The following is a 135,575-nucleotide window of genomic DNA, read 5'->3' on the forward strand; positions in this document are numbered from 1 at the left end:
AAGGTGGACATCTGGTCCACATAGGCACAAAACTCGAGTTCTTTGGACTCGGTTTGGTTCATCGAGTCCAAAGGACTTGAGTTAGTTTAAAAGGAAACTGAGTCTTCTGAACTTGATTTTAGTTTAGCCCTCCACGTGTCCAAATCACTCAAACTCAAACACACTCAAATAGATCACTCAAACACACTCAAACTCAAACACACCGAGTCTTCTCACAGTCTCTCACTCTCACTCTTCAAACTGGGTTTTCCCTCTGCTTCAAACTTCACGGTCTCTCTCAATCTCATTCACTCTCACTCTTCAAAGACTCTTCGCTCTGTCGCTCCGCCTCACTCCATCGCTCAGCCTCTCTCCATCACTTTCTCCCTTAGACACTGATTTTGGGTGGCTCCACTGGTAGGGACTCCACGTCTATCACAAGTAAGGACTCTCTCTCTCCGTTGGTGTTTGAAACTTTTTGTTTTCTCTTAGTATTATTTGTTTGTTTGTTTGTGGTTTTATGTGGTAGAAGTAAAATTTTCCGGGCAAACTGTGTTTTATTATAATAATTTTTATATGATATTGGGTTTTTGATTTTGCTGGTCATTATTTGAGAAATGTTTTTTATTCCAAATATGTTGAAGTATAGAATTTGGGTGTTTTAGATTGATGTAGAAGGTTTTGGGTTTATGATCATTTCAAGATCATTTTAAAAAATATGGCAACTTTTTTTGATGGTTTATCATGGTGGCTTTGGATCATCTATATAAAGTTGTTTCAATGTTTAGAAAAAGGGGTTGATCTTTGTATGATTGTTAATCCCTTTTACTTTTTCTTAATCAAAATAATTGAGCATCAAATATGTGGTGTGTGTGTCTATATATATATATATATTTGGAATCAGTTCTTAATTTTACATAAAGCTTTTGTCTTTTGATATGTCAATTTTTTGGGCAACTCAGTTTCTAGATTTTGTCTCAATTGTGGAAATTAACTTTGCCTTTTTGTCAGTGATAATCTTGCTTTATGATCGAAAATCTCTCTGATTTTATTTCTTTGTATTTCATTTATATTATACTATTGTTCCATATTGATTATTTGTGATAAGGTTGCACCTTTTTTCAGTTTCTCTGCTTATTTGTGATACTTGTGCTAATATGGTTCTTGGGGTTTCTTACTTCCTTTCATTATTGTTGTCATTGTCATTTGAAACAATGGAGCATGTATTTGTGCTACCAAAACTAATTAATAAATCATTGGATATTGATATAAAACATGAGCTTACTAATTCTATCAAAGAAATCAAAATTAGTAACATGAACTTATCGTTTGTGCAAGAAATTAGGCTATACACTGAGATCCTTGCCAATTTATCGTGAACATGTGCTTATATTACTCTTGACTCTCTAAACTTCGTGCAGTATGGCTGTCATTGCTGTTGAGGAGGTTGATGAGTTCGGTCCTAGTCCCATGGATCGTTCGGTGTTAAGGTTTCTAAAAGAACATCGATCTTTCGCTATTTGGGAAGGCGAGATAAAATTAAAATGACCACATGTTGAATTTCTATATTCTCTTCTTATCCTTTTACGTTATGTTGAATTTTTTTTTTTTTTCATTTCTAAAATTCTAAGTTTGTCAATGGTATTACTAGCTTTGAAGGCATAATCATGCCCATTAATTGGGTTGAGTTAGATTAGTTGATTGCTGCACAACCTTACATAAAGGTTACACAGATTCATGCCCATCACTAATTGGGCCTCTATATCTCATCAAAACTAGTGGTAAATTAGATAGGGTTATATTGGGTGCAAAGCCCACCTATCATGTATTCTTCAATTTCAGTGGCTTAGCGCAACAAAAAATTTTATTAAAAAACACGTCAAATTCAATTCATTTTCTATTTCTAGTAAGGGATAAAAAAAAACCTTGGACATAAAGAAAATAAAAAAATAAATTTGCAAATTACATATACTTTATACTCTTCCCATTACTTGTCAAAATCTCCAAGATGGGATTGAAAAAAGGAATAGCTGGCATGATAGAAATTTTCACAAAGGTCTAGTTGAAATTAAGCTCTTTGGGTCCCCATTTGGCCATTCCCCACTTCAAAATTTTAAAAAGTAAAATAGGATTAGTGTGAGGAACTTGTTGAGTGAATGGGTTGAGATTTATTTAAAATAGGATTTTGTGTTTAAACATCAGTTTTCGGAATGGGTTGGAGTTGGACTTAGCAGATCAGGCATCACTCTAAAAACTGAACCCAACCTAAGTCTATTTTCTCTAAAATGCCCATATACCCTATTCTTGATCAACTCTCTCAGATTGGAGGTCCTAGGCAACTAAGTTTGGGTGTTTTTTTTCTGGAACGTGTGGATTTTTGTATGGGTATGGTTGTGAACTAGCTTGGTTTGAATAGGGTGTCTGAAAGTGTGTGATGGGTTTAAGATTTATTATGTGTGTGTGTGTGGTGTGCATGTGTTTTGCCAATTTGTATGTGGAAGAGTGATTTTTTCTGTTGTATGTAAGGTTTGTTGCACACATACTGACACACAACCTTAAATTATAATTTTGGAATCAACAATTTCAAAATTATACTTGAAATCAGCTGGCGTGACAAACACACTCCGCACACACTGGTATGTAACAGTCAGCGCTCAAATGTGAATCAGTATGCTCTATGTTTTGTGTGTGTTAATATGCATTTAGGAGAGAAACAATATGTGTACAACAAAGAGGAAATATCACACAAAAATTAATTGGCTGGTGGTTAGTATACAATTATACATTTACCTTGCTTGCTGTTTCGGGCTGCTTTTGATTCTTGCTTGCTATTGGTTGCTTATCCCACTCTTCCTTGCTTTGTTCTGCTTCAAGCCTTGGTATTCATATCCTGGTATTAGGCTGAACCGCTGAAAACGAATATAAAAACTCACATGAGAATTCAAATCAAAATAGGAAAGAAAGAACAGAGTGAGTGAAGAGAGATGAAGAGAGAAAAGCTCATTTAGGAAAATTTATCTCTATTCTTTGATTCTAAATCTTCATGCTCTTTGAAATGTTTTATGTTGCCCCTATTGCCGTGCTTTTCATGGTTGTTGCTTCCCTTTGTTTACACAATAGCATGCACGGGATAAGTAGAAGGATAAACGACTAAAAACAAATGTATCAAGTACATTGCATCCTTTTATTTTCTCCCTTTGTTGCTTTTTTTTGGATGATATTTTAATTTCCCATGATAACCATTTTATCTTTGTTTTTTTGGGAACAATAGCTACAATCATATATACAAAGGTTATGGCATATTGCATCTCATGACCATGGTTCTATCATGTGCATGATCCGGGGGCACTAAAATGCCATGGTTGTAATGACTAGTTCCAAAAATGAAGTCCGATGGTGGATGATCGCATCCTCGACATTGTAAAGAGAGTTGGATTAGAGGGGCTGCATGGGACCCCATCTAGAAAGATTGATCATAACTTGATAATGGCCTTTGTTGACCGATGGCGGCCTGAAACCCACACCTTCCACTTGCCACATGGTGAGATGACAATCACATTACAGGATGTGGAGGTTCTTTTAGGGATTCTAATCGAGGTGAGGCAATTGTTGGAACTTGTGACTTGGGTAGGCTCATGAATGTCAGAATATGCTTGGAATTGTTACTAATCCTATGGTGTTTCAAGGACAAAGGATCCAAATTAACAAGCTACTCAAAAAATTTGACCAAGGGGTGCCTGATGGTGTAGCAGAGGTTGTTGTGCATCAGTATGCACGGTGTTATATTCTAGCACTCCTAGGGGACACAGTTTTCACCGACAAGTCTAGCGATAGGGTACATACGATGTGGTTGCAGATGTTGAGGGACCTTTGCAATCCACCTCAGTATAGTTGGGGGAGCGCTTGCCTTGAATGGTTGTACAAAGAGTTATGCACGGTAACCGACAGAGGTGTTAGTCAAATTGGTGGAGCCTTGATACTGGTTCAGTATTTGGCATGGGTCAGTTTTACTTTTTTGTGCCCAATGATAGACCTCCCACCAGATGATGCATATGGCCCACCATTAGCACCTTCTCCATTGTCCATTAAGTAAGTCTCTTCCTTGACCGATTCTCTCTATTTGAAATGGGTCCATAATTTTAAATGACATGACACATTGTTAGAAATAGAAAATAAAATTTTAACCTTGATATTCCTTAAATTTTGAAAGTTAATAGGATTTTTATTTATTTTTATATATTGTTTTACAACCACTAAGGTCATATGTTATAATTGATGTATAATAAAAGTGTTATTAATTTCTAGCTCCACCACTAATCATATGTTTAGATAATCATTTATTGGTATAAACTTAGTGGTATGTAATGTTAAATTTACGATTACCCATCATTTATTGTTGTTGATTGTTTCAAATTCTCAATTCCAAGTATTAACTGTTCCGGTGCTATCTAATTTGAGATAATGAAGCTTGTATCTTATTAATTTTTCCTTTCAACTATATACGATACAACGCTTCATGAATGGGAAGTTCTCAATTAGGATATTGTAGGAAGAATGGGCGATATATATGATACAAAGCTTGTATCTCTTTCTCAAATTTATTTTTTGCTAATTAGATTCTTTCTTTCAATTTCTTCTTCTTTTTTGTTTCTTTCATAACTCATCTTTGCTAGAATAATTTTGCTAAGTTTTGTGGATAAATAGCATAAGAAAGAAATTAATTGAATTCCACGACTATAGATAAGGAAAAGAATTAAAATAAAGTTTTTTTTTTTTTTTCACTCTTGCGAGTCTATAAGAAGTAGTCATTATTTTACTAAAAAAAAAAGTAATCATTATTTTGTGAGCTAGCATGCCAGCAAAATTATAATAATTGAATGATGAACAAATTTTTATTTATTTATTATAGTCTCTCTCTCTCTCCCTTTCTCTCACCAATTGAATTTATGTCTTTGGATAAAGCAGTCTAGACCTACTTGTTCCCAAATACTTATGTTGATAAAAAAAATAATTGAACTTAGCATTATTCAAATATTATTCTACAACTAAGGATGCTTATGTAGTATAGTAGTAGTATTTGAAAGAAAAATAAATAGTATGGATTTTTTTAAGCTTCCATCAGCATACAATTCCTTTTTCTTTTTTATTAGATTGCATAATTAGTATATATTGACTCCATTTTTCTTAATTATAGGACCGTGTGGGTCGTGAGCACAAAGAATAGCCCCGCCGAAATTTGTTTGGTCCGGTACCATCAGCTTCTAGATTCTATGGATCCCAACTAGGTACCCAAATTGTGTTTCTTCTAATGTTTATGACTAATGTATAATGTTATAACTGTAAATTAGATCATAGTAAAAAATAAGGGAACATTGCATAATGTGCTGCCCTTTTTTTTTGCTATTTCAGGTGGTGTGGCAACCATATGAAGCCGAATTAGGCCACCTGCCTGCGTTCTGTTTCGCAGGAAGGGACGTGTGGATGGTGAGGGTGCTGCTTGTATGTTTCTGGCTAGTAGAGAAACATACATCAAACCATGTTGTTCGTCAGTTTAAGATGTGTGGTGAGTATTTTTTGTAAATGTTGGGCTGGGCTGCCTTCTGCCATACTAGACCCAAAGTGTTCTGGATCAGGGAGTTGGGACCGATCCAATTGCAACCCACCTTGGTCTGGCTTGTGCACAAACTATGCCCTGTTTGTCAAGATTTTTTTTTATCACATGCCCATGGTAGTTAGAGCTGTTATAGTAACCACCACAGGCAAATATAATAAAGACAATAATAGAGATTCGTTCACTATTTATACAAAAGTAAATAATGGCCTTTGACAAGGAATGCTTCTTTTATGAAAAAAAAAATAATTAGATAAATGCAAAAGAGGTAGTAATAAGCTTATTGAGTCAAGCGAAATATCAGTCTGCCACGTCAAGCTACGTTACAGAGTCTAAGTCAAGAAGGAAGCCATTTCCTCAATGCGGATAATCTCTCCAAGGAAGAAATTAACTGCTTTGAGGGAGCGAGCCTAAATGAATTATGTCCAGAGAAGTCCTTTGTTGTTAGTAGAGAACATGGGTTTGAGAGGGAGAGAGGGAATCAACCTATTCAGTGCATGTCTGCCACTCTACTCTCTCCATTTTGCTTTTCCTGTTTTTCTCTAATTCTTTCTTTCTTTTCTTTGTTTTATCTCTCGGTGTTTTTTCTTAGTTGTTGTGATTCTCTCCTTAAAGGTTGCTATTGACGTCCCCTTTCCCGTGCACAGTAAGGGTTTCTTATATAATGCCCGCCACAGTTGGCTTTTACCATTTTAGCCATTAACCATCTTTGTCTAGTGTGGGTGTCCTTGCCGACCATTACTGATTGGTCAGTCACCCAGCCAGTGCCACTTATCTGTACTGACCGCGCCACTCCACATCACCACACAAAGAAGACTATTTTGTTTGTTTTCTTACTGTGGCATTCATACTTGTTACGGTGTGAGTGCTCTCTCTCTCTCCGTCCCTCATGGCATGCACCTAGTGGTTCCAACTCAGCTTTACTTCTTTTGGGTGGTATGTCATCCCAGCAGCACACTTCCCCCAAAAGAACTTGAACAGGAACCGCGAAAATAGGTTTTCCCCTCTCCCCACCACCAGACCATGCTCTCTTACCTTTAACCTATGACCCACCACTTCCTGTATTAGCTGGGTACAAGCTGGTGGTGTCTGGGCCTTGTGTGTGCTTCACTTCGATGTTCGTCCAAAATCTGCCTACTGCTCATGCGTTTGCTGCGGTCTGGAGGTCTGTCTGCCCATTCTGCTATTTGTTCTTAACTTCTTATGGTGTGGGCTGCTCTCCTGACTTCCCATTCTTTATGGCTTGTCCCCTTAGGGGCTGGGCTTTGCCGGATTGTGAGCTTCTTTGTGCCATTCTCCGTGCCTTACTCTTACGGTCTTGCTGTTACTTCTTGCCACATCATTCTGTCATTCCTGTCGTGATGTTATTTGACCCAAAGTTGTTAGGTCTCTTTGAACTTGCTATTTATTTCTTTTCTAATGGCCCAATAAACTCATTGGGCCTTTTACTACATTACTTGCAGGCTCCCGTGTCCCTTTTATTTCCTTTTGGGCATCATTGACCCATTTACTTTCTTGGGGCATCCTCAGCCCTTTCTAAATCTATGCTTCCCATGGGCTTTTACTAACTTCTTGGACTTCCCTGGCCCAAATACTTTATACTTCATCCTTAGGGCCTATGGACTCTCCATTACCCCTTACTTTCTTTACTTACATTACTTTGGGTCTGCTGTGGTAGCTATGATCCATTCTCACTTTTCTACATCCATACTGCCCATGGGTTTGCTACTTCTCTCTTTCCAGGTCTTTTTAGGCCCATTTGCTTCCTTAAGGTCCATTTGTTTGCTTTATGGACCTTTGATCTATTATTCCTGCCGCTTGGGTTAAATGGCTCTTCTATCCAACTCCCTTCTGTTCACGTTGTTGGGCTCCTTCTTTTTGCTGGGCTTCCCAAAAGAAAATGAGCATCTACAGGATGGTACAAGAAATTCCCCCAAATGTTGATACTGACGACGCCCTTCATGCCATAGACCTGAGGGGGAAGACCAAAGTGAATTGGAGGGACAAACATATTGGCCATATCCAAGTATGGAATAGTTGAGCACAATTACTATGTCACGGAGCACGACTAGAGGGTGATATGTCACTTGCTCATCCATACTCCATTGGTACGGTAGGGTGACTCGGAGGTTTGTTGACCACACTACCACTGCACTTCTAATTATGGTAATCGCTTTGACCTTTCTTTTCAAATTTTGTTGCGTATCACCATTTTTGTGTTAGATGTACTAATTGTATTTATTTACTTGCAGGTTGCCAATCACAAGCAGATGTTGACGCGTTATGCAGTAGGCAATCCTGAGTACAAGCAGATTACAACTGTACTTAAAGTAGTGAATCGCCTTCACCGTATAACTGCCCAGTTTCCCTTGGAAGATACCGATGGGCAAATCCAGAGGCGCCAGAAGATACTGGACGATCAAGCACAAGCTCAAGTCCTACCAGCCATAGCCATGGTCAGCGTGCCGCACCCCATCAGGTTGTCAATAGGCCGGATTTCCCTCCACCGCCACATGCATCTCCTGCCCCATTGTTCCCTCCACCTACACATGCATCTCCTTCCCCAGAAATCCCTCCACGTACTGCTCATGCATTTCCTAACCTAGAGATCCCTCTACCCACTGCTCATGCATCTTCTCACCCCGAGATCCCTTCACCCACCCCACGTACATTATCTGACCCCACTCATCTTTCACTTACTCCTCCATCCTTTGATCTCGGCTTTGATTTCAATGAGACCCCTCCTGTCATGCACACTCAATCCCCTTCATATAGCATTGGTCATATAGACCATGTACCACCCCATAGTGACTCCATGTCATTCATGCCCACTTTTGGACTGCATACAGATCTCATGACTATGGGCCTCACTCACATTTCATCTGCTACACCATCCTCCCCTGTAGTTGTAGGATCTTCAGTTGTTGGGAGTCAAGCAAAACAACCAGATGTGCATGTCGAGAATGAGCAAGTAGTTGGGTTACACTCACCCCCATAAGGTCAACCTAAATGCATAACAAAAGCACCTCCTTGTGGGACAGGTGGTCACAAAGCAAGACACAAGGCTAACTCCACGGTATGACAAGTCATTTAATATAATGAATAATTTCGCAATTGGTGTTATGGTTGGTATTAAAATTCATTTAATCCATTGTTTGGTTGTAACTTCATCTTTGCAGCAACGCGAGGAGCCTGACCAAGGAGATGCAGTACCACTCCCCTGCATACCAAACACTATACGAGACAGCGTAAGCATAAAATGCATTACAGTCAACACCCCATCTGAATTTGTATGTGAATTTTGTTAGCAAACCCCACTTGCTCCCTTTATTTACTTCTTTACATTTGTTACTTTCAGATTCCAAACTATACTGCCATGTTATATAACTTCAATTCCTACTTTAGAATTCGAAAACCTCATAAGTTTACTGCTTTCTTACATTTTCATGCATGTGGTTGTGGCAATAGTGGTCAGTTTAATGAGCAAGAGGTTAGCTATTATTTCCTTGAAAACCCATTAGCTTGTATTGGACTAGTTGCATATTATTCTTCATTTTTATAAAGAACCTCTTTCGCTAGTAGTAGAGGTCAACCTGCTGGGAAAGGTGAAATTGATGAGACTGATGATGGGTATAGCAGATTTAGGCAAATGGGTTCCTGGGATAATGGGGACCAGCAAAGGTCATGAGAGGAGAGTTGCTAATAAAGAATAATATATATGTGTATATATATATTTGGCGTTCTGTTCTATTTTTTATTGCCATTTCCGGCCATGTAGTCCATTTTCCTTATTGTGGACCGCTTTTGGATGTTGTGGTTTGTGTGGGTTATGGATGTTGTGGACCGCTTATTTGTTGCAATGTTTGATTCCTTGAACAATGATTTTGCCAAGGAGCTAGAAGCAATGGGGAGGCAATATCCATTTCAGCCTCTGAAGGTAATTATTTATTATGAGTTTCAAGATCTTGGAATCCTTGGGTTGCAACATTCTGTTTGGTATATGATGTCTTAGACTCTTAGGTGCCTATATATTCAAGAAGCTTATGAAAATTGCTTTATGTTTATCCATTATAATACTCGTGGACTATTTAGGAACTATCTCCATTTTGCATCCCTCTTGGGCTCATCTTAATCTTAAATCTAATTTTAAGTTTTTATATATGCAGTACCTACGACAGACCCTACGGCTTACATTTGAGGAAGGGTTCCAAATGCTCAAGGTAATGATAATGCATTTAAGTCAGCAAAAAAGGATGATGCTTTTATGTCATTGCATCACCTTTGAATATATAGAATGTAGCTAAGATCATTAAGGTAGGAATAACCTGAACAAATAATAAAAATTAACAATTGAGTTGGTATCTATTATTACACACTCTCTTTAGCTGGTGAGGCAACTATTGGGATTGAGGGTTACGTGGTGTTTTGTTGAGTTGTATTTGTGTTATGTGGGTGATCTACCCCCCACTCCTTCTCTACTTTTAGGAATTAGAACACAAAGAATAGGCAATGGAGGACTTCTAGATGGCTTATAATTAGTTTCTACCAGTCCCATATTTATTTGAATGTTGTGCATTCTTTTCCTTCTCTTTTTGGCAGTAATTATTATCCTGTGTAAATTTCAAATTGTATAACATTAAAAGAAAAGGTGATAGAATAGGCTGAATGGCTGATTGAAAAATTTATGGCATCTTTTGCTTTCAGTGATTTAAAATTGTGGGGGCTTATGCTTAGTAAGACTAACATTGTGTAACAAATGGCTGCTGCTAATTGCAAAGTTTCCTTCCTTCTTTAAATTTTGTTAAGTTTTATTTTACTTTATTTTTGATAAATAAAGAAGGGGTGATCCTAAAGTTTGGCATGTTTGTACAGGATGGTGGTGTAGAAGTTGACCCTCTTAGGGACCTAAATATTGATGCAGAAAGAAAGTTGGGACAACTTGTTCTAGAGAAGTAATTTAATCATTATCATGATATTTTATCCTTACCTATGCTTTTTATATAGTTCTTTTCTTGTCTTTCTTATTAACATGTTGTTGATAATGATTGAAAAACTGTACATAAATGACAAGCAGATTTTGTTTCTGATTATAGTTATGACACTGAAACACTGGTGCCATTTCTGTACAGTGGTGCCGTTTCAAACTTTCAATAAAGATGAATGTGCTACTATATGCTCCATCTCTATTACTTCTCATGCTAAGAGTACGGTAATCTCTGTTTGAGTACATTTCTTCAATTTTATTCTCAAATCTTCATTAAATTTGCTGAAGTAACCATTTTTGTTCCTAAAACACTTCTTGTATAGGGTATGGATATTACTGGGGTGATATCGGCTTTAGCTGGTGCAGCATTGGTGCAGGTGCTTGCTCTGTCTTCTACATTCTTAGGGTTGTTAGCATAGGCTTGAAGGTTTTTCTTTGATTAATAAGAAATGCTTTATTAATTTTTTCATGTTGCACCTACTTCGTGAATGGTTCTGGGAAGTTGGCATTTTCACCTATTATTGAGGGAAGGAGTTGTATTATAGATGATCAAAGTGGGTCAGGGAGTTGTACAATGCCTTTACTATATGCATTATTTTCCTCTTATTAGGGCCCAACTTGCTTCCCTTTTGCTTGTTTTGTTGTTCTGTTTTTTTCATCCATTTTGTTTATAATTCTTTAATTTTGTAGTGATTTAGTGAGGTTTGAGTTATGGACAATGTAGTATGGTTTCAATATATATATTCGTAGATATTTGTAATTTGCTATTAAAACTGTGATGTCGCACTATGAGTTGTGATATTATTTAATGAAAATGAAGCTTTTATCTCATTAAGTGTGGAATGCAGCAGGGACTAAGTTTCATGCAAGGATATTACATAATTTCCATGTCTTTTTAAGTTTCTGTATTGTCTCTATGCTCTAGAGAATGATATTTTCTTAAACTTAATCGTGTGGATTTTTCTGGATTATAAGCCAACTCAGTTCTTTGGTTTTTCTGATGTGTGAATTTTTTTCCCTGTGGTATTTTTGCATTCAAGTTTATATGGTCAGAGAAATCAGAACTGGGGAAATTGTTGCTTTAAAAAAAATACGCTTGGACAAAAAAAAAAGAAGGGGTCAATTTTCTTTACATACAGCAACTAGGATGGCAAGAAGAAGTCAATGGCTATTCGACTTTAGAAGATATGGAGCCCTAAACATCTGCCTCTTGAAAACTACAATCAAGAGCAACACCGAATTTTCTAGTTCTAACAGTAAAGTTCTAGCTGATAGGTTCTGATTTTTGTTGTATAAAGACCCACTCTAGGGTCAATCATGGTAGATTTCATTGTCTCATGGTAAGCAAATTCTTGCTTTAAACCAATAAAGAATTCCATATTGGATGCATCATAGTCATTAATCTGCATCATCTTCAGTTGGATGAACCTGTGTGCAGATATAATTCTTTCTCCTGAAGTTGAAGCTGAAACACATTCAAACTTGTTATAAGCTGTTCATGTAGGAAAAGCTTCTTGAGAAATTTGGTAGAGAAGTTCCTATTGCCAGTAATTTATCTGCTATTTACAACATTGTATACTGAATTCATGCACTACCAATAGCGGGATGCAATTATTAACTAATATAATTTATAGATCAATGTGTGCAGATGTGAATATTCCATCTGGCTGATGATCAGTAATGGAAAGGAAACTGCAACATGGAATTTCATAATTAGATTCAGTTGCATTATACTCTATAGTTGGAAGGGTTTTCATAACATGTTCTTGTATTGCAAGCTATTGTGTTTATCTAAATTGGCCCAATTTTATCTGATGTCCCTGAAGGAACCGGTGGCATATGACAGGTAAAGGAGTTTTGAGGGGGAGGGGAAGAGGGAGGACTTATTGGAGATGGCTCATGGTAATCAAATGTTTTCTTAAGAGTAGTTTTTTAAAAATAGCAACCAAACAGGCAGCTAATGCACCCGGTACTTAAAAAGCATCCAGGTTCAAATCCAATACTCTCAAATATCGATGTAACAAAAAACAAAAAATGCAGTAAAGAAATAGGCAAAATCATGTCTAATATAATACTAATTGTAAAATGGAACTAGATACAAGCTCTTTGAAAAATAGGTATGATCCATAAGAGATGAATGGCTGCCTCATGCCCATTGTGTACAAGAGATGTTAGGAATTTTGGACTAGGCAAACCCAATGAGACTGGGCCCAGTCGAGTCCTTAAGCAAGAGTTGTCTCCCTTAGTTTCCTATATGTGATACTCCTAACTTGTAATTACTACTCATGTCTAAATCTATAAATATGGCAGTATATGGGGGAAATCATCCATCTCTCTCTCTCTCTCTCTCTCTCTCTAGATTTGTGTGTTTTATTCAAGTAGCAATCAACACCTCAAACAAAGATATGGATTTGTTGTTGACAATTTGATACAACAATTGAGTAGATTCTAAGGTTAGTATTTGTCTTCTTTCATTATCAAAAATGAAGTTTAAATATATCGGATTTGGTGAGAGGATTTCCACTGGGCAGTTCAATCCAAGTACTATGTTGGGTCATACATTTTACTATAAGTTTAGTTGTGATCAATTTATTTAGTTGGGTCATACAATAGTTTGCAATTTGGCTGCCATATTCGCAATTTCAACTAGCACTGTAGCTACTATCTATAATACTTGGCTCGAATGACCGATCTCCATCATAGAGTGTATGACTAAATTAATTTGATGGCTCACATGACAAGACACGTGATAATTTAGAGGTTTAATGGCATATAAAGACATATCTGTTAGTGTCTTATCTAATTGGTCAATTAGAACAATGATTTCCTAACGCGACTCCAACTTTGATAGTGAAGTGAAAATTAAAGTATACTAGGAAATTGGTCATTTATCTACTTATTGAGGTATTTAGTTTTTTCCAACGTAGATTGAATTTAACTGAACTGAGCGTATATAGCAAAAGGGGAGAAGAAAGAGAAACTATTCTTACAAAAATTATTATTATTCACTGGGGTGAAGAAAGAGAAACCATTCTTATAAAAAATTATTATTATCACTAGATCTCAGGAGAATTGCATCAATGGATCTAGGTAAGTCTCATGACTATTTTATCGTGTTTTATATCAGTGTAAGATTTATGACAGTTCTAGATCTTGAAGTTAAATTAGATGTTGAATGTTTAACATCATAAAGAATTTTAAGTTTACGTAGGAATTTGCGTTCATGTCTTGCTCAACAAGAACTGTGATCTCAACTCTCAAGGGTGAAGGGTGGGGATTTTGGTCTCTTTGTTTTGCAGTGAGAGTGGCGATGTAAGCTGAGGTGAGGTTGGCAGTGTGGCTGAGGTGAAGGCAAAGAAAGAAAGATTTTTCTTTTTAAAAAAAATATGAAAATCATACTATAATTTTGAAAAAAAAAAAAAAAAGATAGAGAGTTGGATGTTGTATTAAAGTTAACAAGTAAATTGAAAATATTTGCCTTTGCCAGTTCCTCAAGCACTCAGGCACTCCAATCCAAATCCATTTTTTAAACAAATCGACCAACACTACATCTATAAATCAATAAATTTTAAAAGAATAAAAAATAAAAAATAAAAAAGAAGAAGAAGACATCCAATTTTGTATCACTGATAAAAAAAAAATTACAAAATATTAATAACAATACAAGTTGTAACTCTCTCTCTCTCTTTCTCTTGATAATCATCACATACCGAATTGGCTTTGTGGGATTTGGTTGCAAGTAAGAATGGCAATGAGGCAAGTATGGGGTGAGTTTTCTATTCTCAGCCCCAATCCTAGCGAGCGCCCATCCCATTCATTTTTTTCAAATAATTTATTAAAATTTGATTTATAGTATACCATACATGAAGCTAAAACTCATAAGCATAAAAACCAAGTTCTAACATTACAAACCTTCAAAAAGCTTAATAATATATAATTCAAGTATTAAAAAACATAAAAACTATTCAAACATAAACAAGACAATAATTTAAATCTTAAACATAAAAATATAAATTCAATAATACAAAAATAAAAAATGTCATAAATTTAAGCTTAAAAGTTTAAGGACATAAATATGTCTTATAAAAAAAAAAGGGCAAATTACAACTTACCCACCTGTAGTTTGGCTGAAATTTAAGTTGCCTACCTGTGGTTTAAAATTTGACATTTTACCTACTTGAGGTTTGACCAAAATTTAGATTTGATGATGCCGAAGAAATCACCAGTAAGCTGCGAGTACTCCTCCGATTGAAGCAACACCTGCGAAAAGAAAATAGATGATCGACAGAGAGCACCGGTGTGGTGCCGGCCAAAAACCCTCCGACGATCAAGTTAGAGTCTTTTAAACAACCCTAGAGTGCCAGAGTTGAGATAATTGTGCGTACCTTTGGGTCATGAGGGTTTTGGGGTATATATAGTGGTATGGGGCCGAAATAAACGCCTTGGTGAAGAAGTACTTTCCTTTTAAAAGAGTAATTCGTGGATCTTTGCCTATTGTATTGAGCCATTTCCTTATAGGAATCTTCTTGACTAAAGTCGAACGTGTAGCGCAAGAACTTTCCTTATATTCACGTATGTAGAAGTCAAAATAAGCTAAGAATGAAGGTTGGATTACTCCTTCAGCTTTTACCCCTGCCAAGGTCGTCAGCCCACGCGTACCTCCTACACTGCCGTCAGCCTATGTATGTCTCCACAAAGAACGTCAGCCAAGGACCTTTACAACCAAGGTCGTCAGCTTTGGCTCGTCAGCTTGATCCGTTAGCCTAACGTCGCTACGTAAGGGGCATGGCCTCAAACGTCATAAAGGAGGCATCCTAATGAGACTGGCTGACGGGTTGTATATTCCCGTCAGCCTCCTTAAAAACGTCACTATCAAGATTGTTTACCTGTGGTTTGAAATTCAATGATGAAAGTGTTCCGATGGATAGTTTTTTATTTTATTTAATCTTGTATTTTTATGTTTATTGTGTTTTTGGAGAAGAGAAACATAAAAGTTGAGCAAAATTACATATTTAGCTCTGTTTTTAACAAATGTGGGTTATAGAAATCTAACTAAGTTAATCTCAGGTGAATAAAGTGTCAAATTTCAAATTACAGGTAAGCAACTTAAATTTCAACCAAACCACAGGTAGGTAAATTATAATTTGCCCTAAAAAAAATATTAAAAGTTTTTTTTTTTTCTAATTTATAAATATAAATGGGACAGATGTTCAGGGCCAGGAGTTAAAGCTTGTCCCCGCCCCATTTACTAGCAGGGCAAGGCGAGTTTAAATTGTCATTTCCAATGGTGGGTCGTTTGGACATGACGAGTGGGTGACGGTTGGGTGTCATCTGTTCTGTGGTGACTAATTTGGCAGTGGGGCACCACTGATTGTTGGCTGATCTAACATCGTTGGCGTTGGTAATAGCCTTATAGGTCGTTGGGGCATGGTTGGGCGTGGGTCACTGGGTGTTAGGGGAAGTGTGGGGAAAAAAAATAGAAAGGTCTTAGAATATTTAATAGAATGTATTACAAAATGAAGGATGAGATGTAGGAAAAAAAGTGACATTTTGAAGAGACAGTTTAGTTAAAGGATGTAAAAGCAAATGTGAATGTTCTAATACTCTGAGTTATCTTTGAAAAAAAAGAAAGGAAAAAAAAAAGAGTAAAGTGGAGTAAATTTTAAGAAAATTTTGTTGAGATTGATGATGAAAGGTCATTAACAACTCCATGAGTAATGTTAGAGATAACTTTTTTTTTTATAACTTGTCAAGTTTGTAAGTTGTGATTCAAGTAACATCATTTTCACTTAATCCCTCACTGACATTCTCTTTATTAAATAACAATTACAATGAGTTACTAGTTGAAGGCCTATGTATTGCACGGTTTTGGTCATGAACTTATATAATATATAATTTTATCAAAAAATAATAACTAAATGAATTATTATTATTACATAATTTTAGAATTTTTATCTAACTTATCAGCTTGCAATTAAGTGTTTCGGTTTTTTTTTTCCCTAAATGTGTTTTCAATTGAATTTATCTATATAATCGTATGTAGTTAACTTTTAAAAATAAAAAACAAATAGTAGAAAGTTTATTAAGTAAAAATTCAACATTAATTTTTTTATAATAAAAAAATTAAACATTAGTTATATATTAGCAATATCGTTATCTTCTTATAAACATTACGATTGTTGTGAGTAACAAATGGAAGGGTGCCACATAATAGTGCATATAGGATGATACCACAACCTCTCATAGAATTCTTCCGAATTTACCTAAAGAAATTGATAAAGATAGAAATCGATTAGGGATGTGATATTTGCAACAGTACTTTCACATGATCTTACAACAACATTTGATTTTTATTTATTTTTGTGTCACTTAACTTTAGTTTGTGGCCCTATTGATTTTCATATAAATTATTTGAAGGCTCGTGTGTTGCACAGTTTTGATAATGAACTCATAGAATTATATTATATTATATTATATATATATATATATATATATATATATATATATATTGAAGTTAAATTCAAATTAGTTTCTAATTGCTATCTACTTTTGTATCACATGTCCATTTTTTTTTTCTTAAGTTTGGTGTCAGGTGAACCCATTCATAATACTTAGTACAAAAGCAAAGATGAACACTTTATTATCTATATTTCTAGCATATCAACTTCCACTATATTAAATTACATAATTTCAAAATTTTACTACTCCATAGAATATATCTTCATTTTCATCATTGGATCAAATGGTTTTATATCACATATGGCTTGTGGTACATTTGGTGTGACAAGAGAAGAAGAAAATAATTCTCCTCTTCTTATTTTTCACTCTTCTCATTTATTTTGAAACAATAATCTACATGTTCATGGACATATGGGGCTTCTACCAGGACCACCATAATAAAAGAAGCTTCCACTATTTATAAGATTATAGCAACTGGCTAGCGACATGATTGTGCCAGGGTCCTTGGGATCCCTGAGAGCTTTTGTGCCATCAACAACTTTGAGATGCTTGAAATAACTAGCCTTGCCAAAGTCTTCTTCAGCGAAATGGCCGCTGCCCATTTGTGTTGTCGTGTGCTCACCATTTTGTTGTGTGTTTACCACCTCTCCTCCCCATTGAATCTCTGAAGCGCTATCAGATAGGATCGTGAATAGGGAGGATGGCCAATATCCCAATTGATAATCACCAGTACCCCCAAGTTGCAACCACCAGTTTCCTTCTTTATCGTCCTGCCTCATTGTACATGTCATGCAAATCAGTTTATAATATTTTAAATGATAAATGAAGGTGTAAAGACTAACTATTCTTTCACTTGTTTACCTGCACGTATCTACCTATCTATATATGTAATAATAGATGAAGTTGAAAGAAACTTAAGTTAGAATTCTAAATAAAAATTCTGATTTTGCGCTATGTGTCCTAAATTATCTATTTTTAAAGAGTTTTATTTCTTAATTTTAGAATCAAATGTGGAACCGCATCATAAATATTCATCCAAATGAGTTATTAAGTACAAAAACCAAAGAGTCTAAAATAAATAAATCATTTTGTGCAGAACAACTAGACACTTAAATTTACCATCTTAAAAATAAGTTGGTAAAAATAAATTGTGTATAGAAAAAAATTGAAACTTTAAATTAAAAAGTTGTATATAAAAATACATAAATCGAGCAATAAGAATTTCAAACATACACTATTTGAACTAAAACCAGAAGAATTTCAAACACATCTATATCATTCGTACTATGAATTTTTTCCTGAGAAAAAAAAATTACATATGATATGATTATATATGTGTATCCAAAAATTAGAGACATTTGATACAGTAAGTAAATAGAAATATTGTTCCACCTTCCAGACATTGAAATCGAGTTCATATTGTTGACCACCATAGACGGAATAATGGCTAAGGCGTGCACCCAATGCAATCCGATGGTCAACTTGAACAAAGCCAGGGCACAACAGATTGTAGCAACCAGTACTTTTATATGAATCAGTCTGCAGCCATGATAAAAAAAATAAATACTCTTTAAAAAAAATAAATAATAATATAAACAGGTTGATGCTGGCATGGAAGTCAAATATTAAAACACGTACGTACAGTCCAAAATGTGAAGATTCTAGTCTTGTTATCTCCATATAGAAATGGGTAGACCTGTTTGTCCACACAAATAATTTTGTAAAAAAATGGAAATTATTAGTAAATAAATGTTTTGCATGCGCCTAAAGAAAAGGTGATGATGAAATTGTATATACCATCATGCCAGCTTCAATGGAATTAAGATTAGTATAATCACCACCTGTGATCCAGAATTGAGACAAGCTGAACTCGTTTCTTATTTGGGTTTGGGGATTCCACACGTTCATGGCTGCCTGAGCTCCATAATACTTATCTCCTCTCTCATAAACTATCGCATACTAGAAACTCAACCAGAAAAATAAAGGTTGTGGTGAGTGTTGACTTGAGTCCTTCATTTTAGTAGATATCATTGACCTCAAACCTATTAAAAAATATTGGTCAAAAATTAAGTTGTACCTCATGGAATGTTCCCACGTCATCATTAGGGGTGGTATGGTGTTTTTTCCTTCCATAATTTGCTGCAGAGCTTGCCCTTAATAAATCTTCTTCTTTAGTTCTTCTTATGGGAATGGTTCCTTTTGGGCACCTTCCATTCAAGTGCCATAGCTGAGTAATTTCAGGCTTGGAGTTTGAAGAGACGTCGTTGCTCTCATTGAATGAAAGCCCTTTTGGATGAGAACCCGGTCTCATCTATGGCATTAGGTGTAGATACAAACGCAAACCCAGCCCATACCAATTATACAATACGTATCAAATTATTTGAGATACCAAATGAAATGTAGTTAATTAATTAAACTAGTCACCTGAATTGTGTGATTTTTTAACAAAGGATGATCAAAAGCTGGCTGGTTTTTAATATGCACGCAATCGATTATATCTCCATCTGGACTCTGCATTAGATACATTTTCTTATCACACACACATAAATATCAATTTTAATTCTTAATGTGTGTTTGGCTTCAAATTAAAAGCCAACTTATTTTACTATTCAACTTAGTTTTACTACTATTCATGGGTCCACTGCACTTTTTGATACTATTTATAAGTCCCATTATGCTATTTCAACTAACTTTTACCTTTATCTATAGTATTTTCAACAAAAAATTATCAATTATAGCAAAATAAGTAGATCTCAAACAGACCCTTAATGTTGTAATAAAATTATACTCCTATTGTACTTGGGAGTCATGGAGACACCACAACCCACAAAAGTAAATGATTCTTCTAAGATTAATGCTGAAAATACTATAGGCTAGTTTGGGTAGCATTGAACGCGTTCAGCGTTTTCCCTTTTTTTTTTTTTTTTTTTTTTTTTTTTTTTTTTTTTCCGTGCTGCCTTTTCTACTTTTAGGGGACAAATTACTGTTCGCGCACTGTTCACGTACTTTTCAGCAATTTTTTAATTAAAAGTAGGTCCCACAGTACTATTTACTTATTTAAAAATTATTTTTCTACAGTGTTTTCAGCTTTCAATTTTCAGTTTTTAGTTTTCAGCTGTATCCAAACGGACCCTATATAGATCATAAGCTTTACTTACCCCAAAGAGCAAAAAGGTGGGAATATATAAAATTAAGATGCATGTTATACGAAGTAATTCATAACCTTGATGGATTTAAGAGCAGGCTTGTTGAGTCTCTTCAGTTACTGCTGAATTTCCAATTTTTGTTTGAGACCAAAGATAGTGTCAGTGTTTCTAATTCCAATTGCTTCCATTGGTATGAGAAAGAATAAGCACAAGGTCATCTTTACTGCCCTTGACCACCTCCTCCCACTTCCACAAGGCGGCGCCATGAGAGGTAATAGCTAGCTTAGGTCATTTCCTTTGCAATACTTAAACGTGCATTTGTTCGTCCGCTTTGAACTGTTCCACATATATATACACAAACAAACTAACTTCTATAATAAGGATCACCATATTTTTCAACTTATAAGTACAAACTTCCTATTTAATTTCCTATATGTTAAAAATGGGAGAAACGCTAACTAAAAATGGGAGAACTAATCTTGTATATGTTAAAAATGGGAGAACTAATTTTGTATATGCTAAAAATGGGAGAACTAATCTTGTATTAATTTTACAAAATGGGAGAACTAATCTTGTATATGCTAAAAATGGGAGAACTAACCTTGTATATGCTAAAAATGGGAGAACTAATCTTGTATTAATTTTACAAAAGTATATGTTAAAAATGGGAGAACTAATCTTGTATTATTAATTCTTTGTCTTTATATAGAGAAATAGAGCACGCTAATTAACTTACAATCATACATCAAAACCGTAACAATAAATTAAAAAATGGGAGAACTAATCTTGTATATGTTGAAAATGGGAGAACTAATCTTGTATTATTAATTTTTTAAGAAAAGTATATGTTAAAAATGGGAGAACTAATCTTGTATTATTAATTTTACACATAAACTTTGTCTTTATATAGAGAAGTAGAGCATGCTAATTAACTTACAATCATACATCAAAACCATAACAATAAATTAAAAAATGGGAGAACTAATCTTGTATGTGTTGAAAATGGGAGAACTAATCTTGTATTATTAATTTTTTAAGAAAAGTATATGTTAAAAATGGGAGAACTAATCTTGTATTATTAATTTTACACATAAGCTTTGTCTTTATATAGAGAAGTAGAGCACGCTAATTAACTTACAATCATACATCAAAACCGTAACAAGAAATTAAAAAATGGGAGAACTAATCTTGTATATGTTGAAAATGGGAGAACTAATCTTGTATTATTAATTTTACACATAAGCTTTGTCTTTATATAGAGAAGTAGAGCACGCTAATTAACTTACAATCGTACATCAAAACCGTAACAACAAATTAAATCATTTGAAACTAATCTTAACAAACCACAACAACTATAATTTACAACACTAACAAACCTAATCAAAAAATTATAGGTGGATAAGTATTATACGTGAAAGATACATGAGAAAAAACATAAAAATTATGTGAAGAACTACCTAATTGTAGCTTTGATAGAGAGAACTAACAATATGATTGTGATTTGTACACCATTTTACACTATTCCTGAATAGCTACAACTAAACTTAGGGAACAAAGAAAAATTCATAATAATCATCGTTTTTTATTTTTATGGTTGGGGCTCATACCAATACCACACTAAATAGTAGTAAAAAAATTGACAAAGAAACCAAGAAATTGTGAGGGCTAAAACAAAATAAAAATAGAGCATCTAACCTATGGCATGAAGATGAAAGACTATAGGTAGGTGTATATAAAGTAGCACAAGTGCAAGAGGTGAAAAGGGGTGAGTGGAAACACAAAAAGTTTTGTGCTTTGTGAGAGAGAGGAAAGTCTTGAAACAATGAACTTAAGAAAAAAAAGAGTCCTTAACTTTTAAATTTTAATTAGTCCTTATTTATAATGTGGCACTCGAGATATGTATGGATACAATTAATCTAAGAAAATAAATTTCTTACCTTTTGATTGTTTTTTTCATGGGAATTGTCTTTTGAATTTTAATAAGTCTTTATCTCTGATGTGGCACTTGAGTAAAGAATTTATGTGAAAAAATTCCTTGTCAAAGAGAGCGCTGCATGGTAGAACCTCATGCTCTTCCATATAAGGTCTCTACTTATATATATATATATATATATATATATATATATTGATGAGATAAATGAGAAATTTCATAATGATTTTTTTTAAGGTAGTATCCCAAATATTTGGTGATGTAAGACTTTTGGACTAGTTGTGAGAATCTTTTTTTTTTTTTTTTTAAATTTGAAGAAGGAGAAGAGATAAGAATGTAGTGGGAAGTGAGAATAGATAAGGTTTAAATTTTGTATAAGGATTTTATGATTTTTTTTTTAAAGAATGCCTAAATGAAATTTTCTTATATGTCGTTAAATTTTCTTATTAATTCAATTACCCAAGTTAATTAATTATTCAAATTAGAATTTAACCTGTGCTTGCGCAAGAATTATGAATTGTAGTGGCGTTATTGATGTTAACTTGGATTATTAAACATATAGGACATAATTCGACCAGGATATTCGAAGGTACCAAAATAATTTTTCCTTGCAATTTTCATGGTATTGGTTTCGCCAAGTTTCTTATTATATTGCTATTTACGTATATAATTCTGAAAATTACTATTGGATACTACATATACAATATCAATTCACAATTATTGTAAGTGAAATTCTACTAAATACAACACAAAATAAAATACTAAATTGGTCAATTAGTATCTCCTGAATTGATTAGGGATAGGTGCATAAAATTGTTCAGCTCAATTACAGTTTGTTACGTTCAATATCTTCACATATAAAATATTTGAATAAAAACTATATAAAAATATATGCTCATTAATTCCAAGAAAAAATAAAACAAAAAATCTAAACATAATCATGGTATATTACATAAATGACTTATAAATTTGAATTGTTTTTAGTTATATAAAAATAAAATGGCTCATAAATATAAAATCATTCAAACTCTCTCTTCCTCTAATCTATATATATATATATATATATATATATATATATATATATATATATATATATATATATATATGTAATAGGTAAAGCAGAGAGAAACTCAAATTAGAATTCCAAATTAGAGTTCTAATTTTGAGCCATGTGTCCCAATATATTTTTCTAAATTTTGGTGTCTCTTGGCTCTTCACCTTTTTTTTTTTTTCACATCAATCCCAATCACTCTAAAATCCTTTCTTATTTTGTGCCAAAGGAATTATATATATATATATATATATATATATATATATATATATATATAGACACATATATATAGACACATATATATTTATAAAATCAAAGCTAAGAGAAAATATAATTTAAATTCTAAATTGGATAGTTAATTTTGCATCATGTATCTTATCCAAAATTTTAAATTTTTGTGCATGCATTAACACCTAACACAGAAGTTAGAAAACCACAATAATCAAGTTCATTCACCTAAGCAAACACGTTTAACTTGCACACTATAAAAATCCCTACCATCCCATTCATTGTTCATATAAGCATAAACATACAACCTTACAGAAACATTCAGCCACATTTTCCACAAAAAATAAAAATTCCTACGCGTCCACCACTTAAAAGTTCAAACTAACACAAACTTTCACTCTCGCATAAATTTTCACATTTAACTTTCGTCTATCTCTCAAATGCATAATCTTTGCTCTGAGTTTTTAAAGGCAACATATTGTAATAATATGTTTATCAAGAAAAAGGAGAATGAGGAGAATTAATTTTGTTAGATTCCATTTTTTCAAAAAATTGCATCTAGTCATGCCTTTATTGTTTCATCCCCATCAGTATATATTCTGTAACATTTATCTTATATATATGCTTTCGAGTTCAAAAATTGTATTGAGTTACTTTTTATTTGTGGCAGGAAGGACTCAGGATCATTTCTTGAGAAAAGAGTTACTGGATTACGTAGAGTAAGTATACTAAATAAAAATGATGTCGAAGATTTCACAAACTATACATGGGGATACCAGGTTCATTTCTTATATCTACATTTGTATTTTCAATCTGTAATGCTTTATTTATCCACAAATTATATTTTCATATTATTCTTTCATATCAAGTGCTCACTCAAAGATTGTCATAACCCATTTTTCATCTACAAAGTTTATAACTAATGAGATTATGATCTTGAACTAGCTAATTCCATGTAATAATTTCATGAAGGTTGGGCTGTCCGGAGAGATATTAAATATTCACAAAGAACAAGGGTCAAGTAATATTCAATGGAAAAGGTTTGGAAACTCTAATCATCAAAGACTCACATGGTACAAGGTATAAATTCTACTAATGCTTTGTCATGCTAATTATTCTTGCCTGAACTATTTTTGTATACTTAATCAGCACTAGCCTTATCTTCATGGATTGTCTTTATAGACTCAATTTGATGCACCCAAAGGAAATGACCCTGTTGCATTAAACCTTGGTTCTATGGGAAAAGGGGAAGCTTGGGTTAATGGACAAAGTATTGGGCGATATTGGGTCTCATTTCTTACCCCAAAAGGGAGTCCTTCACAAACATGGTATGCCTTAGAACTTATGTTTGGTACTTTTGTTTGAATACTTTAAATAACAATACAAGCGATTAATTCAGTAACAATACACATACAACTATTGTCACTAAGCAATAAAATGCAATTTTTCGTTTGTACTTAATAGTAAAAAGGAAGCTGTGCGGGCATCCCCCTCTTCAAAGCCCAGATGGTTATGAAAGCCCTTTATGCTAGCGCCACAGTCTGGAATCTAGTGTCGGTCAAATGCATGATCTCATTTTGGATAAGCTTGGGTGCTCCTCAAAACCCCGAGACCTAAAGGTGAAGACGTTTATGACATGGTTGGCAAGGGGAGTTTTCATCATCCCCGATGATTAGGCTACCCGAACGGCCATAGCTTAGTGAGTACGGTTCCACCTCAAGAACATCTCGGCCGAGTAATAGACCCAACAGTGGAGCTAATTCCAATGCCACTACCACCCTCTACCCACCACCAAACGTCCACTCAGAAGCGACGGTATTGGACCCCCCTTTCCACTACCTAGGGAACATCTCGGCCAAGCAACAGACCCAACAGTGGAATAGAGAAGTCCTTTGCCGTTAGTTGAGAACATGGGTTTGAGAGGGAGAGAGGGAATCAACCTATTCAGTGCATGCCTGCCACTCTACTCTCTCCATTTTGCTTTTCCTGTTTTTCTCTAATTCTTTCTTTCTTTTCTTTGTTTTATCTCTCGGTGCTTTTTCTTAGTTGTTGTGATTCTCTCCTTAAAGGTTGCTATTGCCATCCCCCTTTCCCGTGCATAGTAAGGGTTTCTTATATAATGCCCGCCGTAGCTGGCTTTTACCATTTTAGCCTTTAATCGTCTTTGTCTAGTGTGAGTGTCCTTGCTGACCATTACCGATTGGTCAGTAGCCTAGCCAGCGCCACTTATCTGTGCTGGCCGCACCACTCTACATCACCAAACAAAGAAGACTATTTTGTTTGTTTACTTGTAGTGACATTCATATGTGTTACGGTGTGAGTGCTCTCTCTCTCTCTGTCCCTCATGGCATGCACTTAGTGGTTTCAACTCAGCCTTACTTCTTTTAGGTGGTATGTCATTCTAGCAAGACACTTCCCCCAAAAAACCTAAGCATGAACCATGAAAATAGGTTTTCCCCTCTCCCCATCGCCAGACCATGCTTTCTTACCTCTGATCCATGACCCACCACTTCTTGTATTGGCTGGGTACAGGCTGGTGGTATCTGGGCTTTGCGCGTGCTTCACTTCCATGTTCGCCCAAGAGATGCCTGCTGCTCATGCGTTTACCTCGATCTAGAGGTCCGTTTGCCCATTCTGCCGTTCGTTCTTGACTTCTTATGGCATGGACTGCTCTCCTAACTTCCCATTCTTTATGACTTGTCCCCTTAGGGGCTGAGCTTTGCTAGATTGTGAGCTTCTTCGTGCCATTCTCTGCGCCTTACTCTTACAGTCTTGCTATTACTTCCTGCCACATCATTCTGTCATTCATGTCGTGATGTTATTTGACCCAAAGTTGTTGGGTCTCTTTGGGCTTGATGTTTGTTTCTTTTCTAATGGCCCAATAAACTCATTGGGCCTTTTACTACATTACTTGCGAGCTCCCGCGTCCCTTTTATTTCCTTTTAGGTATCTTTGGCCCATTTACTTTCTTAGGGCATCCTCTGCCCTTTCAAATTCTATGCTTTCCATGGGTTTTTACTAATTTCTTGGGCTTCCCTAACCCAAATACTTTATACTTCATCCTTGGGGCCTATGGGCTCTCCATTGCTCTTTACTTTCTTTACTTACATTACTTTAGGCCTGCTGTGGTAGCTGTGGCCCATTCTCGCTTTTCTACATCCATACTGCCCATGGATTTGCTACTTATCTCTTTCCGGGCCTTTTTAGACCCATTTGCTTCCTCAAGGTCCATTTGTTTGTTTTATGGACCTATGATCCATTATTCCTACCACTTGGGCTTAATGGCTCTTCTATCCAACTCCCTTCTGCCCACGTTGTTAGGCTCCTTCTTCTTGTTGGGCTTCCCAAAAGAAAATGAGCATCTACAAAATGGTATAAGAAATTCCCCCAAATGTTGATACTGACGACGCCTTTCATGCCATAGACCTGAGGGGGAAAACCAAAGTGAATTGGAGGGACAAACATGTTGGCCATATCCAAATATGGAATAGTCGAGCACAATTACTATGTCACGGAGCACGACTAAAGGGTGATATGTCATCTGCTCATCCATACTTCCATTGGTATGGTAGGGTGACTCAGAGGTTCGTCGACCACACTACCGCTGCACTTCTAATTATGGTAATCGCTTTGACATTTCTTTTCAAATTTTGTTACGTATCACCATTTTTGTGTTAGATGTACTAATTGTATTTATTTACTTGCAGGTTGCCAATCACAAGCAGATGTTGACGCGTTATGTAGTAGGCAATCTTGAGTACAAGCAGATTACAGCTGTACTTAAGGCAGTGAATCGCCTTCACCATATAACTGCCCAGTTTCCCTTGGAAGATACCGATGGGGCAAATCCAGAAGCGCCAGAAGATACTGGACGATCAGCACAAGCTCAACTCCTACCAGCCATAGCCATGGTCAGCGTGCTGCACCCCATCAGGTTGTCAGTAGGCCGGATCCCCCTCCACCCCCACATGCATCTCCTGCCCTAGTGTTCCTTCCACCTCCACATGCATCTCCTTCCCTAGAATTCCCTCCACGTACTGCTCATGCATTTCCTAACCTAGAGATCCCTCTACCCACTACTCATGCATCTTCTCACCCCGAGATCCCTTCACCCACCTCACGTACATTATCTGACCCGACTCATCTTTCACTTACTCTGCCATCCTTTGATCTCAACTTTGATTTCAATGAGACCCCTCTTGTCATGCACACTAAATCCCCCTTGTATAGCATTGGTCATATAGACCATGTACCACCCCATAGTGACTCCATGTCATTCATGCCCACTTTTGGACTACATACAAATCTCATGACTACGAGCTTCACTCACATTTCATCTGCTACACCATCCTCCCCTGTAGTTGTAGGATCTTCAGTTGTTGGGAGTCAAGCAAAACAACCAGATATGCATGTCGAGAATGAGTAGGTAGTTGGGTTACACTCACCCCCACAAGGTCGACCTAAATGCATAACAAAAGCACCTCCTTGTGAGACAGGTGGTCACAAAGCAAGACACAAGGCTAAACCCACGGTATGACAAGTCATTTAATATAATGAATAATTTCGCAACTACTGTTATGGTTGGTATTAGAATTCATTTAATTTATTGTTTGGTTGTAACTTCATCTGTGCAGCAATGCGAGGAGACTGACCAAGGTGATGCAGTACCACTCCCCTGCATACCAAACACTATACGAGACAGCATAAGCATAAAATGCATTACGGTCAACACCCCATCTGAATTTGTATGTGAATTTTGTCAGCAAACCCCACTTGCTCCCTTTCTTACTTCTTTACATTTGTTACTTTCAGATTCCAAACTATACTGCCATGTTATATAACTTCAATTCCTACTTTAGAATTCGAAAACCTCATAAGTTTACTGCTTTCTTACATTTTCATGCATGTGTTTGTGGCAATAGTGGTCAGTTTAATGGGCAAGAGGTTAGCTATTATTTCCTTGAAAACCCATTAGCTTCTATTGGACTTGTTGCATATTATTCTTCATTTTTATAAAGAACTTCTTTCGCTAGTAGTAGAGGTCAACCTGCTGGGAAAGGTGAAATTGATGAGACTGATGATGGGTATAGCAGGTTTAGGCAAATGGGTTCCTGGGATAATGGGGACCAGCAAAGGTCATGAGAGGAGAGTTGCTAATAATGAATAATATATATATATATTTGGCATTCTGTTCTATTTTTAATTGCCATTTCTGGCCATGTAGTCCATTTTCCTTATTGTGGACCGCTTGTGGATGTTGTGGTTTGTGTAGGTTATGGATGTGGTGGACCGCTTATTTGTTGCAATGTTTGATTCCTTGAACAATGATTTTGCGAAGGAGCTAGAAGCAATGGGGAGGCAATATCCATTTCAGCCTCTGAAGGTAATTATTTATTATGAGTTTCAAGATCTTGGAATCCTTGGGTTGCAACATTCTGTTTGGTATATGATGTCTTAGACTCTTAGGTGCCTATATATTCAAGAAGCTTATGAAAACTGCTTTATGTTTATCCATTATAATACTTGTGGACTATTTAGGAACTATCTCCATTTTGCATCCCTCTTGGGCTCATCTTAATCTTAAATCTAATTTTAAGTTTTTATATATGCAGTACCTACGACAGACCCTACGGCTTACATTTGAGGAAGGGATCCAAATGCTCAAGGTAATGATAATGCATTTAAGTCAGCAAAAAAGGATGATGCTTTTATGTCATTGCATCACCTTTGAATGTATAGAATGTAGCTAAGATCATTAAGGTAGGAATGACCTAAACAAATAATAAAAATTAACAATTGAGTGGTATCTATTATTACAAACTCTCTTTAGCTGGTGAGGCAACTATTGGGATTGAGGGTTACGTGGTGTTTTGTTGAGTTGTATTTGTGTTATGTGGGTGATCTACCCCCCCACTCCTTCTATACTTTTAGGAATTAGAACACAAAGAATAGGCAATGGAGGACTTCTAGATGGCTTATAATTAGTATCTACCAGTCCCATATTTATTTGAATGTTGTGCATTCTTTTCCTTCTCTTTTTGGCAGTAATTATTATCCTGTGTAAATTTCAAATTGTATATCATTAAAAGAAAAGGTGATAGAATAGGCTGAATGGCTGATTAAAAAATTTATGACATTTTTTGCTTTCAGTGCTTTAAAATTGTGGGGGTTTATGCTTAGTAAGACTAACATTGAGTAACACATGGCTGCTACTAATTGCAAAGTTTCCTCCCTTCTTTAAATTTTGTTAAGTTTTATTTTACTTCATTTTTGATAAATAAGGAAGGGGTGATCCTAAAGTTTGGCATGTTTGTACAGGATGGTGGTGTAGAAGTTGACCCTCTTGGGGACCTAAATACTGAGGCAGAAAGAAAGTTGGGACAACTTGTTCTAGAGAAGTAATTTAATCATTATCATGATATTTTATCCTTACCTATGCTTTTTATTTAGTTCTTTTCTTGTCTTTCTTATTTACATGTTGTTGTTAATGATTCAAAAATTGTACATAAATGACAAGCGGATTTTGTTTCTGATTATAGGTATGACACTGAAACACTGGTACCGTTTCTGTACAGTGGTGCCGTTTCAATAAAGATGAATGTGCTACTATATGCTCCATCTCTATTACTTCTCATGCTAAGAGTATGGTAATCTCTGTTTGAGTATATTTCTTCAATTTTATTCTCAATTCTTCATTAAATTTGCTGAAGTAACCATTTTTGTTCCTAAAACACTTCTTGTATAGGATATGGATATTATTGGGGTGATATCGGCTTTAGCTGGTGCAGCATTGGGGCAGGTGCTTGCTCTGTCTTCTACATTCTTAGGGTTGTCAGCATAGGCTTGAAGGTTTTTCTTTGATTAATAAGAAATGCTTTATTAATTTTTATATGTTAAATTATTTGCAGAGGATACAAGTCTTTTAAATCTGGAAGTTTTGTGTTATTCTTTTGATTATTTTTCCAACGCTTGTAGGTGAGTTGGAGTTCAACTATCATTATGTCGTAAGAGAGGGCATTGTGTACAGTGTTCATTTGTTGCACCTACTTCGTGAATGGTTCTGGGAGGTTGGCATTTTCACCTATTATTGAGGGAAGGAGTTGTATTATAGATGATCAAAGTGGGTCAAGGAGTTGTACAATGCCTTTACTATATGCATTATTTTCCTCTTATTAGGGCCCAACTTGCTTCCCCTTTGCTTTTTTTGTTGTTCTGTTTTTTTCATCCATTTTGTTTATAATTTTTTAATTTTGTAGTGATTTAGTGAGGTTTGAGTTATGGACAATGTAGTATGGTTTCAATATATATTCGTAGATATTTGTTATTTGCTATTAAGTTAAAAACTGTGATGTCGCACTATGAGTTGTGATATTATTTAATGAAAATGAAGCTTTTATCCCATTAAGTGTGGAATGCAGCAGGGACTAAGTTTCATGCAAGGATATTACATAATTTCCATGTCTTTTTAAGTTTCTGTATTGTCTCTAGAGAATGATATTTTCTTAAACTTACTCGTGTGGATTTTTCTGGATTATAAGCCAACTCAGTTCTTTGGTTTTTCTGATGTGTGAATTTTTTTCCCTGTGGTATTTTTGCATTCAAGTTTATATGGCCAGAGAAATCAGAACTGGGGAAATTGTTGCTTTGAAAAAAATACGCTTGGACAGTAAAAAAGAAGGGGTCAATTTTCTCTACATACAGCGACTGGGATGGCAAGCAAGAAGTCAATGGCTATTCGACTTTAGAAGATATGGAGCCCTAAACATCTGCCTCTTGAAAACTACAATCAAGAGCAACACCGAATTTTCTAGTTCTAACAGTAAAGTTCTAGCTGATAGGTTCCCATTTTTGTTGTATAAAGACCCGCTCTAGGGTCAATCATGGTAGATTTCATTGTCTCATGGTAAGCAAATTCTTCTTGCTTTAAACCAATATTGAATTCCATATTGGATGCATCATAGTCATTAATCTGCATCATCTTCAGTTGGATGAACCTGTGTGCAGATATAATTCTTTCTCCTGAAGTTGAAGCTGAAACACATTCAAACTTGTTATAAGCTGTTCATGTAGGAAAAGCTTCTTGAGAAATTTGGTAGAGAAGTTCCTATTGCCAGTAATTTATCTGCTATTTACATCATTGTATACTGAATTCATGCACTACCAATAGCGGGATTCAATTATTAACTAATATAATTTATAGATCAATGTGTGCAGATGTGAATATTCCATCTGGCTGATGATCAGTTATGGAAAGGAAACTGCAACATGGAATTTCATAATTAGATTCAATTGCATTATACTCTATAGTTGGAAGGGTTTTCATAACATTTTCTTGTATTGCAAGCTATTGTGTTTATCTAAATTGGCCCAATTTTATCTGATGTCCCTGAAGGAACCGGTGGCATATGACAGGTAAAGGAGTTTTGAGGGGGAGGGGAAGAGGGAGGACTTATTGGAGATGGCTCATGGTAATCAAATGTTTTCTTAAGAGTAGTTTTTTAAAAATAGCAACCAAAAGGCAGCTAATGCACCCGGTACTTAAAAAGCATCCAGGTTCAAATCCAATACTCTCAAATATCGATGTAACAAAAAACAAAAAATGCAATAAAGAAATAGGTAAAATCATGTCTAATATAATACTAATTGTAAAATGGAACTAGATACAAGCTCTTTGAAAAATAGGTATGATCCATAAGAGATGAATGGCTGCCTCATGCCCATTGTGTACAAGAGATGTTAGGAATTTTGGACTAGGCAAACCCAATGAGACTGGGCCCAGTCGAGTCCTTAAGCAAGAGTTGTCTCCCTTGGTTTCCTATATGTGATACTCCTAACTTCTAATTACTACTCATGTCTAAATCTATAAATATGGCAGTATATGGGGGAAATCATCCATCTCTCTCTCTCTCTCTCTCTCTCTCTCTCTCTCTCTCTCTCTCTCTAGATTTGTGTGTTTTATTCAAGTAGCAATCAACACCTCAAACAAAGATATGGATTTGTTGTTGACAATTTGATACTACAATTGAGTAGATTCTAAGGTTAGTATTTGTCTTCTTTCATTATCAAAAATGAAGTTTAAATATATCGGATTTGGTGAGAGGATTTCCACTGGGCAGTTCAATCCAAGTACCATGTTGGGTCATACATTTTACTATAATTTTAGTTGTGATCAATTTATTTAGTTGGGTCATACAATAGTTTGCAATTTGGCTGCCATATTCGCAATTTCAACTAGCACTGTAGCTACTATCTATAATACTTGGCTCGAATGACCGATCTCCATCATAGGGTGTATGACTAAATTAATTTATTAATTAATTTGATGGCTCACATGATAAGATACGTGATAATTTAGAGGTTTAATGGCATATAAAGACATATCCGTTAGTGTCTTATCTGATTGGTCAATTAGAGAAATGATTTCCTAACGCGACTCCAACTTTGATAGTGAAGTGGAAATTAAAGTATACTAGGAAATTGGTCATTTCTCTACTTATTGAGGTATTTAGTTTTTTCCAACGTAGATTGAATTTAACTGAACTGAGTGTATATAGCAAAAAGGGAGAAGGAAGAAAGAGAAACCATTCTTACAAAGAATTATTATTATTCACTGGGGTGAAGAAAGAGAAACTATTCTTATAAAGAATTATTATTATCACTAGATCTCAGGAGAATTGCATCAATGGATCTAGGTAAGTCTCATGACTATTTTATTGTGTTTTATATCAGTGTAAAATTTATGATAGTTCTAGATCTTGAAGTTAAATTAGATGTTGAATGTTTAACATCATAAAGAATTTTAAGTTTACGTAGGAATTTGCGTTCATGTCTTGCTCAACAAGAACTGTGATCTCAACTCTCAAGGGTGAAGGGTGGGGATTTTGGTCTCTTTGTTTTGCAGTGAGAGTGGCGATGTGGGCCGAGGTGAGGTTGGCAGTGTGGCTGAGGTGAAGGCAAAGAGAGAAAGATTTTTCTTTTTTTTAAAAAATATGAAAATCATACTATAATTTTGAAAAAAAAAAAAAAAAGATAGAGAGTTGGATGTTAATTAAAGATAACAAGTAAATTGAAAAAAAAAATTGAAAATATTTGCCTTTGCCAGTGCTACAAGCACTCAGGCACTCCAATCCAAATCCATTTTTTAAACAAATCGACCAACACTACATCTATAAATCAATAAATTTTAAAAGAATAAAAAATAAAAAAGAAGGAGAAGACATCCAATTTTGTATCACTGATAAAAAAAAAATTACAAAATATTAATAACAATACAAGTTGTAACTCTCTCTCTCTCTTTCTCTTGATAATCATCACATACCGAATTGGCTTTGTGGGATTTGGTTGCAAGTAAGAACGGCAATGAGGCAAGTATGGGGTGAGTTTTCTATTCTCAGCCCCAATCCTAGCGAGCGCCCATCCCATTCATTTTTTTCAAATAATTTATTAAAATTTGATTTATAGTATACCATACATGAAGCTAAAACTCATAAGCATAAAAACCAAGTTCTAACATTACAAACCTTCAAAAAGCTTAATAATATATAATTCAAGTATTAAAAAACATAAAAACTATTCAAACATAAACAAGACAATAATTTAAATCTTAAACATAAAAATATAAATTCAATAATACAAAAATAAAAAATGTCATAAATTTAAGCTTGAAAGTTTAAGGACATAAATATGTCTTATAAAAAAAAAAAAGGGCAAATTACAACTTACCCACCTGTAGTTTGGCTGAAATTTAAATTGCCTACCTGTGGTTTAAAATTTGACATTTTACCTACTTGAGGTTTGACCAAAATTTAGATTTGATGATGCCGAAGAAATCACCAGTAAGCTGCGAGTACTCCTCCGATTGAAGCAACACCTGCGAAGAGAAAATAGATGATCGACAGAGAGCACCGGTGTAGTGCCGGCCAAAAACCCTCCGACGATCAAGTTAGAGTCTTTTAAACAACCCTAGAGTGCCAGAGTTGAGATAATTGTGCGTACCTTTGGGTCATGAGGGTTTTGGGGTATATATAGTGGTATGGGGCCGAAATAAACGCCTTGGTGAAGAAGTACTTTCCTTTTAAAAGAGTAATTCGTGGATCTTTGCCTATTGTATTGAGCCATTTCCTTATAGGAATCTTCTTGACTAAAGTCGAACGTGTAGCGCAAGAACTTTCCTTATATTCACGTATGTAGAAGTCAAAATAAGCTAAGAATGAAGGTTGGATTACTCCTTCAGCTTTTACCCCTGCCAAGGTCGTCAGCCCACGCGTACCTCCTACACTGCCGTCAGCCTATGTATGTCTCCACAAAGAACGTCAGCCAAGGACCTTTACAACCAAGGTCGTCAGCTTTGACTCGTCAGCTTGATCCGTTAGCCTAACGTCGCTACGTAAGGGGCATGGCCTCAAACGTCATAAAGGAGGCATCCTAATGAGACTGGCTGACGGGTTGTATATTCCCGTCAGCCTCCTTAAAAACGTCACTATCAAGATTGTTTACCTGTGGTTTGAAATTCAATGATGAAAGTGTTCCGATGGATAGTTTTTTATTTTATTTAATCTTGTATTTTTATGTTTATTGTGTTTTTGGAGAAGAGAAACATAAAAGTTGAGCAAAATTACATATTTAGCTCTGTTTTTAACAAATGTGGGTTAAAGAAATCTAACTAAGCTAATATCAGGTGAATAAAGTGTCAAATTTCAAATTACAGGTAAGCAACTTAAATTTCAACCAAACCACAGGTAGGTAAATTATAATTTGCCCTAAAAAAAATATTAAAAGTTTTTTTTTTTTTCTAATTTATAAATATAAATGGGACAGATGTTCAGGGCCAGGAGTTAAAGCTTGTCCCCGCCCCATTTACTAGCAGGGCAAGGCGAGTTTAAATTGTCATTTCCAATGGTGGGTCGTTTGGACATGAGGAGTGGGTGACGGTTGGGTGTCATCTGTTCTGTGGTGACTAATTTGGCAGTGGGGCACCACTGATTGTTGGCTGATCTAACATCGTTGGCGTTGGTAATAGCCTTATAGGTCGTTGGGGCATGGTTGGGCGTGGGTCACTGGGTGTTAGGGGAAGTGTGGGGAAAAAAAATAGAAATGTCTTAGAATATTTAATAGAATGTATTACAAAATGAAGGATGAGATGTAGGAAAAAAAGTGACATTTTGAAGAGACAGTTTAGTTAAAGGATGTAAAAGCAAATGTGAATGTTCTAATACTCTGAGTTATCTTTGAAAAAAAAGAAAGGAAAAAAAAAAAAGAGTAAAGTGGAGTAAATTTTAAGAAAATTTTGTTGAGATTGATGATGAAAGGTCATTAACAACTCCATGAGTAATGTTAGAGATAACTTTTTTTTTTATAACTTGTCAAGTTTGTAAGTTGTGATTCAAGTAACATCATTTTCACTTAATCCCTCACTGACATTCTCTTTATTAAATAACAATTACAATGAGTTACTAGTTGAAGGCCTATGTATTGCACGGTTTTGGTCATGAACTTATATAATATATAATTTTATCAAAAAATAATAACTAAATGAATTATTATTATTACATAATTTTAGAATTTTTATCTAACTTATCAGCTTGCAATTAAGTGTTTCGGTTTTTTTTTTCCCTAAATGTGTTTTCAATTGAATTTAGCTATATAATCGTATGTAGTTAACTTTTAAAAATAAAAAACAAATAGTAGAAAGTTTATTAAGTAAAAATTCAACATTAATTTTTTTATAATAAAAAAATTAAACATTAGTTATATATTAGCAATATCGTTATCTTCTTATAAACATTACGATTGTTGTGAGTAACAAATGGAAGGGTGCCACATAATAGTGCATATAGGATGATACCACAACCTCTCATAGAATTCTTCCGAATTTACCTAAAGAAATTGATAAAGATAGAAATCGATTAGGGATGTGATATTTGCAACAGTACTTTCACATGATCTTACAACAACATTTGATTTTTATTTATTTTTGTGTCACTTAACTTTAGTTTGTGGCCCTATTGATTTTCATATAAATTATTTGAAGGCTCGTGTGTTGCACAGTTTTGATAATGAACTCATAGAATTATATTATATTATATTTTATATATATATATATATATATATATATATATATATTGAAGTTAAATTCAAATTAGTTTCTAATTGCTATCTACTTTTGTATCACATGTCCATTTTTTTTTTCTTAAGTTTGGTGTCAGGTGAACCCATTCATAATACTTAGTACAAAAGCAAAGATGAACACTTTATTATCTATATTTCTAGCCTATCAACTTCCACTATATTAAATTACATAATTTCAAAATTTTACTACTCCATAGAATATATCTTCATTTTCATCATTGGATCAAATAGTTTTATATCACATATGGCTTGTGGTACATTTGGTGTTACAAGAGAAGAAGAAAATAATTCTCCTCTTCTTATTTTTCACTCTTCTCATTTATTTTGATACAATAATCTAAATGTTCATGGACATATGGGGCTTCTACCAGGACCACCATAATAAAAGAAGCTTCCACTGTTTATAAGATTATAGCAACTGGCTAGCGACATGATTGTGCCAGGGTCCTTGGGATCCCTGAGAGCTTTTGTGCCATCAACAACTTTGAGATGCTTGAAATAACTAGCCTTGCCAAAGTCTTCTTCAGCGAAATGGCCGCTGCCCATTTGTGTTGTCGTGTGCTCACCATTTTGTTGTGTGTTTACCACCTCTCCTCCCCATTGAATGTCTGAAGCGCTATCAGATAGGATCGTGAATAGGGAGGATGGCCAATATCCCAATTGATAATCACCAGTACCCCCCAGTTGCAACCACCAGTTTCCATCTTTATCGTCCTACCTCATTGTACATGTCATGCAAATCAGTTTATAATATTTTAAATGATAAATGAAGGTGTAAAGACTAACTATTCTTTCACTTGTTTACCTGCACGTATCTACCTATCTATATATGTAATAATAGATGAAGTTGAAAGAAACTTAAGTTAGAATTCCAAATAAAAGTTCTGATTTTGCGCTATGTGTCCTAAATTATCTATTTTTAAAGAGTTTTATTTCTTAATTTTAGAATCAAATGTGGAACCGCATCATAAATATTCATCCAAATGAGTTATTAAGTACAAAAACCAAAGAGTTTAAAATAAATGAATCGTAAAAAAAGTGCTTCACAATAATTTTTTTTTTTTTTTAAATATGGATAATTTACATTTTATATCTAATAATATCTTTAATTTTTTTTAAGAGTTTTTTTTTTTTTTAGAATGTTTTTTAAAGAATTAACAAAATATAAAAATGACTATTAATAGTATTTGAATTATATATATAACAATTATATTGGGCATCTTATTGTATATCTTTAAGTGTATCTATGCATATGCATGAGATTACAAGCTAGTGCTAATAATTGAAGTAACAATACACATTTAAAAAAATTTTAAAAATATATCTATATTTAAAACATAAAAATAAATGTGAAATAATGAATGTAAAAAGTTACGTGAGTGACAATAATAGCATTACATTTTTGTGTAATATATTTCTAATGAAAGAGAAAAAAAAAAAAGAACCATTTTATGCAGAACAACTAGACACTTAAATTTACCATCTTAAAAATAAGTTAGGTAAAAATAAATTGTGTATAGAAAAAAATTGAAACTTTAAATTAAAAAGTTGTATATAAAAATACATAAATCGAGCAATAAGAATTTCAAACATACACTATTTGAACTAAAACCAGAAGAATTTCAAACACATCTATATCATTCGTACTATGAATTTTTTCCTGAGAAAAAAAAAATTACATATGATATGATTATATATGTGTATCCAAAAATTAGAGATATTTGATACAGTAAGTAAATAGAAATATTGTTCCACCTTCCAGACATTGAAATCGAGTTCATATTGTTGACCACCATAGACGGAATAATGGCTAAGGCGTGCACCCAATGCAATCTGATGGTCAACTTGAACAAAGCCAGGGCACAACAGATTGTAGCAACCAGTACTTTTATATGAATCAGTCTGCAGCCATGATAAATAAATAAATAATAATATAAACAGGCTGATGCTGGCATGGAAGTCAAATATTAAAACACGTACGTACAGTCCAAAATGTGAAGATTCTAGTCTTGTTATCTCCATATAGAAATGGGTAGACCTGTTTGTCCACACAAATAATTTTGTAAAAAAATGGAAATTATTAGTAAATAAATGTTTTGCATGCGCCTAAAGAAAAGGTGATGATGAAATTGTATATACCATCATGCCAGCTTCAATGGTATTAAGATTAGTATAATCACCACCTGTGATCCAGAATTGAGACAAGCTGAACTCGTTTCTTATTTGGGTTTGGGGATTCCACACGTTCATGGCTGCCTGAGCTCCATAATACTTATCTCCTCTCTCATAAACTATCGCATACTAGGAACTCAACCAGAAAAATAAAGGTTGTGGTGAGTGTCGACTTGAGCCCTTCATTTTAGTAGAAAATATATTGGTTAAAAATTAAGTTGTACCTCATGGAATGTTCCCGCGTCATCATTAGGGGTGGTATGGTGTTTTTTCCTTCCATAATTTGCTGCAGAGCTTGCCCTTAATAAATCTTCTTCTTTAGTTCTTCTTATGGGAATGGTTCCTTTTGGGCACCTTCCATTCAAGTGCCATGGCTGAGCAATTTCAGGCCTGGAGTTTGAAGAGACGTCGTTGCTCTCATTGAATGAAAGCCCTTTTGGGTGAGAACCCGGTCTCATCTATGGCATTAGGTGTAGATACAAACGCAAACCCAGCCCATACCAATTATACAATACGTATCAAATTATTCGAGATACCAAATGAAATGTAGTTAATTAATTAAACTAGTCACCTGAATTGTGTGATTTTTTAACAAAGGATGATCAAAAGCTGGCTGGTTTTTAATGTGCACGCAATCGATTATATCTCCATCTGGACTCTGCATTAGATACATTTTCTTATCACACACACATAAATATCAATTTTAATTCTTAATGTGTGTTTGGCTTCAAATTAAAAGCCAACTTATTTTACTATTCAACTTATTTTTACTACTATTCATGGGTCTACTGCACTTTTTGATACTATTTATAAGTCTCATTATGCTATTTCAGCTAACTTTTACCTTTATCTATAGTATTTTCAACAAAAAATTATCAATTATAGCAAAATAAGTAGATCTCAAATAGACCCTTAATGTTGTAATAAAATTATACTCCTATTGTACTTGGGAGTCATGGAGACACCACAACCCACAAAAGTAAATGATTCTTCTAAGATTAACACTGAAAATACTATAGGCTGGTTTGGGTAGCATTGAACGCGTCCAGCGTTCAGCGTTTTCCCTTTTTTTTTTTTTTTCCGTGCTGCCTTTTCTACTTTTAGGGGACAAGTTACTGTTCGCGCACTGTTCACGTACTTTTCAGCAATTTTTTAATTAAAAGTGGGTTCCACGGTACTATTTACTTATTTAAAAATTATTTTTCTACAATGTTTTCAGCTTTCAGTTTTCAGTTTTTAGTTTTCAGCTGTATCCAAATGGACCCTATATAGATCATAAGCTTTACTTACCCCAAAGAGCAAAAAGGTGGGAATATATAAAATTAAGATGCATGTTATATGAAGTAATTCATAACCTTGATGGATTTAAGAGCAGGCTTGTTGAGTCTCTTCAGTTGCTGCTGAATTTCCAATTTTTGTTTGAGACCAAAGATAGTGTCAGTGTTTCTAATTCCAATTGCTTCCATTGGTATGAGAAAGAATAAGCACAAGGTCATCTTTACTGCCCTTGACCACCTGCTCCCACTTCCACAAGGCGGCGCCATGAGATGTAATAGCTAGCTTAGGTCATTTCCTTTGCAATACTTAAACGTGCATTTGTTCGTCTGCTTTGAACTGTTCCACATATATATACACAAACAAACTAACTTCTATAATAAGGATCACCATATTTTTCAACTTATAAGTACAAACTTCCTATTTAATTTCCTATATGTTAAAAATGGGAGAAACGCTAATTAAAAATGGGAGAACTAATCTTGTATGTGTTAAAAATGGGAGAACTAATTTTGTATATGCTAAAAATGGGAGAACTAATCTTGTATTAATTTTACAAAATGGGAGAACTAATCTTGTATATGTTAAAAATGGGAGAACTAATCTTGTATATGCTAAAAATGGGAGAACTAACCTTGTATATGCTAAAAATGGGAGAACTAATCTTGTATATGTTAAAAATGGGAGAACTAATCTTGTATTAATTTTACAAAATGGGAGAACTAATCTTGTATTAATTTTACAAAAGCATATGTTAAAAATGGGAGAACTAATCTTGTATTATTAATTCTTTGTCTTTATATAGAGAAATAGAGCACGCTAATTAACTTACAATCATACATCAAAACCGTAACAATAAATTAAAAAATGGGAGAACTAATCTTGTATATGTTGAAAATGGGAGAACTAATCTTGTATTATTAATTTTTTAAGAAAAGTATATGTTAAAAATGGGAGAACTAATCTTGTATTATTAATTTTACACATAAACTTTGTCTTTATATAGAGAAGTAGAGCATGCTAATTAACTTACAATCATACATCAAAACCATAACAACAAATTAAAAAATGGGAGAACTAATCTTGTATGTGTTGAAAATGGGAGAACTAATCTTGTATTATTAATTTTTAAGAAAAGTATATGTTAAAAATGGAAGAACTAATCTTGTATTATTAATTTTACACATAAGCTTTGTCTTTATATAGAGAAGTAGAGCACGCTAATTAACTTACAATCATACATCAAAACCGTAACAACAAATTAAAAAATGGGAGAACTAATCTTGTATATGTTGAAAATGGGAGAACTAATCTTGTATTATTAATTTTTTTAAGAAAAGTATATGTTAAAAATGGGAGAACTAATCTTGTATTATTAATTTTACACATAAGCTTTGTCTTTATATAGAGAAGTAGAGCACACTAATTAACTTACAATCATACATCAAAACCGTAACAAGAAATTAAAAAATGGGAGAACTAATCTTGTATATGTTGAAAATGGGAGAACTAATCTTGTATTATTAATTTTACACATAAGCTTTGTCTTTATATAGAGAAGTAGAGCACGCTAATTAACTTACAATCGTACATCAAAACCGTAACAACAAATTAAATCATTTGAAACTAATCTTAACAAACCACAACAACTATAATTTACAACACTAACAAACCTAATCAAAAAATTATAGGTGGATAAGTATTATACGTGAAAGATACATGAGAAAAAACATAAAAATTATGTGAAGAACTACCTAATTGTAGCTTTGATAGAGAGAACTAACAATATGATTGTGATTTGTACACCATTTTACACTATTCCTGAATAGCTACAACTAAACTTAGGGAACAAAGAAAAATTCATAATAATCATCGTTTTTTTATTTTTATGGTTGGGGCTCATACCAATACCACACTAAATAGTAGTAAAAAAATTGACAAAGAAACCAAGAAATTGTGAGGGCTAAAACAAAATAAAAATAGAGCATCTAACCTATGGCATGAAGATGAAAGACTATAGGTAGGTGTATATAAAGTAGCACAAGTGCAAGAGGTGAAAAGGGGTGAGTGGAAACACAAAAAGTTTTGTGCTTTGTGAGAGAGAGGAAAGTCTTGAAACAATGAACTTAAGAAAAAAAAGAGTCCTTATCTTTTAAATTTTAATTAGTCCTTATTTATAATGTGGCACTCGAGATATGTATGGATACAATTAATCTAAGAAAATAAATTTCTTACCTTTTGATTGTTTTTTTCATGGGAATTGTCTTTTGAATTTTAATAAGTCTTTATCTCTGATGTGGCGCTTGAGTAAAGAATTTATGTGAAAAAATTCCTTGTCAAAGAAAGCGCTACATGGTAGAACCTCATGCTCTTCCATATAAGGTCTCTACTTATATATATATATATATATATATATATATATATTGATGAGATAAATGAGAAATTTCGTAATGATTTTTTTTAAGGTAGTATCCCAAATATTTGGTGATGTAAGACTTTTGGACTAATTGTGAGAATCTTTTTTTTTTTTTTTTTTTTAATTTGAAGAAGGAGAAGAGATAAGAATGTAGTGGGAAGTGAGAATAGATAAGGTTTAAATTTTGTATAAGGATTTTATGATTTTTTTTTTTTAAAGAATGCCTAAATGAAATTTTCTTATATGTCGTTAAATTTTCTTATTAATTCAATTACCCAAGTTAATTAATTATTCAAATTAGAATGTAACCTGTGCTTGCGCAAGAATTATGAATTGTAGTGGCGTTATTGATGTTAACTTGGATTATTAAACATATAGGACATAATTCGACCAGGATATTTGAAGGTACCAAAATAATTTTTCCTTGCAATTTTCATGGTATTGGTTACGCCAAGTTTCTTATTATATTGCTATTTACGTATATAATTCTAAAAATTACTATTGGATACTACATATACAATATCAATTCACAATTATTGTAAGTGAAATTCTACTAAATACAACACAAAATAAAATACTAAATTGGTCAATTAGTATCTCCTAAATTGATTAGGGATAGGTGCATAAAATTGTTCAGCTCAATTACAATTTGTTACGTTCAATATCTTCACATATAAAATATTTGAATAAAAACTATATAAAAATATATGCTCATTAATTCAGAGAAAAAATAAAAGAAAAAATCTAAACATAATCATGGTATATTACATAAATGACTTATAAATTTGAATTGTTTTTAGTTATATAAAAATAAAATGGCTCATAAATATAAAATCATTCAAACTCTTTCTTCCTCTAATCTATATATATATATATATATATATATATATATATATATATATATATAATAGGTAAAGCAGAGAGAAACTCAAATTAGAATTCCAAATTAGAGTTCTAATTTTGAGCCATGTGTCCCAATATATTTTTCTAAATTTTGGTGTCTCTTGGCTCTTCACCTTTTTTTTTTTTTCACATCAATCCCAATCACTCTAAAATCCTTTCTTATTTTGTGCCAAAGGAATTATATATATATATATATAGACACATATATATTTATAAAATCAAAGCTAAGAGAAAATATAATTTAAATTCTAAATTGGATAGTTAATTTTGCATCATGTATCTTATCTAAAATTTTAAATTTTTGTGCATGCATTAACACCTAACACAGAAGTTAGAAAACCACAATAATCAAGTTCATTCACCTAAGCAAACACGTTTAACTTGCACACTATAAAAATCCCTACCATCCCATTCATTGTTCATATAAGCATAAACATATAACCTTCCAGAAACATTCAGCCACATTTTCCACAAAAAATAAAAATTCCTACGCGTCCACCACTTAAAAGTTCAAACTAACACAAACTTTCACTCTCGCATAGATTTTCACATTTAACTTTCGTCTATCTCTCAAATGCATAATCTTTGCTCTGAGTTTTTGAAGGCAACATATTGTAATAATATGTTTATCAAGAAAAATGAGAATGAGGAGAATTAATTTCGTTAGATTCCATTTTTTCAAAAAATTGCATCTAGTCATGCCTTTATTGTTTCATCCCCATCAGTATATATTATGTAACATTTATCTTATATATATGCTTTCGAGTTCAAAAATTGTATTGAGTTACTTTTTATTTGTGGCATGAAGGACTCAGGATCATTTCTTGAGAAAAGAGTTACTGGATTACGTAGAGTAAGTATACTAAATAAAAATGATGTCGAAGATTTCACAAACTATACATGGGGATACCAGGTTCATTTCTTATATCTACATTTGTATTTTCAATCTGTAATGCTTTATTTATCCACAAATTATATTTTCATATTATTCTTTCATATCAAGTGCTCACTCAAAGATTGTCATAACCCATTTTTCATCTACAAAGTTTATAACTAATGAGATTATGATCTTGAACTAGCTAATTCCATGTAATAATTTCATGAAGGTTGGGCTGTCCGGAGAGAAATTAAATATTCACACAGAACAAGGGTCAAGTAATATTCAATGGAAAAGGTTTGGAAACTCTAATCATCAAAGACTCACATGGTACAAGGTATAAATTCTACTAATGCTTTGTCATGTTAATTATTCTTGCCTGAACTATTTTTGTATACTTAATCAGCACTAGCCTTATCTTCATGGATTGTCTTTATAGACTCAATTTGATGCACCCAAAGGAAATGACCCTGTTGCATTAAACCTTGGTTCTATGGGAAAAGGGGAAGCTTGGGTTAATGGACAAAGTATTGGGCGATATTGGGTCTCATTTCTTACCCCAAAAGGGAGTCCTTCACAAACATGGTATGCCTTAGAACTTATGTTTGGTACTTTTGTTTGAATACTTTAAATAACAATACAAGCGATTAATTCAGTAACAATACACATACAACTATTGTCACTAAGCAATAAAATGCAATTTTTCGTTTGTACTTAATAGTAAAAAGGAAGCTGTGCAGGCATCCCCCTCTTTAAAGCCCAGATGGTTATGAAAGCCCTTTATGCTAGCGCCACAGTCTGGAATCTAGTGTCGGCCAAATGCATGATCTCATTTTGGATAAGCTTGGGTGCTCCTCAAAACCCCAAGACCTAAAGGTGAAGACGTTTATGACATGGTTGGCAAGGGGAGTTTTCATCATCCCCGATGATTAGGCTACCCGAACGGCCATAGCTTAGAGAGTACGGTTCCACCTCAAGAACATCTCGGCCGAGTAACAGACCCAACAGTGGAGCTAATTCCAATGCCACTACCACCCTCTACCCACCACCAAACGTCCACTCAGAAGCGACGGTATTGGACCCCCCCTTTCCACTACCTAGGGAACATCTCGGCCAAGCAACAGACCCAACGGTGGAACTAGTTCCAATGCCAATTTCATCTTATCTTATTCACATTTAAAGCACCCACTCAAGGGTGACAACATTGGACCGCTCCCTCCACTGACCAGGAAAGCGATCGTGTCAATCCCACTACCTTGTCCTATAAATAGGCAGAGGAAATTGGGGTGAGGGGGTTGGCAATTGGGGGGGAGAAAAGTGGTAGAACTAAAGAGCCATCACCTAGGAAAGGGAAGGAAAGTACTAGAGTAGAGGGTCAGCTACAGAGCTGGACTAGCCGAGCACAGCATCACCCATAGTAGGAAATCCAAAAGCCTACCATACAAATAGATTGTGAGCCTAAATACCTCTTAGGCCCACTAGTCGTATTTGGGTGTGCAAAGATTTTTTTCATGTCAATCATAAACTATTAGTGCTTAATATTTTCCGTTATTCACTTATTCTATCAAATAATAATTTTAAAAAAAAGCCACAATAAAAAAATTATAAAATTAATTTGGCTTCAAACATATTTAGAACTATCTTACTCTAACCTATTATGTGGCGACTAAAAAGACCATTCATGCATGGTTTTTGTCCAATAACTTATTTAATGAGTCATGTGACTTGTTTAAGTAACAGGCATGAATAGTCTTATAAATCATCACGGAATAACTCCAAACTTGTTGGGAGCCAAACTTTGTAAAAAAAAAATTATTAGTAATTATTTGAAGTTGATAAGAACAATTCAAAAGTCAATAAAATGTAGATAATAATAAATAAGTAAATAGATATTATAGATTAATTTGATAATCAGGTTGAGTGTCTACTTGGTGAAACCACAACTTTTAAGATATAGAATAACTAGGGGTGTCCACCCACCCATTGAACCCGACCTACCTACCAAAACCAACCCACTCACAACCGATCTAAGACATTCAGAGGTCAGAGGCGGGTTTCAAACTTCAGAAATTGACTTTAGTGGGTTGGTTGATGGGTTCTCTTCTCTAAAACTCAATTCACCCAACTCAACCATAAAACCCAAAAAAATTTCGACAACTCTAAGCATTTTCCAGCGATTAATTGGTCAAATTTCATCAAATCAGCCTAGATCTCCGCCAGACTTGGTGGAAATCTGATCGGATCTAGTAAAATCTCACTAAATCCAACGAAATCACGCCAAATTTGGCAAAGATCTCATCAGATTTGGAGTGTTTTTGGCCGTTTCTCCACTATTGAACCAACTGCCACCCAACGCATATCTAACCACTATGATCTAACTCCCTCACCAATCAGCAACGGGTATGAAAGTCCTCCACCCGATTTGGTCAGGTAAATCGCAAATTGGGCACAAACCCAACCAGGACCAACCAATGGACACCCCTAAGTATAAGACTATATGCTATGATATGAGTAGTTGTGAAAAATGTAGCGTGTTCTATTAACAAAAAGAAAAACAAATCTTTTAAAAAGGAAGAAGAAGAAGACAAACAAAACCAGGGGTAATTTGCAGAGTAGCATAAGTTTGTCACACTATGTCGTTAGTTAGCACACGTTAGAAAGAATTAAGGAGAGCAACATCTTGAGCCTTTGAGGCTCGAGTTCAGTGAAGAAATCGAGCCTCAAAGCCTAGATTTTTGATTGCTAACATGGAGATTTTTTTGCCATGTAGAACTTGAGTTTGAAGAAGAATAAAATATAAAGAAATTGAAACAGAAAAGAAGACGAAGAGAAGAACACACAGAGGAAGAAGAAGAACAGAGGAACTCACGGGAATAGAAAGAATAAAGGGGGGAAGAAGAAGAACAAAGGAACCCAGTATAAGAAATCAAGTTTTAAATACTCGATTTTCCATGTGGATTTTTTTCCACATAAGATTGTCATCACATGGAACTCGAGTTTCTAAGACTCAAGTTGCACTCAAGTCTTAGAAACTCGAGTTCCACCTTTGAACTCAAGTTTTAGAATCTCAAGATACTAGTTTGCTACATAGTTTTGCAAACATAACAGCTAAGAGCATTCCCACTAGAATTGCCAAATGGGATATGTAGGGATGATTTAGCATTAAAGCCCCAAAACCACCCAACATTGGAACTTGCAAAATCTTACAATTACAAAAAAATTTGCAATTGTGCTACAGTGCACTCCTAAATGTAGGATTGCACTGTAGCACAATTGTAAATGAAAATATTATATTTTATTGATTTTACTTTTTTGTTTTCTCTCATTCTGACTTCCTCTCTCTCTCACAGCTCCTCACTCCTCACTGCCTCTCTCACATCTCTCTCTCTCTCGTTCAAAGCTAGCACCGAAGTTGGGTTTTGGATTTTGGATTTAGGATCAGCGTGGATCGATGGAGATCGGAGATCGTGGTGGCCTAGGTTTGGATCGGCGGGCTGGGATCGATTGATGGTGGGTTTGGATCAGTTGATCAGTGGGTTTGAATCGGTGGATCTATTGATCAGTGGGTGGATCGGTAAACACAAACACCATTCGGCCATACCCAACAAAAATTCCTCCCTGAGACCCAAACCCAAATCTCCAAAGACACTGACCAAAAAGAGAAAGCTTTGAACAGAAAAATAAAGAAAACAAAGAGAGAGAGAGAGAGAGAGAGATAAGTAGCTGTTGTGATGTGTGTTGTGTGTGTGTCTTCGTCGGTAGCTCTGATGGTGGCTCCAATGGTGATTTTTTTTTTTAAATGGGTTTTCTGGGATATGTGGGGTTTTGGCTTGATTTGAACTAATGTTTTGATGGGTTTTTTTTTTTTAATGTGGATTGATTTTGGTTTATGGTCTAGTGGGTGGTGCTGGGATATGTGGGGGTGACTGTGTGTTGGTGGTGGCATGGTGGTGGTGTGGTGGCCTTGTTTTTTTTTATCTGTTGTGGCCAGTGCTAGAAGTTGAGGGAGAAAGAGAGGCAAAGGAAGAGAAAAAGAGAAATAGTATAAAATAAAAAAAAAAATAAAACAAAATATTTAAATAAAATGGGAAAAAATGGGGTCAAATCGGCCATTTACCACTTTTTGCAGAAATTATTAGCAACATACTACTGTTTGCAAAATAAATAACAATATATTACTTTTTTAAAACTCGAGTTCATGAAACTCAAGTTTGCTGTCTAAATCAAGTTTTAAATACTCGAGTTTCATAAAAAAACTTGTGCTGACATGGATTTTTTTATTGAAAAAATGCCACATGGAACTTGAGCTTGGTAAACTCGAGTTCCATACCAAGCTCGAGTTCTTTGTAAATACAAACTTGATTCTTTAATGGTACTCGAGCTTACCAAGCTCGAGTTCCTTGTAATAGCTTAAATGCTTTTTTTTTTCTTTAATGGTACACATAAAAATAAGTAGTTTTTTTCATTTGAATGCACAAACATATGTTTTTATTTATTTAATTAGAAGCATTGAAAAATATAGAAATTTTAATTTCAAAATATGAATTTTTAGGCCACTAATACCCGTTGTTCATTCATTTTTAACACACTTATTAATTTCTAACTTCTCAGAAGCGTTATGGTCAAATTGTTAAAATATTGGGGGTTACAATGAGAAATTCGAACAACATTGTGCACAAAGAAAAATTCGAGCATGCTGGGAGTGAATTGAACAGAAATCGGGGGGCCAGATGTACATTATTGGGGAGCCCAATTAAAATTCCTATATATGCTGGTGGACTTTTTTTTTTGCAGGGGCCACAACCCCCCCAAGGGGCAACGTGGCTCCAGCCCTGGGCCCATTTTTAATCCCCCAATTTATACTTTTTTTTTTTGTTCAATTCGTGTTGCTTGGTCATCTAAAAACACTCTCTTCGCTTGGACTATTAAATTGTTAATTTCTGCTGAAACTGCATCAGGATCTTCGTCATTGCCCACATTGCGACCATATTTTTTCTCCAACATAAACCTTGCACTTGCTTAATTAAGCGTCATAAGTTTCCAAAATGGATATTCTATGAGTAACTTAATGAACATCAGCTAGAAGACAGGGAAAAACGACGCATAACCAAACATTGGTCTTCACCTGCCAAATTTCACACTTGAGTGCTCTTTTTAATATCTAATTACTATTTGAGAATTGTTTATTTTTGGTAGCTAATTCGCATAATGTGAGAAAAAAAGTTAAAAGTTAGCTGATTTTTTAAAAACTGAAAGTAAGATTACTTGAAATAAAGCTAAGATTAAAAGTTGTGTGGGACACATGAATAGTGAATAATCAAAACAAAAAGCTAGTTTTTAATCTATTGCCATACACAGACCTAGTAAATCTCTCTAAAAAATATAGTAAAAAAGTCCAACTTTGATAATAAGAAAAAACAAAATTGAATGCCCTCTCCGAGCCCAAAAAGAGGGAGAAAAAAAAGTGAAATTTTTTTTAAATAATGCTAAACAAAAAATAATTTTATGCAGAATGCTTGAAACAGTTTATGTAGAAAACAGTAAACAATTTTAATGAGAAAATAGTAAACAGTTTTAATTAATGCAGAAAACAGATTTTATGAATGCAGTAAGCAGATTTGAATATACAGTAAACATAATATGCAGAGAGCAAATTTTTCTTTGTACACAATGTTGTTCGAATTTCTCATTGTAAACCCCCAATATTTTAACCAATTTGACTATAATGCTTCTGAGAAGTTAGAAATTGATGAGTGTGTTAAAAATAAATGAAGAAGGGATATGAGTGGCCTAAAAAATCATATTTTGAAATTAAAATTTCTATTATTTACAATGCTTCTAACTAAATAAATAAAAACATATGTTTGTGCACTCAAATGAAAAAAAAAAAAAAAACCTACTTATTTTTATGTTTATGTTTATTTGTTGATTATAAAAAAAAATATAAGGAACTCGAGCTTAGCAAACTCGAGTTTCATATTACAAGGAACTTGAGCTTGGTAAGCTCGAGTACCATTAAAGAAATAAGAAAGAGCATTTAAGCTATTACAAGGAACTCAAGCTTGGAAAGCTCGAGTACTATTAAAGAAAAAAAAACATTTAAGCTTGAGTTTTGTGTTTACAAAGAACTCAAGCTTGGTAAACTCGAGTTCCATGCAGCATTTTTTCAATAAAAAAATCCATGTTAGCACAAGTTTTTTTTTATGAAATTCAAGTGTTTAATTCTCGATTTACACAGCAAACTCAAGTTTCATGAAGTCGAGTTTCAAAAAAGTGGTATTTTGCTATTTATTTTGCAAATAATGGTAAATTGCTAATAATTTTTGCAAAAAGTGGTAAATGGCCAATGTGGCCAAAAAATAGAGTTTTGAGATGTTAGGTGTATTATAAAAGGATAAAATTTAGGTACAATACTTTAGGTGCAGTTTCTTAGGTTCCTTTTTTAAGATTCTGCCATGTGAATATTTAACTAAAAAATAAAGTTTCATCTCATGAAAAGAAATTCATATAGAAGAATCTTAAAAAAGAACCTAAATAATAGCACTTAAGTGTTGTACCTAAATTTTGCTCATTGTAAAATGATATGATAGTATAATTGATAAAGTAACTTTTTGAGATGGTAAAATAGGATAAAATAAAATTTTTCATTGCGAATGCCCACTAAAGTATTTTAAAATTTTAAAACCAAAAAAAAATCAACAAAACCGAGCAGTTTGGTTTGGGTGTTCGGGTGCCCGAGAGTCAAGGCTAGAACCAGCCCCGCTATATCTACCGCTACACCGTTTCCAACTTTCACTGCCAAGTGCCAATATATTCATTTCATCACCGAAGCTTAAACCCAAACCCACCGCAACCCCAAAAAAAAAAAAAATGGCTTCTGAAGATCCAAAAATCCTAGAAGGAGGGCCTCCATCTTCGTCCACTGACAGCTGGAAAGAGCGCATCTTCATCCCTACTCTCCTAGCAGGTCTCATTTCATTTATTACCCATCTGTTTGGTTGCTGAGAAATCAGAGAAAAACATAGGAAACTAGAAAAAAAAAAAAAAAAAATTCTCATTTCTTAAGTTTTATGTTGCTATTTAGTGAAAACAAGAGAAACCCATTATTTCTAAACCAATTTGCTATACTGGGTTCAGTTGGGTTTGGGGAATGAGGCTCAGAGTAAAGGGAGTGTAGGTATTGAATTTAAAGTTTGATGTTTCTGTTTACCTGAAAATAAGTGAAACCCATTATTTCTAAACCAATTTGCTATAGTTCAGTTGGGTTTGGGGAGTGAGGCTCATAGTAAAGGGAGTGTTTTTGGTATTGAATTTAAGTTTTATGTTTCCGTTTACTTGAATATAAGTGAAACCCATTTTTTTAAAACCAACTTGCGATACTGGGTTCAGATGGGTTTAGAGTATTAGGCTCAGAGTAAATGAAATTTTTTTGGTAGTGAATGGAAGTTTTTGTTGCTTTTTACTTGAAAACAAGTGAAACCAATTATATCTAATCCAATTTGCTAAACTGGGTTCAGTTGGGTTTAGGGAATTAGGCTCAGATTAAAGGGAGTTTATTTGGTATTGAATTTAAGTTTTATATTTCTGTTTACTTGAAAACAAGTGAAACGTTTCTAAACCAATTTGCTATACTGGGTTCAGTTGGGTTTAGGGACTTAGGTTCAAAGTAAAGGAATTTATTTGGTGTTGACAATTTGAGAAATTGACCTGTTTTTTTTGGATTTGGGCAGGGATTGTTGGTGGAGGATTTGGGTTGGTGTCAAAGTATCGAAACGTTCATGGTCTAGCAAAGATTTCTGCTACTTATGCTACTAATCTGGCCATTGTTACCGGTTGCTATTGCGGTAATAAAAATCTCTGCTTCATAAAACTTTCAGTCATGTGATTGTGTTGAAGTTTCAGTCTCTCTCTTTGTTTGTTTAGTTTTTTTTTTTTTTTTTTTTTTGTTCATTCATTAAGGCTGTTTTGAAATCCCATGAAATTTCAATTGCTACATACAATTGTCTTCCACTTAGAGTTTAGTGTCATTATATTACATGGGAATCATCATCTTATACGTTACAAATTAAAATGAAGTCATTGCATATGTGTGTAGCAAATCCTACATCATTAATTGTAATGGAGTATGCCATTTTCTTCAATGGCTTGATGCAAGCATGAACTGTTTTGGTATTGCTACTGCTGACATTTTGTCCCTTGATAAGTTCACATTGTCAAAAGCACTGCATCTTGCATTTCAAGCAGAGATAAATGGTCTTTTTGTCAGTTTGGAGGTAGTGAAAACTCTTTGGTCACCAATGTGTTTTATTAGATTTACCCAACAACTAGTCAATGCCTAGAACCTCATATCTGAAGCTGCTGGGTCATCAGTTTTTTTGTAAAATGACTTTATGATTTTGAGTTTCTTTTGAAGCGAATGAGAATTCTAGAATATCTTTTAATATAAAATATGGGGATGTAATAGCAATGACCTCTAGCTCTGGGTTAAATGGAAAAAAATTATAGGGCTGTAATTGGTAGTTGTGGATGTAAATCTATAGTTGATTTTGTGATACCTTACACCTTTGATTGTGAGATCTTGGAAGCTTCTCCTTCAGAGCTTCCATTTTTTAAAATAGAAATTCTTATTCTTTAAAACTAAAAATAAAATAGAGCATGTATAGCTTTCCTTATGTTAAGAGCATAATGTAGACATCATGTTGAAGCCAATTCCTAGGCTTATATGCTAAGAATATGCTAGAACTAAAGACTTACCTCATTTTGGACCCCCTTACCCTTCCCCCCCCCCCAAAAAAAAAAACAAAAAAACAAAAAAAGGATTTACCTGATAAGTGGGTTGGTTTAAGGTGTGAGACTGTTGGCAGTTACTTCTTCTTCTTTTTTTCTTTTCTTTTTTTTTGGCTGAACCGCTGATAGTTCTTTCTTTTTGAGAACCTGTGCTAGAGTACTACTTTTTCAAGACTAGAAATGTGGTGTGCACTGATTTGAAGAATCCATGTGATCTATTTTGAAAAAAAGACACTGATTACAGCTGTGGGATTGGGGAAGATAACATATGATTTTGATAGTGTTTCCAATGGGGTGTAGGACACTCAATTTGGAATTTTTGACAGTTACTTTTTGCATATCTAATATACCACAAGGCAGTTTGGAACATTTTTTGTCATTGTGAGATATATGATGAATAAATATTGACAACACTTGTTGCACAAGTACAGGAATTATGCATTTAGTTTTAATGAGGTAAACAGATGAGTGTATTTCAGCATACTGATTACTGTTTGAGAAGCATGTGGCTGCCTATTTGGCTGTGAAACATCACTTCTCTTTGAGTCTTCAATCAAAATATAAAGTTTTTAGTGGTCATACAATCTAAGAACTGCCTATAAGTCTTCATTATCATTCCCCTAGAATCATTTATTTTGTTGACATCCTGTTCTCTTGAATGAGTTGTGGTTCAAAGTTTTTCTTGATTGATTCCTTGTGAAAATCTAAGCAAGAAAATTTGAATGAATCAATCTAGGTAGATCATTAAGATGGAAAAAAAATGGCCTGAAAACAGGGATTCATGTATTCCAGGATAGTAAAACAGGTGATCATTATAGTTTTGTTTTGATATAGACATAGTGTATGAAAATATTAATAAACTTTGACTTCTATACGTTATATATGTAATTTGACTTTGGATAGTAAGTTCTTTCGTGAACTTAGAGTTTTGTTAGATTGGCAAACAAGAACTGGGTTTTTCCTATGTTTGTCTTTTTTTGAGGCTAAGGCTTCAATATCTTTCCACTTAATCATGCTGCCAACTGCATCACTTGGATTCTTTGTGCTTCGTTGTCAAGATTCAGGATCAAGGCATATATGATAGTAATCTGAAAAAAAATTATCTGTGGACGCATGCATTATCGTAGTAGTCGTCCACCTTTTTCAGAAACTCACATATGATTGCATCTCAAGAAAATGCAAGGCAACCAAAGACAGGCTTTGGCTGCAAAAAACGGCAATGATGAAGAATGACAATGGAAATTGATTGAAGGATCACCATAGTTTTGGAGACAATTTTGTCTTAGAATTAATTTAATTAAAAAATTTCCACTTTTACAGGAGCACGTGAATTTGTGAGAGCAGCTAGGAAAACAGGACCTAATGATCTATTGAGCTCTGCAATTGCGGGTTTCGGAACTGGTGCTCTTCTTGGGCGTCTTCAAGGTTAAATTCTAAGACTCTCTCACCTGCCAGGGGGTGTGTGTGGTTGTGCAGGGATGTCTGTATTGCAACTCTGAGCTTGCTGCAACCAAAGCAATAAGAGGCTAATAATTTTACTGTGTCCCTAACTTAATTAAATTTGTTTTTCTTTGGCATGTTAGGTGGTCGACCTGCTGCTATCCGTTACTCTATCATCTTTGCTATTGCGGGGACTGCAGCAGATTTTACTACAGTTAAACTAGATCCTGCCTTGAGAAATTACAGTGAATCTATATTGGGTAATAACAGTTCACAGAAGAAGGATGGTTGGTTGAAATTGCCGGAGTGGTCCCCCATCCAAGTACTTGATGAGGAAGCCATTGCTGCAAAACAAGCCCGGGAACAACAGCTCTATGCGCAGAGGGCACTTGGCAAACTAAACAAAGAAGAATCTTGAAAATATCTAATCTTGTACCTTGAACTCTTATGTTTTAATAATAATGTTTTTGGTGCCTGTCTTCCAGCCGTTTCGAAATGGCTTCTGTAGACAAATTTTGACAAAGTCAGTTTCTTTATCTCAGTTCCTGTTCAATTGATGAATTTGCAGCTAGTCCTATATAGACTAGTAATGTTCTTAGTATGCAAGGAGATTATCACGTGTATATACTCACAAAATTCATAAAGCTTTTTGTCAATTAAATGCTCCAGTTGATCTTTTTTCTTACCTGGACTGTCCGTTTTAAGGGTAATGAAGTCTGTTGGTGAAGAAGTGATGTACTCTGGTGGGTATTGCCTTATTGGTTATCTGGTTCTCAGGCAAACCTTTCAGGTTAGCATTTGCATTAGGTATGCCAAAATAGCATTAGACCCCCAAAAATGTGACCGAAGTATTCATCCGTCAAATCAGTCATCACTCCATAAGTGAGCATTTCAAATCAGTCATCAATTTCAACCCTCAAATGTATAAATTTTAAAAAAAAATAATAATAATAATAATTGGAAACCTCCTCTGAAATACATTGGATTATACTATAGTGTTTCAGCAAAATAGTTGTATCACCTCGCAAAAAATTACGCCAAAAAAACATACAGGGTTGAACAGAATCACGATATAATGTTGATTCTTTTTTGTTATTCAATCCTTCTTCTATGACAATAGCTAAAGTAGGCTTCAATTCATCATCAAAAGAAGGTGAGTCATGTTGAGGCTTGTCAACTTGAAAAATAAAATCTGAGTTCGAAAGGGAAATTTATTGAGAGAAAATAAAAAACGGAATGGAAAAGAAAATTGGGTAGAAGTGGATAAAAATTGAAGAGAAAGTGATCTTGTTTATAGAGCAAGAATGTGACTGTAGTTTTGAATTTAAAAAATATGATTGTTGAGTTTAAGTTTAGAAAAATATGATTGTTGGGTTTGAATTTAAAAAATGTGACCCTTAAGTAAAAAATATAACTGTTGCGCTTAAAGTTTAAAAATATAACTGTTTTGAAATATTTTGAAGTTTAATACTGTTAAAAACTTTATATATATATATGAATGAAGAAAAGTATTTATCGAAATAAAGTTTAGACTTAATGTAAGTGTTTTGAAAAACGGTTAGTTAAAATAGAGAAAAAAAAATAGTTCTTATATTAAAGTAGACAATAATTTTTGCACAAACTGATTTTTTTTTTTTTTTTTTTTGAGAATTTCAAAAATTCTGATGTGAATGCTCTTAATTCCTGATTTGGCAAATTTTATTGCAGGGAATATGTGCTTGATGCAAAACTACGAAGTAAAGGAGGTATATCTGGTTAAAGTTGCATTTTTCCTCCCATCACAAATAAATAAATAAAGAGTTGTGTTTTTTCATATGCAACGTGTAGTATGCTCAAGTTTCCGACATGTCTTTTTGTGTGGTGTGTGTGTGTGTGTTTTTTTTTTTATGAAGATTCACTGCAAAAATCACCGAGTATAGATATCATACAACAGAGCCAACAAAAGACCATGAGGGTAAGAGGTTGGAGGAATACGAGCAGAGACAGTATAGTGCTAATTCTGAGCTGTTGAATTTGCAGTTCTTTTGGTACAGCTAAAACTGCAGCTTGTAAATGACTTCGCTAATTCTCTAATATCATTTTCTTTTGTAATTATTTCAGTCTCCCAACCAGGAAAGAGTATCCAATGCTGTCACCCACCACACCAATATTAAAGTGATTTTAGATTTAGACCCTCACCAGCAGAAGCCAAGATGAGAGCTGCTTAAACAGCCTTAGCCTAACCAAAAGGACCGCAATCCACAAGCTGGGTTACCTTTATAATTTCTGAAACCAGCAGGCTACGCAGGCTCAGAATCGCAATTAACTTACTGTACCTGAAGGCCGAAGCTAGACTTCGCCATCTATGCTCTGAAATAGTGAGTTCAATAATGTTAAATCCTTGCCTAGCAGCTTGATGCTTCTCATAGCACTTAGCAATATTCTTAGGGAATCTTTTGCACGTTAACTTGAAAGGGAGAATAATTGTTTAGGAACAACCCCATTTAGTTTTTGATAAAAATAGTACAGTTTTAAACAATAACTGAAAATTAAATTGATACATGGCGTTGCCCGGACTTGATCCAAAAACCCCATTTAGTAATTGATCTGATGGGATAACCACCAGTTTATAAGCTCAAAAGGAGAATCTACTTATCCAAATCAACTATTCACAACCCTCCTTCCTCCTATCTTGGGACTGACGGTATAATAAACTTAGGACACTAAATACCAACACCGATAGAGTACCAACAATCTCATATCAAGAAAACAGTAACTTAAACAACAGCAACATAATTCAGATTCAAGCTTGTCATTTACATATATTTAACAGGGTCCTATCTAAAGCTCACTATCGGTGGTTGACCCCATTCCACAACAATAGTAGGTTAGTAAAAAAGTTGACAATCGGCAATTTTGTCTCTAGAACCTAGATCATCACTATAGAATACACCTCGTAAGAATTCCTTGAACAATTGAATCTCCTTGTTCCTGGCTGCTCGATAGGAATCCCTTGCTATTCCTTTCCTAATAAACTTCACCATAAATTATCAGCATCATGGAATCACCCATAGCCACTTCATTATTTTATGAGAGCAGAGAGACAAGAGAGACAAACTCCAGTGTTACCCGACCCTTGGACCTTGTGTTGATGACAAAGTGTTCAGGATATTTCCTTAGCAACATAAGCAAGCCGTACCAAGGTTTCCCCTTGGATTCAGGACCGGGCCAGTCCTCAGATGTAAGATATCTCCTTACTCGACTATGGTGCCAGACATTAGCATACTTCTCCAACAACTGAACAAGATTAGAACCATCGAGGAACACTCAGTAATGTGAACAAACCAGATGTATATGTGAGTTTTAACTCCCAATGCAATAACAGTAGTACAAATCATTGTTATCAATGCAATAAAAATGACCCATTAGAGGTGAGCCAACAGAAAAGATAGTCACTATCATTAAATTTGTGGCCATAAGAATCAAAACTGAATAGAAACCATGTCTTTTAATAAGTATGTCTTTTAACATAACAGTGTGATGTAGTAATAGGAAAGTACCAAAGAGTTCTGGCTCAAATAGCACTTCCTCCTTTTACAAGTGTGGGTGGAGAGAAAGGACATGGGTACAAAATTCATTGGGTGCATGTGTAACCAATTACCAATAAAATAATTAATACAGAGGATTATACTTTTGAACATAAACTATGGTGCATGGACTTGAGCACAAGTCCTGGATAGTGCAAAAGGCAGACAGCTAAAACTATTCAAAATCTCCACATCTCACCCTTTGGCCCATATGTCCTAGTAAGTACCTATCCAACAAAGCCATGTCAAATACAAACTACATGCCTATACCATGTCATGTAAGAAAGTTACTGTTCACATTTACAAGTGCTCATGCAACATAGACACAATTTTATCCTCCTACACGTCCCCACCACCTTGCACTATCATAACCTTCAAGAAATCTCACTATTTATATCCAAAAACGGGTTATTTCTGTTATAAATATAACCCTTGTTGCATGTTTTCATGCCGTAGTACTTATATGACTCGGGGAAAATCCTATTTCAAAGCACAAGGTCAAAACTATCACCCCCACAACATTAAAGAAGCCTTCTTTTGTCTCAGAATTACTGTTCATTGTACTTTATTAGGTTAAAAAGTATGTCTTTTAACAATATCCTTATGAGGGGATGGTGTCTTAAGCTTTTGTTGCTTCAGAAAATTCTTAAAGGAACTCAGTGTCTACTAAATGCCTAAAGCAGTAGCCTCAACTCTATGATTCAATCCCCCTTACAAAATCATCTAATTGCAAGAAGCCCAAATTGATTTGACTTCAATAATAATTGTTAAGGTAGGGGATGAGAACCTGGATACTAATCAGATTTAGACGAGTTAATGAAACAGTAAAATCTGAACCTTTAAGGAATTACTCAATGTGAAAGTAGTGTGACGAAAAAGTCAAAAGGAAAATAAATTGCAAGGTGTTGTGTCTTGCAATGGAAGGTCCGCATGGTAGCACTAATCAAAAGATGTAATGGGTGGGTTCTAAGTTTACAAATTTCTTTGCACTGTATCCTACTGGGAAATGTGGTACTAAAAACTCAGCACTTAACTGAAAAATATACTTGCATCATACTAAATATTTTTTACAACAAAGTGCATCCAAGTTAAGAGAATGCTATCTTCCATGCGGAAGACTTTGCAGTATGGAAAAGGAGGCATGGCATCAAAAAGGGATGGTAAGGTACACGGTTCAAGTTTCAAAAATGAACTTAACAGGCTAATACACTAGAGTTAGCATCCATTATTCAGAAGATTTTTTTTTTTTTTTGATAAGTAACGAAAAATTTTATTAATAAAGAAGCCAACCCGAGTACATTGGGGATGTACTGTGGGGGCAAAAATCAAGAACCAAAATTACAACAATCAAGTAAAACAGGAAGGGAAAAACAAGAAAAATGCGACAAAGCCGCACTCTAAACAAGGAGAGTATGTAAGAAAAAACCAAAATATAGTTGTGCTGCAAGCACCACATCCATGTGGAGCATGGTAATCACAAAAATGTAAAATCAGTTTTTGATGGCACAAACATAGCACGTTTAGATAATAAATGAATAAATAACCCTCTTTGAAAACCTAAATTTAAGGCGAAGTCTGAGAACAATTTCCCATGGAAGTTGAGTAGGTTATTTGTATTTTAGTTTATGTTTATTTTGTTTCTCTACAGTCAAATGTATTTTTTAAATTCTGTAATTGTTGGGTACAGGCCATAATTGTGGGCCTGGGGTTTAATTTTATTAATAAGATTTATTTACTTTATGTGTGGGATTTAGTTTTCAATTTAATTAGGGTTAGATTCACTGGTAAAAGTAATAGTCCTAATTCTATTAAGAAAAGTTAAGTTTTAGCGTCCATATAGTACTCAAAACAAGGAGTTGAGTTGATCAATAAAATATTGAGTGTCTTGAGTATTGAGGCACATAGCCTTATTGTTCATTTCTTCTTTTTCTCACTCTTTCCCTTCTTTTTGATATTTTGTAGCTATTCACAGGCACCATTCACATGCATTGTTTATGCTGCTATCAACAAATTTTGGTAGATTCAATTCTGTTTCTTCTTACCTCTTTGCAACCCTAAATCAATTATTTTCTCTTCCCTACAAAACCCTAGCCATTCCTGAACACTAACCCTTCTTTCTGAAGGTTCTACACCATAAGTTCACAAATCCTCTTAACCATATGCCTACCACAAGCACACATAGACAATTTTCCCAGATTGTCTCAATTTTTAATTTTTATCTATGTAGGGTAAAATGGATTTGCACCCCTTAAACTTCTACTCATGCTCCATTTGTTTTGAAGTAAAATGTTTCCAAGAAAATATTTTACACATTTTACAGTGTTTTTGTTGTAAATAGTTGGTCAACTGCAAAATATTTTTAGTCAACCTTAAGAGCAAAGGCATAAGTGGTCAAATGTTTTACATTTAAAAAATCAGTAAAACATTTTCCAATTTCTCCACTCTCTCACTCTCGACTATTCTCTCCATTTCTCACTCGCATTGCTCTCTCCTTCTTCCCTCCATCTCTCACTTCTCTCTCCCTCTTGTATCCCACAGACTAGCCAGAAACTCCCCTACCCAGCGGTCTGGCAACCACCAGCAATGCCACCTTTTGTCAGCGTCACTCATCATCGGCTCCACCACCAATTCTCAATTTCGCGATCCAAATCCTGATCTGAACCAATTGCAAACGCCACCCACCTCTCTCACTTTCTCACACCGATCAAGTTTTGATATGGGTTTTGAGTTCATGTGATTTTGGGGTTTCCAATCCGGCCTTGGTGTTTTTTTTTTGGCTTTCTGATTCGGATTTGTGTTGGTTAGTGGTGGCTTGGTGGATGTTTTTTGGGTGGTTAATGGTGGTTTCAGAGTTTGGTGATAGTTTTTAGGGTTGTCGGTGGTTGTTTTTTGGGTGGTTGGTGGTGGTTTAGCAGTGGGTTTGTGGGTGGGTTGGTGGTGGTTTCAAAGTGGGTTTGTGGGTGGTGGTGGCTGTTCTTTCTTCAGGGTATGGATTTTTGGGTAATTGATCAGTGGTGGTTTCTGTGGTTGTTCTTGCATTTGGTGGGTTTTGAGAACTAGGAAAATTTTCATTTTACAAGAAACAAACACCGAAAATGATTTTCACAACATTTTTCAAGTATGCAACCAAACATTGTAAAATGAAAATATTTTACTTCGAAACAAACGGAGCATCAGCTGCACAGACATCCCTGAATTAACTTTACCTCTAAAGTTTGAGATTTGAAAAAGATGCAAATATATCCTTCCATTAGAACCTTCCAAATTTATAACAGAAAATGACAATGTAATTGTTACATAACCACTGAACATGACATCACATTTGATTTGCTCTGCTTCCTCTCCTATCCCTCTCACCACCATTAACTTTGTACACCATGACCAGCCCATAGAACCCCTGACATCTTCTTTCATAATCTTCAATCGTGGCATCCTCCCAATCCTCCTAGTTGTCTTCACCCAACCCACCAACAACCCAGATCCTTTACCCTCGCTTTCCTGCAAGTTCTTGAGAACCTTACAGCTCCCTCAACCATGAAAAATTAACCCAAAAATTCCTAAAACTACATCGATCTCCCATGGAATCCCTCTATTGGAAGCATTGTCCTAGAACTCATGGACAACTTTGAAACCCGAATCCTCAACTCTAATAATCCCTCTAAGTGTTATGTGCACCTCAAAGATGCAATCTTCAACTCTAATAAACTCACTGACTGCTACCATGTCCTACCATACCTAACAATGCAATGACTAAATTTATAGCAAACACTTTGTTCTGTGATGCACCCAATAATCCAGTCATGCACAACCAATGTATTTAATATTTGTATTTTGACATTATTAGTCACATAAATCTTATTATCAAATTAAAATTCCCAAAGTTGGTAGCATCAGACAATAAAATGTCAAAATAGAACAAGAGGCAGTACCTAAATGTAGATGGAGGAATGGATAGCTTGCCTTCCCTTACCCATCCCCTCTTCCTCTACTTATTTCTCAAAATCTCAACATAAGGTTCTCTCTTTTGGTGCTGATTCAAGTTGTAAATGAGCTTCTTCAAAGAGTTCCATTCTAAGCATTAAAACCGAGCCCACCCCATAGTAGAGTTCCATTTACATATTGGGTTGTGTTTTTTTGAAAATTTTTATTTCTCCTAGAATGGTGTTGGCCTAACTTGCATGGCATTTAATGCATTTTAGTGGCCACATACCAATCATGGGGCTATTTTCATTCATTAATTTGGAACAGACATTAACAGAAGGGTTTATTTACATATTTCTTAAAGTTTATGGGTAAAATTGACTAAAGTTTTGGTTCATGGATTGTAACTACAACTGGATAATAGTTTACAATGATGTTAGTACCACACACTTTGCCACAACTGTCCTACGTGGCAGCCTGTGTGGGTTGGAAAAAAAATTGTAGGTCCATGTGATAGTGAGTAGTGACAGACAGCCAATCACAGTCTGCCACATAAGACAGTTGTGGCAAAGTAGCATTATTGAATAGTTTAAGTGGTTTTGTGCATTTTACCCTATATATACTCAAAATCAGTATAAATATAACTGACTCTATTTAGGTATTAGGCATTCAGTGAACAGAGAGGGTTATTTCAGTAACTCAGGCAGTTCCTGCAAGCCCTTAGAACCACTGTTTTAAAAAACCGGACCGACCGGTCCGACCGGTTCAACCGGGAAAACCGGTGCAGTCCGGTCCGGTTAAATGTCTCAAAACCAGTCAAAAACCAGGAAAAACTGGTCAAAACCGGAAATTTTGAAAAAAACGGTTTGATTCTCGGTTCGGTTTTTAAAACCATGCTTAGAACCAAGTTGGACTTGTTGAAAGTCCGGCACTTCGCTTATCAAAAAAAAAAAGTCAGGCACTTCGTGCAAAAAAAAATGCCGAAGGTTAGCACAAGATCCAAACAAACCCCCCAGGACCTCACTTAGATGGGATAAGCAATGGGCAATGACCTTATATACAAGCAATAAAGGTAACGATACTAACCACAGCATGAAGTTTCTCCATAGGCATCCATTCTCCAGGACCACAAATATCTGAGAGTGCAGTAGCTACAGTTGATACCACATCCTTTTCTTCCAACTGCAGAAGTTGATGATTGTCAGCATCCCGATCAATCCTTGATCTTCCATCTGCTTTCTTCTCTGCAGGAATTGGAGACAATACCATGCCAATGAAAGAGTATTTTGTAGGTACATGTGTTGTATCATTTATACAGCCATTTTGGAACCAAGCAGTCAAAAAGGGAAAGCAAACTGTCCAAGTAACTATGTGGAAATTCAATTCAAGAATGCATGATATCAATATAAAAACAAATTTTCAGGATCATTTTCAAGTGATATAGTGAATATGAGAACATCTTATCACAGAATCAAGTCAATAACCCTTAATAAGTGAGAAAGGAATGCTAGAATCTTTGAGGGGTATGAGATGACCATTTTCAATTTTTTTTTTTTTTTTTACGCATGGAACCTCAACAAGGAAGGGCCCTTTGGATCCACCCCTGGGAAGTAAACCACAGATACACAACCGCACCACCATAAGAGGACCATTTTAGATTTGAAATTGCTGGTTTTCATAACCGTGTCTGAATGGATGACAGCATCAAGATTATTTTCATTTTCAAACTTATTAGACTCTATGGATCATAGTTGAATTGTGTATGTACCTATTGTATATAGCCTTTGTGGTTGGGCTACATACCTCCATCTCTTAAAAAAACTTATTTACTTATCAAAAAAAAAAATTTATGCCTTTAATGGTGCTTCCATGGTCCTCCATGACGAGGACTAGCCAAGCTCCTCATGCTTTTTGCTATTGAGTGAGAGCTCCTCCATGTATTGATTCGTAATGCACCCAACTTTTCTGAAGAAAAAAACTCTTCAGAAAAGTTTTGCTTCTAGCTTTTTCCAGCACAAACTAAATAAATTTTAGGAACAATAGCTAAGGTTGGCTACATAATAAATGTGCTTCTCTTTGAGGTGAAAATTGGTGTAAATATGATAAATTCAACAAGGAAGAATGTCATATGCATTAATTTGATGTCAGCTACAGTACTTCAATTTTCATCAAGTTTCAAAACATGTTCCATATGATGGCTTGCTTACAAGATAAACTTAGAATAAATGGTCGTAACCTAGAACTTGGCCAATTAATAAAGACAGTAGCATTTACCCCTACCCTATATACCCCAGGAAAAATGATACATGAAGTCAACATAAATTATAATAGCATCACTGGATGGACATCCTGGTAAACATTAAACAGCCCATGAACAGAACAAAATTCTAAGCCTCATCCTAATTCCTCAAAGAATCATAACATCAGCAACAAACAATCCCAGTTGCAACACATGATCCAAGGGTTTGCTTTCCTTTTCAGCTTCTGCACATTCCTTCTCAAAGGTTCATTCCAAGTCCCCTTTCAATTTATGTAAAGTCAGCATCTTGCATAAATTTATCAAGAAGCTGTATATCCTATTTATTATAGGAAACCCCAAAAAGAAGCCAAAAACACAAAAGGATCTAATATATTGTACCTAAAATTTGCCCTCTCAGTACATTGGGTAATCACATGTAGTGTTGTGGGAACTGGGAACACTATTTCTCAAAATGGAATCCATAATCTCTTTTTAAGACACGGAGCTATGCACTTATTTCAAATAGTCAACCTTTCCCTTCAATTTCCCGAAAGCAGATTGTGGGTGTTGGTTATCACCAACACTGCTATCAGGTTTACATTTTTTTCACATTTGTTTCCATCCTCATCATCCTAAGTGATCTATATCTATTAAAAGATTTGACCACCCAATTGATAAGGTCGATATTTTCATCTTCTTTAGGGGCTCCAATCATTCTCAACAGGGATTTTCCATAGTCTATAATGCACTTTTCAGAATCTTTGTTTTCATGGAACTTGTAGTTAAGGATCCTTGGATGGATTCTTTAGTTACATTGTATAGAACTTGGAGCTAAAATTGTATTTTTTACACTATGTCTGAGCGGATGGCTTGCTTAAGTAGCCATTCTTTTTCTACCTTGAAGGAAATTCTAGATTAATGGAACTTTAGGTGAAGTTTTGTTGCCTTCTTAGCACACTGCCTGTGTACATGAGAAACATACTCATTTTCATTTCAATAAAGTTTTATTTCTTATCAAAAAACAGGTATAGATGTTAAAAACCTAGTTTAAGTGGGTCTAAATGCATACATGGATGATTATACAATCTGTACCAATTAGGAATCTCATCAGCTATAATGAGAGGTTTATTCGACATGTTTCTTACAAACACATCCAACACCTTTCAATTTATTGAAATTGTGTTTGTGATAATGTGTGCATGCGCGCGCGCGTGTGTGTATGGGTGTGTGTGTGTGTGTGTGTGTATGTATTTCACTAAAATGAATAAGACTCAATTTTTGGGAAACTAAGTCTAGGTTGAAAGGGGGGCCAAATGATGGTTGAGGAGGGGAATAAATACTACTAAGCCACAAGATGAGTGATAAAGATATACTGTAAAAAGAAACTAAACCTAAAAACATTGAATAGGTTCATAATCGATAAACTGTGCATCCTCCAACAACCACAAACACAAAGTAAACACCAACCAAACATAAACATATCAAAGTGGAAAGGGGAAAAAGTTCCTAGCACCAACTGATTAACAAAAAAAAAAATATTGTTCATAAGAACAGAAGTAGCAGGTTTGCATAGTCAATAACACAAACACAAAGTAATCCAGATAATGGAGTATATCAAGGTTTATCAAACGGTTTAAACTGCACTATCCATGAGTCATCCCAAAGAACTTAATGAAAAGAACCAAGGAATACAGCATTCAACAAATTCTCACGTAGAATCAAAAAAAAACCTCCACTACCACTTTTATATATATTCAACAGTTACAATGGGGGATATTGGGTTCGAACCATGAACGTCTTCATTGGAAACACTAGGAGGTTCCAGATGAGCTACAAGGCTCTTGGCCAAAAAGCTCCACAACCAAAAATATCAACAATAATAAGCAAAGATTTTCCGCCAAATACGAACAAACTCAAAATCCAATTACTAATTCCCACCAATATCACCATAATCAAAAGCCCTAACCGAAAAAATTCCACACTGTTCTCAGTTATTAAACCAATCAATCGAAACAACCCCTTAATATCATTCAGAAAATGCAAGCATAATCTAACAAAGAGAGAGTCCAAGCAACCCTCAACACAATCAAAAGCTCACAACCAAATGTAATAAACAACATCCAAAATGCCAAATTGCCAAGAGCCTCAAAGCTCAGTAGCATTGCCTAGCCTAGCCTCTTTTCTGAGGAGATCCAAAATCTCACATCCCAATAATTAAAACCCACCAAACAAAACAATCATATCAATATCTTAGTACCCAAAACCAATAACCAAAAAAAAAAAGGGTATATAAAAATGAATTAAAACTCTACTCTACCATCTGCTCCTACTAGTATTGAATTTGAACAAAAAATCGAAAAAAAACACTAACCCTTACCGCCGGAGCCTCCGGCGCCATAGCTGTACCCATCAAATCCTTCTCTCCTCACCTTCTTCCCACTACTCCCACCAATCCCATTATTATTATCATCATCACCATCATCCTCCTCATACTCCTCATAATACTCCCTACCTCTCCCCTTCTTCCCACTCCCCACCGCCGGAGCCGCGATATGATAATTCCCATAATGCCCCGCGACTGGCGCTGCCACAACCGCCCCCGCCCCAGCCCCGGCCGCCGCAGCGTAACCCCGAGCACCTACCGGGCCGCCGAGGATGCTCCGAACGGGCAAAAGGAAGTAAAACTCTTTGTCGCCGATCTGGAGAAGGTCCTGAGAATCGAGCTTGACGGGAGGGTTGCCGGGGAGGTGGAGAACGCCCTCGACGAAGCAGCCGTTCTTGCCGAGGACTTCGAGGGCGAAGCGGCGGCGGGCGAAGTCGTAGAAGATGCGGGCGTGGTGGCGGGAGATGTTCATTCCGCCGCCGAGGCTGGAGAGGTCGACGTCGACGGTTGATTTCTTGGAGTTCCGGCCGAGGATTATGGAGTAGGTTTGCATGTAGTACTCGAAGTCTTCGCCTTGAAGCTTCGCGAACCCAGCCTCCACGTCGCCGCTTGTGGCGCCCATTGATTGATTGATTGATTGATTGATGGATGGATGTTTAGCTTGGTTTTTACTCTCTCTGAGATTCTGATTTTTGTGCGAGAGAGAGAGAGAGAGTGGAGTTTGGAACTTGAAGAAATGAGAATTTGGAAATCTGGGATTCTGGGCTGGGGAGACTTTTTTTCTTTTTCTTGGGCTTTGTTTGATCATTGAGTCTGTTTGGTTTGTGAGGGTTTTGTATCCAGAGAAAGAATGAGAGTTTCTTTTATTTGGCTAAATTACAAATTATTCTTTCAAATGGTCTATTTGGATACCGCTTATTATTAAAAATTGAAAACTGAAAATATTATAACAAAATAATTTTTAAATGTGTGAATAGTGCCGTGAAACTTAGTTTTAAAATTAGTTTTTTTTTTTTTAAAGTAATTTACAGGTCCCGTAAACAGTACACAGGACTCATAAAAATGAAAAGCAAGCGCGCAACTAGCAGTTGAAAATGCTATCCAAATGAAGGCAAGTGTGCATTTGGCTTCAGTTTAAAAAGCTAGTTTATTTACTATACATATTATTTTTGCTACTATTCATGGCCCCATTGCACTTTTTGGTACTATTAAGCTAATTTTTACCTTTATCTACAGTACTTTTAGTAAAAAGTTTTCAGTTTCAACAAAATAAGCAGATCTCGAACAGACCCTAAGGGTCTGTTTGGTTGGAAGGATGGAAAAGTAAAAAGATAGAAAATAGATGGAGGATCGAAAAATAGGAGAATAGAAATTTTTAGTTTTCCTCATTTGTGTTTGGTTAAGAGAATGGAAAAGTTGAGAGATAGAAGAAAACTTTTTGGTTTGGTTGAAAATGATATTTGTATAAATTTACAATTATGTCCCACTTAAATAAAATAAAAAGTAATACATTATATTTTTAAAAAAATAGCATAAGAAATCATGTGTTTTCTTAAAAATATAATAAAACTAAAAATAAAGAAAGAAAAAAAAGAAGGAAAAGAAGAAGAACCCGCCACATGACAAAACCAAAGAAAGACAAAAGAAAAAAAAAAAACAAAAACAAAAAGCCAGCGATACAAAGGAAAAGTCCAAAAAAAAAACCAGAAACGTTAAAAGAGGTGGGGGTAGTTTTGTCCAAATATTTTTTCCACTTTTCACTCCAATTTTCTCTCCAATTTGGAGAGATTGTATTTTGAAGAAGGAGGAGAGAAAACTTGTGGGCCCCACCACCTTTCTCTCCCCCTCTCTCTCTCAACCAAACAATAGAAAATGTCATTTTCCACTATATTTTCCTCTCCCTATTTTCACCACAATCAAACATACCCTAAGTTTCTGTTTGGTTAGGGAAGTGGAAAAGTGGAAACGAAAATTAATATGATAAAAGATATTTTAATTTTCCTCATTTGTGTTCGATTGGAAGAGTGAAAAAATGAAAGGGATGAAAAAAAAAAAATTGTTTAGTTAAGAAGAAAAATTTGATGATAAAAAATATAGTTTATATAAATTTACAATCATGTCTTTGTTAGATGACAAAAAAAAACACTTTGTTAAATTTTTATTAAAAATATATACATGAATGGGCACTTCATTAAAACACACACACACACACACAAGAAATTCGAGAACCCAAAACTGAGGAAAAGTAATTTTTAAAAACAATGAATAACCCCTACAAAAACAAAAAAATCCAAAACTGATGAAAATTAATTATAAAAATAAAGAAACAAATAGCACTTCAAATAAAAAGAACTTACAGGAAAAAAAACGTTGTCAGGGAAAAAAAATGAAAGAGGCAAAACAAAAAACACATTGTAGATTCTAGGCATTTTAGTCCAAAATTTTGCACCCCATTTTTACTCTCATTTTTTCTCCATTTTGAAGATATTAAGACCCGTTTGGTATAGTAGTTTAACAACGTGTTTTCAGTTTTTAAACAACATTACATCCATTTTTACACACTTTTTCACTCATGTATTTTCAAAAAATACAAATAACGTTACTAGAACAACGTTACCAAACGGCCCTTTAGTTTTAGTAGGCCTAGAAAGGAAAATAAAAAATAAAAAAATAATTGAACTTTACCATTTTTCTCTCCCCCTCTCCCTCTCAACCAAAATGCCCTCCCACCCATTTTTTTTCCTCTTTTTCACTTATTTTTTTTCATCCTCCCTAAAGTCATTCCAACCAAACATACCCTAAACATGTCAAAATTTGGTTCTTTTGCTTTACTTTCGTTCAATTCAGTTCTCTAACTTTTAAATATATTCAATTAAGTTAATTAAGTTTCCATTAGTCTCTATCAAAATTGTGTCATTAACTTTCAACTTTGTTCAATACAAAACTACATCATTTTGGGATCTCAATGTTGATGAAGAGTAATGGGAAAACTGAATTAAACAAAGTTGAAAGTTAGATGACTAATATTAGTGAAAATAAATTAGAATAATGATTTAAAATTTTAGGCAAAGTTGAAGGATGCAATTTATAATTGACCATTTTTTTTTTCCTTTTCATTCTTTATGCGATGATGGTAAATAACATAATAGGGAACATTTGTCTTATTTCCCTATGAACCAATAGGTTCATTTATCTCTTTTGAAAAAAAATATTATCCAATTCAACTTTTCTTCCCACGTAACACATAAATTATAGGATAAATTATGGTTTGGTTGTATCATAATTTAGTCCATAAACTTTCAATTGTTAGATTAACTATCTAAAGTTTGGATTAAAATGCAACTCAGAACAATTTTTTTTTTAATTGGATTAAAATGAAAACAAATAAGTGTTTTGTCCAAATTAATTCATTTTTCAGCCGACCTTTAGTTTATTGGTCCACACCCACTTGATCAGTGGAGTTTGCCTAAATGCCCCTCAAGTTGGTGATTCATCCGAATATATCTTTACCTTTATATCGAGGGTTTTACATGAAGTGAGAATGAAGAGGCATGGTTTATACAGTAGACAAAGGAGGATTCCAAAAAAAGAAATGATATGTCTACAACATTTTTACAACATTTTTATAACAAATCACAGGTGGTTAGTTATTATTAGTTGTTATTGTTGGGGCAAAAAAATCATTTTAGTATTATATTCAAATTTAAACCAATAACAACTAACTGCCTGTAATTTGTTGTGAAAATATTGTGAATACAGCATCTCTTTTCCAAAAAAGAAGGCAATTAGTCTTGAAATTAATGCAAGTCGAGGGAAAAAGAGAGCCAAAATTAAAAAGACGAAGTCAATTAAGCCCAAGTGATTGGCACTTGGCTTGTGTTGGTCAATTAAGCCAAAATTAATATGTCCAACAGATGAATGATTGGCCAAGTGTTGATCGGCACTTAGGCCTAGGTCAGCCTAATTTCCTTCATTTTTTCAGCTCCAATTTGCAATTAATGCTTAGATTTTTTCCAAATTTTTGCCTTTGGACCTTGGTTGGAACTAAAGACTAGATAATTAACATTTAATTCTTCCAATCGCAATTAAATACAACCAAGAATTAGGAATTTATTAAATGTTGACTAACCAATTTGAATTGCGTGCATGCAATCACATTGTTATTTTTTGTTTTAACCAATAGGATCATGACATGTCATTAATTTAAATTGGAATTAAATTAAATCAATCAAAATTAATTAGTCATAATCATATGTGGTTGGATCTAACTTAACTGTTATAACTTGATTTAGTGATATCTTTCAATGTAGTAGTCCAATTGATACATGTGGTATGTCATTTTGATTATTATGACTTTGAGATTTATGTTATTTGAAGCAATTAAAAATCAAACAGTCAAAATTACAATCTTTCTTTTGTGGCATGAAATTACCATTTAAGTGTCAGTTTGGATTCAGCGTTTTGCGCTTGTGTTTGCGCGTTTTCAACTTTTTTTTTTTTTTTTTAGCCGATTTTGTTGACTTTTTGTGTGAAAAGTGCACCCGTGTACTGTTCACGAGACCCACAAACATCACTTTTCATCAATTTTTTCATTAAAAATGGGTCCCATGGCACTATTCATACATTTAAAAATTATTTTGCTACAGTATTTTTAGTTTTTAGCAATAAGTTCTATCCAAATGAACCCTAAATACAAGTTGCAAAATGGACCTCAACAGTAAATAACCATATTAAGGCTCATTTGACTTACCCAGTTGTGGTTATCACACTTTTATGAATACATGATTATTTTTAAATTTAATTTCCATTGAAATCAAACAAATTATTTTGTTACACTACCATTCAAAACTCATAGTTGCATTGATACAATTCCTCCATAACCATGCTAGAGTAGGAAACAAAAGTTACAAAACAATGGCAACAAAATCTTCTTTCTAGTATTAATTATATCAAATTTTTGTGTCATAAAGCACACCTCTTAAGCATGAGCAGGACACAAAGGCATCTAGGTTTAACTCAAAAAATGGGAAAAAGTCTTCCACAACTCCAAACAACCATGTTTTAACTCAATATCTAATATTTCCATTCCAAGAAAGTAATCAAATATGACAATTCATTACTATTGGTAACATTTTCCCAAAAAAGGAAGAAAAAAACATGGCTAATACCCAAATTAAGAAAAAAGATAAATTCCCCCTCAAAAAAGAAAAAAGATGAATTATTAGAGAGAGAGGGAAAAGTGCCATCCTATACCCAAATAAGAAAGAGAATGTGAGTACTGATCTTTGGTGAGAACTTTGTGGGGGGGGGGGGGGGGGAATATAGGAATTGGAGTGACCTAGCTATAATTGTAGAGTTTGAATGTAAAATCAATTTTAAATGTTTGAGCTTGAATACAAAAGTCATTCCCACCACTGCCCTCAAGGGCCTCGTCCACATTTTTGGGCGGTGGCAAATCATTAGTAGCAGTGTACATTTGGAAAGCGTGTTTTACGCGTTTATTAGTAGCTAACTTTTTTTTAATGGGTCCCGTGCATTGTTCACAAGAATCACAAGTACTTTTTTCAGGAAAATCAACTTTAAAACTGGGTCCCACGATACTATTTATATATTTAAAAATTAATTTGTTACAGTATTTTCAGTTTTCAGTAATAAGCAGTATCCAAGCAGACATTTAATATTAATCAAATCTTGCTCATCAAGAACTCCTCTATCATGGGTATTATCCTTATCTTGAAAATGGAAAAGGAGAAAGAACCCCAGAAGTAAAAATAAATTTATCACTATCAGATCCATTGGCTTGTTAGTGTTGATTGTTGTTACACAAATAATATGTTTTCAATTTTTGTTTTGTATAAAATGAAAGTAAATTAGGAAGAAACCTAAACAACGGGAAATCTTTAGAAATTGTTTGCTCAGAAAGTTTGAGTTTGTGTAACAATTTTTTTGATAGTAGGATTTGGTTTGGATGTGAGATTTGAATATTATGAGATTGTTTTGGAAAAACATCAATCCCTGCTCCAATGAGTTTTTTAATTTCCTTCTATGTCCTCAATGTATGTTTTTTTATTTTTTTAAGAATAGTTAAAAATATATTATAAAATTTCTTTATATGGGTATTTTAGAGAATTAAAAAAAAAGGGTGCTAAAGAGTTTTTTGTTTTTTAATTTATTTGAGAAGAGGGTACTTTTTAGAATTTTTAAAAATAAAAATAACAAGATTTTTGTAACTCAATTGGTCAACACATATGTTCATGACAGATAAATGTTCTAATTCTAATTCCTATTATAACTAATGAATTTTTAGAGAGAGTTTCAATCTATTACGTCGACTCTGGATAATAGTTTTTTATCATCAGAATAAAACAACAATCAATTTTTAGTATAAGTAGACATTAAACTCCAAATTTCTTATTCAATTATCAGACCTATTAAAAACATTAGTAAAGTTATAATGTAAATATTTATATATTAAGTCAAAAATAAAATTTTAAATTCTCAACTTACTAATATTAATATAGAGTGAATTTTGTCCAATAGGGTATTTTGGAATTATAAAAAAAAAAAGACACTAGATAAAGTTAATAAATTTTTTTTGATAGGAAATAAAGTTAATAATTGATAGAATCTTTGTATGTTTTTTTTTAAAAAAAAATTTATTTATTTATAATTTTGCCTTTATTTTTTATAAAACCCGACCAAACCGTGTAGAGAGAGGAATCTTTATTTATAAGGTTACGCCTTTTTGCAAGACCTCGCGTTCTGTACTCTGTTCTCACAACACATTGACTCACATCTCAAATCTTTACACACACACACACACACACACACACACACACACAGAGCGAAGAGAGAGAGAGAGAGAGAGAGAGAGAACCCTAGAGGGAGGAGCCAAAGGAGGATGCTACAACTAAGGTACGTCGTCGTTTTCGTCGACCTTTACTCTCTCTTCACTTTCTAAATTCTAGGGTTTTACTTTTTTGGGTTTTCTAGCTCTTTGTCTCTCTCTCTTAATTCGATTTTTCTAGGTTTTCGTAACCTAATCTATCTTTATAATTGGTTCTTTTTAGCTTAATTTTCTTTACCCTTTGTTTGGTTTCCGAGAAAAGGAGAGGGAAATTGAGAGAACCCGAAATTTTTTGGAATTTGAAGACTTGAGAAAAAAAAAAAAGTACGTCTTTGCGGTCTGAAATGTGTTATTTTTCCTGTATTTAATTGTTGAAGCTTTGTTGATTTGTTTTTGGCTTTGAAGCTTAACTTAGGTTTTGTTTGATTTGACTGAAAAATTATTAAAATTTTATTAATAGGGTTTCATCATCTGAAATGTATGATTTTTCATATATTTAATTGTTGAAGCTTCAATTTTTTTTTGGCTTCGAAGCTTTTAGCTTAGGTTTTGTTTGGTGTGGCTGAAAATTATCTAAAAAATCCCAATTTTATTTTAAAGCTTGGGTTATTAACTTCAGAATGAAAATCTCTCTCTCAGTAAACCATGGATAACTCGAATGATTTTTATTCCTTTAAAACGTCTTAAAGAATCATATTTAGCAAAATTTGATTTCTTCAATAGTAAAAATGGGAATTAGGAATAAAAAAATAGTACTTGTCTTCTTTGTGGGGCTAAACTTTTTATTGTTTTTTATTTTAAGTCAAACTTAGAAAAAAGTGGATGTTGTGGGTTTATGATTATTGAGTACTGTTTTTGACATTTTGCCTAAGCTTTGTGCCATAATGTTAAAAGTGATTTTGTAATGCTTTGTTACTTGATGTTTACTGACAACAGGGATTTGAGTTGTCTTGATGATTTTTGTGGTTTAGCATTTTCTGTAACTAAAATGAGTTTGAAGTATTCAATAACATATATGTTGTCCAATTTGAATAGGGTTGAGGATAAGGTGAGGCATTTTTAACTTACCAATAAAAAAATAAAAGGGATTATTATATGTGGTAATTATAGTAAATCATATTTAGGTGGGCCAATGAGCTCTAGCTCAGCTGGAACCTCCTCTGTGTTCTATGGGGAAGGGTTCGTGTGGGTTTAAAACCCATTGGGTGTGTGTGTGTAACTTACCAAGAAGAAAAAAGTACATTGTATTCAGATGGTCTTTAATTGCTGACTTGTCTTGTTGTTCCATGAGCAGATAAAATTCCTGTGCTTGCTATAGTGGTTGCATCTTTGGCCATTATATCATACTCTTTTTCAAGACAAACATGGCTGGGCTTTTATCTGGGGAGTCATCACATCATGGAACTTCTGATGGTGGGTCTTCAAGAAATTCTCAGGACAGGCAAGAGGAATCGGGTCGCTGGTATATGTCCAGAAAGGAAATAGAAGAAAATTCACCATCAAGAAGAGATGGGATTGACCTGAAGAAAGAAACATATTTACGCAAGTCATACTGCACATTTTTGCAGGATTTGGGAATGAGGCTAAAAGTGTAAGTTCATAATTATCAACTATTTTCTGTTTTTTTACAAAATATTTTACTAATAACGTGCTACGCTTCTGGTTTCTTGTCAGTCTCAGTTCGATATGATTACAATCTGATGTTTGATTTGAGTTTTTAGTTAAATTGCAAAAAGAAAAAGAAAATAAGAGTTATTTACTTGATGCATTGTTATTTTATTGGATTTTTTGTTCCTGTAGAGTTGAAGGTCCATGATCTATCTATCTAAGTTGTTATTTACATCATATATGTAATAATTTAGTCATCTTATTGATGGAATAAATATTTTTAGAATCACAAGCTGCCTCTTGATTAGAAAATTGATTTTTCTTATTTTCACGATGCTGGTTTTTCTCACTAAATCTAAAACATTGTGAAAATCTATGGGATTCCAATGGAGTAGAGAAATTTATGAATAAACAATTGCTGGTCGTAATGTTAAGAGGTAGATATTTGTACACATGGGAATCCAAGCTGCAAATGAGCATATTCTTTGATGGTTAATTACATATGATACAGGCTTGTTGAGATGTTAGACAAATGTTGGATTTTAACAATATGAGGGGCATTGTTACTAGTAAGTGGCATCTCTATGGATAAAATAGTCATCTTTCATCCAAGAATTGCTTTGGTGCTTGTTTGAGATAATGATGTTTTGCTGCTATCTATTTGAAGAAGATCCATTTTGTTGTTTCACTCACCTGAAACTTTTTCTTTATTGGGGTAGGAATTTGTCCTACTCATATCAATCACCTCCATGACTCCTTTCGATCAAAACCCTTAATCCAATTTCCCTCATTATGGAGGTCAAATTTTTTTGATAAGCTTGTGTAACTCATAGAAGAATTTGTAAGCTATTTGTTTTAAACGGTTGTGATGGAATAGGTTAATATTTGCTATTCCATAAAGCATCAAATAAATGAGGAATCTTTGTTGGTAAGTGTAGCCAACCAAATAATAGGCACCAGAGACAGTATAAACAATTGATTAGCACTATGGGTTGTGCTTTATAAAAAAACTCTGTTTTTCTTTTGTTGTATTGTGATTTTAGTTGGTAGGGAGTTATAAGACTTCTTGTGGAGCTAAAGGGGATTAATTATGTACTACTAGAGATTCTAGAAAGTTCGAAGGAGATCTCCATATGGTTTGAAGGCCTGTGTTTCTGGAAATGAATGTGTCAATTGAAAGAGGTTTTGTCTTGTAAAGGATGTGATATACTTTTTATTCACTTTGTTCATCATAATATTTTTTTGTATAAGTTGTTCATCATAAACTAGTATAGACCTGTTTCTAAAATAAATAAAAAAAGAACTAGTATAGGACCTATAGGTGAAATTTTACTGTGTTTAGTCTTTAGAACAAGGGCCCCCCAATGTGTTTTTATTTTTTGGTGACATGCAAACACTACCTCTTGTTTGCTTTGGAACATGTACCTTCATTGTGGCTTCTTTATGAATTGTGACTCTTACACCTCGCAGTATTTGTATCACCAACTGACCGTAGCAGCTTATTCTTTGACCTCTATTTGCCAAACAAGAGAAATCAAATTTTTTCTTCTCAATGTATGCACAAAGCAACATTGTTTTTGGTGTGGTGGAGAGAGTTTAGTCTATAGTCCCCCCCACCCCCCAACCCCTTTTTATGGACATTGGTGTGTGGAGTTTGTTTGGTCTTCTATGGGTTATGCTGCAGAGGGTCCCTGATTTGTTTGCAGCTTGGAAGGTCACTTTGGTAGACATTGAAATATAGTTTTTTGGAGGGCTGTACCGCGTTGCATTATGTGACGTCTTTGGCATTTCATTATGTGATGTCTTTGGCATGAATGGAATGCGAGATGCTTTGAGGGAAGTGAGCGGTCTATTCTTGAGATTAAATCCCTCTTTTTCGATTGTTTACTGGATTAGAGTGTTACTTTTAAATCTCTTCCTTATTCTAATTTATTAGATATGCTTGAGCATTGTAATTTGAAAGATTGATTGCACTGCTACCCGAGTGCACCCCCCATTTTGATCAATAAATTTTCATTACTTTAAAAAAAAATGTTGAAGAAGATTGTTTAAAATAAATGTGGTATAAAAAAGTATAAAACCAATGTGACATGTAGCAATAATGTTTTTCGACTCCTGTTACTCTCACATATGACATATCTAGATTGTATCTATGGTTTACACCCATTTGCTTAGTCTCCAGGGGTGAAACCGTTTAAGTTTTTTTTTTTTTTTTTTGGGTGTGATTTTTTTAGAGCACATGTATTAATAGATTTGTTGGTATATCCTTTAACTATAAAACATATCTGTTGTTCTCTAGGACATGGCCTGAATTACATTTTGACTGAACTCGTTTTCAATGCAGGCCCCAGGTAACCATAGCCACAGCAATAATATTTTGTCATCGGTTTTTTCTTCGCCAATCACACGCCAAGAATGACAGAAGGGTAGGCTGTTTAATAACTCTTGAATAACTGGTTACGTTTGCAATTAACTCATCTGAACTTTTAATTTGTTGTGCATTGGTCTTTGTTTAATTTATTGCATTAGTGATGGATCACATAACTGTCGATGACCTGTAGTGTTGTTTGATGGTGTGAAATTCAAGTAATAGATTTACATTGGAAAGCATTTTAAAGATGTTGCATGTGAGAATTTCATTGTTTTCTAGAACAAATGGAATGGATGCTACCCGTTAGGGTGTGGCCTAGTTGGTGGAGGCTTGGGGATGAGCTATAGACCCAAACATCCTAGGTTTGATCCCCAACAGGAGTTCCCTTGGATAAACGGTTCTAGTGGGTGGGGTTGTGTATCCGTGGTTTACCCCCTAGGGGTAGGTCCAAAAGGCTTTGCCTTGGTGAGGTTTTTATCATAAAAAAAGTGGAATGGATGCTTTGAAAAATATTTTTACATATATTTGGCTAAACAAAACAAAAAGGAAAGAAAATGGTTTATTGGCCAAGCATATCAAAAAAATGTTGGATAAGTTTTGTAGAATGAAAACACTTCATCCAATAAGGAAAGGGGTAAGCACTAAATGATACTTGTTGAATGAAAAATGAGTTAATTTTGAATAGTAAAAATGTGAGATTTTAAATAGGAGAAGTGTGATTAATAATGGGAAAATTGGGTATTTCAAAGTTTCCTTACTGTGTGAAGTCTCTGTGTTGTGTTAATGAGTTTGTGCAAATTTCTTGTATGAAGGATGTTTGTGCTTTATCTGATGATATGGTTTAAAAATGTGTAACGAATGTTTGTGGACATTGGTTTGGTTTTTGTATTAAATACATGGTGCAGTCTTATTTTCTTGTGTTTTTTTATTGTGCTTTATAGGATAAATTGTCTTGTTTGTGTAATGGTGAGTGACTAGGAATAATTGGAAATTGCTTTTGGTTGCAATCCAACATGGTTTATCAAGTTATGAAAATTATATAATTTTTAATGCTTTATATCCAATCTAATGTCAATCAGCTGTTGAAGTCATGGAATTTGAATATATTATTATTGTCATACTTTCTTGCTTATGAAATATATTCTATTTTAAAGTTTTTTTTTAAAAAAAATAATAATTATTGTTCAAATTTTTTCCTATTGTTTATGCCAATTTAGGTAAAACAATTTCTTTAGGGAAAGGGTGAGGACCAAAAGCACACTGTATGAAATATTTTCCTAAATATTTACTAAAGAATGGAAAGATTTTAAGAAATCAATCAAAGAAGTGAAATGGACGCTGCCTAATGCAGTCATCCAATCATGCAATGATATTAAAGATAAAGGCTCAATCCAACTTTAATATTCGCATGACAACCAACTGTCCCTTGCCAACTTTCAAGCAGGTCAGCATAATCTAAGAGACTAAATAGGGAAAAAAACACAAACGATCAAATCTCTTTTGTAATTAAGCAATATAGTAAAAGATGATCAATAGTCTACAAATATTATACAATGTTGTCCTAGCAAAATAAATAAATAGATTCTGAGGTACCTTATGTATCAACCTATATTTTTGAAGTCCTAAAGGCTATCTTAACGGGGAAGGGGTGTCCAAAGATATATTTCAACCTCTGTGTCACTAGTCGATGTAAGACCCACTATGCTCTCATGCAGCTCATGAAATGGCATGTCTTAGGATATGTGGTCCCATTGAGTAGTACATCCATTTGTCATGATCCAAGGAAGCATTGGCCACATTTGTGTCATGCCTCAAAAAGACTAATCACGTTACAATTGGGGGGGGGGGGGGGGTGCTTCACCTTGCAAGCACTTACATAGTCTAGTTCAACCTAGTTAACTCTCAAAGTGGACTCAACACACTTCTCCAATCCAATCCACATAATTTGGGGTATCACATTCTCCCCTTTTTAAATTTTGACGTCCTCATCAAGTTCCATGTGCTGCAGTGCCCTTAGTTGGGTTGGCTTTGATATCGTTTGTGACGCAATGATCAAATGTGACTAATGCTTTACTAGTCATTGTGCCATGCCTTAGAAACAAGAATAACACCCTTCACTAGTCATTGTAATCACTTGTTTTCATGAGAAAAATTGAGGAATTTTTTTACATGTGGTATTGGTGGGTTTGGCTTTAGGAGAATTTGTGGGTTTGAAGGTTTGGATTGTTGAAGTAAGGGTTATTTGGTTGTGATAGTACTTAAAAGTGGGGTTTTGATTGATAAAAGGACTAGTCAAGTTACAATTGTGACTCTTCGTAATCACTTGCTGAGGTAGGACCAATTGAGAAATTTGTGGTTGTGGGTTCAAGGTGTTATGTGGTTGTGATTGATAAAAGAAATGGCTTGATTTGGAGGTGTTAGAGTGGAAAAAGAGAGAATCATAGGGTGTTTAGTGACTGTATGAACAGTACTAGTGAATAGTACCGCAAAGAAAATGCCAATAACAAAGCCTTGAGTTCCAAAATTTTGGGGTTGGCTTTGGATCGTCATCAAATTAGTTAGGGTCAGCTATGTGTATTCTTTTCCTCTATTGTATTTTATTTAAAGTCATACTATAGTATGGGAAGGAAAACACCAATAACAAAGCCTGGAGTTCCAAGATTTTGGAGTTGGCCATGGATCCTCAACAAATTAGTTAGGGTCAGCCACTTGTATTCTTTTCCTCCATTCTATTCTATTTAAAATCACACTCTTTATTACTTCCTTAATTGACATGTCCTTTTTTATTACTTTAACTAGTGTTAATTTTGGTCCTCTACCTTTTTTGTTCCCTCAACTTGGTTCAACTCACCTTTTTTTTGAGGTCAAACCTACCAAGGTAAGTTCCTTTGGACCCACTCTTGGGGAGTAAATCACAAATACACGACCCTACCCGCTAGAACTGTGATAATCCTAACGGGGATTGAACTTAGGATGCCTGAATCTACAGCTCATCCCAAGCCTCCAACCATTAGACTGTGCCTTGACTGGTAATTCACTCTTTCTTGCCACATGAAAAAGATTGGGTGAAAAGAACACACAAAAGAGAATGGCAAATATGCTGCAATATGCAACACACTCAATATTTTTATTAATCAATTCCATCTTGTTTGAGGTAAATAAAACACTTATACAGACCATTTTATTAAACTCAAAACACTTATATGGACCATTTTATTACTTCTAGAAGTAGGATAAAAAAGGAAGAACTTGGACTGTGACTAGCAAACCAAACCCTATTTGAATTGAATCAAGGTCTGCACATAAAGGCCGATAAAATAAGTAAGAGTTACTTTTAATATAAGAAAACCCGTGGCCCATACCCAATAATTATATAATTACTAGAAAACCGACTCTATAATGACCAAATAAAATATAAAAACCTAATTGAGTACTATGGACACATTTATTCTTGGCTTTGCCTTCACCTTAGGCTTTCAAAGAGGAAATTGATTCTGTAACCATCCTATCACTTGTATAACCCAATTTGACATAGTAAACAGCTGGGGTGGGACTCACCACACGCCTGCCCACTACACACTTATCAGTCTTATCCAATTCAATTCACATGATTCGGGGTATCACACTTTACTATTTAAAGGGAACTTGCACACCACCGGAACCTTTTTAGCATGAAACGGTTCCTAACATTGAACCTCTTAACTTGTAACCTAAAATTTTTCAGACCATCTCCAAAGTGGTTTATATTTTCCTCTACTTAAGGAAAATTGCAACAGAAACTCAACCACATAACTTATAAAAAGAAATGCCACATATTCCAATGTCAAATCTTGGAAAGCAAGATATTCTAGTACTTTACTCCCATCTATGTTGAACAACCTGGATATGAAGCCAACTGAAGCATCTTTGACCCAGTTAAAAGAAATGTGTCTGGGAAAAGGTCTTTCAAGCAAGAGTCACCCTGCCAATGAGCTTCAGCTGAATTGGCACCCCCTTTTATAAGTGGTAGGTGGAGGGTGTGATCTTGTGTCCAAGACCCATTGGGTACGTAACTTGCCAATCAAAAAGACATCATTACACCATAATTCTTGCTGGTGATCTTCAAGTCACTTCCAATAATGAATTTCTTCTATATGATGTATTATCAATTTTAAGACATTTGATGACCCTAGAATCCCAGAAATTATTTTTTGACTGTGATGACCCTTAATTGGTCCTCTACTGGATGCTGACTCTTAAAGCAAAGCTTCATGGTTTGGAAAATGGTGGTTTTAATTAGATTATTCATTACTGTATGTTTGAAGTGACAATGTGATATTATTGAATGCTTGAGGTTAGTCACCTGTCTCTTCGACCATCTAGTGTCAATCCCAGTTGATCTGTATGACAAATGGTCAGATTGTTCTTTTCTAGATTGATTTTACAGACTGGAGTGGCCTCTGCATTTGTGCCAAGCGATTGATACTTTTCTCAGTAAGCAGGGTTTGGCCATGTGGTATACCTTTCTTTAGTTATTGATTGATATGTCAATAATACAAGCTCAATATATTTAGTTTAATAATTTTATTGTAGCTTTTATTCATTGATATCATTTTTGATTTTGATATATGAATAACATAATTATTTAAATGATTTTCATGCTGATCTACATTTAGTTGTACTTGCTGTGGTAGTTACTGAATTTACAGTCTATATGATGGTAGTGGTGTAATGTCAAAAGGTTTTTTTTACATTGCTGCTTTTCCCCTTATGGATTTCCTCATTGAGTAAATTTTAAACTGGGTAGATTAATTAAGAAAATTAAAAGAGTTGAGTTGAAGTGATCATCCATCCGTTATTATGCCTAACTTCATTAATATGCTTGGCAGACTATTGCAACTGTGTGTATGTTCCTGGCCGGGAAGGTTGAAGAAACTCCTCGTCCGCTTAAGGATGTTATTCTTGTTTCATATGAGATAATCCACAAAAAAGATCCTGCTGCGGCCCAGAGGATCAAACAGAAGGTGTTCACTTACTGATGGTGCTTACACCTGTTTTTTGTGTAGTTCCTGAGATTAATGTATCCCTAGTTGAGTTGTTACTTCCAGTACTTCAGCTCTACCTCCTACTTTCTCTCATGTTAATTGATTATCTTTCCATAAATTCGTGTTCTCATGACATCCACCTTTCTAATTCAAGTTGCCACCTTTTTTATTCAAGTTGCAACCTCTAATTGTTCATTTTTCACTTAAGAGTCAATCTAAGGTAGCCATGCAGGTAGAGCATGATCCTGTCCTTTTTTGCAATCCACTTAAAAGAGATTGTTTGTTTGGTAATTACAGTACCCAGCAAATAATTATGCTGAAGTGCCATAATATACATATTTATAAAATTTCTTTCCCTATCCCTCCTTTAATAATAAATTCTTACCCAGCCTCCTCACTCTTCACACCAACAGCTGTACCATTGGTAAACTATCTCCTTGATACCTTTCAGTTCTATTGCTCTCTGCGTTTTTAATGTTTTATGTATTGTAGTTGTTCTTGTAGTTGTCTCATTGATCCTCATCTTACATGCAGGAAGTATATGAGCAACAAAAAGAGCTAATTTTACTTGGGGAGAGGGTTGTGCTTGCTACTTTAGGTTTTGACCTTAATGTTCACCACCCATATAAGCCCCTTGTTGAAGCTATAAAGAAATTCAAGGTTGCTCAGAATGCCCTTGCTCAGGTTGCTTGGAATTTTGTGAATGACGGGTATGACCCAATGGTTTTTCTTCTAAGTTTTAATAATTACAGTTCAATGGTTTCTTTTCCTTCTCTTGCTCTTCTTCACACACTGGAAAGTGGCTTGCAGGCTGAGAACATCGCTCTGCCTGCAATTTAAGCCTCATCACATTGCGGCAGGTGCCATTTTCCTTGCTGCCAAGTTCCTCAAAGTGAAGCTTCCATCGGATGGTGAGAAGGTCTGGTGGCAAGAATTTGATGTGACCCCACGCCAATTGGAGGGTTGGTCTCCTCCCTTTATCTAGTAGTAGAAATTATTTAGACCCAAGGGGACAGCCTTTAACAGCCCTATGGCTAAAATGCTTCCTGTTGTTTGCCGGTAGCATTTTTCCTTTTAGAATAGTGAAAATTGACCAAAGCCAGATGATTGTAGCTGTCCTTTATATATCATTCCTTCTGCTAGTGCCTAGCAATAAAATTGCTGGGCAGTATGGAAAGAACGATAGAAGTGGATGGCTTCTGTCGCCTGATGAAGGTCAGAAGTTGCCACCTCCCCTAGGTGGCATACAATAAAAGATTTGCCATGGGTATTTCTGTTCAAGTGGTGGGCTGTCCTTTAGAGTTTTCATTAGGTGGATATATCTAAATATTCTCTTTAATCATTATTGTTATTTTATCTTGCAGAGGTTAGTAATCAAATGCTGGAACTCTATGAGCAAAACAGGGTGCCCCCATCCCAGGGGAGCGAAGTGGAAGGAAGTGGTGGTGGTGGGTCAAGTCATCGAACCCCTGGCAAATCTCAATCTGTAAATGAGGAACAAGCTTCAAAGCAAGTATCATCTCGTCCAATGCCTGATCATTTATCTGCTGACCATCATGGCATGCCACCAAGAAGCATGCAAAATCAAAATAATGAAAATGGGAGTGCAGAGTTGGGTAGTGTTATTACTGATCACAAGGTGGATGTAGAATTTAAAGATAGTCAGCATCTTGAGCATATGCCCCAAAAGGAGAACATGAGAGAAGTTCCAATTAGATCCAAGCCTGGAGCAGAGCGAGTTGTGAGTGAAGACCAAGAAAGGAATAGTGGGAGAAATGAGACTGCAGAACCAGGAGAGTGGAGGGATGATGGTGCCTCACGCAAGTCCAGCAGCATGGTTGGTCGAAATCTGGAGCTTCGGGAAGGTCCCCTTGGCCAGTCACCCAAAGAAGCGATCAAGATGATTGACAAGGACAAGGTTAAGGCGGCACTTGAGAAAAGAAGGAAGTCTCGTGGGGAATTTACACGGAAGAAAGATGTGATAGATGAGGATGATCTTATTGAGAGGGAACTAGAAGATGGGGTTGAATTGGCAGCTGAGGATGAGAAAAACAAGCGTGATAGAAGGCAAGGCTGGTCGAAATCTGAGAATTTAGATTATGGCAAGGACCATTTGGAAATTGGAGATGAAAACCACATTGGCATAAAAGGGCAATCATCAAGGGGACTGGAAGTAGAGAATGCAGAAGAGGGAGAGATGTTAGATGATGCTTCGCCTATGCCGAATAGCCGCAAGAGAAAAGGTGGGAGTCCACTGGATAGACAGTTGGAGGGGAAGAAGCGGCATGATTATGTGCCGGGTTACAACCATGATTCTATAGAAGATGGACATAGGATGAGTCGAGTAGGTTATCCAGATAGGGAGCACAGAAGGCATTCCCAGGAGAATCATTTGTGAGTGGTAAGGTGCTGTGTGTAAGTCTTACATGGTTACTATGATCTGAGACAGTCAGAATGCTAAGTAGACATTTACATATGTTTGATTTGGATTATCATGTAAGCCACATCTGTATTGTAAAAGATGGTGATAGATGAGGGTGTTTCAACATGTATAATGGCAAGGCCGGTGAGGAAGTAATTTATTTAGTCAGCGTCAAGAACTGCTCCCTGGTAAATGCTTTGCGAATGTGCTACAGAGAAGAGGAATGTAGCGTATTTACCACATTTTTGGAGAACATATTGTTTATTAGTTCACTTGACCATAATTATATAAACACCTATAATTTAGTCTCATTTTCCTGGCAACTTTGTTGAAATTGTTATATCCATGTGAGTAGTGCATTCCTTAATTTCTTTGTGCTCAACTCTTGTTCTATCTAAATTGTTATTTCCAAGCAAGATTATTTTTTCTTGGTAGCTATATTGGACAACACAAATATAGAACATAAGACATAAAAGGCTTGGCCCAAGAGCGCTTGTAAAACAGGCTCTAAGCGTTGATTGTGAATGACTTCAAATGGGAAATCTGGGTCAGATCCCTTCAATTTCATGAATTGCAGTCGGCCATAAATGATTTGTCAATGGATCTAGAAGTGCCATAAATGCTTCTGTTCTTTGAGGGTATACATGGTGGAGCTTACTTGAACGAGGAGGAAAAGAATCATTGTTGGGAACTTGGGATTGGCTTGTTTGCAATTGAGCTCACCCTAGTTCTAAGATTACATACCATTTCATGACTTTGTACCACAACTTTGACGTGGTAAATTGTGAGTGGTTGTCTGTTACTTACAGATAAGTCCACCATTTTTCTTCCATTACTCACGTCTGTTGTATAACAGTTGTAGCAAATAAAAAATTGTGAGGGTAGAGCATTGGAGCTAGTGAACTTTATAAAAAGTAGTGTAGGTCTAAGACCACACACTATTTCACAACTTTGACGTGGCAGACTGTGAGTAGTTGTCTATCACTTATAGATAAGTTCACTATTTTTCTTTCACCACTCACACTCTGTCACATAATAATTGTTGCAAAAAAATTGTGAGGGTGAAGCATTGGAGCGAGTGAACTTTATAAAAATTAGCGTAGTTCTAAGACCACATACTATTTCACGACGTGACAGACTGTAAGTGGTTGTCGATCACTTATAGATGAGTCTACCATTTTCTTCCGCCACTCACACTTTGCCCTCAACAAGTTGTATCAAAAAAATTGTGAGAAAAGTTGTGCTAGATTTTCTCTAAAAAATAGCATAGTTAAAGCTAGTTTGGATCACTTGGGAGCCGAAAGAGAAAATGCTTGTTGGGCATAGAAATACTTCAGCTCAGGGTCACATGAAGGGCATTAGTGCATGAGTTGAAAAGTGGGATAAGGTGGAGTGTAAATAGAGCGAGTGATGCCCGACCATTTTTCCTCTCACTACAAGCGGCTAACCAGTTCAAACAAGTGCTCCAAGCCTTGGGACTATTAATTAGTAGAGGAGTCACGATTTTTTCTAGTTAAAATAAATTAATAAATAGTTTGATCTTTGATATTGTTCCTTTTATTTAAAGAGTTATTTTGTTATGTTATATTGCAACCAATTTTGAGTTCAAAAAAAATATTGCAACCAATTTCTATACTCATTATAAGGACCCTTTTGAAGACATCCTTCTAACTTTTTTCATGATATATATATATATATATATATATATATATATATATATATATATATATATATATATATAATTTTTTTTTTTAAATTGATAGTTTAGGTAGGATATTTGAATCGTGAACATTTTTGTTAAAAACATCATGATGTGTCAATCGAGTTATAAGACTTTTTGCTTATTACAATCGTTTGGATAATACTCTAAAAAGTTAGTTCATAATCCAAACAATATGATAAGATTTTCCTAGTTAACTTATACATGATTTTGCTTTCAACAATTTTGTTTAGTATCATGACTATTACTTTCTTGGACAAGTTACATTTTCTCTGATATTTTTTTTAGCTTGAAAATTTTATCATACTTATTAAAAAATAATAATTTAATCAATTTCAACATTTTTAAGAATATAGTTATATATTTATATAATTAATAATTTAACATGAATTTATACTAACTAATAAAGAATTTAATTAAACTTGTCAATACTTAAAGTAATATGATATTAAAAATAAAGAAATTTATTGTATAAAAACTATATGTTTCAATCCAATTAAAAAAATCTAAAGTTTAAATAATCTGTGTGTGTGTGAGAGAGAGAGAGAGAGAGACCATGCATACAGCTTGTTCAACCACCCTCCCTCCCCCGATTTTTTTTTTTCTTTTAGAGTGAGGGGCTATTAATAGAATTTAAGGAGAGGTTTTTTTGAGTTGATCCCATAATACCACTTTTAAGAAACTATAAAACTACGGTTGATTTGTTTTGGGAGTTGAGACCATATTTAAAAAATGCATATTTTTTTTATTACTTGTATATTTTAGTATACGAATAAGTTTTTTAAATTGTAATATAACCTAATTATCCAAAGAGATTCTCCTAATTAACCCTATATAACACTTAATTTCAGGGGATGCAACTGCACCCACTTAAGCAAATGTGTTTTTTAACACTGCCCAATAATCTCCATCAATTACTTAAGTGAGCCGCTGAACCATACTTTCAAAATTTCCAAACTACTAAATTCCAATGTGGGCTTGATCCCAAGTATTGGATTTATAGTAGACCCACAAACTGTTAATCATGATATCTGCTTAAATAGGTGGGGATTTAGCTGGACTGAACAAAATTCCCAGCATTTGACTTTATCATTCTTGCATCCTTCGTTGCTCAAGAGAGCACATGAACCGTACTTAATCCTTGTGCCATGCTGTTGATGCCAAATTTTGGATGTAGACTCCAAAAAGGTCTCGAGTTTAGATGGTGAATAGAGCTGCCACCAAAGATAGGATTATCCATGTATGTTTGAGCACCTAATTTATAATATAAAGAAAAATATTAAAGGTACTACAAATTTTACTATATAAAACTTATAAATTAATGTGACAATGAATACGATCGGTGAACTTTAATCACTTTATAATTGAATATTTTTGAGTTGCTTTTTTAGGATTGGTGACATGTTAATTTGTAAACTCAATGTAATAAAATTTGTAATACCTGTAAATCTGTAATACTATAAAATCAAAGATGTTATCCTATTCTATTGAGACCTCATAATTTTGTGTTGTTTAAATTCACAATATTTGGTTAATTTCTATCCAAATATTGTATCAAACATATTGTATCAAAGATGTTATCCTATCCTATTTGGTTAAATTTATAATATTGTCATTTAAATTTTTAATACCTCATAATTTTACATGACATTATCCTATTCTATAATTTTACATCACATTCTATTAAAATCTTTCCCAAATCATTTTTTAGTAGAATATATAGTTCATATATAAATACAATCACAATAAGTGCAATAATTATCATAATTATTAAATTTTATAAATAGACAAAAATATAAAAGATATTTTTTTAATTAACTTTCTTGTGCATTGCACTGGTTGTCAACTAGTATCTAATTTATTTTTGCCAACTTAGGGCTAAGAACATGCAAAGTTTCTTATCCTAAATTGAGCAATAGAATATCTATGAATCATTGAAATAAGTTTAGAAATTCATTTATGTGCATCGAAGAAAGGTGTTAGGCACCTCACATCTACCTAACAACGATTACCTCATTGTTATCATTTTGGCAACTCTAATAATTTAATACATAAGTATGATGGGATCAAATAATTTATAATATCATTTGGATAATATCATTCTCCTATCATGTTAATATATTTGGAGAGGGCAGGACCTTGGTCCAACTGAGGTTTTAGGTTTGAATTGTTTATATTTCCTAAAATAGAATTATTAGAACCGTGCTTTGATAACGAGGTGGTCTTAATACTAATAGCGAGCTAGCTTTGATTATGTTGAATTGGGTTCTTCTAATTTGAGTTGCCCACACCTTTAACTGCTTTCTCTTACCCTAGATATAAAGGGCAGTAAGATACAAAGATGCCAGCTGACAATATATATAGTAATATTGTTCATTGTGTACATAGTAAAAAAAAAAGGAGGAGAAGTCAGACATGCTTTATTGAACGATTGTCAATAATATGTATATATAGTAGATGACCATTTAGTGCTATCGGACACATACGGTCTTTGAATAGAAAGTTATATCATTCCATTTTCGACAGATTGCATCTCCTCTTTTTGTATATCAGATGTCATTCAATTGTATGAGGGCAACAAGTAATGATAGAAGTTTTTCTTCCATTCTTTTGAGTGTTTTCTTTTTCCATTTTCAGGTATTTCTTTACAGGTAAAATGTGATTAAATTTGTAAAATATTTTCTATTGACTATAAAATTATTTATAGAAAGTTATAAAATGTTTTATTTTTAAAAAATTGGTAAATTTTTTTACAAAAACACAATAGCTTCTCTCACCCCATCTAGTGGTAAGGTCATCAGTTCGATGGCTGGAGCCACCGGTATGATGGTTGAAGTCGTCATTCAGATAATCGGTGCTGGCTTTCTAGTAGATTAAGCCGCCACTCCAGCAATCAACGTTGGCATTCTAGTCATCAAAGGCACCATTCTAGCAATCAGTGCTAATAGTTTGATTACCAGAGACACACTTCAACATCAGTCGCCAGCAGTCCAATCATTAGAGTTACCATTCTAACAGTTCAATCACCAGACCTTTGGTACTAGTGGTCCTGGTAGCTAAGCCACCAATTTTGATAATTTGCTTGAAAATTTTTACTTGACATACCAAATACTTAAAAATATTTTACTTCAAAACAAACAAACTATTTGTGTTTATAATTGGTAAAGGAACTCACCATGATCTCTTCTTTTTTTTTTTTTTTTTTTTTTTGTTGACAAACGAGAATGTCCACACCTCTTCAAGTATTTAACTATTCCCTTGGGTGTATGCAGTCCTCTCGTACCAGGTTATTACAAGGAGAATTCTCACGGGGTGGCTCCAAAATACTGGCAAGAGGCTTCAAACCCAAAATCTCATGGATATTACGAGGCTTTAGGAACTACTAAACCATCCCTTTGGGGTTACTATGATTTCTTTGAATACTAGAGGACTGTTAGAGTTTCTATTTAATAAATGTGGGGGAGGAGGGTATAGTGGGGCTATTTGTAGTAGTTTGGAACCTTGCTGGTTGTGCTTACAAGCTGCCGGTTCACTTCCTGCCATATTTTACACTTTCAGTTCTTGAATTTTGTGCTTGTGGCAAGGGCATGAACTTGGGTAGGTTACCACTTTGACCTTCTAAACAGCTTTTGGGCTTTGTTGAGTTAAGCCTAGTTGAATTGGGCCTTGGAAGCTGTTCATACACTGTAGGCACAGTTGCCAATGGCCATATATGGTGTTTTGGGCCTTTGGTGGTGGGCTTTGGGCTTTAATTGAGGGAAGGACCAAATAGGGGGATGATAACCACCTTAAAAATAAGTTGCACTGTTAATATCTAGTACCACATATTAGTATTATGTTTGTGCAAAGCATGAAAATAAAGCTAGTCTAGCAACTGACTGTCTAAGAGGAGTCAACTAACATTTACATTAGATTATGGTAAGAAACTAAGAATATACATGTGAAAGCAAAAAAAAATTTTAAAAACATAATTTTTGAGGGAATGTACATTTAAAAATCTAAAGTTTTAACTATTTTTTTTTTTTTTTGGTATAGTTTTGCTTACAAAATAAGCTGGAAAAAAAAGTATAACACTTAAAGGAAGTGAATCTTTAAAAAGTTGTAGCTGTCAAAATTAGCCTAATAGGCTATTATAAAAAAAAATTATGCAAACATACATGCACGTCCCACTTTTTACCAGTTTTTTGAACGAAAAAGTTATCAAATAAAAAAATTTATTTTGTTCCTGATTGGCCTAATTATATGATATGCTAAAAACCCTTTAGGAGCACTTGTTTGTGAACCATGGAATTGTCTTGCTTCTGTTGAATTTGACATTTTATCCAGCTATATAAATGTCGTCCATGTTTTCATGTACTCTTTGCATTTCACGAAATGAGGCATCCATTAATAATAATAAAAAGGGTTTGATCAGTCATTAGAATGCATAAATAATTGGTCAAAAGTAAGAATAGCTCTTGGCCTTGAATTAAAAATTGACCGATATAGATCACTTTCTGGTAGCTTCTGTTTTGACAATAAATCAATCAATAATATCAAATATTGGACAGAAATATTGATAGCAGAGTACCACCCAACTATCAAGTGGGGGTCAGTTTGAGACGACTGCTGCCTTTTAAAAATATGAGAACATCATCTGCATAAAGAACAGTTGTTTCTTAAAATCTACCTAAAAGGCACACTTTACAAAATTGACAAAAGACTAGATCAGCTTTCCTTCACCGAATAAAATGCAAATAGCTTATACTTTTTCTAAAGTGGGATACTTTCAAAATCCCCACCAAACAATGTCGCTACATATAATCCACAAAAGAAAATGCAAGCAAAATTTTCTACATACTAATATAACTTAAGATCTGTATGGACTCATACTGTTACAAAATCAAGTCTCAGTGGCCAACTAGAGCCCCATTCCTGAATAATAAAGTAGATATAACAATCAAATTGAGTAAGAGGCAAGATATCAAGCCAAAGAAAGATGCTATATCATCAAGAAAACCTTCTCAACGCTTTCGTTCCGGCCGCCACTTGTATACTGGTTTAGAGGTGGGACAAACAATCTCATCTTCATGTAATTTGCGCTTCCGACCCTTTTTCTGTTTATTAAATTGGATGTTTTTATTCCCAGAACTTTGGTGCACAACTCAACAGTCAATAAAATTAAGGCAAGTTTAAGATGTAAATACCTGCAATTCCTTCTGCAATGCCATATCCATATAGAGTTTTTCCAACTGACTGACCCTATTCCTCCTTGCTTCTAGCTCTCTATAGGAAGTGGATGTTTTCCTACAAGGAAGACAAAAGAATAGGAAATAAACAACTGCTTTATAACAACACTGAATAACAACAAAGAGTTCAGGAGTCAAGACAAAAGGAAAAGGTAGAAGTAAGAAGCATTTTACGAACTAAATTGTAGGATAAATTGACCTTCAAAATTGTAATGAAGAATATGTAATTTGAGCCTGTACGTTAGGGTTTGTGTGGTTGCATTGGTATTTTATGCTCCTCTAAAATGGCAACAAATGCATTTGAAAATGTGTGCGCTTTAAAGAGTAAAGTAAAAAAAGAAAGGAAAAAAAAAGGAAAGAAAAGAAAGAATGGATGGAAACAGAACACCAAAATCAATTTATGATAATCCCCATAATTCCTTCACCAAAACTACTTACAAGAATCCTTCCACTATCGTCACTACAACCAATCTATCATCATCAATGCATTTGCCACCATTGCCTCATCAACATTCTTCCTCCAACACCATTGGCGTCACTATCACACTATCATCGCGACAACCAACACAATCAATGCCTTTGCCTTCACTGCCCCACCACCACTACTAGAACTATTATGGTTGTCACTGTCACAGTGACCACACTACCATCACCACTAAAATGACACTACCATTTTTTTAATAATAATAGATAAATAAAAAATCTATCATAACCCAGATTAGTTATGCAATAATTTTAATTGGAAAACTTGGAGTTCTGTGAGAATACATGTGTACTTGTGTTCGATATGCCTTTAGTTAATAAGGAAGTATTAAGGCCAAAATGGTAAGTATAATAAAAACCCTATGGCTCCTCCATTTTGTTTTATTCTTCTTTCACATCACTCCTCTGGTCCCACTCACCCCATATCTCCAGAACCCTCTAATACTCTGTTTTCATCTTTTCCACATTTTTCTCTGGTACTATTCCCACAGATAGCCTGCAACCTCAAACACCCAATATCTCCAAGCCCTCCACCATCAGCCACTCTAGTTCAGTATCCTAAGGCCTGCTGGATCACCAGAAATCAGAAAGATAAGATAGGAAAACTTAAGGAAAAGTCTTAAAAGTTTGTATGAATATATTTTTCTCCAAAATTAACAAACCTTATGAAACCCTAAAATCTGAGCTTGAGAATTTGGATTTTAGGGCTGGTCAAGAAATTTATGCTGAATTCATGAACTCGACTTTATCAAATTGCAAATTTGACTGGTTTCATCTCTAATTCGAAAAATTCACATATTGGTAACCAGTAAATGGGTAGGTTGGATCCTACATTTAGATTTAATAAGGACGCTGATGGAAGTGAATGGAAGACAAGCTAAATAAATTTATAGCAAATACTTCCTATTTTTATGTCTTTAAATGGCTTCGTTTTTTAAAATTTGAGGGAAGTAATGGGAACTAAATAAAAGATAAGTGAAACAAATTTAAATGGAAATATCTTCTCATGCTTGTGTTCTTAAGTGAGGTGGGAAATAAGAGAAAATAAAGAGATCTGGGAGAGCTTAACTTCACACAGTGCCTACCTTTTAGGCCTCACCAATTATATTCAGAAGAGTAAGGGTGTAAACAAACTGAGCCAACCAAGGCTTCATGGTGCTTGAGCTAGGCTTGATTGAATAGATATGGGACCCAAGCACAAATTGAGGTTTATTTAACAAGCTTGAACTCGACTAAACTCGCTATGAACCAAACTCGATCTCATCTTAGCTTTAAGCCAAATTCAAAAGACAATCAAAAAATAAATAAAAAGAAGAAGAAGAAGAAGAAGAAGAAGGGAACACACAGAATTCATTAATGCTCTGCCTTGGGAGTTTTTCCTATGATTGGAAAATTCTGAAACACATATATAAGGTGAAAATTGCAAAAAGTACAGGAAAATTCACAGCACACTATAAACTTAGAAGGACAAAAGAAAATAGATCAAGGAGCATAGAAAGAAAAGGAGCTCAGTGAATTGCTTAGCTTCTGAACCTCCACAATAGATCTAGAAGAGAAAATATAAGACTCAAAAAATGTCAAAAGAGATATCTTTGTAGTTGTTTCAATGAAATTGCAGGTGATGATATCAGTGAATAGGAGAAAGATGAAGTACAAGTGAGCGAGATAGAGATTGTGGATTTGTGGCTTGAGTCTTTTGAGGAATTCTTGATTGGAGAGAGAGAGAGAAAACAAATGAGAAGAAACCTTTGTCACTCAAGGAATTACATGGTAGATCTCAAGAATATTTGACTTACATATATGGACTTGTAAACCTCCCAGCTGAGCCTAGGTTGAAGAACTCAGATATGGTGTGGAAGAAGGATTAATAAGAAATAAAAGACAATGGACTAATGGGCCTTTTTTGTTTTTCCTCCCTTTGGCCTCAAAAAGTTCTCATACACCAGCTATTCCCAAGTTGGAGAAAACTCATACATGAGTTTGGCCTCAATTCTCCATGATCTATTGGAGCCCCATATAATGTTTTCAATCACTTCTTTCTTTGTCATCCATAGCTCCTTAGCCTAAATATGACACTAAGAACTAGTGCAAAACAAGCTTGAAAACCATTCTCCAAACATGAATAAGTTACTTAGCATAAATTACCAACATTTGGAACTATACAACTTTGTTCTGGAAATCTTCTTAACCTCATCCTTCCATCTCTTGAATCTTGTTGAATTAAGTCTCGCTCCATAAATTCTTCCTAAACACAATCACAATAATTATTTGCATCTTTATCTTCAAAAAAATAAAAAGCTTCTCGTGATTCGGTAATATGTTGATAGAAGAATTATTAGAAATCACATCTTTCCAAGTGAAAGTATCCATCTTCAATAAAATTCTCTTTCAAATTTCATCAAACACTCATCAGCTATTCACATTAACATGTGAATGCAAACCTTCCGTGCCCAAAAGAACACTAAAGACTTGCATCGAACACTTGGACCATCATCAAAGTAGACATCATAGCTGAGTAAAAAATCCTAGTCTATGACACAAAGTCTATGACACAAAGTCTTTCAAAATTTTCATCCTTCAATTCAACTACACACGCCAACCAATCTTCCAATTTGCCTCATGCTGCAAGTTTTATATATCAATCATCATGAAAGGAATATTTGCCTTCTATATCATCATTCTCATCTTCAAGACCACCTTTTAGCATGTCCTAGGGTTTGTGGTTGCCTTTTGACATCTCCATACAGGCTCCTGCTAGTTCCCATCGCTATAACACTCGTCAAAAATCTTCAATCATCTGCCTCATGTCAACCATCTCTACTTGCGGGTATTGATTTCCGCTATCCCCACAATCTCTACCACGACCAACCATAGATCAAAGTTGCAACCTTTGACTTAAATCTGGATTTTGTGACCTAGATCTAAGATCTTTTGCTCCAATGCGACTTGATGCAGTGAACAGAACTTAGAATGGTGTAAAATAATGGTTAAGAAGAAAATTCTATCAATAAAAAAAGATTACAACTAAAAAATGAAAATGGGATTGGAGTTGGAATACTAAAAGCTCAATCTCTATGCTCAAAAGAAATATTCAAATCTGAAATTTCATAAATTGGGTAAGCAAAGACTACCTATAATAAATCAAACGAGGCTAGAACCCTAACCGTTCATATTATATATAATAATTAGATCCTAACCATCCAACTTCATTAAAGTCACATGCTAATCACTTGACCTTCTAAAATAATCAACAGATAAGAATAAATTAAACATAGAGAAATAAAAGCAATGGACTATTTGGCCATTTTTTTCCTTTGCATAAATTCTCATTTAGCAACTGGCTTTGGCCAAACTTTTGGGAGCTTGGCTCATTTATGAGCCAAGAAAACCCTTCAATCAACTCATTTGCATCTTAGAGAGGAGCTGGAAAATGCTCAATTCATCTGTTTGTTTATTTATATGTAGACATAGACACACTTGGTTGAAATTAATAAAATAGATGCATTAGAAAATAAATTTAACATATTTCATTAAAAGGGGGCTTTAACTTCCAATGAAGAAACTCAAATATTTGAAGATGTGTTTGCACTTATCTCCCCATTATTATTGATGGAATTTTAAAGCCAAACATAATGTTCATTAATGAGTGCATAAATAATCTATCTAGGATCCATAGCCGACCCCAAAATTTTGGGACTAAGGTTTTGGTGTTGTTGTGGCCACATTCAACGTTCAATTCTATTGATTTGAAACATATGCTAAGACTAAAACCATCATGATTTTCTTCAAATGTATAAATGACACTTGCAATGTCAACCAAATAGCTAGTCAAACTATCACTTTTCTCCTCCATTTCTAAAATATTGGAATGTAAAAGTACCAAATTAGATCCTCGAATATCACATCTATGAAGAGCAAAACGTCAAGTTCCAAAATTAACAAAAATAATTAGTCGAATCAATCTATATTCCTTATCAAAAAACATTTTGTCTATACCTTTTACTATCATTGAAAACATCATTAGTAGGTACCGATGTGCTTTTCAAAGAGTGAAATTGTATTTCTTTAGCCTCCTCCCTGCAAGAAACATCAAAAGGATAAAACAGATCCAAACCCCAAATAGACAAGAGTATAAAAAGGAAACACGGGAAGGTGAAAAGAACAACATAAAAACAGAAACAAAGAAGATTTAATAATCATAGCATAATTGATGAAATGGATAAAAGTTAGTCAAGAGTATAATGCCTTGAAGAAACCCATTTTTAGTTCTCCCCATGGATTGCTCATTGCCTTGGAATGCCCTCTTATTTTTTCCAAAACAAACCAAATTCTACAGAAAAGATGGATGCTTTGATCTCCAAGCAATATGGCACCTCCTACTAACACAATTTCCCTTCTACATGAGACAAGCTCAAACCAAGAGACACTAGTAAGAGAACTGTGAACGAAATTGCTCCAGCTATAAAGCAAAGTAGAAGAATGTGGTCCACCGTTTCCCCATCACAACGACACAAGCAGCACCAATTAACAAGGGGCAGACCCCTGGATTCCTACAAATCCTAATATTCATTCTCAACATAAGAAAACCTATATTCCTTACAATTTTCTAGCCTTTACCCCCCACCAAATCCTGACCCTAATTCCTTAAATTAAAGCTGTCTGAGAACTGTCAGATCTGACCCAAGAATTTCAAATCTGATTTGACTTTGGTCCCCTTTGTTCTACATCATGTAATTATTAGTCAACCTACACTTTTGGTGATCCAATCCTTCGTCATACCATTATTAGTCAACCTACACTTTTGGTGATCCAATCCTTCGTCATACCATTATTAGTCAACCTACACTTCCAAACCTTCTCCATTTGCAATATGGAATATCAAACAAAGAATTCACTGCTTCCAATTCTCAAACATTAAAGGCATGTATAGATATGATAATCCATGATCGCATCCTTACCTTTCAAGATACCAATTAGGAATGAATGGAAGCATCACAGGGCAAAGGGAAGACTATTTGGCAACACATCACTGAGTGTGTACCCACTATTGACAGTTTATAGTACAATATGATGGCGATATAAGTATAGCCGCGAATAGTTTATGATGGACCAAGTATAGATATGATTTTTTTGAAATTGAGAGGGATTAGAAATACTTGATATAATGTGTTAGGATGAGCCTATGGCATAGACAAGATGCTTTAATGATGTTGTTAGGCTGGTCCTCAAAGAGGATTTGGTGTAGTGCTTCCAAAATTTTCTTGCAAGTGTGCTCAGTGTAATATACTTCTATGAAGCACGATAGAAAGTATATGGAGAGATGCATGGCCAAATCATGCTCACTATGTGCAAGTGGAAGTCGTAAGTGAACTCCCATGAAGAGCATTCACTATAAGAGTAACACCTAGGAAAATGGGAACAATTCCTAAGGCAGCTCAGATGACTGCTAACAATCACCTGTAGTAATGCTAGCTACACATTACTCTATTGCAGTTATTTATCCAAAAAAAAAAAAAAAACTCAAATGCAGTTACATGGCCAATCAAAGTGGCTATAAAAGCCTCCCATTTCCTAAAATCTAAACAGTAAGTAAACTTGCTTGGTAAAAAATGTTCTTTGAGTGAGTGTGAGGGTTTTAGACTGCAGGCATCATGTGTATCAGCTCGAGTAGCGTGCACCAACACCAAAGGTCCCATTTTCTGTTTTTCTGATCATGAAAGAAAGCAGAGCAAGAAGATGGAGGCTCATGGTGCATTGGACAACGAATGAGTGGAATAACTCAGTGTGTGGTGTTTTACCATCATGCAAGGTATGCTGAAATCCAATATTGTACTCTGCCATGATGTCTAACAATGCCCATAATCAAGTGATTATTAACAGCACTGACTTCAGGCTTCACATATCGAACCATGCCAAACATGGACCAACAATTACACAAAGGGTATCCATTATTATTAGACAACAATTTAGCTGTTTATTAACAATTCCTTCAATACTTGATTCTCACACCATGTGTCATGCCAAAACCTCACCCATCGACCATCTCACGCCACATATGTTCCATAAAAACCTCCCCACCCACACTAATACTCAGTCATAAACAACACCCATTCAATTGTCAAAATAGCAAATAGTAAAAATAAGAATGCATCCAAATAAGAATTAAGAGTTAGTAAGTTCAAACCTGTCTTCAGCATAGTAAACATGTCTATTTGATTGCTGATTATCAACAGAGTGCAGCACGGCTGCCAGCTTCTCAATTTTCTGCATTGAACCATGGAATTCCATAAGCAAAACCTTCTAGAAAACTTTGCAAAAAATTTTTTTTATCAACCATGAGTTTTACAGTAAAAAACACTGATCTACCTTTTTCTCGCTTTGCAATTTCTGAAGAATATATCCCATATCTTGAGTCTTCATCAGCATAAGCTCTTCTGAAGTATACTTGTTAGCCTCACTCCTGCAACAGAAAGCTTACAAATCAACTTGGATTCATAGGTGAAATTTTTTTTTTTTTTTTAAAAAGCTAAAAAAATCATAAAAATCTCATTCAAATATTACTCTAATTTATGGACTCCATCAACAGTTCTTGATTTGATCATCTTGAAGTAAAACTCATCTGGGTTTCTAAAAGCAGCTTTCTCCTTAAGTTTCTGTAGACCAAAAAAAAAAAAAAACCCATTTACAAAACAACCCCATTATGTATTTGAGAGTTTAATTACTAGCTAAACATGAAACAAGAACACTTACCCGCAAAGTATCCTCCTTTTTGTGAAATGCTTGTGCACGCTCAACATAGTCCTTGTGTTTTTCAAGAAGCCCAAATTTTTTCCTTGCATGTCTGGACACAAAAGTACAATGAAAAATGAAAAACCATATATATATTTGAAAGGGTACAATGTAAAAGAAATTGTTTTCTGGTGAGACTTACGGTTGAGCTCGCTCTTTATGAGCTCGTCTACTGACAGCATTCCTTAGGGACGACATGTTGAGTAAAACAAAGCAATCACCAGCAACCAACACCTACAAGGTTCAATTTTTCAAAACCCTTTCTCTCAAAGTTCAAAAGTGATCCAAGAAAGCACGGACACGGCAATTTGCCCTTGCCCGTGTCCGTGTCGTACGAGTACGCCTCGGACACGGCGAGGAGAGGGGAAAATTAAAAATCCTAACCTGAAACGCTGCGTTTTGAGAGTATCCCTTTGCACCCAAAAATAAGTTTCCTCTCTCTCTCACGCCGATCTCTTCTTCTTCTTCTTGTGTGGGAGAGCTGAGCAGCCGATTTCTTCCCTCTTCTTTGTTTTTTTTTTTTCTTCTTCTTCCCTTTTGCCCTACTTGGGAATTGGCACGGCAGCCAGGTGTTTCAAAAATATATTTTGGCGAAAAAGTCCTTACATTTTGGGCTTAATTTCATTTTAGTCCTCAAATTGATTTTTCACCTACTTCTATTTCTGAAAGTAGAAAATTATTTTCATTTTGGTCCCTACTGTCAACCCGCTAATATAAAAATTCTATGTGGTAGACAGAGTGTCTTGTTTGGTGACATGACGCTGATATGTGTATTAAAATATTATTAAAAAAACGTTTGTTAGCATTTTTTAAATGCCACGTCAGTATTTTAATTTTTTAAAACTACATTAGGAATTTTTTTTTTTAAATCTAATATTTTTTTTATGTCTATTATATTCATTGGGATAAGTACCCTTTTTTTTTTGCGAAATTACATTTTTGGTCCCTATATTTTGGGTCAATTCTCGTTTTGGTTCCTAAATTGATTTTGCTCATAGATTAGTCATTGAAATAAAAAGAATCGACTCTATTTGGTCATTGTCATCAACTCAATAATAAAAAAATGCATATGTGGCAAATAGAGTGCATTGTTAGCATGTTATATGCTGACTTGGCTAACAAAATAATAATAGAAAATCACATCAGCATGCCATGTCATCATCTAAAAATAAGAAGACACAGTGAATCCTTTGTGCAACTTGAAGTCCTGAACCCTATCTTTCTTTTTGGATGGAGAAACATATCTATTTCCACTCATTTGTTTAACACAAACACATAGTTGTTATGCAAAGATAAATTTAAGGAAATATAATTTCAACCTCGTAGTTAACACGCCCCCATGCACTAAATGCTTGGGGATCTAAGGGGGAAATAGTTCAAATTGTTGAGTTAGCAGTATATTATAATTATCTAAAAAAATCTTATAATTTTATAATTTATAAATTAAACTAATTTTAAAAAATAACAAATTAAATTCTATTTGTTCAAAAGTAACAAATTAAAGCTTTAGATTTTAAAATGTAACAAATTAAAACATCATCAATTATTTTTGAGGTTTAAATGTAAGTTGAAAGTTTAATTTGTTAATTTTAAAAACTTTTAGGTTTAATTTATTACTTTAAAATTGTAAAATTTAATTTATTATATTGCTTAAGCATGCATTTGGATTGAAATGAAAAATTAAAATTATTTTACTATTCAGCCTATTTTTGCTATACTATTTATAGGTCTCACTGCACTTTTTGATACTATTCATGGGTCCCACTATACTATTTCAACTAACTTTTACCTTTATTTACATTACTTTCAACAATAAGTTTGCAATTTCAGTAAAATAAGCGGTATCTAAACAGATTCTAAATTTTAGTGTTTAAAATGAAAGTTTAATTTGTTACAGTGGGGACCCCGAGGACCGAGGAAGAATACAACCGCTGTGACCATCATTCATTCTTCAGATGGAAGCACTTTAAGCTTGAAGAGTGGGTTTGCCCTAGGATATGATGCGAAAAGACAAAATACTTCCTAGAAGTCCGAGTGGAGAGAATGATGTTGAGAAAGAGAGTCAAGGTAGTTGAAAGAAGTTTCCTGTGAAAGCTCACCTATTACCTCTGCATTAAATGACTGGCAACAGTTTTATCAGCTGCATTGATGAGGAAATGACACCTGAATAGTAGATTCACAGCTAAGCAGCTCATTCTACCACCTTTAACAGCAATCTAATAGGACAAGTGTCCTAATGAGGGCCCAGAGGATCACAGATGGAAGGCTAAGATGCAAGAAGCTAAGGAGTATATAAAGGAAGAGAACTTCCAGATGAAGGGACTCGATAAAAATGAAGGAAAAGAGATAATAACAAGAACAATGATAGAAAGAAAGATAGAGAATAGTGTATATCCTAGCATAAAAACATCTTCCTCGGGTGAGCTTGTAAAGAACCACCAATATACTTAATTTTAACTTCGGTTCATTCCTTTCGTGTTTGAATCTTCGGACTAAGCTCAACTTGTTTTATCTACTTCCTCTTAACAAATATCTATTAGTTTGGTCCTAATGGGGTGGTACGAACTTCACTATTTTAAGTGGAGTTGGGTTGCTAAATTTCATGTCCTTACAATTACCTTTTGAAATTGTGTTTTTAAAACACAATTTTAGTTAAAAATTATAAAATACAAATTTAGTCATTTGACAATGTGTATATTGTAACTGTTTAATAAATAGTGTGTGACTGTCAATGTTCTAAAATGAAATTTTATTTATTTTGTTGAACACATATACTCATGATACATGTAGTGTGCATTTGACAAAAATTATTTTTGCCAACTTATTTTACTATTTAATTTATTTTTGATATTATTCACAGGTCCTACTGCACTATTTGACACTATTATCGGGTCTCACTATACTATTTCAGCTAACTTTTACCTTTATTTATAATACTTTCGGCAAAAAATTTTCAATTTCAGCAAAATAAACAGATCCCAAATAGACTCGTAATGTATAAGAAAAAAGCTTAAAACAACAAAAATTTTCACAATTTTTTGTCACAACTGTGATGTAATAGAGTATAATTGGTGAAGAAAAATAGTGGGTTCATGTGTAAGTGATGGTTAACTAATAACTACTTATACTCTACCACGTTAAAATTATGGCAAAACAAATTATAGAATAAATTCTTAAAAAAAAAAAAAATTATAGAATAATTTTTGCTCTCAAATTACTTTAGGATTGTTTTTTACAATGATATAATCCAAAAATACAACCAGTCACTCAACCCAACACAACACCAACAGCACTCCCCACTTGTCTGACCAGTTCCAAAACAAATATATATGTCTCATCACTCATCATCTCTCTTTCATTACTCCCACTACTGTTTTACTTCCTTCTCTCTCTCTCTCTCTCTCTCTCAAAGACAGTACTTTCTCTCACTTTTTTCTTAAAAAAAAAAAAAAATCCAGCTCAAGCTGTGTAGTCTTTACTCATTTCACGACCCTCTCGTCCTTCCTTTCTCTCTCTAAACGCAAACCCATCTCTAGTTTTTGATTTTATATACTACTCATTGCTGCAATGTAAAGCTTGGTCATGGTAGATCCACCATTCTGAGCAAAACCCATTATTTCTAAGACCATATCCCACAAACATGGGTGTTCTGGCTGAGTCTTGGTGTTTCTGCAAAGGTGTAGGAAAGTCTGAGAGAATGAAAGCTTCCATTTTTACTAGCAAAGCTTCTGCCATGGCCAGAATCTCTGACGGCACTGGCTTCTTGATCCACCGGAATCTCCTCTTGACCACTCATGCTAATCTTCCCTCTGTGACTTCTGCCGAGAGTTCCGAGATCCGCCTCCAAAATGGTGTCGCCGCCACTCTTGTTCCTCACAGGTATTATTGCCTTTCTGCCTTCGAAAAACGTAGTATTTCCATTTTGGGTTATTTTTATTCTTCATTATTTTTTTTCTGTGTTTTATATTTATTGTGGGAATATGTGGTTATGTGATGGGATTTGATCTTTTGAATTTTTTTTTTCCTTTTGTATTGTTTTGTGTTTCAGACATTCCACAAATTTCACAGCTTTTTTCATAGCTGTTGAGGTCGCAGGTTGTGATTAGTTTATGATAAAAGTGATGTCGGTGATGCTCCCATGTGAAAATTATGTTCCACTAAGATGTCGTGAAGAAAATTTGTTGTATATTTAGGTTGGTTTATGGCAATAGGTTGAAGAACTTACTAAAAAAGGACTGAGCAAAGCAGTTATAGTAGGTGGCATAGTTAGAGTAGAGGTTTTTTTTTTTTTTTTTTTTGTGGGTCCCAAAAATTAAAATTTATAGGTTTATTTTGTTTGCATCAATGGGGATTAATATCTTTTTTTTTGTTTTATTAAGTGACTGTGTTTTCTGTTTCTTATGTCCCTGTTTGTGTGTTTTACTGTGCATATGTGTGTGTTTTGGTTTTTGATTGTTGCTCTTTTTTTTTTTTTTTTTAAATTTTTTAACTTGAGATGTGAGTTGAAGTTATGGTCAAATTTATAATTATAAAAACTATTATTGTGATTTTGGAGTGTCCTGCTGGTATAGGGATCCTCTCCATTTGAAATCCATTTCATGATTCATATTAAATGTGCAAATCTAGGGGTGTATCTAGTACCATGTCATTTAAATTTGCAATTTGTAGCTTATAAAAAAAAAATTTGCTTTGTAGTTTGTACACCGTTAGATTAAGGAAATAAAACTTTAACCGTGAAATGGACTTTCTTGAATGAAATGGAGAGGATTCTGTACTGCAGTTGACTTACTGACTGTATTTGTATAGAATTTCGGTTGTACTATGATCTCTGTCATTTGGTAGAGTATATAACCAGATTCCAAAACCTTCTGCTTATCATAAGCTCATAAAAAACCAAAAGTTGAGCGACTTGTGAAAGGAGTGGAAAAGAAGAAATCAATAGAATAGAGAAAACGTATGCACAAAATTCGGTTTGGGCTTATGGTATAATATGAAGAGAAAGAAGATGGATTTCTAAATTGTTCGAATGCTATTACTATGACTTTTAAAGTTACTTTGAGCTATTAAAACACTCCTAATTCTACACTGATACAGGATACCGTTCACTAAGTGTTGGAATTTGAGGTGGATCTAAGGAAATTTGCAATGAAACTATTAATAACTTTGCGTTGTATGAGGCGTCTTATTTTTTCGTTTATGTGTTGTAATTTAAAATTTAAGAAATGAATGATTCTCCTGTTGTCAGAGGCATCTTACTGGATAGCCATTATTTGTTGCATATATCTTTTTCCAAAATTGTCAGTCATGGAGACATTGCATTGTAATTGTTTCTTTGTCATTACCCTCTAGATCTTATTTGCAAATGTCTTCACAGTCATAAACTTGTAAGTATTGACATAGCAATGGAATGTATCCATCAAGTCATATCTTTTACACTCAAGGCATGTTTGTTGGTTACATGTATTACTGTTGGTGTAACAAGACATATCCCACTCCATTTCTTATTTTGTGATGCATTGGATATGCTTCTAATATAGATGAATATACTAGGGTAATTGTAATGAAAAATAAGATATAAAAGGATCACAAGTAGCAGCTTTTTATGTAAGTGTTACCGATAGCACCTAGTGCAAGCCAAAGAAAATCAATAGGAATACGTAAAGTTACCTATCAAATGATGTTTTTCTTTTGTGGTAAACCATTACTGCTTTCAGAATTATGATTGACCATTTTTTAATTATAACTCAAACAGTCAAACTTGGGTAATTGATGGAGTGTGGTCCAAGTGAATATTTGTGGACAATTGAATGAGTTCTTAGCAGTAAAGCCTTTTTCCCCCATTCTGTTTTAGATGAGTAGTAAAGCCTTTTTTTCCTATGAATAAATATTCTATTTGGATTCATGTAATATACGTAAGCATGACTTAATTTCTTTTGTCATCTGAAGATTCTGAACTTATATGTAAAGTAGTAGTAGGTTTTTTTCCCCCCTCTGGTGCATGTGTTTCAGGGTTTGTGCCTATAGCATTTTCCAGCTTTTTTGCACCATGTTAGCTTCATAGCCCCACCGGCACCTTTACATTATCGCCACTGCTATTACCACTCTTTAAACCTCTCTCATGATCGCTTTGATGGCAACAAATGCAACTGTGTAATGCACCTGCTGTGTGCTCTATTTACTAGCCTAAAAATTAGGTTTAGTTCTTTCTTTGATTAGATATAAGCATATAAAGTTTTGACTTTTTTTAACATAGAATTTTGAAAGTAGCAATGAATACAAGATAAAGAAGCAGTAACTGGTTCCTGGGTTAATTTAATTGGATTCTGCTCAGACTTTAATTGATATTATAGAAAGTAACAACCTTGATTGGAACAATTTGGGGCACCTCCAAGGCTCCAGCAGACTAGTAGGATAATGTTGATCACTTTTACCAGTAGATTCATTTTCTTCTGGAATATTATTGTTTTTCAATATCATTGAAACATGTGTAATATGAGTGATTGAGCTGTTAAATAGGGTTAGACATGTGTTGATTGTAAATTCCTTGGTTATCCAAATTAAATAACTTTTTCCTTTTCTTGGCTATAAGTTCTATGAAAGAGACTAATACGACTTGTTTTTCTATATTTTTTAACAATTTGCAACAAAACTTCTCCATGATCATATGGAGTCATTGAGAGAGGAACTCTAATGTCAATTGGTATTCCTTGCGGAGTCTTTAGTTGAGTGGAAACTGCAAGGCCCATTGTTCAATCAGGACTCTGGAGGATTGTCTTTGTATATCTTTTGGGCTGGGATTCTAACATTTCTTTGTAACTGTTATCTTAGTTGATGTTTTTCCCAATGAGTAGCTATTTCAGAGTGTGCCTCCTAGACTGGTGTCCCATTCCCTATATCTCTTAATAAAATTTTAGATGAATTACAATTTACCTCACTATAGGCCCAATAACAGTTTTATGTCCTAAAACTTTTAAAAATTGCACTAGACTAGGTTTCCTTATTTGAAACCCTATTACACAATCTTTCTTGTTCTTTTTCCTCAAATAGTTCATCCAAAATATAATAACTTAAAACACTCCACAACGGCACCATGACAGTTGAGGAAAATGAAGAAGAAAATTATAACAATTAAACCCAAACTATAAGAAGGCTTAACATAATTTTGTAAAATTCAAGGAGGTAAAGTGTAATAAAGCCCAACCACAGGAAGGTAAATCACTAATTCATAATGGTAAAGCATTATTAGCATTATCATAATGATGCAAGCCTCTTGCATATTGTGATGGATCATGCATGTCTGGTTCTCTTCTTGTAGGGCAAATGTAATGACTGGATAAATATAAAATATTTTGGTGACTTTTCTACTGAATTTTGTTATGGATTATGCTAGGCTTAGTATTATTAGGAATTCTCCAATGTATTTTCTCATGTTCGTTAACTGGTTTCAGGTTTTTTGTAACAAGTTCTGTTTTAGATCTTACAATTGTGGGTTTGGATGCCATGGATGGAGATTCAAATGCCCAGGGGCAGCAGCCTCACTACTTGAAAACCTGTTCCAAACCAAATCTGGATCTGGGAAGTGTAGTTTACCTCTTAGGCTACACGGAGAAAAAGGAATTAACAGTTGGTGAAGGAAAGGTAGTGATTGCCACTGACAATCTCATAAAATTGGCAACAGAAGGAGTAATATGGAGTCCTGGGTCTGCTGGATTCGATGTACAAGGCAATCTTGCATTCATGATCTGTGATCCTATGAAACTAGCCACATCGCCAAATACCAAGTCTTCCTCAACTTCATCATCGTCCTCATTGTCGTGGAAGAAGGATCTTCCTCTGCAATTTGGTATTCCTATTCCCATCATCTGTGATTGGTTAAACCAGCATTGGGAGGGCAGCCTTGATGAACTTAACAAACCAAAGTTGCCAATCATTCGATTAATGTCTGCAGGCCAGAGGAGTGAGCCTTCTTGTGCTTCATTCACACTGCGTCAAGTATTTAAGTCAACTGAAAATGATAATGATGGAACCCCATCTTCATCCAATATAATCTCTAAAGCCAGGGATCAAACTGGGCCAACCTGTTCTACTCCAGCAAACAATGCTGAAGGAGAAACCCTGACAAATGATTTGCATTCAACCCATGTGCAAGGAATTCCAACTCCAGAAATATATGAATCACCCAAGTTAACTTCAGTTCCTGTTAGGAAGAAAGAAAGTGTACAAATCCAGCTTTTAGATATTAATTTCCCTCCAAGGATTTCCAAAGCAGCAGTAGTGGCACAGTCAGCCAAACGACTGCCCCTTAGCTTCGATGATAATTGTGCTAAGGAACTTCCTCCACAGAGCCCATTGAGAGAAGACCAAATCAAGCATAAAGGTGTCACTAGAGCTGGTGCAGATCTTGAGATTTCCTCAACAGCTTCTGTAAATGGGGTGCAAAGTGAGGTCCAGTCTAGTTCATCTCCAATAGAAGTTTCAGAGATGCAGCATGGGTATAGCAGTGAGGGAGAGACGATGTATTCTGCAGAAACTGCTGAGAGTCGAAACTATACAAGTCCTAGAGAGGGAAAGTTTCAGCAAGTGGGACGGAGCCAGAGTTGTGTAATTTACAATAGATCGGGGATTGTCCAAAGGAACTCGGTGGCTCGGAGAACATTACTAGAAAAGCAGAGAAGCTTTATCCATGGAAGGAAGATGTATTCACAAGCAGCAACTTCTCAAAGGAGTAACGACTACTACAGCCCAACTGTATCCTCAATTATGAAGAAGCGGAACAACTCAGAGCAGCCCAGCAGACCCCGGCAAAGTGCTGTTCATTCTTCCCCAAGATGGATGTTTTAATTGATACTTGAAAAGCATGATACCATAAAGAGGTCAACAACAAAATTATAGTGTTTTTACAATGTTTTAATTAATGCCCATTTGATTTTGCACTTCGGTATATACTGTAACTAATTTGTTGTGACTATGTGCAGAAACCTATTCAAGGTGAATAAGAAAATTCAGCCATTTTACTAGTTACTCTTACATTTTTGTTTTTGTTTTATAGACATAAAATTCGAGGTTGGTGATATATAAATCTGGATGCTTCAGAATTCTTAACAAACCCTGTTTGAACAATCTTCTCCAAGCAAGTCGTACATGGGGGTCATACTATTCATGTTTACAAAGTTACTTGGAACTGGTGTATCGGATAACTCAGGGAGTTGCTAGGTACTATAAAGATGAATTGAGGAGATAATTGGGAACAAGTAGGACTAGGCAATATGCCTGCCCTACAAGAGCTACACGGCCAAAACCATGGGCTTCTGACAGGATTGCCTTGCCACATTTTGTTGTTGTTGGCTGGCTATTTAGGTATTGCACTTGGAAATTTTTTTTATAAAAAGAGTAGTTTTATGGTCCCCTTATGATTTTTTTTTGGGTTGCCAATCCCTTAAGACTTGACCATGGTCTTTGCAAAGATTAAAATGCACATATCCAATTTTTTTATTTCTCTTGTGAAGATAATATGTTTTACATGGTTAAGTGCTTAAACTTTGAACAGGTCAATTTTAGAGAAAGTGACATGTTTGAAAACATGTTGTGTATTTTGTTATTATTTTGTTATTGTTCTTCTCTGGCTTATTCACAATCTTGCCTTGGTTCACTGTCATGAAAGGGAAGGAACTGGGCAAAAGGAAACTTTCAAGCAGAGAATTTCATAATTATTTTAGGGTTGGAATGAGAGTTCTAATTATTCTGTTTAGCAAATCCGGGTTCCTCTTTTCTCCACTTATTTGTAATCAAACAGAGCAGAAGCACATATCAAGCTAGGAATTAGGGGGTCCTTAATTTTGGGCCAAAAGGTTATTGAGAAAATTCTTCAATGTAATCCTCTACCAACCTGCAGTCCTTGTTACTTGTGATGCAGGGACAGTTAGGCTCTAGTTGATCTTTATTACCTGTACATGAAGTTTGTGTTGATTTCACTTGTGAGTATTGCTTAGGAACGAGATGATGAAAAAAAGAAAGGAGTAAAGCACATTAATGAACGTATAGATCCAAGTAAACAATGAACTCACTCACTCAGTCCCTCTAAAAATGAAGAAGTGACCTTTGATTCTTAGAAAGTAAACTTGTGGCATTAGAATATTATTCAAAATTCACTGCATAGCCAGTGCTATCAATAGGACACCATTGTGGCTCAGGATTGGCATCATACTTCACAACATCATGATAATAATACTTGATTACAGCCATCAAAAAAAAAAAAAAACATTGTTAATGGTGAATACAAAATTTTTTGTCCCACTTTCTGTGTTCCACTTTATATTCCATTAGTTGTAAAATACCAAGTGTCTAATTTTCTTTATTAAAATTTTGGTTACTTTAATAGGAAAACAAAATGTTTGTGAAAAATTGTAATTAGTAGAAGATAAAGTGGAATATTCAGTGTGGAACAAAGAATTTTTATTTGCTAATGATGATGTTTGCAGCCACGTGGCATCAATAACATGTTTGGATCCCATGAAATCAGTAGGATCCCCAAGCAGGTTTCACTAAATTCATCTCAGGAAGGGACAGAGTGGCAGCTACACTTGACTCAAACCAACCGAGCTTCTCAATGAGTTTTCTAACCAAGTAACCTGCCAAGAAAGAAATGCCAGAGACCCCAAGCCCAATTGCCAAGTAGTACAATATATTTGTGATATAGTTGTACCAATCGGTTGGCTTTTGGATGTAAGCCTTCACAATGGCAAGTAGTGTGATGCATAAAAGAGAAGCTGCTGCAACTGCTGCAAGCTTAAGGTCCCTATTGTCACTCTCATAAAATGAGAAGCCATAGACCACAGGGGGCACTAAGCCAAAGACAAGGAAGGATAATATGGCAACTGAGGCATGAAGAATGAAATTCCTTTTCTGCCCCAATACTTCTTGGTACCGATCCATTTCTTCTTCTGTTCCATTCAAGGCCACTCTGGACGGATCATTCTTCAATTCCTTAAGCTGTAATGTTATAGTATTAGTTCAAGACCAAGGTTAAAAGCTATACTTAAGAAACAAGTTTCATACCACATAACATATTTCAAATTATCAGCTAAATTTAAGACGTGTTGTACAATATTTACAAAAACCTCTAATTAAGGATTTTTAATTGCATAACTTAATTACATAGGACAATATATGTCAAGATTTAGAGAATTTCATATTGTAACATCAGAGGTATTAATGCAACTGTTTTGTTTATTGATCAAATTGAAGAAGTTTCTGGGGACAAAAATGGAAAGAAGGTGTATGAATTGATAAATTGTGAGATTTGCATTGGAAGTTTTGACAAAAAATTATACACAAATAAAAAACTCACATTATGACCAATGACGAAAAGTCCACCAACCAGGTTTGCCAATGCCAAGGCTATAATGTTCGCTGCAATTAGGAAATAGTTAATAACTAACAAACATATGCTAAACAGAAAAGTTTACTGCCAGAAATGAATGATAGGCTGGGGTAGATGATTCAATCAGAAACAATAAGTTAAGATTAGTATTAGGCTCAATATGGATTAGATAAGCTACTATGTACCAATCTAACTTTTATTATTATTATTAGTTTTAATTTTTTTTAAATATTATAAATAATCAACAAACATATTTTGTTCAGTACAGGCAAATCCAAGAAGAGAAGAGCAAACCTTAGGTAGAGTTCCTTAGGTTCTCCAATTAAATCCAAACACATTGTTGCATTGAATTTAATTTTCTTTGAAAAATATAACATTGTATTTGTTGCACTTGTCAATATAAACTTAATCTTGCTTGTGTTTAAGCGAAGAATCGTTCAATTAAATTATAAATTATAAACGATGGTCAATTCTGTTAAATAAAGACATGAGTTGATATGATAGTTACATGGCAAAAGTACGAAAGATATAATCAACTATATACCAAGCCACTATACTGGAAAAGTCCTAAAATCAGACAGAAAGTAGTTGCAATTGTTTCATATACTGAGTTTGCTTGTTTTGTTTTTGTTATTTGTTTTTACCACAATAAAAGAAGTAAAACAAATAAAAATTGTAAGCACCTACTTGTAGTAGCATCAGCACTGGCTGCAGATGTCACAACACCTAAACTTGTGATTGACTCAGTTAAACCACCGAATACAATACTTTTCAGGATTTCGCGCTTTACTGCACTAGCAGGAGGTGGTGGCGGTGGCGGCGATGTCAACGGTGGAGGTAGCAGTGGTGCTGGTTGCACTTGCACTCTATTATTTGCCGTTTTGTTATTGGGTGGAATCTCATGATCATTTTCTGCATAAGAATGTAAGGAAGCTACCATTTGAGAACTGTTGCTAATGATGAGAACAAAACATGCTTGAGATATAGCAATTTACTAGGATCATCAGAAATTTCAATTTGAAGATAAGAAAATATTTTGTGTTCTAGATTTTTTGGACCATTATAGGCCCTAAACATCATGACTAGTTTACCCTATGTTCTTTTCTTATAGAGGGAGAGGGTATCATTTAAGCCAATGATTATTATAGAAGAAAAACCAATCTTGATATGATTTCGAAACAAAATAGACCACTAGTTAGCCATTTAAGCTAAAGTTTATTACAATGGAAATGCTATGAGCTTACTTGAAGCAGCATCAGCACTTGCTGCAGATGGCCCAGCACTTAAACTTGTGATTGAACCAGGTGATGGTGGTGCCACATTATTATTTGCCTTTTTGTCGTCGCATGGAATCTAAGGATCATTTTCTGCATAATGATGTATGGAAGATACTGTTTGAGAAAATTTGCTAATGATGAGAACAAAACATGCATTGGATAGCAATTTACAAGAATCATCACAAATTTCAGTTTAACGATAGAATTAGTTTGATGTGTTCTAGATATTTTGGACCATTATAGGCCTTTAACATCATGACTAGTTTACCCTATTTTCTTTTCCTATAGAGGGAGAGGGTGTCATTTGAGCTAAAGTTTATTATAGTGGAAATCAATTTTGATTTGATTCCAAAATAAAATAGAGCACTAGTAGTTGTCATTTAAGCTAAAGTTTATTATAGTGGAAATGCTAAGCGCTTACTTGTAGCAGCATCAGCACTGGCTGTAAATGGAACAGCACTTAAACTTGTGATTGCACTCGTTGATGGTGGTGCTGCATTATTATATGGACTTTTGTCAATGTGTGGAATCTCACGATCATTTTCTGCATAATAATGTATGGAAGATACCATTTGAGAACCATTGCTAATGATGAAAACATAACATGCATGAGATATAGCAATTTACTAGAACCATTGCAAGTCTCAGCTTAAAGATAGAATTAGTTTGATGTGTTCTAGATATTTTGGACTGTTATAGGTCTTAAACATCATGACTAGTTTACCCTATGTTCTTTTCTTATAGAGGGAGAGGGTGTTATTTAAGATAAAGTTTATTACAGTGGAAATCACTTTTGATTTGATTTCAAAACAAAATAGACCACCAGTAGTCATTTAAGCTAACGTTTATTATAGTGGAAATTCTAAGCAGTTACTTGTAGCAGCATCAACACTGGCTACAGATGTAACAACACCTAAACTTGTGATTGCACTATTATATGGCCTTTTGTCATCGCGTGGAATCTCAGGATCATTTTCTGCATAATAATGTATGGAAGATACCATTTGAGAATGAGAACATAACATGAATGAGATATGGCAATTTACTAGAATCATCGCAAATCTCAACTTAACTATAGAATCAGTTTGACGTGTTCTAGATATTTTGGACCATTATAGTTCTTAACATCACAAGTCTTCATATATATAGTTAGTAGGCTTATAGCCCAATGGCACCTTCCCCCTACCCAAATGTAAAAGCATCTTATGAGATGGTCTCATGAGATCCTTCTCTCATAGCATGTGTGAGTGAGAAGATGGACCCATGAGATACCCTCTCCACACACACCCCCCCCCACCCCCGCCTATCCCCAAAAAAAGTCGGTAGAATTTCACAGAAAATTAGAAGTTGAAATTGCCTGAACCTATGAAAACAGAATATTTCCCAACATTCTGAAATATCAGAGCATATGTAAATACCTTGTTTAGAAGATTTCCGCTCACCAAAGATCCATTCACCTGTTAAAGTGAGATAATATCGTTAATAAAGTTGTTGTCTGTATTATATATAAGAATTTAAGGGAAAAAATGTCTTAATGCCAAAGTCATTCATGAAATACATGAGAAGTGGAAATCGTGAAACAATAGGGCAATTATTTTTTAATTTATAAGAAAGTAGTGTCTTAGCCTTTGGCTAGACTATTACACTCCAAGTTTATAAGACACCCTAGAAACCCTGAATTACATGACCATCATGAGTGAACACAACACTACCAAACGTTGTTGATTACATCTAGCATGTAGCAGGCAAATAAAGTTTTTCCAATGAGGTTAGAATGAAAATTACCTATAGGTTTGAGGAATTCGAAGCATGTTGGGCACTTCACTTCTTCACTACGAATAAAGACCTTGTCGATGCAAACTTTACAATTAGGGCAGTAGAAATCGTGTTTGCCAGGTTTCTTGTATAGTGTTTCAAGATACAATTCTGTCTCTTTCAGTTCACTCTCTATTTTGATAGAAATATCCTTTGCATTTTGGTTTTGAAGTGAGTTCTGGGAAAGTGGTGGATTAACAACATATGTGTCTTCATTCTTACACTTATCCTCAACTTCAAGGTTAATTTCGCCACCATTTTGAATGCCAGAATTTTCTGCTGTGAGTGTGACATCCAGTGTGACATGTCCAGGACTAGTCTTAGAATCCCAAAAATCAACCCCATTTTTCAATCCAGAATAACCATTAGAAAATTCACCTAAAACCACGCAGTACATAAGCTTTTTATTAGCAATAAGGCTACAGACACAACAAAAATTCATAAAAATTTCACAACATTCTCAAATTAGCATATCACCTCACACAGCCCACTACAATCTATAACAATCTCATGGAAAAATAAACTGGAGAATTTGGTGGTGGGAAGCTTGTGTGGTTGATTTCTTTTGTTAATTGAGTGGAAAATTGTTTTAAGAGGGAGATTAAGGTCCTCTTTATGTTTCCTTAAATAAAATAGACGCATTTCATGGTTCAGAATATATTTTCATGAATTTAATGGTGTACATGATACCACATCATTTAGAATTTCCTTCTATCAAATAAAGAATGATAATGGTGTAACACTATATTCATCCTTAGATTTATCAACCACCAAATCTTTACAATGAAATAGAGGGATTCTTTTGACAGGAATTGGGGCAGGAGAGTTAGAGAGACAATGATCAGACAGAATAAGAGAGTAATAAGAAAGAGTCATTTCAATTTTCAACCATTAAGATGTTTTTGACTTTTATTCTTTGGGAAGGAGACAAGTGAATATAAGTATTATAGGTCTTAGGCCAAACAATCCTCAAAAGAGATTTCAAACAAAAACAATCCTCAAAAGAAATATTTTCACATTCAAGGTAAGTTGAACACTTCTGAACTCAAACCTTTTCATCACTCTTTAATAATGGAACTTAGCCAAAAAGCTATGTGCAATTGACACAATTGATTTTGCATTAAAGAAATAGATATGCAGAGTTTAGACAACATGTTTTTTATGCACATAACATTATATCATGCAATAGTTACAACCTTGGGTACAGCAGGACTTCGTTTAAGTGCATATTACTCAAAAGAGTCTAATGGCTTTGCCAGAATACTACTCAAGCCATTAGTGTTGCTTTAGAGTTCTGCTTCTTCTATTCAATCATGAATGAGGAAAAAAAAAAAAAAAAAAAAAAAGAACTACTGTTGGTCTTTCTTTACCTGTTTTTTCAAGGAGAGACTCAGTTCCACCATTATGCTCTGAGGACAAACCATTGCCATTAGTGCTGGTAGAACCATGGTGATATGTTGGTGAGGCCACCTTCCAAGAAAACCCATTCTGGCTTTCACTGCCTTTGCTTCCAACTTCCTCCATTGACCTTTGTGTTCCTGAATTCCTAAGAAAGCCTTGTTTCTAGTTTCTACATGTCATTGCTTCTAGTAATGTCTCACTTTAATAGCTGTATGTCATTGCTGCTAGTAATGTCTCACTTTAATAGCTGTGTGAGTGTGAGTGTGTTTTTTTGAAACCAATAGTTGTGCTTTTTTTTTTTTTTTTGATTGACCCAATAGTTGTGTTTGAGTCAATGTTAAATAAAATATTAATTACAACTTGAATATGGGGCATTTTATTAATGGAAATATGGAATGGATGGACTCCTTATTTATTTATTTATTTGGGTTTTTCATGTGACTCCTTAAAAAATTATGCAAGCATTGAAAGTTGAAACGTGATCTTAGGCTGACAAAGTGAGATTTAGTCATTTAAGCCATGTGCCACTGTCTTCTGTTTAAGACTTTAAGGTACTATATCTCCAATAATAAATCCAAAATAATCCATATATCTCTTATTCCTGTCAATCTTTGACCCAAAAAAAAAAAAATAAAATAAAAAACTAAAAGTAAAGTTGTGTTAGAAAATAATTAAACGAAATTACATTTCTATCCAAAAAAATATACTTGATTTAGAAAATAGAATTTTCCAATTTTTTTCTTTATACAAGGACAGCATGATCATAATGGTACATGCCTACATGGGAAAGTTTTTGTTGCATTTACAGTTCCTCCGTATCGTGACATAATAAGGTTGGTAGTTGGCACAATTAATAAGAATGAGATAACTGTTATCATTTATCTGTCTATCTATACTATTATTTAAGGGGTTTTTTCTGTTTGGACCGAATTTTTTTTTTAAATTCTAAAATATCCCTACATCCCTATGTTTAAGTAGAGACAAAATTAAAGGACAATCCAGTAGACTTTCACTAAAACATTGCCTGAAAAACAGGGTTACTTGCCTTTTTATGATACTTAATACACAACGTTTTCCATTTGGCACAATCTTGACTATTGAGGCCTTCAAATATAAGGAATTGTCAGTACTCAAGTTCAACCATTATAAGTCCTCCAAGAAAAAAAAAAAGTTCAACCATTATATTTTTTTGGCTAATAATGAAAGTTCAACCATGATATTATATCCATGTAGATTGTGTTTTAATATGAACTCAAAATTTTATTTTCCAAAAATCAAGTATTAACACAAACCAAAACTGAGAGAGAGAGAGGAAAAAAAAGACTTTGTGATGGGGAATTTAGTAACACACCCATATATAATAATAATAATAATAATAATAATAATAATAAAAAAAACCTAAATTAGAGTTATTTGATGCTTCAAAGCTAAGGCTACTAAACATAGCTTCTACTAATGGACTGAATTTTGGATTTGTTTTTCTCCTTTTGTTGTTTAGTTGTGGTGGCCTTTGTAAATCACACTAATTTCGTGTAGTTGGAAATTCCTACAAAGTACATAGCAAAAAAACAAAAACAAACAAAGAGTCTTGCTTAGACAGAGGGGAAATGAAGTTATATATAGAGAAAAAGTCTTATTAATTTCGTTGCCTTATACAAATGGCTTGCACCTCTTAGATAGGAAGAGAGGATGTAACATGACAAATCATGAATACTTACAATTCTCTATCAATAATACACGCTTCCTTCCTACTCAATGAATATTTACAAATTTCAACTTATACAAATTGGTGCCCTTATAGTCATATATACTTACAACTTCATGGAAATTTATAACGAATAATAGATAACTTCTTGGCAATCTGCAACGAATAATAATTTATAAACATCTTTCTAAGCATATGTTATACTTTTAATACTCTTACATTGATTTATATTCTTAATTTGTTTTGAGTAATCAAGTTATTGTGAATAAAAAATCTTAAAAATCATAAACGGATTCAAAAATATATAAAATCGTCAAGGAAAACTAAGCAAATTAAACCAAGTTTGAAAAATAAATTACAATTTAACATTTCTATTTCATTTTATATGACAACTATATTATTCTACAATTTCTTTTTCAACTATATTAATGATATCAATTAATATTTTTAAAATAAAATTTACTTTCCGATTGTATTTTTTTCTTTCTACATCCATTTTCGGTGTGAAGCATCTTAAAGTGTGACTAGCCTCTGAGCAGACTCTTCTATTTTTTCCTGTAAAGGTTAATAATTTGCAATCATTATAAATTGAGATTACTACATTTTTCAATCACAAAAATATCTAAGGGTGTGATGACTGTTATAAAATTATTAACTTTTACCCAAAAAATAGAAGAGCCTCTGAGTACGCAGGTGAGCGCGTGCTCAGAGGCTAGTGAATTTATTATTATTATTATTATTATTGAGCAAATATTAACATGGATATGTTGTGTGGATCAAAATAAGTTACTTTGTTATTCAGCCATTAAAAAAAAAGTTAGTTTGTTCCTCTCAAAAAAAAAAAAAAAAAAAAAAATTCAGACTAGCAAGTTTTTAACAAATTCAATAATGTATTATTACAAAACTTTTTTTTTATAAGATGAATATTAGTTTGGAAAAATGTCAAAGTTACAAAGTTTTTACAAATTACTGACGTAGTGAGAGGTTATTAGTAAGTAAAAAAATGATGTCAATAGTGGATTCATCTATGAATCAGTAAAAATTTGTCATCTCAACAGTTTGTGAAAAGTTGTAAAAAAGTTTATAATTGTAGCATTGCTCTATTTTTTATTAGAACTAGATCTTACTTATGATATCCATTTCTGATGAGCGCTCATGAATGCTCTTTATTATCAGATCAAAACACCAATTAGTTTTGAGTGTAGGTGAACATCGAACCTTAAATCTCTTATTCCACTATTTAAGTTGAGCTAAACTTTGAAACATTAATTTCTGATATTTAAACATTAAACATGGTGAGTTGAGTTTTATAATAGAGTACTATAAAACTTGAAACGTTAATTTCTGATTATTTTAAGAATCTCTAAACACGTTGAGCACCTATGAAGTTGTTAGAGATCATTAATAAGAGTTCGACAATAATGTCTTTACCGTGTATTATATGCTTTAGTAATCAATGCGAGTGGGAGTGGAGTGGCCCAATTTTCTTCTTTGTTTGATCTAATTTATGATCTCTTACATGTGCCTTAAATCTTTAAGCATATTCTCCATTAATGTTTTAGTTGGTAAACAATTTATTAATGAAAAGGGATGGATTTGAATTGATTAATCAATAAACGTTGAGCCACCCCCGTCAATGCTCCTCCAATTTATCCTTACTGGTACTGTTTTGACTCTACTCTCTAGTGCTGTTCTCTTCTTATGGTCATGATTAATAAGTCAAGAATAGGTTGGATTTTTTTTAAAAATATTTTATTATTATTAATTTTTTTAGAAGAGAATAATAGGTTGGAATTATTTTATGTAGGTTTCAACTAACTTAATTAATAAAGTCGGTTGTCATCAAGGAGTAGAGGTTAAAAAAGTTGGAATTGTTTTATCAATTTTGTATGCAAGTTGGACGCACCATTTGAAAAACATATTTAGGTTGAGAAATCTTAGGTTGACAAAATTGCTTATTGTAATTTTTTGTGTTTTTTCTTGGCAATTCCCAAGGGAAAAATCATTTAAGCAAATCGTGGCCCTCCAATTAGAGCTTCACTTCTATATGTCTTTTTTAGTTATATTTAAAAGACAGGGGAAGTGCCTAAACTATCTCAGAAATGCTTATATGCACATCCAAATTACAACGAGCAACCCAATTTGCTAATAAGTCGTGGGCTAAGAAATTTGAATTTCGAGGTTCAAAGAAAAAGTCTCAATAAGGAAGGAAATTTAGAGAAACATTAAGAATATGGAATAATCAGTGATAAGCAGAAAAGAGGACTGTAGGTCTATAACCCAAAGAAAAATCAAACTTGAAGTATACTTTCTGGAAAAATATATGGGGAGTATGGAGGTGCTCAGTAAGATTAAGAATTTGATTTGGGCAAGGGTGTAAAAAGGCTAATGTAAATGCTTTCTAGAGCCGCCACTGTTTTTCTTCATCTAAACGACTTCAACCCTTTTCAAAATTTTCATGTCGATTTCCTAATAATTTGTTTTTAAGCGTCATATTTTTCAAATTGTCATACATTTGTATTTTGTAGTATAAATTGTAATTTGAAATTTATTAAATTGGAGTGAGTTTTTGTGCTAGTCCTTTAAACATTCCATGTAATTTGAAATTTGGAATGAATTTATGTATTAAATTTTCCCAAAAAATTCACTAATTTTTGCTTAGTTATTGTAAGTGCACAATTGCACCTGGCTCCAAGAACAGTTACGGGCTCAGGCCCAATGAGCCTTAAACAATATGAATTTGTAGAGTGTGGGCTTGAAACCCAGGTTAGAAGTGTCTGAGGATTAAATGACAAGCCAAAGATTGCAAACACTTGAAAACAATAAGGAATATTGTAAAGCAACCTGCTCGGACGTAAGCCGAGAGCTGTTCTTATATTATCTCTTTCTCTTTTTTCTTTTAGATTACAAAAAAGGGAGCCCCCCATTCCTGTTCTAGGTCTCTTCTTAAATACTCATCTTTTTGATACTTTGTACACGTGTTGTCCCAACTCCCCCTTAGCCTAGATATTTCTTTTCTCAGTGCCTTTGAATAGTAACCAGAAGTTTCCCTTCCACTGTTCAGGTGTCACTTTCCCATTAATGCGGCCAGGGTGGTAGGTGCAGGGTCTTTAATGTGGAGGTGGCAGCCTTTATCTTTGGTATTTCTCTAACATCGGTGCTTCTAGGACATTCAAGGGTTCACCCCCTTTAACCATTGGTCTTGACCGTGTCATTCCCTAACCTTTACCATGAAGTCCCGGGTTCTCCGGTGTCCGTCCGAAGGGAAATTCATCCTCGGCTGGATCCTCGGATCCTCGGCGTATGGGCCGACCCGTAGTACTAACAAGTTCTAAACCCAAGAGCAAGTCGGCCTTCCTTAGCATGGCCCAAAGGCCCACATCCCCATCAGGGTCTTTTTACTCCCCACAGTTATTATTTTAATATTTTTTAGATTATTTATTTATTCTTTATTAACTTATAAATTATAATTACCCCTCCTAATTTTTGTCCAAAAAAAAAAAAACTATCTATTTTTTTTAATGGGAACCTATCTAATATAAAAAACCACGTATTTTACACTCTCAAATAGAAAACGACTACTTTTCATTTACTTCACTACACGTTTCATTTACTTCACGTTTTTACTTTTTCGAATGAGAGAGAGAGAGAGAGAGAGAGAGGGAGAGAGAGAGAGATCGTTCATCACAGAGAGTCGATGCTGCAAGACCGGTGGAGAGACAAACCCTTGTCATGAAATCCCATTTTCAAGACTATCTTTGAATTGTTGATATTTTTTCTTTTATTTACCTTTGATCACAAGTAAAGATCATTATATGATATATGATATCATCTGATGAGTGAGTGATTTTTTTCCATCTGTAAATTGTTCATTCTTTAAATTTTAGACCATAGAGTAGTGGCATCTAGGTGCCGCATTATGTTCTCCACCATGGTATTTTGATTTAATTTATACCTTAATGTAATGATTGGTCACTGTTTCCATCTGGTAGAGGAGCATTCTGAACACTCACTTACTTGGACACAAAGTATAGTTGCTGCAATAGGAGTAGCAAAGGGTATTCAATTTTTGCATATGGGGATCATGCCTAGTGTATATTCCAATAATCTTAAAACAACTGATATTTTATTGAATCAGAACCTTGTTGCAAAAATTTGCTGTTACAATCTGCCTTTACTGCCTTTATTAGCTGAGAACATGGTAAAGGTAACTTTTCTTTGTATTGAGTAGTGTATTCTTTTCCTTGGGGCAAAGCCTTTGAACTTATATTCCCCCTCGTCTCCTCCTTGCAGTTTGGTCCTGGAATCTTGTCTAGCGGTTCTCAAACTTGGGCTGTGTTGACTGCAACAATAAGAAAACTCTCTTCTTATGTTGTCATTGGTCCACTTTTTTCACGTATGTTTTTTAATTAAATGCTTCCTCGTATGTCATACTTTACCATTACATGTTCAATTTATTTGATAGATTTTGGTCCTCAGCAGCTCTTTTAAATGTTTCAGTTATTAAGCCTCCGTTTGGATACCAATAAAAAATGAAAATTATTTCACTATTTATTTTATTTTTACTACTACTTATGGGTCCTACTATATTTTTTTGTACTATTTATGGACCACACTATACTATTTCAGCTAATTTTTACATTTATCTACAATATTTTCAATAATAAATTTTCAGTTTCAACAAAATAAGCGATATCCAAACAGATTCTAAATGTTTGTCTCTTAATGATGGTTTGAAACGTGTGTTCCAATTCTTTTCCCTTTTTCTTGTTGTGTTGTTTAACTTTTAGTCCTCCTTTGTTAGCAATCTCATATCTAATTTGAATGTAATGCCTCTTGTTGGTGTGGGGCAGTTAGATTAACAAAAGTGGATTATGATCTAAACATGGTTGCTGAGTGAAGAATAAGACTGGTTTTTGTTCTATATAGTCTTGATTGGCATTTGGCATGAGTAGGACTTTCTGTAAATTAAGTTTTTTTTTAGCTTATTTCTTTGGTTTTGTTTTCAATGTTGATATGTCTACTGGCGGGGAAAATTTTATGTGGACTTTGCAATAGAGTTTGTGCTGTGTTAGCTGCAACAATAAAAAAAACTCTAACCTTCTCTTGATTTCAGTTTTTGCTTATAAGACTTTTGACACACGGCTCAATCTAAAGTGATACTATTCCTCTGTTTATTTTATAGGTTTTGTTGCTTGGCTGCCTTTTAATGTCTTTATGGCAGGAAATTGGCTTCTCTAATTGGTTTTATTGAGTTTTATGGGAGTACAATTATATAAACTTTCCTTTTTTCCATTTTGTTTAGGTGACTAGTGATTATGAGTTTAAAAATTTAATATTCATTTTGTAAATGACAACTTCGTGCTTCCATTTTGTGTATTATAGGCTGCATTTGTGTGATTTCAACTATTTCCAGCACCCTCAAAATGTTCCTAGTTTTTTTTTCTTCTGCTACCATCTACTTGCACTTATAAAACTTTAGTACCTATGTTTTTCAATTGTAATATTTGTCATTTGCTATACAACCTATTATGATTTTTGGTGCACTAGTCAGCATTGTCATTTGTATGCTTTAAACATGGCTGTTCTTTTAAACGCTAGAGTGTGACATGAATAGGTTTGTAGTGAAAACAACACTGGGTTTGCTTTCACTTCTCCTAGCATGAGTTTGTTGTTAACTTATTTCTCAATATTTGCATCATAATTTCTTAGGTTTGTTCTTTTTTATTTTTATTTTTTATTTATATATTTTTTATGCTTTACTGAATGTATGTATATTACTCTCTTGCAAGTGTAAGAGTAATTAGTTTTTGCCTTGTTTTAATTTTAATTTTTTCTAATACTTTGTGTCTATAATTGGTTTTGTTAGGTTTTTGTTTCCATGTGGATCATAAATTACAGACTCCGGTGAGGGTTTGAAATCTAATTAAGGATTTTTTTTAATTGCATAACTTAGTTAAAAAAATACAGTAATTGTTCTCCCACACTTGTTTATTTACACTCCGTATACACAACATCCACAATTTTACACATGATGTCCATATATTTTTTATTTATTTATTGATGTTCACATTTAAAACGTGAAATGAGTAGTGTATGTATGACGTAAACTAAGGAATATTTGAACCATATAGACAATTTATGTCAAGATTTGGAGAATATCTGAATGTATCATCAGAGGCATTACTGCAACTGTTTTGTTTATTGATCAAGTTGAAGGAGAAGTTTCTGGGGGACAAAAATGAAAAGACCTTGTATGAATTGATAAATTGTGAGACTTGAAATGGAAGTTTTGACAAAAAACTTATGCACAAATAAAAAACTCACATTATGACCAATGACGAAAACTCCACCAATCAGGTTCGCCAATGCCAGGGCTATAATGTTCACAGCATTGAGGAAATAGTTAATAACTAAAACCAACATATGCAAAATAGAAAAAAGTTAACTGCCAGTAGTCTTCATGGTTGAAAGGAATGATAGGTTGGGGTAGATGATTCAATCACAAAACAGGAAGTTAAGATTAGTGTGAGGCCCAAATATGGGGTATGTAGATGATATATGCACCTATATGGTTTTTTTTTTGTTTATTTAAAATTTTAATAATAATGAATAAAAATATTATATTAAGTAAATAGGTTAATCTTCTTGTTTTTGTTGTTGTTGTTGTTGTTGTTTGTTTTTTTTTTTTTGAAGTGAAATAAATAGGCTAATCCAAGTACACTTGAAAATATAGAAGAGAAGAATAAAACTTAAGTGGGCAAGACTTATGTACAATACTTAAGTATTATTCTTTAGGTTCCCTTTTAAAATTCAGCTATGTGGATTTTTTCTCATGAGATGGAAGTGTTTTTTTTTTTAAAATTAAGTAGCCATGCATATGGCTAAATCTTAAGAGGAGAATTTAAGGAACAACACTTAAGGTACTGTACTTAAGTTTTGTCCAACTTAAGTAATTCTTTAGGTTATGTACCTTTAGCTTCTCCAATTAAATTTCTCAATAGCAAAAAAAAAAAAAAAAAAAAAATCTCTTATTAAACCCAAATATATAATTATATTAAATTCAATTGTTTTTATTACATTGGTAAATGCAGCCATTTAGTTGGAAGTTGGTGTTGGGGAGAGAAACACATTGAGAAGACTTTAGTTGAATAGTTAAAATAACATATAGAGACACTTTTAACTCAAAAGGCCTAAACCCATTGAGTATGAGCTTAATTATGTTATATTAACTACTATTTCTTTTCATTAGTATCTAATGTGAAAGTTCACTGCTTAACCAATTACACTACTTACATGTGAATATTCTAGCGGTTGGAAATTTAATCTTACTTTTATTTAAGCCAAGACATAGTTCAATTAAATTATAAATAAAAAACGATGGCCAACTATGTTAAAAAAAGACATTAGCTAAAATGATAGTCACATGGCTAAATATGACAAATTTAATCAACTATATGCCAAATTATGTTACATAGAAAGTAGTTGCAATTGTTTCGTACTGAGTATTTAAAAAAAAAAAATATTGTGGGGGTATTGGCCTAAAGGGACCTAAACAGCCCATCCGCAGGGGTTTGGGTCTGAATGACCCAAAACAGCTTGCATGATCGAAGCCCAGGATTGTTGGGCAAGAACCATCCCACTGGGAGGCATTCCTAGATCAAGACACAATGGTCGGCAGCGCCTCTTTGGCTGGGGTCGTGTCTGGCCCAGTGTAGGTACCGACTGGGTGGCCTGACAAGAAAACAAGGTTGGTCCAGGTTGGTGATCGAATGCTAGATAATGCCTTTGGGGAATTTGCCACCGAACATTAGATGGCGTCTGGAACAAGTTACGAGGGAATCCTCTAAAATCGTGAGGATCCATGGGGATATACGTGGACGTGGGAGGATGTCTGTAACTAGAAAATAATGATGATCAACCCACTAACTAGGTGCTATAAAAGGTGGAAGAGGCAGAGAGTTAGAGGTTGGTTGAGAAGGGGAGGGAGGAAACTAAGGGAAGGGGAGAGAGAAAGCAAAAATAGAGGGAAACACTTGGGAATTGAAGGAGACAGGGAGAGGGTCTGAGATTAAGGATTAGAGAGGACACACCAAGCTAAGCTGAGAGCCCCATTAGTAGGATCAAGATATTGCCCACGTACATATATATATATATATATATATATATATATATATATATATATATATATATATATATATATATATATATTACTACTACAAAGAAGAGAAAAACAAAGTAAAAATTATGTTGACAAGCACTTACTTGTAGCAGCATCAGCATTAGCTGCAGATGTCAGAACACCTAAACTTGTGATTGAATCATTTAAACCGTTGAATACAACACTTTTCAGGATTTCATGCTTTGTAGCACCAGGCGACAGTGGCGATGGTGGTGGAGATGGATTTGTTATTGGATCTTTTGGTTCCATGAGAACAAAGTATAATGAGATATAACAATTTACTAAAATCATTGCAAATTTCAGTTTAACAATAAAACTAGTTTGATGTATTCTAGATTTTTTGGAAGAAAAGATCATATTATGAATGGTTTTCATAAGAGGCAAAGATTGACTAAAACTGAATTATAATTGAAAAAGACGCATTATCAGTTTACCACATTTATCAAGGAAAATTGCATTCACCTGCTCCGAGGTTTTCTATTATTACACTTATCTCCCTTCTAGTTTTGTCTTTTTAAAATTTTTTTTTTTTATTATTATAGATTTCTAAAAACTTGTTTAAAGCAATCAAGGGAGGTCAGTGTAATGGTTGTTATTTAAGGGCAAAAATGTCTCATTCCCAACTAGAAGGGTGTTGAGAGTAATAAAACCTCTCAATGGTTTACTCTAAAAACATGAAACCCCCGTTAAGGTTTTCAATGTAATGCCAACCTCTTGGAATTGTTTTTATATGTAAATTGTTAATCATAGAACACTTAACCTCTTGAATTAAATAGAAAAAAAAAAAACCACTTGGGATTTTTTAGTGTAACACAAACCTTCGTGTGGTATTGTTTTATTTAAAAATGCAGCTTCAAATATGATATGTGTCATCACATGAGTAATGCAACTTTAAATTATGGATGTCTCCATTGAAAATATTTAGAAGTGTCAATTAACATGCAAGGCTTAGAGATGGCTCAACCATATTACCTAATGCTTCCAAATAAAAGAAGCACCATCTATTAGCTAATATAATATAATATATTATATTTATTTTTCTTAGCATTTTAATTAAGGTTGCTTCACCATTCACCAATCTATTGGTTAATAAAAAAAACATTGTCTATTAATTAAAAAGGTCCCCGCGGTGTCCAAAACACATAATAATTTGTGTTTTTTATTTTTTTATTTTTATGTCTCCTCACACATTTACACATTTGTACCTATTATCACATCACATCATTTTACTTCGCTCGTATAATTGTCAAAAGAGAAAAAGGGCTTTGAACGAAGTTCAAACTCGTTGCTTTGCTCTCCAATCTGCCACTCCACCACCATGGTTTCTCCTTTCGAAGCTAAGCCGCAACCAAACCAAACCTAACCTGAGTTGGTAGCTGAGACTGTCGTCATTGTGAAATGGGTAAATCAACATCCTCTCTTATTTTTACATGCAATCATTTGATTATTAGGGTAAGCCTTCCATTTTGTGCTTTTACTTCTTACCATTATTGTTCCACTATTAGAGAAAATGCGAAAACCCCATACTAGAATCGGAATCAGTTGTTGAAATCTGTGAGAAATCACTGCAAATCTGGAACCTTTAAGAATCTTGATCATGCCTTAGGCCTGTTTGATACAATGCTTCACATGCACCCTTTGCCTTCCATTGTCGATTTTACTCAATTGTTGGGTACAGTTGCAAGAATGAAGCATTAATCCGTAGTCATTACTCTAATTAGAGACATGGAATCCTTTGGAATTACTCCTGATGTTTATACTCTCACTGTTTTGATTAATTTCTCCTACCATTTGAATCGGGTCAACTTTGGGTTCTCTGTCTTAGCAACAATTTTGAAACTTGGTTATCAGCCAGACCATATAATTCTAAACACTCTTGTCAAGGGGCTTTGTTTTAGTGGTAATATTTCTGGAGCTGTGAGTTTGGTAGAGGAAATGGAGAACAAAGGGTACCAACCTAATGCAATTACTTGTGGGACGATAATAAAAGGTCTGTGTAAGAATGACCAAACTGGTGTGACTATTAGGTTGCTCAGGAAGCTTGAAAAAAGGATTTTTGAATAAAATGTGGTGATGTATAGCACGGTCATTGACAGTTTATGTAAGGGAAAATTGATAACTGAGGCTTTGAACCTTTTATCTGAAATGAAGAGTGTGGTGGGCCTTTTTGTAATGTTGGGCTGGGCTGCCTCCTGCTGTACTGGGCCCAAATGTTTTGGATTAGAGAGTTGAGATCGGTCCAATTGCAACCCACCTTGATTAGGTTTGTGCACAAATTATGCCCTGTTTGTCAAAACTTTGATCACATGCCCATGATAGGCGGAGCTGCTATGAAAAAGTTATGACAAGCAGATATGATAAAGATAACAAAGGAAATGCGTTCACTATTTAGACAAAATAAATAAAGGGGAGTGACAAAAGACACCCTGTACATAAAACAGTAGAAATAAGTGGGGAAGGAGTAGTAATGGGTTTGTTGAATCAAAGAGGGGAGTATTAGCCTGCCGTGCCAAACTATATTACAGGGTTGGAACCAAGAAAGGAACCATTTCCTTAATGCAAATAATCTCCTTCAAAAGAGATTAATTGCTTTGAGGGAATGAGGCTAAATGGCTTATGCCCAGAAGAATCTTTTTGCCTTTAGCAAAGAACAGGGCTGTAGAGGGAGAGAAGGGGTCAACCTATTTGGTGCATGCCTGCAATTCTATGCTCTCTATTTTTTTGTTCTTTCTAATTCTTTTTTTTTCCTTTTCGTTTTCCTTTTTAGTGCTTGCTTCTTTGTTGTGATTTTCTCCTAGAGGCTACTATTACTGTGTTCGTGATTCCCCTATTGTGCACGGCAAGGGTCCGTTATATAATGCTTGCCACGGCTGACTTTTACTATTTTAGTCTTTAACCACCTTTGTCTGGAGTGGGTGTCCTTGTTGACCATCATTAGTTAGTTAATTGCCTAGCCAGCACCACTTACCTGTGTTGGCTGTGCCACTCTACATCACCAGACGAAGAAGACTGTTTTGTTTGTTTGCTTGCCATGACATTCTTACCTGCTACGGTGTGGGTGCTCTCTCTCTCCATCCTTCATGGCATGCACCTAGTGGTTCCAACTCATTCTTGCTTCTTTTGGGCGGTATGTCATCCCAGTAGGATATTTTCCCCAAAAGAGTCTGAGTAGGAACCGTAGAATAGGTTTTCCTCTCTCCCCACCGCTAGACCATGCCCTCTTACCTCTGACCCATGGCTCACCACTTCTTGTATTGGTTGGGTACAGGCTGGTGATGTCTGGGACTTGCGCGTGCTTCACTTATGTGTACATTCAAAACTTGCTTACTACGCATGCGTTCGCCGTGGTCTGGAGGCTCGTTTGCATATTCTTTCGTCCATCCTTGACTTCTTATGGCGCGAGTTGTAATCTAATTTCCCATTCTTTATGGCTTGCTCCTTTTAGGGGTTGGGCTTTGCTTGATTGCGGGCTTTTCTTCCTTCAGCCCACTCTTTTGTTTCTTCCTGTAGTCTTGCTACCATTTCCTGTTGCACCACTCTGCTATTCCTGTTGTGATGTCATTTGACCCAAGCCTACTGGACCTTTTTAGGTCTGCTGCTTATTCTTCTTTCAATGACTCAGTATGATCATTGGGCTTTTTACTACATTACTTGCGGGTTCTGTGTCCCATTTATTTCCTTTTAGGCATTCTTGGCTCATTTACTTTCCTTTGGCATCCTCGGCCCTTTCTAATTCTGCATTCTCATGGGTTTTTAATAACTCCTTGGTGCTTCCCTGGCCCTATTACTCTATCCTTCATCCTTGGGACTTATGGACTTTCCATCAACCCCTTATTTTCTTTACTTGCATTACTTTGGACTTGCTGTGGCACGTTCTCACTTTTTCTACATTACATACTACCCATGAGTTTGCTACTTCTCTCTCTCCAGGCTCCTTTAGGCCTATTTGCTTCCTCAAAGTCCATTTGTTTGTTTTATGGGCCTATGATCCATTATTTCTGTCATTTGGGCTTAATGACTTTTCTATCCAATTACTAACTCTTTTCTGCCCATGTTGCTGAGCTTCTTCTTTCTATTGGGCTTCTCAAAATGAGCATCAACAAAGAGTAAAGGCATTCAGCCAAATGTTGTCACTTTTAGTTGCATAATTGAAGGACTATGCAATTCTGCTCGGTGGAGGGAGGCTGCTACCTTGTTGAATGAGATGGTTCAAAGGAAGATCATGCCAAATGTGCGAACCTTCAACATATTGGTGGACACACTTTGCAAGAAAGGGATGTTGACTGAGGCAGAAGAAGTTATTGAAGTGATGATTCATAGAGGAACTGAGCTTGACAAAGTCACTTACAATTCTTTGATTGATGGTTATTGTTTGCAAAACCAAATAGATGAGGCAGTTAAGGCATTTAATATGATGGTTGAGAAGGTTTGTTCACTCGATGTGTTTAGCTATGATATATTGATCAATGGATATTGCAAAAGTAGAAAAATTGATGAGGCAATGTGTCTATTTCATGAAATGTCCAACAAGAGAATGATTCCTAATGTAGTGACTTACAACACTCTTATAGGTGGGTTATGTCAAGTGGAGAGATCCTAGATTGCACTAGAGCTATTCAATACAATGCGAGGTTGTGGCCAACATCCAGATCCCCATACCTATGCCATCTTGTTAGATAGCTTTTTTAAGAATAGACGAATTGCTGAGGCAATGGCATTGTTTCAGAGGATGGAAGACAAAAGGCTAGACTATGATATTGTGATATATAACATCTTGATTGATGGTTTCTGCAATGTTGGGGAACTTACAACTGCAAGAGAAATCTTTAGTGGTCTTCCTGCAAAAGGGTTGTAACCTAATGTTCAGACTTACAATATAATGATCAAAGGATTTTGCGAAAATGAACTAGTTGATGAAGCGAATGAGCTGCTTGAGAAAATGGATAGCAACAGTTGTTCACCTAATGAGCACACGTATAACACAATAATTCAAGGGTTATTGCAACATAGTGAGACATCAAAGGCAACAAAATATCTCAAAATAATGGCTGACAAGGGTTTTTCAGCAAATGCGACCATTGCAACCATGTTTGTTGACTTGCTGTCATCGAATCAAGTAGATGAAAATATTCAAGAATTCCTTCCAAAGTTCGTGTGAAGGTTTTTTAGGTTCTCAAGATCAAGGACAACATTCATATTTAACCAATCACAACTCATTATGTGAGTGATGTATATTTACTTCCAGTAAAATTTAATACTTTTTATGAGATGGTATTTCTTTCCAATTCTGTGCACAAAATTGTTTGTTCCTTTTACTGTCTGATATTTTATTGTGATTTTGTTTTGCACTTATTTTGTTGCATTAAACCCTTTCTTATGTATGGGTGTTTCAAATTTTTTATAATGTAAAGGTAATGCTAAATATCATACCTTATATAGGTATGCATTTCCCCCTAAACCAGCCCTAAAATTCTTAAACCCTTAGTGATTAGGTTCTGGATCAACTTAGTTCTTGAGTCAGTTTCAGTTTTACAAACGTAGTCTGGTTGTAATTTGCTTAGCAAATTTAGTTTTAAAGCAGGTTATGGGTGCTTGCAAGTTAAACTATTGTTTTAAAACCATAAGAGATTGAGCTATGGGACTTCTTAAATATCAATTAGTTTAAGACTTTAAGTTACTGTCTCTTTCACTTTCATACATTTCAGCTGTCTTTTGCCAAAAGACAGGATCTATTTTGAGGCCAACCTTCATAATTCTGATGTCCTGTTTGCTCTTACTATGATTTGCGTGTTGCTAGAGATTCTTGAACCTTTATTCATTTGAGGATGTGTAGGATAGCTTTTTTGAAGTAAGAGTGCCGTCATTAGTAAATTTTATTCATTTATTTTCATGACATGGTACCTCACCAAGGCAGGGTCCTTTGGACCCACCCCAAAGGAACTGCCCCTAGGGAGTAAATTTAGTTATTTTTATATAACACAGGGACAACAGTGAAACAAATAGTATAATTAGTTTGGCTCTTTTGGTTGCTTCTTAACTCCCTCCCTCCCCCATTAGATAAAGCTGTCTCTATATTGGTGTAAACTTGTTTTACTTTGTACTGCATGTAATCATATCAACATATTAAGTAATGATTAAGGACTAGGTATTTTCATTGCAAGTTATTCTTTTACATGATAATATTTATTTTCTTGTATTGGCACTAGGTTGTTTGTTGCTATTCTAGTCTTATTTTTGTGAAAATTATCTTGAACTTCAGTTGATGCAACATTGTGAACATACAATTAGTTTTATGTATTTGCGAAATGACAGAATAATTTGTTTGCAATTGGTTATGCTCATGCGGTAATTTGGGTGCTTGTTATAGGTCAATTGAATATTAGCCAAAGACCATTGATACTAGTAGATTTTCCTTACTTAGTAGTTAATATTAGAGATCATCTTCTATCTACTACCACTAATATTATGACCTTAGATGGATTTGGTATACCTGCAATTCCCCTGTTACAATTACTTGCCTCATATGTAGAGCTTTTTTTTTTCTCACTAAATTTGTCATTATAGTTTATACACATTTTAGAATAAAACACTGGTAGGTACATTCATCCTAAATTGTCAGATCAATTCTATTGATTCAATAATATTGAACTTATCACATTCTCCACAAACGTAATTGGTTTACACATTCTTTGTACCTCTTATCACGGTGGGTGGGTTGACGTGGTATATCAATCCACTTTTGTTATTTAATTACAATTGTTTTTATAATTTAATTATTTTTTAAAATAATAATCTAATTAGTATTAACATTTTTTCCCATTTGTACCAGTCATTTTTTACCTTGCTAATAACAAGATAGAGCCGGTCCTTTTTATTCTAAGTAGGTTATTTAATCTGTATATTTTGGGTAACATATCCTATTATATTTGCATCTACAAACAGAGGCTTTTCAAAATTAAAAACAATAAAAGCCTATTTAAAAAATTGACTACATCATAAAAATATTAAGCGGATTAGCCATATTATTAATTGAAAAAAAAATGTTAGCGTGACTTGAATACAAAAATTTAATTAGTAATAGTACATCTCAAAAAGCAAGGAAAATAGATTTTAATTTTTTTTAAAAATTATTATTTAAATGTAAAAAATACACATCTTAAAGTCAGGCTCTTGGCTGACCCTGTAATTTGTTGTTCTTACAGAAGGAAAAGGTGCAATTTAAGCTAAAGTTTATTATTGGAATTCACTTGATTTCAAAACTAAACATCACTATTGCAGTCATGGTTGATAATGTACAATCTCATCAGTCCTCCTATTCAAGATTCCCCCCATCCCCAAATTAAATAAAACGTCATAATCCTATATCATATAATCCTAATCTTAATCTTAATCTTAATCTTATATGATATATCATATAAGTGCGGCTTGAGTATTCATAGAACTGATAGAAATTGCCTAAATTTATGAAAACATAACATTGGCGATTAGTCTGAAATATTATAGAAAATGTAATAACTGGTCCAGGGCCAAAGATCCATTCACCTATTAAAGTGAGTGTGTGAGACCTCTATTACGATAGATAAGCCAAAGTCATTCGTGAAATACATGAGATTTGAGAAGTGGATCATACATGATAACATGTCATCACATGAAAATTCTTGAAAAGTTGGGATACAGATCATTAATTAATTAATTAATTAATCAGATATATATACCTTTAGGTATACTTTATTTATTTATAAACATTTTTAAGTTCATTATAAGTATATATTTAAAATAAATCACATAACTATCAAAATCAAAATCAAAATCAAAATCTTTACAAATTAACATACATAAAATTAAGGATTTTTTTTTAACTATAATATTTTTCCCTCCCAAGATACAAAAATATGTATTTAGGAGGTCTTGGATTTTTTTAATAAATTTTTTTGAGAAGAAGATAGAAGAATATGTAAAACACATCCAGTTCAGAAAAAAATATGTTCGCAATTAAAAAAAAAAAAAAAAAATATATATATATATATATACACACACACATATATATTTGCATCAACATTATATAAGCATCATGTGTGAGCACAACACAGCCAACGGCGGTTTATTACATTTGCAGGTAAACATGCAAATAAAGTTTTTTCCAAGAACGTTAGAAAGGGTGATGGAAGATTATGGTGTGGCTGAGTCTTGGACTAAGAAATGTATTGTGTCAATAGATTGGGTTCATAAATTTTTTGGCTACACTGACAAGGGTGAACTTCTAATTAACAATGACATTGGGGTGGTTTCAATTTATCCAGAGAGTCTAAATCAGAACATTCTTGCAATTAAAGATGCTGATTGGTTGGCTTACATAGCAAATTCAGTGGAGAGCTTGGTTTTACTTGATGACGGTAAGTAAATGTGAAAATTAAGTTTAGATATTATTTCGCTTTCAGTTTTTCCATCATCATTGTATAAGTTTAATTAATGCTGAAACTAAGGTTGTAATTGTTTCCATCCTTGAGTTTCGAGAAAAATTCTCAATATGAATTGGTGACGTTGGCTGAATTACATTTGAGGATTGATAGTTGGAAGCATTGAATTGAAGTGAATCTTCTTGATTTTGTTTTCTGCTAGGTTCAGGGTTTCCTTCTGCTAAGAACATGTGTCCTTGACCCTGTTCTAATAATTCAACCTTGGAGTTCGTACTGTCACCTATGCTTATTTTTTCTCTACATGGGATGTCACTTGATTAGAAGGAGGAAGAGGTATGTAAAAAGTGAATTTGTTCAAATATAACTAATGATATGTTCATTTCATAGGTTACTAATTTGTGAGTTTGCACCACACTCCCAATTAGCTTACTAATTTGTTAATTTTGATACTAATTTTGGATGATAGTGTTGATATTATACATAAAACTTGAATTAGTGTGTTAATTACAAAAAGAAAAATACTATATATATATCTATATATATATATATATATATATATATATAGCAAATAATCCTATTCTATATAGTTATTATTATTATTATTATTATTGTTTTTTACTTATGATAATGATACAACATCATTAATTATATTTGTTGGCAAATAACAAAATATAATTATTCCATTTTTATTGACATTATATTAGAAAAATATGCCAATGTACTTATCCTTATTAAATTTGAAAAAAAAAAACCAAAAAAAAAACAAATAAATAAAATTTATACAGTACTTGATTTTCTAGACATAAAGTACCGTGAAAAAAAAAAACTGAATAATATGCTAAAGATACTTTATCTTCTAGAAATAAAGTACGGGCAAAATAAATTTACATAGTACTCGGCTATCTAAATATCGAGTACCGTGTAAGTAAAATTTACATGGTAGTCAGATTGACGTTCAAGTGAGATCCAGTCTAGTTCATCTCCATTAGAAGTTTCAGAGATGCAGCATGGGTATAGCAGTGAGGCGGAGACTGTATTCTACAGAAACTGCCTAGAGTCGAAACTATACAAGTCCTAGAGATGGAAAGTATCAGCAAGTGGGACAGAGCCAGAGTTGTGTAATTTACAACGGATCAGGCATTGTCCAAAGGAACTCAGTAGCTCGGGGAACATCACTAGAAAAGCAGAGAAGCTTTATCCATGGAAGGAAGATGTATACACAAGTGGCAGCTTCTCAAAGGAGCAATGATTATTTCAGCCAAACTGTATCCCCGAGATGGATGTTTTAATTGATTCTTGAAAGGCGTGACACCACAAAGAGTTCTACAACAAAATTACGGTGTTCTAATTAATGCCCATTTGATTTTGCACTTTGGTATATACTGTAACTAATTTGTTGTGACTATGTGCAGAAACCTATTCAAGGTGAATAAGAAAACTCAGCCATGTTACAAGTTACTCTTATATTTTTTTTTTTGTTTTGTTTTTCTTTTATAGACATTAAGTTCCAGGTTGGTGATACATGTATCTGGATGCTTCAGAAATCTTAACAAACCTTGCTTGAGCAATCCTTTCAAAGTAAGTTGTGCATGGGTTATACTACATGTTTACAAACTAACTTGGAACTGGTGTATTGGATAACTCAGGGAGTTGGTAGGTACTACAAGGATGAATTTATGAGATGATTGGGATTAAGTAGGGCTAGGCACCACGGGCTTCTAAAAGGATTGTCTCCCCACATATATTGTTGATGGCTGGTGTTTTAGGTATTCCACTTGGTAAAATTAAAAGAATTAAGTTTTATGGTCTCCCTTATGACTTTTTTTTTTGCCTGCAATCCCTTATTACTTAACAATGGCCTTTGCAGAGATTAAAATGCACATATCCAAATTTTTATTTCTCTTGTGAAGATAATCTGTTTTGCATGGTTAAGTGCTTGTTAAAATGTTCTTTATTTTCTTCTAATTATTTGTTATTGTTCTTCTCTCGTTTCCTTCACAATCTAGCCTTGGTTCTCTTGTCATGAAAACGGGAGGAACTGGGCAAAAGAAAGCTTTCAAGCATAGAATTTCATAATCATTTCAGGGTTGGAATGGGCGCTCTAATTGTTCTGTTTAGTAATTCTTTTCTGGGGTTCCACTTTTCTCCACTTATATGTAATCAAACCAGAGTACCAGCACATATTATGCTATGAACTAGGGAGTCCTAAATTTTGGGCTAAAAGGTTTTGAGAAAATATGAGTTTAGAGTTAGACTATAGCTGATCTCTTTTAACCGTACAGTTTTTGTTGATTTTTCACTTGTGAGTTTTGCTTTGGAACGAGATATAGGCGGATATAATAAATGAAAAAAGAAAAAACTGAAAGGAGCAAAGCACATTAATGAACTTATGAGATCCAAAGAAGCAATGA

At 34.3% G+C, this 135,575-nt stretch overlaps 9 protein-coding genes and 2 pseudogenes across 16 annotated transcripts; 6 read left to right on the forward strand and 5 right to left on the reverse strand.

Annotated features, from left to right (window-relative positions):
- Positions 1 to 8,539: 8,539 nt before the first annotated feature.
- LOC142621380 (aspartate--tRNA ligase 2, cytoplasmic-like) lies at positions 8,540 to 11,674 on the forward strand. 5 transcript variants are annotated; one of them, XR_012841763.1, is made up of 7 exons: positions 8,540 to 8,666; positions 8,770 to 8,838; positions 9,490 to 9,527; positions 9,757 to 9,810; positions 10,463 to 10,542; positions 10,720 to 10,794; positions 10,898 to 11,284. XR_012841763.1 is itself a non-coding variant. In XM_075794698.1 (6 exons), the coding sequence occupies exons 1-4, from the start codon at positions 9,399 to 9,401 to the stop codon at positions 10,742 to 10,744; spliced, it is 288 nt and encodes a 95-aa protein (XP_075650813.1). In that variant the 5' UTR covers positions 8,942 to 9,398; the 3' UTR covers positions 10,745 to 10,794; positions 10,898 to 10,951; positions 11,615 to 11,674. The 5 variants fall into 5 exon arrangements, 3 of the variants coding, with proteins under 3 accessions (XP_075650812.1, XP_075650813.1, XP_075650811.1); XR_012841764.1 differs by lacking the exon at positions 9,490 to 9,527 and having other exon boundaries at positions 8,770 to 8,880; XM_075794698.1 differs by lacking the exons at positions 8,540 to 8,666; positions 8,770 to 8,838 and adding an exon at positions 11,615 to 11,674 and having other exon boundaries at positions 8,942 to 9,527; positions 10,898 to 10,951.
- A 5,760-nt stretch (positions 11,675 to 17,434) lies between these two features.
- Positions 17,435 to 20,445, reverse strand: LOC142620808 (protein neprosin-like; annotated as a pseudogene).
- Positions 20,446 to 28,671: 8,226 nt separating this feature from the next.
- Positions 28,672 to 30,677, forward strand: LOC142618816 (aspartate--tRNA ligase 2, cytoplasmic-like). Its single transcript, XM_075791848.1, has 6 exons — positions 28,672 to 28,771; positions 29,001 to 29,054; positions 29,707 to 29,786; positions 29,928 to 30,030; positions 30,134 to 30,237; positions 30,364 to 30,677. The coding sequence occupies exons 1-5, from the start codon at positions 28,694 to 28,696 to the stop codon at positions 30,227 to 30,229; spliced, it is 411 nt and encodes a 136-aa protein (XP_075647963.1). The 5' UTR covers positions 28,672 to 28,693; the 3' UTR covers positions 30,230 to 30,237; positions 30,364 to 30,677.
- Positions 30,678 to 36,833: 6,156 nt separating this feature from the next.
- LOC142620809 (protein neprosin-like) lies at positions 36,834 to 40,232 on the reverse strand. The gene is made up of 7 exons (XM_075794116.1): positions 40,044 to 40,232; positions 39,260 to 39,346; positions 38,913 to 39,146; positions 38,656 to 38,817; positions 38,501 to 38,554; positions 38,272 to 38,418; positions 36,834 to 37,230 (listed from the first exon to the last, which is right to left on the reverse strand). The coding sequence occupies exons 1-7, from the start codon at positions 40,230 to 40,232 to the stop codon at positions 36,862 to 36,864; spliced, it is 1,242 nt and encodes a 413-aa protein (XP_075650231.1). The 3' UTR covers positions 36,834 to 36,861.
- Positions 40,233 to 50,901: 10,669 nt separating this feature from the next.
- LOC142618289 (uncharacterized) lies at positions 50,902 to 54,947 on the forward strand. Its single transcript, XM_075791194.1, has 4 exons — positions 50,902 to 51,126; positions 51,890 to 52,003; positions 54,267 to 54,371; positions 54,530 to 54,947. Exons 1-4 carry the CDS (start codon positions 51,030 to 51,032, stop codon positions 54,802 to 54,804), a joined length of 591 nt encoding a protein of 196 aa, XP_075647309.1. The 5' UTR covers positions 50,902 to 51,029; the 3' UTR covers positions 54,805 to 54,947.
- A 2,160-nt stretch (positions 54,948 to 57,107) lies between these two features.
- On the reverse strand, positions 57,108 to 67,268 carry LOC142619510 (FHA domain-containing protein FHA2). 2 transcript variants are annotated; one of them, XM_075792633.1, is made up of 3 exons: positions 66,490 to 67,268; positions 62,960 to 63,117; positions 57,108 to 57,662 (listed from the first exon to the last, which is right to left on the reverse strand). In XM_075792633.1, the coding sequence occupies exons 1-3, from the start codon at positions 67,115 to 67,117 to the stop codon at positions 57,453 to 57,455; spliced, it is 996 nt and encodes a 331-aa protein (XP_075648748.1). In that variant the 5' UTR covers positions 67,118 to 67,268; the 3' UTR covers positions 57,108 to 57,452. The 2 variants fall into 2 exon arrangements, with proteins under 2 accessions (XP_075648748.1, XP_075648747.1); XM_075792632.1 differs by having other exon boundaries at positions 66,484 to 67,268.
- A 5,941-nt stretch (positions 67,269 to 73,209) lies between these two features.
- Positions 73,210 to 85,078, forward strand: LOC142619352 (cyclin-T1-5). Of its 2 annotated transcripts, XM_075792427.1 has the most exons (7): positions 73,210 to 73,410; positions 74,637 to 74,933; positions 77,295 to 77,376; positions 82,190 to 82,324; positions 82,880 to 83,055; positions 83,156 to 83,307; positions 83,710 to 85,078. In XM_075792427.1, the coding sequence occupies exons 2-7, from the start codon at positions 74,707 to 74,709 to the stop codon at positions 84,741 to 84,743; spliced, it is 1,806 nt and encodes a 601-aa protein (XP_075648542.1). In that variant the 5' UTR covers positions 73,210 to 73,410; positions 74,637 to 74,706; the 3' UTR covers positions 84,744 to 85,078. The 2 variants fall into 2 exon arrangements, with proteins under 2 accessions (XP_075648542.1, XP_075648543.1); XM_075792428.1 differs by lacking the exon at positions 82,190 to 82,324 and having other exon boundaries at positions 73,212 to 73,410.
- A 6,121-nt stretch (positions 85,079 to 91,199) lies between these two features.
- On the reverse strand, positions 91,200 to 99,539 carry LOC142618263 (putative U3 small nucleolar RNA-associated protein 11). The gene is made up of 9 exons (XM_075791171.1): positions 99,372 to 99,539; positions 99,130 to 99,221; positions 98,949 to 99,039; positions 98,760 to 98,851; positions 98,565 to 98,658; positions 98,383 to 98,462; positions 96,195 to 96,275; positions 91,674 to 91,773; positions 91,200 to 91,583 (listed from the first exon to the last, which is right to left on the reverse strand). Exons 2-9 carry the CDS (start codon positions 99,183 to 99,185, stop codon positions 91,491 to 91,493), a joined length of 687 nt encoding a protein of 228 aa, XP_075647286.1. The 5' UTR covers positions 99,186 to 99,221; positions 99,372 to 99,539; the 3' UTR covers positions 91,200 to 91,490.
- Positions 99,540 to 102,344: 2,805 nt separating this feature from the next.
- On the forward strand, positions 102,345 to 108,588 carry LOC142618226 (uncharacterized). 2 transcript variants are annotated; one of them, XM_075791137.1, is made up of 3 exons: positions 102,345 to 102,866; positions 106,436 to 107,860; positions 108,037 to 108,588. In XM_075791137.1, exons 1-2 carry the CDS (start codon positions 102,628 to 102,630, stop codon positions 107,826 to 107,828), a joined length of 1,632 nt encoding a protein of 543 aa, XP_075647252.1. In that variant the 5' UTR covers positions 102,345 to 102,627; the 3' UTR covers positions 107,829 to 107,860; positions 108,037 to 108,588. The 2 variants fall into 2 exon arrangements, with proteins under 2 accessions (XP_075647252.1, XP_075647251.1); XM_075791136.1 differs by lacking the exon at positions 108,037 to 108,588 and having other exon boundaries at positions 106,436 to 108,004.
- Positions 108,589 to 109,114: 526 nt separating this feature from the next.
- Positions 109,115 to 115,039, reverse strand: LOC142620810 (uncharacterized). The gene is made up of 9 exons (XM_075794117.1): positions 114,830 to 115,039; positions 113,430 to 113,837; positions 113,063 to 113,101; positions 112,066 to 112,188; positions 111,723 to 111,734; positions 111,612 to 111,632; positions 111,055 to 111,279; positions 110,335 to 110,396; positions 109,115 to 109,976 (listed from the first exon to the last, which is right to left on the reverse strand). The coding sequence occupies exons 1-9, from the start codon at positions 114,981 to 114,983 to the stop codon at positions 109,503 to 109,505; spliced, it is 1,518 nt and encodes a 505-aa protein (XP_075650232.1). The 5' UTR covers positions 114,984 to 115,039; the 3' UTR covers positions 109,115 to 109,502.
- A 10,961-nt stretch (positions 115,040 to 126,000) lies between these two features.
- LOC142621197 (uncharacterized) lies at positions 126,001 to 130,063 on the forward strand (annotated as a pseudogene).
- Positions 130,064 to 135,575: the final 5,512 nt, after the last annotated feature.

The sequence above is a fragment of the Castanea sativa genome, chromosome 12 (genome assembly GCF_040712315.1).
Source record: "Castanea sativa cultivar Marrone di Chiusa Pesio chromosome 12, ASM4071231v1".
Classification (NCBI taxonomy): domain Eukaryota; kingdom Viridiplantae; phylum Streptophyta; class Magnoliopsida; order Fagales; family Fagaceae; genus Castanea; species Castanea sativa.

Bases quoted from the DNA above. Each gene is read 5' to 3' on its own strand.
- LOC142620810 (XM_075794117.1), bottom strand. From the start codon at position 114,983: ATGGAGGAAGTTGGAAGCAAAGGCAGTGAAAGCCAGAATGGGTTTTCT. The intron at 113,838-114,829 runs GTAAAGAAAGAC...GCGTGGTTTTAG, and splicing joins GTCTCTCCTTGAAAAAACAG to GTGAATTTTCTAATGGTTAT. The intron at 111,280-111,611 runs GTAAGCTCATAG...ATTCTTATGCAG, and splicing joins AAGTGCTGATGCTGCTTCAA to AAAATGATCATGAGATTCCA.
- LOC142619352 (XM_075792427.1), top strand. From the start codon at position 74,707: ATGGCTGGGCTTTTATCTGGGGAGTCATCACATCATGGAACTTCTGAT. The intron at 83,056-83,155 runs GTATGACCCAAT...AGTGGCTTGCAG, and splicing joins TGGAATTTTGTGAATGACGG to GCTGAGAACATCGCTCTGCC. The intron at 83,308-83,709 runs GTTGGTCTCCTC...TTTATCTTGCAG, and splicing joins GACCCCACGCCAATTGGAGG to AGGTTAGTAATCAAATGCTG.
- LOC142618816 (XM_075791848.1), top strand. From the start codon at position 28,694: ATGTTTGATTCCTTGAACAATGATTTTGCGAAGGAGCTAGAAGCAATG. The intron at 28,772-29,000 runs GTAATTATTTAT...TTATATATGCAG, and splicing joins ATCCATTTCAGCCTCTGAAG to TACCTACGACAGACCCTACG. The intron at 30,031-30,133 runs GTATGGTAATCT...CTTCTTGTATAG, and splicing joins TATTACTTCTCATGCTAAGA to GATATGGATATTATTGGGGT.
- LOC142618226 (XM_075791137.1), top strand. From the start codon at position 102,628: ATGGGTGTTCTGGCTGAGTCTTGGTGTTTCTGCAAAGGTGTAGGAAAG. The intron at 102,867-106,435 runs GTATTATTGCCT...AACTGGTTTCAG, and splicing joins GCCACTCTTGTTCCTCACAG to GTTTTTTGTAACAAGTTCTG.
- LOC142619510 (XM_075792632.1), bottom strand. From the start codon at position 67,117: ATGGGCGCCACAAGCGGCGACGTGGAGGCTGGGTTCGCGAAGCTTCAA. The intron at 63,118-66,483 runs GTTAGTGTTTTT...CAATTCCTGCAG, and splicing joins CGGAGGCTCCGGCGGTAAGG to AGAAGAAAGCAGATGGAAGA. The intron at 57,663-62,959 runs GTTAGTATCGTT...AATCTTGTTCAG, and splicing joins TGGAGAAACTTCATGCTGTG to TTGTTGGAGAAGTATGCTAA.
- LOC142618289 (XM_075791194.1), top strand. From the start codon at position 51,030: ATGGCTTCTGAAGATCCAAAAATCCTAGAAGGAGGGCCTCCATCTTCG. The intron at 52,004-54,266 runs GTAATAAAAATC...CCACTTTTACAG, and splicing joins TGTTACCGGTTGCTATTGCG to GAGCACGTGAATTTGTGAGA. The intron at 54,372-54,529 runs GTTAAATTCTAA...TTGGCATGTTAG, and splicing joins TCTTCTTGGGCGTCTTCAAG to GTGGTCGACCTGCTGCTATC.
- LOC142618263 (XM_075791171.1), bottom strand. From the start codon at position 99,185: ATGTCGTCCCTAAGGAATGCTGTCAGTAGACGAGCTCATAAAGAGCGA. The intron at 98,659-98,759 runs GTAATATTTGAA...TTTCTGTTGCAG, and splicing joins GATGGAGTCCATAAATTAGA to GAGTGAGGCTAACAAGTATA. The intron at 91,774-96,194 runs GTATAGACAAAA...TCTTCCTTGTAG, and splicing joins GTTTTCAATGATAGTAAAAG to GAAAACATCCACTTCCTATA.
- LOC142620809 (XM_075794116.1), bottom strand. From the start codon at position 40,232: ATGGCGCCGCCTTGTGGAAGTGGGAGCAGGTGGTCAAGGGCAGTAAAG. The intron at 38,555-38,655 runs GTATATACAATT...GTGGACAAACAG, and splicing joins CCATTGAAGCTGGCATGATG to GTCTACCCATTTCTATATGG. The intron at 37,231-38,271 runs GTGGAACAATAT...ACAATGAGGTAG, and splicing joins TCGATTTCAATGTCTGGAAG to GACGATAAAGATGGAAACTG.
- LOC142621380 (XM_075794697.1), top strand. From the start codon at position 9,399: ATGTTGTGGTTTGTGTGGGTTATGGATGTTGTGGACCGCTTATTTGTT. The intron at 9,811-10,462 runs GTAATGATAATG...ATGTTTGTACAG, and splicing joins AAGGGTTCCAAATGCTCAAG to GATGGTGGTGTAGAAGTTGA. The intron at 10,543-10,719 runs GTAATTTAATCA...ATTTCTGTACAG, and splicing joins GGACAACTTGTTCTAGAGAA to TGGTGCCGTTTCAAACTTTC.